This window comes from Mustela lutreola, chromosome 6 (genome assembly GCF_030435805.1).
Source record: "Mustela lutreola isolate mMusLut2 chromosome 6, mMusLut2.pri, whole genome shotgun sequence".
Lineage (NCBI taxonomy): Eukaryota > Metazoa > Chordata > Mammalia > Carnivora > Mustelidae > Mustela > Mustela lutreola.
In genome coordinates this window covers 49,521,814-49,665,992 of record NC_081295.1, presented here as the reverse complement: position 1 = coordinate 49,665,992, position 144,179 = coordinate 49,521,814, and the positions used below count along the sequence as shown (strand labels likewise).

At 40.0% G+C, this 144,179-nt stretch overlaps 1 protein-coding gene and 1 long non-coding RNA gene across 3 annotated transcripts; one reads left to right on the top strand and one right to left on the bottom strand.

Moving 5' to 3' along the window:
• Positions 1-30,016: 30,016 nt before the first annotated feature.
• On the bottom strand, positions 30,017-32,460 carry LOC131833131 (uncharacterized). Its single transcript, XR_009354330.1, has 2 exons — positions 32,176-32,460; positions 30,017-30,207 (listed from the first exon to the last, which is right to left on the bottom strand). It is a non-coding gene; the product is annotated as an uncharacterized LOC131833131 (long non-coding RNA).
• A 22,525-nt stretch (positions 32,461-54,985) lies between these two features.
• SH3BGRL2 (SH3 domain binding glutamate rich protein like 2) lies at positions 54,986-131,297 on the top strand. Of its 2 annotated transcripts, none has more exons than XM_059177229.1 (4): positions 54,986-55,271; positions 94,181-94,366; positions 126,247-126,319; positions 130,797-131,297. In XM_059177229.1, the coding sequence occupies exons 1-3, from the start codon at positions 55,227-55,229 to the stop codon at positions 126,292-126,294; spliced, it is 279 nt and encodes a 92-aa protein (XP_059033212.1). In that variant the 5' UTR covers positions 54,986-55,226; the 3' UTR covers positions 126,295-126,319; positions 130,797-131,297. The 2 variants fall into 2 exon arrangements, with proteins under 2 accessions (XP_059033212.1, XP_059033211.1); XM_059177228.1 differs by lacking the exons at positions 126,247-126,319; positions 130,797-131,297 and adding exons at positions 108,680-108,760; positions 111,553-116,417 and having other exon boundaries at positions 55,001-55,271.
• The last annotated feature ends 12,882 nt before the right edge of the window (positions 131,298-144,179 follow it).

Below are 144,179 nucleotides of genomic sequence, written 5' to 3'. Positions count from 1 at the left end.
ACATATGGTAGTTCCCAGAAAAAGCCAAATGAATATCTGAAACATTAATGCGCTATGCTGCTATCATCACAAGAATAAAGAAAACTGGGAATCCAGCGATCTCCTAACACAACCACTGTTGCCTGCCAGTTCTTCTATCAAATAGAAATCATCACTTGGGGGAGGGATGGTTGCACAGTGACTAAGCAGACAGATGGCAGGTGTGAGTCGAAACACTCTGGGGTGTTAGCTCAAATCACTCTCTATTACTCACTGCTGGAGAGAGACGGAATCAAAAACCAAATCGCCCATTGGACTAGGAGGAAAATGCTGAAAACCCAACTAATGAAAATGTAAAAGATGGGGGAGACGGGTTTAGGTGTTGTTTTGTAACTTCAAAAACCAGATTCATTGATCTTTCTCTGCCTTCTCTGACTTAAGCCTTTCCCAACTTTCCTAGCTGGCCTGCCCTGTGATGCACAAGGAGTTTATTGTTTCTCGGCTTCAAGGTCCCCGCTTGGCCTGGGATCATCGGTTACAAAGGTTAGCCGGCTGCATTCCTGGAGGGCAGCGGTCCAAGGCCAGAGAGGAGATGTTAACCACGTCCTGGCCTGGCCAGTAGCCCGCGAAGGTTCACTGCCTCAGTGAGCGGTTCCTAGGAGTGACCGAATATAATCTGTACATGTTAGACACATGCCCAGAATAAAACAAAGACTCAACCGCACTTTCTTATTTGCATAACTGTTTTCCATATTGCCGTCATAAGAGAGATTAGTTTTAATGACTGTGAATGTAATTATAGAAAAGGGCCCTAGGTGGAGCCTCAGTACTGGTGGCGGCAAATGGATGAGCAAATGGGAAATATAATAAACCAAAGCCCTCCAGAAATACCAGGGAGGATTATAGCATTTTATAGTGTATGTTGCTGTTGTTGTTCTTCTAGCATAAGAAACAGTTGAATATAGAAACATGTGTTCTGTTTAAGAATAACTCTCAAAAGAGCGTGTTCCCTAATAAAGACCAAAAGCACATCAGCCAGTGTTCTCTCTCTGTTGGGGTTGTGATCAGGGAGACATGTCCTTAACCTGTTAGCACACCCTCCTGACCATTTCTCATTGCCCTCCTTATAAAGACACTAACATTGACATTGATTTTTATAGTAGAAAATCTCACATTATAAGAAATAATCTTAAATGATTTGCCTTTATTAGATTAAAAACAGGAACCATAAGACGTCAAAATTACTTTTCCTGTTTTTTTTTTATTTTTAATCTTTGCCACCATTGCCAAAAAATCAAGAGAGACTTTTTTAGATTTTGAAACTTAATTTTATTATAAGGAATTTAAGCAGCACATAAACAGAAAAAACCAATTGGTATCTATTATCACATGTAAAGATTATTGATGCCAAAGTGAAATTTGGAAGATTTTGATAGATCTACCCAAATAATATCAAAAAGTGGTAGAAAAGTGGTAAAAGAGCGGAGGGATTTCTTAGGTAGAATCTTTTGGGTCTGTGGATACAATTCAGAGCATCTCTAACTGACCTCTCTTTATTTAACAAGCTTGGTATTTTTGTTCATCATGATTTTTTTGCCTTAATTTGAATTTTTAAAATATTGCTTTAAAATATCTTGATAGCTGGGATTTGGTGCTTGTTAAGTTCTCCACTAAATTTGATTGGTTCACTCACCTCATCATAGTCTTGACCTTGATCTGTAGACTAACATCTAACTGAAATTTAGCATTTCCTTTAACTGTGAACTTGGACAGCAAACCATAATAGTATAAACATTATTTGTGACTTTGATGCCACTTGCAAATTATGAGTTATTTTATCTGTGGTACATATATCTTATTATTCACTGCTTTAATAAAGACACAGGTACTAATATGCCACAAATTCATTTACTTTAATAATTTGTAACTATAGGGGCGCCTGGGGGGCTCAGTGGGTTAAAGCCTCTGCCTTCGGCTCAGGTCATGATCCCAGAGTCCTGGGATCGAGCCCCACATTGGGCTCTCTGCTCAGCGGGGAGACTGCTTCCTTCCTCTCTCTGCCTGCCTCTCTGTCTACTTGTAATCTTTGTCTGTCAAATAAATAAATAAAATCTTTAAAAAAAAATTTGTAACTACATTTCAATATAATGGGGTTTCTTTTATAATCTTTTTTTTTTTAAGACTTTATTTATTTATTTGACAGGCAGAGATTACAAATAGGCAGAGAGGGAGGGAGGAAGCAGGTTCCCCGCTAAGCAGAGAGCCTGATGCGGGGCTCGTTCCCAGGACCTGGGATCATGACCCGAGCCGAAGGCAGAGGCTTTAACCCACTGAGCCACCCAGGCACCCCTCTTATATAATCGTACAAAATTTATTTTATTCATTCCAATGCACTATTCTGGAAGGGACCCACAACTTAAACAGACTGTCATAGCACAAAAATGGTTAAAAATGTTTACGGGTTATCTACCAAGCCAGCTAATCTCTTGGTCAAATTATCTCTGAGCTGAGACCATTCATTAATTTAGGCAACATATAAATCATATATACATATATTCATACTCACATAAAATACACACACACACACACACAAACAGGAAATGTTTAAAATCAATGCATGGCTGAAATAAACTAAATCAGTTTACCCATACAGATGTACTTTAAATGGTGTAAAAAACAGAGTTTGATGAAATTTCAAGTTCCTAGTCCTACTTGAACTCAAATCTCTTGGGATCTTGGGCCTAGGAATTAAACTTTTATGCCAGCTACCTTGAGATTCTGATTCAGATGGCTGTTGTCTTAAATGTGCTTCAAACTCCAACCCTTGAAGATTACTACAAGAGGTTGCTAAAACCTGTTCACAGTGAGACTTTCAAATCATTTAGAAAGCAGTATTTTTAAAACCTTATATTTAATACAGCCTTCCCCTTTCATCTTTTTTTTCCCTCCTGCCTTCCCTTCTTTCTACCTTCTTTCTTTCCCTTCCTTTCTTCCTTTTAGAAAAACACAGAAATTGGCTTCTTTTTCTTTTAATCAAATATTTTAGATAATTTAAAGGAGAATTTTATAACCAAATCTGCATATGTGCACATCACCCAACTTAAGAAACCAAACACTACAAATAAAATTTAAATCCTGTCAACCTTCCTGATCATTTGCTAGTCCTTCACCCCCAAGAAGTAATTAATATTCAGAATTGGTGTTTATCATTCACAGATGTATGTTGAAAATGATACTACATATATTTGTATCACTAAATAAAATAATATTATATTGAATGCTTCTAAATTTATATAGTTGGTTATATACTTCATGTGTCTTCTCCCACTTGCTATTTTCTCAACATTGTGCTTGAGAGATTTATTGGTAATGATACTAGTAGCTCTATTTTTTAAACAAACTTTTCATTTTAAAACAGTTTTAAACTTACAGAGAAGTTGCATAGTACAGAGAGCTCCTGCATACCATTCTCCCAACTTTTCCTGGTCTTAATATCCCACACAGCAATGGTACTTTTGTCCAAACTAAGAAATTAACATTGATACATTACAAACAACTAAATTCAGACTTTATTTGGGTATCACTGGTTTTTCCATGAATATCCTTTTTTTTTTCTATTCCAGAGCGTAATCTGAAATACCACATTGCATTTAGTATTTGTTCACTTTTTTCCTACTGTATGATTATACTAAAATTTATTTCTCTATCCTTATATTAACAGATGTTTAGGTTGTTTTCAGTTTTCATTAGCACACCTGATGATTGTACATACATATGATATCCTTGTGCACACATATGTAAATGTATGTTATACCCACATACAATTTCACAAATAAATGAAAGTTCCCATTGCTTCAAATTCTTTGCAGTTTTTTTTTCTATTGTCAAACTATTTTTACCAATTTATTTACATTTAACTAATTTAATTTTCATTCCTTTATTATTAACAAAATTGAGCATTTGTCATGTGTTTTTATTTTGTAAAGTGCTTGTTCATATCCATTGCTTTTCTTATTTTTTTGTATTGATTTGTAGACATTTACATATAAATAGTACACATACTCTATTAAATCTTGGTTGATGATATATATTGCAAATATCTCCTCTAGATAGAGGCTTATCTTCTCTCACTTTTTAAAACACTGTCTTCAGGTGCGTGGACATTTAAAATGTTAATGTAGTCTAATTGTTTCATAGTCTTTCCCTAAAGGCTTGAATTTCTTTTTCTTGATAACACAATCTTCTCCAACCCCGAAAGCACAAAAGCATTCACCTATATATTCTTCTAGAAGTTTGAAAGTTTTGCTTTGTACATTTGGTCTTTCCTCTACTTGATGCAGATTCTTGGGTATGATGTGAGGTAGGAATCCAGTTTCATTTTCCGCAGATAGATATCCATTATCACTTCAGCCTTTACTGAATGGCTTAACTTTCCCCACTGAGCTGCAATGCCACCAATGTCAAATATCAGGTTACTATACGTGCATGGCTCTGTTTCTGGACTCAGTTCTTTCCATTGTTCTCTTTTTTTCTCTGTTGTTTTGCTAAATGCCATCCCATCTAAATTATATCTTCTTAAATCTTTGTACACGGAAGGGGATCCATTCATAGGTTTTCTTCATAAATGACTTGGCTATTCTTTGCCTTTTACTCTTCCATTTCATTGGAAGCATTCTAATTAAACCTTCATTTTGGGATAATCTGGTTAAGGTCCATAAAACAAAACAACATAAAACTTGGTAGAATTGGGAATTGTGTTGAATTTGGAGAAAACTTTATCTTTATCTTTATGATCTCTTTGTATCCACACACATGGTGTATTACTATGTTTCTTTTAAAGTATATCAATATAGGTTAATAATTTTCCTTCAAGAATGAGAGTGAAATAAAGACATTAGTTATGCAATTGTGAACCTGAGAGCACCAATCGTTTCTCATTATAAGAAATGCTAAAAGATCAATCCAGACAGAAAGTGATCCTAAATGGATTGTATCAGAGATAAGAAGGAATGGTAAGTGAAGTGTGTAAACCTGGCAATTCACAGACCTGTACCCCTGGGGACAAAAGTACATTATATGTTTATTTTAAAAAATAAATAAATTTAATAAAAAATTTAAAAATACATTATATGTTTATTAAAAATAAATAAACAAATTTTAAAAAAAGAAGGAATGGTGAACAAAGACATTAGTGTAAATGTAGGTTAATAATAATAATGTCTAATTTGTGAAAGGTAACCAGAATAAAGCCAAAATACTAAACATACAGCATATGATAAGTGGGTGAGGGCAGATCATTCTAATATCCTTAAATTATTAGGAAGAATAATAAACATACAGATTATTTTAGACTTTGAATATGCACATTAAATGGCAAGAGTAATAATTTAAAATATAGATATTTAGGAAGGAATTAGAATAAGAAAAAGGAAGAAAAAGAAGAGAAAGAGGAAACAAAAGATAAAAACAAAAATAGTAAACATGAAATAAAATAGTAAAAAAATGAATAATCAAACAAAAGTATTTTTTTAAGATTTTATTGATTTATTTGTCAGAGAGAGAGAGAGACAGAGACAGAGCACAAGTAGGGGGAGGAACAGTTTCCCTGCTGAGCAAGAAGCCCATTGTGGGACTCAATCCCAGGACTTGGGATCACGACAACCTGAGCCAAAGGCAGAAACTTAAACCACTGAGTCACCCAGGTGTTCCAAACAAAAGTATTTTTAAAAGTTCTCACATCTCTAGTTAGAAGGCAAAGATTGTCAGACTGGATTTTAATTGTCAGACTAGGTTTTTGTTTATAAAATGCATATTTAGAACATCAGGATATAGAAAAGTTGAAAGTCAAATTGGAAAAGAATACAGCAGGAAAACAGTAACCAAATAAAAATGGTCTAACTATAGCAATAGCACACAAAATATGCTTTAAAGCAAAAATCACTGTTAGAGGAAGTAAGATTCATTACATGAAGATAAGTCTTACTTTACCAGGATGATATGATATTCTAAACTTATAACACAGAAAGCAAGCAAAAATGAATGAAAATATGGGAAATTTGAACAAAATTTGCACACCTGAGCTAATAAACATGCAACTGTTTGTTGCAATGTTCTCCATATGTTCATTGGCCCAAGGCTGTATAGTCTTTTTAAACACATGAGGTATATTTATGAAAATAGACTATGTGTTAAGCCCTAAAACTAGCCTTAATGAGTTTCAAAGGCTTGATATCATAAAATAACAATCTCTGATGCAACTGAATTATATTTTAATAAAAAATATAAATACATATATAAGAAGTACTGCTTAACTGAATATTTTAATAGAAATTAGAAAAATTTGGATTTAAATAATAAGAATATAATCAAAATTGTGAGGAGGAGCAAAGGTATTTCTTAAAGGGAAATCAAAAGCATTACAAGATTGCAAATGAGAAAGAATAAAATTTCTCAATAATGAGCTAAGACTCAAACTTAAGAGGTTTAAAATATAAATTGCAGAATAAACTCAAAAACCTCAACTAAAAAAAGAATCAAGAAAATAATTATAAGATATTATTAAAATAAATAATAAATAGCAGTGAGAAGGTCAAAATTTGGTTCTTTGAAAATGGTAATGAAATTGACAAGTTTTTTTCAAGTTTAATCAAGGAAAAAAGAGAAGATTCAAAGTAAGCACAATTAAGGGTGAAAAAGAAAACAATACCAAATTCTGTAGATACTGAAGAGAAAAATAAAAGGAAGTTGTGAACTTTTTATCAATAAACTTGAAAAATACAGTTATTGAACCTGAAAAATACAACTTACCAAAAATGGCTTGAGTATAAGCATATTATAAATAATCTCTAACCATTAAAGAAATTGAAACAGTAATTAAAAAATTTTCCCAGAAAAAAATCCCAAGCCCCATAAAGTTTTCAGGCAAATTCTAGCAAACACCTGAAAAAAATGTCATTCCAACTTTACACAAACTCTTCTGCTCATGATGACCTGAATCCAGGTAAGTATTAAATTTACAAAATATTATGATCCCAAATCACCTGAAGACGAATAAGTTTTGAGGATATATGATAAACTATAATCATAATTTTTAAAAATGGTTGGCAAAGCTACACAAACAGATCAGTGGAACAAAATACACAATTTTGAAATAGACACATTAAGGGAAACTTCATTTATCCTATAATATATTCCAGATATATAACTGTAATATATTGCAGATATGTGAGTAAAGGAAAAACTAAGATAATTATCTTACTCTCTTTTTTTTTTAGAAACTAGAATCTGGAACAAAGCTTAAAGGCTATTTCTTTACGGGGAGATCTAATCGCAGGGCAGAAAAAATGAAGGACAGTGAGGCTGGGAAGAAAGGCAAAGCAAATACATTTCTGAGCTTCACAAAGAGACACAGCCGGTTGCTCAATGCTCAGTCATGCTGAACATCTTAAGACAGGCTGTTCAGAAGCAACCCGCTTCACAACAGTCTCTCAGAAGAAGGATAAGAGGAGAATTGATATGCTTGTTTTCACTTCTATTCCTCACTGGTTGAAGTTTGTCTTAGAAAACATTAACCCTACCACAATTCCAGGCTGTATCACTTGGTCCCTTGGGGTCACCTCTAGGATACTCATGCCAAGATCTCAAGTCTTGTGACATTGGATTTTATCTAAAGGGGGGCAGTGTCAGGAGAAGCCAGAGACTCTATGAGTCCATTTGGGTTGGGCCTGGGTACCAGATCCCCTGGTACTCCCAGTACCAGATCGCCTGGTACTCCCACAGCAACAGACATGATGGGGGCAGTGCTGCCACTGGCACTCTCTATGGAGAAGGTAGAAAAAAATGTCAGTGTGGTAGACAGGGCAACAGCTCCAGCAGCTAGAGAACCATCAGGAGCTCACCAAGAGTGAGCTGAGGACTCTGGGCAAGGTGAATCAGAGTGAATTGAAGAGCTGCATTAATTGTGTCCAAAACAACTGGATATTCATATGGGGAAATAAGATATCTGATCCTACCTCACACCTTAAAAAAAGTCAATTCCATGTGGAATAGAGATTCAACTGTGAATAGCAAGACATTAAGAAGAATATACTTTCTATAAGAGAAAGATTTCTTTGGTCTCCAAAAGTACAATCTATAAAGATTTAAAATTTTTATAACATTGAGGCTAAGGATTAGTGTTCATGAAAAGACCTCATAATAGGAGATTTTTATGAAAAAACCCACAAATATAGAGAAAACACTTGTTATGTATATAACTAATAAAGGTATGTAGGCTATATAAAAATTATTATAAATCAGTGAGAAAAAGATGAGCAATCCAGTAGAAAAGGCCAAATGATATGAACAGTGTTTAACAGAAGAATACAAATGGCCTGTAAACATATATTAAAATAATCAAACTTAACATCCACAATCAATTAATGTCATGTATCATAAGTAGGATAAAGAACAAAAAGCATATGATCATCTCAATAGATGAAGAAAAAGCATTTAACAAGATTCAACAACCTTCATGATATAAGCACTCAGTAAACTCGAACTGGAAGGGCAATTCCTCAATCTGATTAAGGCTGTATATGAAAAACTCACAACTTCCAACATACTTAATGACAAAACACTGCATGCATTCCCCTTAAGATCAGGAATGAGATAAAGATGGCACTCCTGCCATTTCTACTCAATGTTGCACTGGCTGCTTCAGCCAGGGCATTTGGGCAAGAAAAATAAATAAATAAAAGGCATTGTGATTGGAAAAGAAGAAGTAGAATTATCTCTACTTGCAGATAACATTGTCTTTCTTATATATAGAAAATCCTGAGGATTCTATTAAAAAACTATTCAAACTAATAAATGAGTTCAGCTAAGTTGCAGGACACAATACCTATATAAGCAAATCAATTGTGTTTCCATACAGTAGCAGTGAACAAATCATAAGTGAAATTAAGAAAACAATCTCATTTACAATAGCATCAAAAAGCATAAAATACTTAAGAATAACTTAACACAAGATGGTAGAGGAGTAGGAGACTGAAATTTCATTAGGTTCCAGGAATTCAGCTAGATAGTTATCAAACCATTTTAAACACCTACAAACTCAATAGGAGATAGAAGAGTAGAAGAGTAACAATTCTAGGAACAGAAAATTGACCACTTTCTGGAAGGTAGGATGAGAGGAGAAGTAAATCCAAAGCCACGGGAAGATAGACCGTGGGGGTAGGGGCTGGTTCCCAGCAAGCTGTGGAGCAGCAGAGCACAAAATCAGAAATTTTAGAAGTCTGCTCCCCTGAGGGACATTGCTCCAGAGGCTAAGCAGGGGTGGAGCCCTCATGGGTACTGTGAGGTCTCAGGACCCACGGGATCACAGAAAGACCAGGGGTGTCTGAGGGTGGTAAAGCTCCCAGGTATTAGAGCAGGGAAGCTAGCTACAGAGATGAAGCCAAACAGTGAGCTCTCAGCTTGAGCTTACCTTAACCCATGATCCAAGGCACTGTCAGACCACTGCTCTTCAAGCAGGGACCCCACAAGTGGCAAATCCAGAGAACCCCCCTTCCTCCTCTGGCAGGAGCAGCATGGGAGTGTGTGACAAGAATCAGCTGGGTTTGGAGACTCCAAATGGGACTGTGCACCAGAGATAGAAATGCTCAGTCACAGACTGGATGAGCACGGAGTGTGACCAGAAACCAGGGAGATAGGAGGGATTGACTGCTTTTCTCTGAGAGCGTACTGAGGAATAAGGCCCTGAGCTCTCTGCTCCTCTGGGCCTGAGATTGGGAGGCCACCATTTTCATTCCTGTTCTCCAAAGCTCTACAGAAAGCATTCAGGGAACAAAAGCTCCTGAAAACAAACCTGAGCAGATTACTTAGCTTGACCCCTGGCAAGGGTGGTACAATTCTGTCTTGGACAAAGACATTTGAGAATCACTGCAACAGGCCCCTCCTCCAGAAGATCAGGGAGAACTTTCAGCCAAGACCAATTCACCAATCAGTGAGAACTATGGAACTCCAGAGCTAGGGGAAAGAAACACATAGAATTTGTGGTTTTTTTCCCATGATCCTTTAGTCTTGCAAAGTTAAATTTTTTTTTAAAGATTTTATTTATTAATTTGACAGACAGAGATCACAAGTAGACAGAGAGGCAGGCAGAGCGAGAGGAAGGGCAGGCTCCCTGCTGAGCAGAGAGCCCAATGCGGGGCTCGATCCCAGGACCCTGGGACCATGACCTGAGCTGAAGGCAGAGGCTTTAACCCACTGAGCCACCCAGGCGCCCCACAAAGTTAAATTTTTTAATTTATTTTTTCTTATTCTTTTTTTTAACTTTTCCTCTTTCCTCTTTTAATTTTTAACTATTTTATCTTATCAATAACTTTTTTAAAAAATCCTTTAAAACTTTCATTATTATACTCATATTTTATCCCTTTATTATATTTAACCTTATTTTTTATATACATATACTTTGGTTTCCTTTAAAATTTTGGGAAACGATTTCTGCTAATAGATCAAAATATACCCTAAATCTAGTATATGGCTTTGTTATAGTCTCCAGCCTGATTACATTCTCTTCTCTTCTTTTTTCTTTTCCCAGCAATTTATCTTATCAACTCTTGTTTTTTAAAATATTTTATTTATTTGTCAGAGAGAGCACAAGCAGGGAGAGCGGCAGGCAGAGGGAGAAGCAGGCTCCCTGGTGAGCAAGGAGTCTGATGCGGGACTCAATCCCAGGACCCTGAGATCATGACCTGAGCTGAATGTAGACACTTAACCAACTGAGCCACCTAGGCATCCTTTATCAACTCCTTTTTTAGAATCTTTTAAAATTTTCATCTTTAGAGTTGTATTCCATCCCTTCATTGTGTTCACCCATATATATATATATACACATATATATATGTTTTTCTTCCTTTAAATTTTTGGGAGGTAGTTTCTTCTAAGAGACCAGAATACACCCAAAACCAAGTGGGTGGCTCTGTTTTATTCACCAGTCTAATATATATATTTTTTCATTTTTTATTTTTTTATTCTTTTCCCCTTGGTTTTTGGGTCTTTTCTGATTTGGATAACATATATTCAGTACCAAGGGCTATGGACCTAATCAATATAGACATTGGTAATATGTCAGAACTAGAGTTCAGAATGATGATTATCAAGGTGCTAGCTGGGCTTGAAAAAGGCATGGAGATATTAGAAAAATAATTTCTGGAGAAATAAAATCCCTTTCTGGAGAAATAAAATAACTAAAATCTAACCAAGCTGAAATCAAAAACATCTTCATAAGGTGCAATCAAGAGTGGAGGATCTTACTGCTAGGATAAATAAGGCAGAAGAGAGAATTAGTGACATAGAAGAGTAAATGACAGAGAATAAAGATGCTGAGCAAAAGAGAGACAAAGAACTACTCGACCATGAGGGGGAGAATTCAAGAGATAAGTGATACCAGAAGATGAAACAATATTAGAATAACTGGGATCCCAGAAGAAAAAGAAAAAGAGAAGGGGGCAGAAGGTATACTGGAGCAAATTGCAGTAGAGAATTTCCCTAATATGGCAAAGGGAACAAGCATCAAAATCCAGGAGGCACAGAGAGCCCCCCTCAAAATCAATACAAATAGGTCCACACCCCATTATCTAATAGTAAAAGTTAGAAGTCTTAGTGACAAAGAGAAAATCCTGAAAGCAGCTCGGGAAAAGAAGTCTGTTACATACAATGATAGAAACATTAGATTTGCAGCAGACTTATCCACAGAGACCTGGAAGGCCAGAAAGGACTGGCATGATATATTCAGAGCACTAAATGAGAAAAATATGCAGGCAAGAATACTATATCCAGCTAGGCTATCATTGAAAATAGAAGGAGAGATAAAAAGCTTCTAGGACAAACAAAAATTAAAAGAATTTGCAAACACCAAACCCGCCCTACAGGAAATATTGAAAGTGGTCCTCTAAGCAAAGAGAGAACCTAAAAGTAATAGACCAGAAAGGAACAGAGACAATATACAGTAACTGTCACCTCACAGGCAATACAATGGTACTAAATTCATATCTTTCCATAGTTACCCTGAATGTAAATGGGCTAAATTCCCAATCAAAGGACATGAGGTATCAAAATGGATAAAAAAAATAAGACCCATTGATATGCTGTCTAAAAGACACCTCCAGATTTAAAGTGAAGGGGTGGAAAACAATTTACCATGCTAATGGACATCAAAAGAAAGCTGGGGTGGCAATCCTTTTATCAGACAAATTAGATTTTAAGCCAAAGACTATAATAAGAGATGAGGAAGGACACTATATCATACTCAAAGGGTCTGTCCAACAAGAAGATCCAACAATCTTAAATATCTATGATTCTAACATGGGAGCAGCCAATTATATAAACCAATTAATAACAAAATCAAAGAAACACATTGACAATAGTACAATAATAGTAGGGGACTTTAAAACCCCCCTCACTGAAATGGACTGATCATCCAAGCAAAGGATCAACAAGGAAAGAAACTCTTTAAATGACACACTGTACCAGATGGACATCACAGATATATTCAGAACATCCCATCCCAAAGCAACAGAATACATATTCTTCTCCAGTGCACATGAAACATTCTCCAGAATAAATCACATCCTGGATCACAAATCAGGTCTCAGCCAGTACCAAAAAATTGTGATCATTCCCTGCATATTTTCAGACCAGAATTCTCTGAAGCTAGAACTCAATCACAAGAGGAATGTTGGAAGGAACTCAAATACATGGAGGGTAAAGAACATCCTACTAAAGAATGAATGGGTCGACCAGGAAATTAAAGAAGAATTGAAAAAATTAATGAAAACACAACTGTTCAAAATATGTGGGACACAGCAAAGGCAGTCCTGAGAGGAAAGTATACAGCAATACAGGATTTTCTCAAGGAACAAGAAAGGTCTCAAGTATACAACGTAGCCCTACACCTAAAGGAGCTGGAGAAAGAAAAGCAAAGAAAGCCTAAACCCAGCAGAAGAAGAGAAATTGTTAATAAAGATCAAAGAAGAGAAATTATTAATAAAGATCAGAGCAGAAATCAATGAAATAGAAACCAAAAGAACAGTAGAACAAATCAATGAAACTAGGAGCTGGTTCTTTGAAAGAATTTATAAGATTGATAAGTCCCTGACCAGACTTATCCAAAGAAAGGAGACAGAACCCAAATTAATAAAATTGTGACTGAAAGACGAGAAATCACAACCAACACCAAAGAAATACAAATAATTATAAGAACATATTATGAGCAACTGTACACAAGCAAATTTGAAAATCTGGAAGAAATGGATGCATTCCTAGAGACATAGAAACTACCAAAGCTGAACTAGGAAGAAATAGAAAACCTGAACAGACCCATAACCAGTAAGGAAATTGATGCAGTCATCAAAAATCTCTCAAAACAGGAGCCCAAGACCAGGTGGCTTCCCAGGAGAATTTTACCAAACATTTAAAGAAGAATTAATACCTACTCTCCTGAAACTGTTCCAAAAAATAGAAATGGAAGGAAAACTTCTAAACTCTTTTTTTTTTTTAAGATTTTATTTATTTATTTGACAGACAGAGATCACAAGGAGGCAGAGGGGCAGGGCGGGGTGGGGGGAAGCAGGCTTCCTGCTGAGCAGAGAGCCTGATCCTGATGCGGGACTCAATCCCAGGACTCTGAGATCATGACCTGAGCTGAAGGCAGAGGCTTAACCCACTAAGTCACCCAAGTGCCCTTCCAAACTCATTTTAAGAGGCCAGCATCACTTTGATTCCAAAGCCAGAAAAACACCCTATCAAAAAGGAGAATTACAAACGAATATCCTTGATGAACATGGATGCAAAAATTCTCACCAAAATACTAACAATAGTACATTAAAAGGATTATTCACCATGACTAAGTGGGAGTTATTCCTGGGCTGCAAGGTTGGCTCAACATCCACAAATCAATCAATGTGATACAATACATTAATAAAAGAAAAAACAAGTACTATATGAGTCTCTCAATAGATGCTGAAAAAGCATTTGACAAATACAGCATCCTTTCTTGATCAAAACTCTTCAAAGTATAGGGATCAAGGGTATATACCTCAATACCATCAAAGCCGTCTATGAAAAACCCACAGCGAATATCATTCTCAAGGGGGAAAAAACTGAGTGCTTTTCCCTTAAGGTCAGGAACATGGCAGGAATGTCCACTATCACCATTGCTATTCAACATAGTACTAAAAGTCCTAGCCTCGGCAATCAGACAACAAAAAGAAATAAAAAGCATCCAAAATGGCAAAGAAGAAGTCAAACTATCACTCTTCGCAGATGATATGATACTTTATGTGGAAAACCCAAAAGACTCTACTCCAAAAACTGCTAGAACTCATATAGGAATTCAGTAAAGTGTCAGGATATAAAATCAATGCACAGAAATCGGTTGCACTTCTATACACCAAGAGCAAGATAGAAGAAAGAGAAATTAAGGAGTTGATCCTATTTACAATTGCACCCAAAACCATAAGATACCTAGGAATAAATCTAACCAAAGAGGCAAAGAATCTGTACTCAGAAAACTATAAAGTACTCTTTTCTTCATATATATTTTTTTTATTTTTTATAAACATATATTATTAGCTCCAGGGGCAGAGGTCTGTGAATCGCCAGGTTTACACACTTTACAGCACTCACCATATAGCACATGCCCTCCCCAATGTCCAAATAAAGTACTCTTGAAAGAAATTGAGGAAGACACAAAGAAATGGAAAAATGTTCCATGCTCATGGATTGGAAGAACAAATATTGTGAAAATGTCTATGCTACCTAAAGCAATCTACACAATCAATAGTTAGTATGAAAGACTAACTATTGAAAGAGCCCCAACATCCATCAGGTAATGAATGTATAAGGAAGATGTGGTATACTAGTACAATGGAATATTATCCTGCCATCTAAAAGAATAAATGAAATCTTGCTGTTTGCAAGATAGAACTAGAAAGTACTATGCTAACTGAAATAAGTCAGTCAATGAAAAATACCATATGATTTCACTCATATGTGGAATTAAGAAACAAAACAGATGAACTAGGGGAAGGGAAAAAAAGAGGGAGGCAAACCATGAGGGACTCAACTGTAGAGAACACACCAAAGATTTCTGGAGAGGAGGTAGGCAGAGGATGGGTAAATGGGTGATGAATATTAAGGAGGGACTGTTGTGATGAGCATTGAGTGTTCTATGTAAGGGATGAATTATGTCCTGAAACCAATATTACACTACATGTCAACCACCTAGAAATTAAATAAAAACTTTTATTTTTTTAAAAAAAAAGTGCTCCACATCACTTGGCATCAGGGAAATACAAATCAAAACCACAATGAGATACCACCTCACACCAGTCAGAATGGCTAAAATTAACAAATCAGGAAATGATAGATGTTGGAGAGGATGCGGAGAAAGGGGAACCCTCCTACACTGTTGGTGGGAATGCAAGCTGCACTCTGAAAAGCAGCATGGAGTTTCCTCAGAAAGCTGAAAATAGAACTACCCTATGACCCAGCAATTGCACTACTGGGTATTTACCCTAAAGATACAAATGTAGTGATCCGAAGGGGCACATGCACCCAAATGTTTATAGCAACAATGTCCCCAATAGCCAAACTATGGAAAGAACCTAGATGTCCATCAACAGATAAATGGATAATGAAGATGTTGTATATATATATACAATGGAATACTATGCAGCCATCAAAAGAAAAAAAATCTTGCTATTAGCAATAACGTGGATGGAACTAGAGGGTATTATGCTGAGCAAAATAAGTCAAGCAGAGAAAGACAATTATCACATGACCTCTCTGATATAAGGAATTTGAGAGGCAGGGTGGGGGATTGTGGGCAGTAGGGAAGGAAAAAATGAAACAAAATGGAATCAGGAGGGAGACAAACCTTAAGAGACTCAATCTCACAAAACAAACAGAGGATTGCTGGGGATATGGCGGGGTAGGGATAGGGTGGTTGGGTTTGGACACTGGGGAGGGTATGTGCTATGGTGAGTGCTATGAAATGTACAAACCTGATGATTCACAGACCTGTACCCCTGGGGCAAATAATACATTATATGTCAATAAAAATTTTTAAAAAAGAACTTAACAGAAGTACAAAACTTATACTCTGAAAATTATAAAATATTGTTGAAAGAAAATTAAAGAAGACCTAAAATAAATGGAAAGACATTCAGTGTTCACAGATCGAATGACTTAGTACTGTAAAGATGGCAATAGTCTCCAAACTGATCTACACAAATAATGCAATCCCTATTAAAATCAAAGCTAGCTTCCTTGCAAAAATCAACAAGATGAACCTAAAATTCACCTGGAAACCCCAGGAATCCAGAATAGCCAAAACAATCTTAAAAAAGAACAGACTTGAAAGGCTCATATTTCTCAAATACAGAATTTACTATGGTACTGCAGTAATCAAGAAAATGTGGTACTGGCATAAGAAAAGACATAGAGATCATTAGAATAGAATCGAATTTATTTCTAACCCTTACATTTAGGGTCATCTGATTTTCAACAAGACAATTAAGCGGGGGAAAGAAAAGTCTTTTCAAGAAATGGTGCCAGGACAAGTGGATAGTCAAATGCAAAACAATGAAGTTAGACCCATACCTTCCACCATTTACAAAAATTTAACTCAAAGTGGATCAATCTAAATGTGAGATCTAAATTCTAAAAGTATACACAGAAATTGAAATCTTTATGACCTTGAACTAGTCAATCAAATGGTTTTAGATATGATACCAAAAGCAAAAGAAACAATTAGAAAAACATGATAAAATGGACATCATTAAAATTGAAAAGTTTTGTGTTTCAAGAGACACCATGAAGAAAGTGAAAAGACAAAGGTCGTTGTTGAAAAGACAACAACTAAAATTGGTTGAAGATTTTTGCTATTTCTCTATCTGATAATGGACTTATTTATGAAACATGTAATGACCTCTTACTACTTGATAATAAAAAGACTGCTAAACCAATTTTTAAAATAGGCAAATGGTCTGAAAACATTTCTCCAAAGAAGATGCATACACAAATGGTCTGAGAGCAAATAAATAGATGTTCAAGATCCCTAGTTGTTAGGGAAATGTCGATCAACACCAAACTGAGATACCACTTGGCATCCACTGGGATGACTATAATCAAAAGATAGATAATATATTGGTGAAGATATGGGGCAATTGGAACCCTCATACACTACTGGTGGGAATGCGAAATGGTGCAGCTAGTATGGAACTGCAGCCACTAGCATTTATTCAAAGGGTTAGACATAAAGTTAACCATATGATCCATCAATTCCACTCCTGGGTGTATGTGCCAAGAGAAATGCTAATATATATCCACATAAAATGTGTAAACAATGTTCAAAAATGGAAACAACTCATATGTTGTATTCCTATACAACATTCAATGAGTGAATGGATAAATAAAATGTATATGGCTACAACAGACTGATAATATTTGGCAATAAAAAGGAATGAAATACTGATAATGGTACACACTACGATGTGGACGAAAGTTAAAATCTTTAAGCTAAGTGGAGGAAGTTACTCACAAAGAATCAGATGCTATATAATTTCACTTAATGGGAAATGTCCAAAGTAGGTAAATCAATAAAGGCAAAACACTGCCTCTATTGATGGGTTTGGGTGGGGGAAATAGGAAATGGCTGGTAGTGGACACAGAATTTCTTTAGGCCATGATGAAAATGTTCTAAAATTGCTTGCAGTGATGGTTGTACAACTCTGTATATGAACTGAAAAGTTTTGAATGTACACTTTAAGTGAGTGAATTGTAAGGTATGTGAATTACCTGTCAATGATGTTGTTAAGAAGATTAAAAAGTGCTCGATCTCATTCAGTATCAGATAGATCCAAATTAAAACCACAGTGATCCATTATTCTATTTAAAACAAGTGGGGAAATTTTAAAGTTTGGAACGTGTCAAGTGTTAGCATGGCCAGAGAACAGTGGGGACTGCCATTTGCTGCTTACAAGGGTGCGAACTAGAAGCACCACTTTGGAAAATGCTTTGGCAATAACATGTACACACCCTATGACTTAGCAAATCCATTCTTTTCACACAAACATTGGGAGACCTGAGCAATAATGTTCCTAGCAGCTTCTGTTGTGAGAACAAAAGACTGGAACAACCCAGACACACAACTCTGGGTTGGATTCAGTTGGCCAGGACCGAGCAGGCTCTTGATCAGTGGGCCCACAGAAATCACTAACAATGGGGAGAAGATACTCTGTAAATGTCATTTGGGTGCTATTACAAAGGGGGAATAGCCAAAAACAACAATCACCCTCACAAAATAAATACTCTTTACATACCAGGATTTGTTTGTTTGTTTGTTTGTTTTCCTTTTACAATTGGTTCCGAACCCACAGGGGATATGGGTGCGATTACCACACTCCCTGAAACTCCTGAAAAGCAATGCACCTTATTGTTAGCCCAGCGTGAGTGTGGAATCTTAGAAACAAAATGAGGGTCGAGAAAATGGGGGGTGGGCAACTAAATGTTTTCCAAGGTCCAAGATGGGACTTTGGGGTGACAGACCCCGTCTCTAGTTCTGAATAGAGGAAAAGTAACAGGCAGAAGGCAAATTACTCTCCATGTGTCCTCTGGCCTAGAGAATCAGGAACAGGGACAAAGGAATCCAGTGACCCTCCATTCCTGAGCTGTTTCAAAAGCTGCGTTACCCACATTAACCATTCCTCCACTCTCCACCCACTCACGGGGGGCCAGGGAGAAAATCAAACTGATGCTCCTTGTTTCCCTTCCCACCCCCTCAGGCACAGAGGTAGATACTTATTGCTGGGCAGAAGTACTTCTTTCTTTCATCTGAAGTGGGTTCTCCGCTTCTCTTGCCACTAATCATTTCCTTTCTGAGTGTGACATTTTCCCATACTTGTCCTTTCTGTTAATAAATCCTCACTAATCATTTATTTTCTAAGCATGACATTTTCCCACATTGTCCTTTCTATTAATAAATCCTCACTTGTCATACCATCTTCCCAGGTGACACTGATGTCATTGATTTGCTCCCTCACCACAGTTTCCTTTTCTGGCTACAGATTCTTCAAAGCATCTCAGGAGTCCCTCCTCAGGTTCCCTCTCCTCCCCCTCCACCATCGGTAAACTAATCTCAGTGTCAGCTGAAGGATTTCATGCCCTGAATCTGCAAACCAGGGTCATCTGTCAACACCATTTACTGAAGGTGATAAAACGTGTGCATTATGATTTTTTTTTTTTAAAGATTTTATTTATTTATTTGACAGACAGAGATCACAAGTAGGCAGAGAGGCAGAGAGAGAGAGAGGAGGAAGCAGGCTCCCTGCTGAGCAGAGAGCCCGATGCGGGGCTCGATCCCAGGACACCGAGATCATGACCTGAGCCGAAGGCAGCGGCTTAACCACTGAGCCACCCAGGCGCCCCTGCATTATGATTTTTAGACAGGTTTTGTTTCTGTAGAAAAAGGCAGCAGGGAATCTTACAGGCCCCAGAGGGAGAGTTTTAAGTGGATCTGCAAGGACATATACGTATCTGCACATTTTTTATGTCTATACATACAATATATATAAATATAATATATATAAATAATGCAGCAATGTTTCAGCAATTCAAGTGGATTTTACCTTTTAAAAGTTCAGCTATTTGCTGATAAATATGACAAGATTCACATATAATGTTTGCTTGTTTTCACCTAATACCTAATAACATAACTAAAGAATAAAAAGGCCTTTTCAATTTTTTATTTAAAATTTCTTTAGTTAGGAGCACCTGGGTGGCTCAGTTGGTTAAGCCTTCGACTGTTGTGTTTTTTTTTAAGATTTTATTTATTTATTTGACAGATAGGATCACAAGTAGGCAGAGAGGCAGGCAAAGAGAGAGAGAAGGGGAAGCAGGCTCCCCGCTGAGCAGAGAGCCCAATGCGGGGCTGGATCCTAGGACTCTGGGATCATGACCTGAACTGAAGGCAAAGGCTTTAATCCACTGAGCCACCCAGGTGCCCCTCGACTGTTGATTTTGACTCACTGTCATTAGATTGAGCCCTATGTTGGGCTCTGTGCTCCACAGAGTCTGCTTGAAATTCTCTTTCTACCTATCCCCTCTAAAATAAACAAATCTTTAAAAAATATATAAAGTTTTGTTGGTTATTGTCCATGTCATTATTTAAGAGTTAACCATTCATAGTACACATCATTCTCTCTAGGAGATTCTTGGAAAATCCTTTTACTATGAAGTATATTACATTTACTGTATCTATTATTATTATATGATTCTTGCTTTCAAGAAGTATTTGAGGGGATGCCTGGGTGTCTCAGTTGGTTGAGTGTCTGCCTTCGGCTTGGCTCATGGTCCCAGGGCCCTGGGATTGAGCCCTGCATGGGGCTCCTTGCCTAGCAGGGAGTCTGCTTCTCCCTCCGCCTTTCCACCCTGGTTTGTGCTCTCTCTCTCTCTCAAATAAATAAAATCTTTGTTTTTTTTTTTTTTGGAAGGAAGTATTTGAGGTGACTCATAATAAAAAAAAAACTTTAAAATAATAAATCTATAATAGAAAATAAATGCCATGCAAAAGAAAGAAACAAAATATGCTTAGCTCATTAGCAAATAAAACTATGATTGAACATTAACCTGAACTTTCTAGCAGCCAAAGTAAAGGGGAAAACAGAAAATATACCAGCTCTTCAAATTTGACAAACGGGTTTGGATTTGTTCTGCAACCAGATCTAAAAGGTGTATCCAAAAGGAAGCACTGATTCCTTCATTCATTTGGAAATGATTTACTTAATACTTCCAAGGAACCAAATCCTAAATAATATACTGGGAATACAAAGTTAAACATTTCAAAAGTGGTCTCTGATCTATAGAGTTTAGAGTCTATTGTGAAGGACAATAAACAACTAATCCAGAAAATAAATATAAATCAGAATTGAAGTGTACAGGGACTAGGAAAATAACCAAAGTTCAGGAAAGCCTTCCTGGGTGGGGGGGGGGGGGTGTTTAAAAAACAAAAAGAGAGGAGATGTAATTTCTGCCCAGAGATGTTTCAGGGAAGTTCAGAACCCTGAAATAATCCTACAGATTTAATTTTTGAGGTGTAGTATTTGCCTAAACTCCAAGGATTAAAAACACCCTTATTTTGCTAACTTGTGGCCATATCATTGCGTTCCCTTCCCTTTTTTTTAAAGCAGATTTTTAAAAAGATTTTATTTATTTATTTGACAGAGAGAGAGACAGTGAGAGAGGAAACACAAGGAGGGAGAGAGGAAGAGGGAGAAGCAGGCTTCTTACCAAGCAGGGAGCCACGTGGAGTGGGACCCGGCTCAGGACCTGAGCTGAAGAAGGCAGTCGCTTAAAGACTGAACCACCCAGGGGCCCCTGCATTCCCCTCCCTATCTCCTATTTAAGTAAAAGAGAGACAAATAAGAAATGTAGTTTATGATAGAAACATTTTAATTCAAACTCATATCTGAGGTTGAATAATTTAGTGATTGAATAAACAGGAGGAAGTTCTATGAAACTGTTTTGTTCTTTTTCAGTTTGCCAAGAGTGAGTGGTCAGAGGAGAGTGCAAGGAAAGAGGGGGAAAGGAGGAAGGAATGTGGAGAGGGGGAGGGAAGGAGAAAGCCTAGAGGAAGTGAGCGTAAATGTAAGGGAGAGCCTCTGCTTTAAAAGGAATATGATGTTGAAAAAGGCTGACAGGCAGAAAACAAGCCAAAGTGTTGTTGCTATGGTTACTGGACCATCTGTGTTCTTGCCTACCATACACCAAAGGGTTATATAACCTTGTAGCCAGCTAAATATTAAAATGGACCTGACAGTGACATGAGTTATTTTTGTCATTTTTTAAGAGGGTGATTCTAAATCAAATTGCAACATTACACAACTGCTCTTCATGTCTACTCCCATGTGAAGCGCTCTAGAATGCTAGTAAAATTCCCCTTGAGGGCATCAAGAAATATCTGAAGTATTGCAATGGCTCTGATTTTCAACCCTTCAGAGACCATTGTTCCTATTAATTTTTTCGTTTAAAGTAGGCTCCGCGTGCAGCCCAGTGCCCAGCTTGAACGCACAACCCTGCGGTCAAGACCTGAGCTGAGATCAGGAAGCGGACAGAGCCACCCAGGTGCCCCTTATTAGGCAATGGTCTCAGCAAGTGATACATTCATATGTTTTCAATTGCAATTGATTTAAAATTAGACCGGAAGTAGACTAAAACACAAGAACTATCCTCTACAAGGAAACGAGACTCTCCATTGACCAAAGCTCGAATTTTCCTCAAATGTGGGCCATGCGAAGAATATATTCTCCCCAGGAGAGAGAGAAATGAATATTCTAAATCCATCTCTCACTAGAAATAGAGCTTTCTTGTGCAAGTTCAAAGGAACTGTGGTGAGAATTCTATCACAACTGGCAGAAAAACCAGCCGTGAGCCATCCCACCTACCCATGCCCCACAGCATGATTTGTAAGAAATGCCAGCCACACAGAAGCTACTTTTAGCCCTTACAAGCTTGCATTGAGCAGGTGTTGGATTTTACCACTGTCATCACCAGCTATATCCCCAAATTGCTTTCCCCTCCATACCTCTCATTTAAGTAAAGGAGAGACAAGTAAGAAATGCAGATTTATGCTGGAAACACCGTAACTCAGACTTGTATTGAAGGTTTTAATAAGTTTGAATAAGAGGTGGAGACATCTCTAAAGAAGGCCAGTCACTGCTAAGCGTGTATTTCCCGCCCTTAGTTCTTCCCCGCGGGTATCTTGCAGGCTCCTCAAAATCCACATGTCCAAAGATTAATTTAACTTTTCCACTTGCCTATCCCCGTTAATATCCAAGCTAGAAAGTTCAAAGCTACCTTCAGTCTTCCCACCTCCCCACCTTCCCACATTAGCCACGGGGATTAGGTGACTTAGTTCACTAACTGTGTCCGAGCCCGGGTTTTCCTCAACTGCTAGATGGATTCCTTTCTTCTCAAATTAGTGATGAACGTTAAATGAGAAAGTGTGTGGAGAATGCTCAAAACAGTGTCTGGTATAGTAAATATTCAGGAAATGATGGTGACTCCATGATTATCTCTCACCAGAGGACTGCGAGGGCTCCTCATCCATCTTTCCGAGGGCGGTCAGCAACTTCCCACTTTTTCCATGCTCACCTCTGCCTCCTTTAGGTTCCCCCTGGTGCACTACATATAATCATTTGTCTGGGGCAGTTTTCCTGTCCTTGTGTCATCATTGGGTGCTGGGTGTGTGGGGAGCAGAAACTTGCCTTTTGGTTCACAAGTTTTCAGTTGGAGAGAAGCACGTCTGACAGCTGCCCATGAGGGAGCTCACCCTTCTGCATTTGAACCTGATGGAGATGACTAAATCCCAAACTTGAAGCAGGAGCCATCATGGTTTGAGCCATGGGGGTGGTGGTGATTAGCGCATTGATTTAGTCAGGTGGGGTATAGTAAAGGGTTTTGCAGAAATGGCTTGCCTCCATATGTCCCATCCCACAAGCTTGTTGTAACGTGGCTTTTCCACTTGAATCGGGGCTGGTTTTATGACTGGTTTTGACCAATAAAATGTGGCAGAGTTGACACAAGTCTTATAGCTTCTATTTAAAAGATTTTCTAACTCTCTCCTCACACTCTGGAGATGCTCCCTCTGAGAACTCTGCCGTGACACCACTATGCTGTTAAGAAAGCTCAGGGTGGTTCTATGGGAAGCCTACATGATGTAAGACCAATGTGCCGTGGGCCAACAGCCCCTCTCTGAGTCCCCCCCCACTGCCATCCCCGAGCCCAACTGCCACATGGGTTCAGCCCCAGAAAGGATGCCAGGAGAGATCAGCCGAACAGTCAGGCAAGTGACCCACAGAATTTTGAGAGAAAAATAAGTTGTTGAACTATACTAATCATACAATGAATACCTTCATAATCTTGTTCCAATCTCCCATTACAGTTTAATTTCCCATTCTCTGCCCTTAAAGTAGCATGAGGAATTCTTCAGACAAGTATGACGATCCTAACTTTCTTCACAAACCACCTTGCATGTTCGATGTTGTGGTATAAAGCTACAATATTCAGTCAATTTTAAGATGCGGGAAATTAGTTCAATGAGTACCTCAGTTCAAATGTTAGTACGAATATGAAATGTGTGGCACAGGAATTCGAGCAGCTGAACAAGCATTGTTATTATCTAGCAACTGCCGGTGCAGCCAAAATGCAAGTTTTGTGAAGAAAACTTGGAAGATGTGTGGTTATTACAGTCAGTTTGTTTAAACACATTCAAAAGAGAAATCATTCCTGCTGAGCAAATCAGGAAATGAAAACAGTGTCTGAAAGCATTATAGTAGAGTTGGTCACTTGGAAGTAAATTTCATCTGGAAATAGAACCGTGGTGGAAAATTTTTGCTATGGTTGATTCTCCTGGATATTAGATTACCGCCTTAATCATATTAATCCCCAAAAGAACAAGCCAGAGGCTGCTTATTTAAAAGAAGCAGTAAGGTAATGAAACTTTAGAGTGCCATTAGATTAGTCTTCCAAACCTAACTTTGCAAATTGGGAAACTGAGGCTGAGGGCTAGAAAGGGCCTTTCCAGCGGTAAGAGATGGTTGGGTAGAGCAGCTGGCTGCGGGAAGCTCACAAACCCACCTGGCATCCTATTGATCCCAGGTGGGGATTGCAAAGCGTCCTTTCTCCTGAAGGAAAGGCTGAGAGTCTGTTTACGTCACGGGGTCAACTTGAAGTCTCAGGAGGATCTATACACAGAATGTTTCAGTGTTAGGTGGTGGGGCTTCTATTTTGTTTTTTCCAACTCCTTCTAGTCATATACACATCTACAGCTATATTTGTATTCATAGGTCTCTGAAAACTTTTGTTCATGCCCGGCATTAACTACCCTTGCTGGAAGAGTTCAGAAGTTTCCGCTCTCATGATTCTGGTTACACCGCATTATACATGCATACAACTACACAGCGTAGTTATAACAAACCAACACTGGCGGGTCACAGAAAAACCGTCTGACCCTAAGTACCTGGCTGGCTGGCAGACCCTTCAGAAGCCATTTGCTTTTTTTTTTTTTTTTTTTTAAAGATTTTATTTATTTATTTGACAGAGAGAAATCACAAGTACACTGAGAGGCAGGCAGAGAGAGAGAGAAGGAAGCAGGCTCCCTGCTGAGCAGAGAGCCCAATGCGGGACTCGATCCCAGGACCCTGAGATCATGACCTGAGCCGAAGGCAGCAGCTTAACCCACTGAGCCACCCAGGCGCCCAGCCATTTGCTTTTTGTTTAAAATGTCACAGGTTACCTTGTCAAGGAAATTGGATAATTTGGCTTTTTAGAAATCAGAAAGCCACCTTCCTCCTTCTTTTTACTAAATACTGTAATTTTTTGGTTGTTGTTTAGAACTAGAATAATTTCTTTATTCAGATGAGTTTATATAAATTAACAATTTTTGTCATTTATTTGTGCAATTAAATCTGAAAGTTCTGCCAGTTGTACACAAAGTATGAGTAACGCCGCTGTTACCTACAACCACATTTTTCTTTTTCTTTCTTTTTTTCTTTTAAAGAAAACTATTTTGGTTTTGGATGTTCATTATTTTTAGAACTCCACTTCGGGCTCCAGTTTTGAGATAGACATAAGTATTTTTTTTTTCTAGTTGTTTAAAAGGAAAACACACTTGGCTTCTTTATCAGAGTAGAGGAGATACCCCTCTACGGTACATTTTTAGAATACTTGAGACATTTAAAAGGGACTTCATGGCTGGCTTTACTACCAGAACATCCATCTTTTCCCCTAGCACTCTTTTTTTTTAGAACGTAAATAACGTCATTTCACAACATACTCATACACACACAGGCCTTGATTGCTCCCAGTCTCAGTGTGATCTCTGTTGATGTTGTTTGGTTTAGCTGGTCTTAACATTTTCTGCAGTGTGGAGCTTCCTACCCCAGCTGGTTCCTGTAGCTTCCAAACCACAACAGGGGAACTCTAGCCTTGCAAGAGAGCATGCATAAGTGAGAAAGCCCGCAGTCTGGCAGACAAATCCAGAGATGGAGAGCAGAGCACTGGAATATGAGGCTCAGAATGCACAGCTGGGGAAAAAAAAAAAAAAAAAGCACCTGCTGGCCTCCCAGTGTACCTGGCAGAAGGAAGAATTCCTGGCTCTTCTTATCTCTTGTTATCTTCATTATCATCATTTCCCTCCCTTCTTTAAATCCACAGTCCCGGGACGCCTGGGTGGCTCAGTTGGTTAAGCAGCTGCCTTCGGCTCAGGTCATGATCCCAGCGTCCTGGGATCGAGTCCCACATCGGGCTCCTTGCTCCGCAGGGAGCCTGCTTCTCCCTCTGACTCTGCCTTCCACTCTGTCTGACTGTGCTCGCTTTCGCTCGCACTCTCTCTCTGACAAATAAATAAATAAAAAATCTAAAAAAAATAAAAATAAAAAATAAATCCACAGTCCCGTTGAGTACTTACCCCACAGATCTACAGCCTTCCTGGATATTCCAGCCTTTCCTGAGTTCTTCCCTTAGAGGCTGGGAGGTGCTTCTTTACTGCTTGGTCCTCCCCTACTCAGGGTAGGTCCAGTCGGATTCAGCCTAGATGCACAGCAACCGTGGGTGTTTCATCAATCACAAGAGAAGTAACGTGGGACTGGATGAGGGCTCCCATGGCCTCCTAGGAGGACAGTTACCAACATCACCCGGATCAAGGTGTATCAGACTCATCCCTTCAGTACTTCCTAATCTTTTAGTCTCCAGGTTCTCATCTGATTTTTCATGTATGACAGGCTTATTCTCCCTAGTCTAGACTCAGTGTTAGCTTCCAGTAGACAGGAAACATGTTTAACCTATTTTGTTGCCCGAAGGTCTTGGCACATAGTAACTGCTTGAGAGGCTCTGACTTAAGAGGATTCAGAACCTCCTCTAAAAAGATTACAATTCAAGCTGAGGACACTAATGTAGTAACACGGGGGCACTATGACAATGGTTTTGTAAAGATTCCAAGAGTGTCTCAGCATATCTGAGCATATACAGTGGGAAAATTCTGTCCATGACCTACAAAATCTCCCCCAAATTCAATCTCAGAATCTGGCTTCCTATCTCAGATCAGTGATCTGTAGATCAGAGCTCCCTGGAGTCCTTGCTGAAACCCACGCCCACTTGCCTTACCATCAATTTTGATTCGTTGGATATGAGGAACAATTGAAAAACATCTATTTATTTTAAGTTGCCTAGGTGATTGTCTGATGCCTAGCAAGGGTGGGGTACCCTGCCCCCGGGGAAGGTTGAAATGCAGAGTCCTGTGCTAAGAGACTAATCTTCCATACCCCGCAAAATTTCTGGGGAAACTGAGGGTGTAGCACTCCATGGACCTAACAATCTGCTTCTTATCAGGGTTAGAACAGGGAGCAGTGGAGAGTCAAGTTGATCATTTACACCAAAACATACATTCATGGTTGGTAGGAGAGGTGCCTCCTCATTGGCAAGCAATAGGATTTCCCCTTGTGTGATAAGCTCCTTTTCATTCATGACATTGGACTTCGGGATATGAATTTGAGGTCGGTGTGCTGATAGTAAGGAGGTAGCATTGTTTTATAAGGGGAAAATGTATATAGAGGGCAGAGAGCATGTACTGTTTGAAAAATCTATTTGCCTACCAAGGACATTGCTTAGACACATCCAGACGAGTTTGACTAGTTGAGAAGGAATGGCCATACCTGATACTGGCTTTGATTCAAGAATGTGCCCTGCCCCTCCAGGTTCGGGGTTCCACCCACACCGCCCCTGTTCTCCTCCCTCTGACAGCTTTCCCAAGGGGAGAATTCTCTTTCATCCTCATGTTTCTGTCCAGGCTTATCCATTCCCAGGCCTACCATGTGGTTAAGTCAACAGAGCCAAATGAGTTGGCACAATCCTTTTTTTCTATGGCAATTATTAAAAATTCATTCTTACACAGTTGATCTAATAGCCACATTGATCCAAGCAGTCAGTCACATAGCTATATTTCCATTAGTTTTCAGGATTCCAAAACACTGAATCAGCCATGTTTCAGCCTGGCTGCCTTTATTATAAAGACGGTCTTAATATCCACTAATGGAGTAAATATGCCTGTGGACACAAAATTAAGAGAGACTGGCTAGAATCTTCTCATCCATTTATCTGACCAACGAAGGCAAGTTATTCAAGTCTCATTTCTTGTGTAACCCAGCAAATGGAATTATTATTACATTTATGCACACAGAAGGCACATTTCCAGTGTCAAATTAGAGAATTTTAGAAATGTCATTATGCAGCTTGTTACAGGTTTTAGAGATATGCTGCCTGAGATAATGTCTGCCTTTCCATACATTAACTTTACACTTGCTTGTTCAAAGATTGCAAGACATTTTGCTGACATTCTTACTCTGGAGCAAAGGAAGGCACAATATTACCATTCTTCTTTTTTTTTTGATAGTGTTGAAAGATTCCAAAGAAGCAAATTGGAAGAGTGAAATACAAATTAGATGGAGGCTTCAAGTCCAAGATTGATGTTAATTAGTTACATAACCTTGGATTGTCACTTAACTCATGGAGCTCACTTTTTATTTATTTTAATTTAACTTTATTTATTTATTATTTATATAAATTTTTATATATTACATATAATATATATTTACTTTATATTTATAAATAAATATTTATTTGTTTATTTTATTTTTCAGTCACACATTTTTATCATTCAACATACATTTCTTAAATTATATGTAAATATTTAGAGTAAAAAGAGTCTCATAAACAAAGTGCTTCAGGAGTTCATGTTTTCAGCTTAGAGAGACAGAGACAGAGTCATGCCCTTGAAGCCAACGGGGAAGCTGCGCCCTATGTTGCCTGTGCACAGTAGAGCCACTCTTATCTTCATAAATGCCCTCACAGTTCACAAGTTGTGAACTTGATGAATATGGCCTTTGTTACCAAAACAGATTTTTTTTTGTTTTTTCGAAACAGATGTTTTCCGTAATTCTTATTAATTGTATTAAAAGAAATCATCCGATGAGGATCTAATCAAAAGCCTTGACTTTTATTTCATACTAGACAAGTTATTTCGAAAGTAACTCAGAGCAGTATTTTTTTGACATTCACATTTAGGATCACGTTGTGACTGATGCTCCAGCTCTGATCCTTCCCCTCTGCCTTTAGGGAAGGTTGAAAGTTTTTCTCACTAATTGTTGTCAATCCCATGACTAAGATCTCAGGTCCCAGACACATGACCTTCTACACAAGGTCTGACACATCCTGACTTCTACGTGAGGTCCAACAGCGTCCAGGAATTTCATGCGTATCTGTCATATTTCACAGCGGTGCCTGGCACACAAGTAGACCCTTGCTAGAGGTGTATCATATGAATGGTCAGTAAGCAAAGGAACGGATACAGCTCCCTCATCAAGCCCTGTCACACCTGTTTTCTTTACTCTTCAGGCCCCAGTCTCATCCCCTACAGAACTAGGGGTGAGCTGCATGATCTCAGGCCTTATTCTGCCTTCTAAATGAAGTCTGAAGAAAAAAGTCTTTTGATCCTGGAGATAGGAGACCTGGTCATGTGAGGCACAGAGGAGGCACTCAAATAAAAATTAATTAATTAAATTGAATATCCTAGTCTTGGATTTACAACTAGATGATGTGGATTTTTTTTTTTTTTTGGTAAGTTTCTAAACTTAGCTTTTCTTACATGCAAAATAAAGGAATTAGACTAGGCCACCTTGACTATCTCTCTCAGCTCCAAGTTTCTGTGATTTTATAATTTTATATCCTAGCTTTACTCACAACTTGGGTCTATAGCCTAATCCTCCTGCATGGAGCCTGAGAGACCCTGAACTGATCCTTAAAAGGTTGCTAGGTAACCAGGTAGCCTCTCTATCTTTATCTTCACCTACAAATGTGGGTAACAATCCTAGGGCTATTTTGTGGCTTAAATAAAATAAGGGATATGAGCTACAGGGAAACATTCCTGACACACAGAAGGTACCAACATCGATTTTGCATTTATTTTTGTGTATGGTGTAAGTAGGTGGTCTGGTTTCATCCTTCTGGATGTGGCTGTCCAGTTTTCCCAGTACAATTGTTAAAGACACTGTCTTTTTTCCATTGAATATTCTTTCTTTCTTTGTCAAAGATTAGCTGACCATAGGGTTTGAGGGTCCATTTCTGAGTTTTCTGTGATGAACAGATAAAGAAGATATGGAAGATAGATGTTTGATATATATATAATAATAATCTATAAGCATTATAAAATATACAAATGGAATATGACTTAGCCTTCAAAAAGAATGAAATCTTTCCATTTACAATGACATGGACAGAAATAATAGAGGGTATTATGCTAAGCGAAATAAGTCAGTCAGAGAAAGACAAATATCATATGATTTCACTCATATAAGGAATTTAAGAAACAAAGTAAATGAACATAGGGGAAGGGAAGGAAAAATAAAATAAGATGAAAATTGAGACAGAGGCAAACCATAAGAGATGCTGAATTCTAGGAAACAAACTGAAGGTTGTGGAGGGGAGGCAGGTGGGGAGAAGGGATAACTGGGTGATGGGCATTAAGGAGAGCCTTCGATGTAATGAGCACTGGTGGTTGCATGCAACTGATGAAACACTAAATTCTACCTCTGAAACTAACAAAAAATAAATCGAATAAATAAATAAGAAGGTGTCCAACAAATGATAGTGGTAGCTGCTTTTATTATCAAATAACAGCTTTTTCTTTTTTTAGCTAATAGAGCTTTGCTAAATCAATTGGCCTTAATTAACTACAGTATATAACTCAAGTCTCTAGTTTGAAAATATTCAGTCATGGACTCCAGTGTTGGGCAAATCCAGATTCTAATTATAGCTGAGCCAGTTAATAGCTGTGTAACCTCAGACAAGTGATTCAACCACTCACAGCTTCAATCTCTTCATCTATAAAATATGAATCATTATGCTTCTTTTGCTGATTTTCTGGGAGGATTCATTGCTTGTAAAGAATCTGGCATGGGGGGTGCACCTGGGTAGCTCAATGGGTTAAGCATCTGTCTTTGGCTCAGGTCATGAACCCAGGGTTCTGGGATCCAGCCTGAGAGGGTCTCCCTACTCGGTGGAGAGTCTGCTTATCCCTCTCCCTGTGCCCCTCCCCCTGCTCATGCTCGTTCACTTGCTCTCTTTCTCAAATAAATAAATAAAATCTTAAAAAAAAAAAAAAAGAGAGAGAGAGAGAGAATCTGGCATGGGAATTGTTCCCAAAATATCAGCTATAAGCAAGTCTATGTTGTTAAGCAAGGTTGGGCTCTGGATTTTTTTTTTTTTTTTAAGATTTTATTTATTTATTTGACACAGAGAGATCATAAGTAGGAAGAGAGGCAAGCAGAGAGAGAAGAAGAAGCAGGCTCCCTGCCGAGCAGAGAGTGATGCAGGGCTAGATCCCAGGACCCTGAGATCATGACCTGAGCTGAAGGCAGAGGCTTTAACCCACTGAGCCACCCAGGTGCCCCAAGCTCTGGGTTTTTTTTTTTTTTTATAACTTCTCCATCCATGCAAGAGAACAGGTATATGCAGTGTGTTACAAATTCCACTGCCCAGTTGCAGCCTATAATAATTTCTGGCAGCATTCCCCATGATTGTTTTGTTCCCCTAACCCTATCTTGTCTAGGAATTTCCAGATGATTATCAAGGATTTTTTTTTTAAGATTTTATTTATTTATTTGACAGACAGAGATCACAAGTAGGTAGAGAGAGAGAAGGTGGGGACACAGGCTCCCTGCTGAGCAGAGAGCCCATACCGGGCTCCATCCCAGGGTCCTGGGATCATGACCTGAGCTGAAAGCAGAGGCTTTAACCCACTGAGCCACCCAGGCACTCCAATTATCAAGGATTTGCTATTAAGTGAGTGAAAAAAATTTAACTGATTTCACATTGCAACCTGCTGTCTGTTACAGTGCTGCTGAAATACATGCTTGGAATATCTAAGTAATCTGAACCACGGAATAATACAAAAATAATTTTGATTTGACTTTGAAATGAAGCTTGGGGTGTTGCAGAAACAAAATGTCCTCTCTCATTATGTTCTACCTAGGATAAAATCAATTCCCATTTCCTGAGCTCTCCTCAACTGAAAGCAGGAAGAGACCTCTCAAAGCCTACCTGGTTTCAGAGAAGCCCAACTTGCTCAATGTTAAATATTTGCGACAGAAGTCCTCTAGCAATCCACAAAATCCATAGAACCAAATTTGTGTACTCATCAAGTTGGAAACGTCCATTGATTCTATGAATTCAGCTGGCACAGGCCAGTCCTTCTCTCATCCATCTGTGTCCTTCCTGGCCATGTAAGGACCTGGGACGGCCAGCAAGGACATTCCGCCACTGATCCTGCTGTCAGTGGCTATGTCCAGGGGACCTCAGGCTCTCCCTGAGGAGGGCCAGTCTTACTGGAACTATTATCACCTGAGTCCTACTGGAACTTTCATTACCCGAGGGTCAGGCGTGGAGATACCTCTGGGAGGCCCTGTTAACCTCAAAGGCAAACAGTACTCTATTTATACCATGGCTAATAAAGCAATCCACCAGCCTGTCCTTTTCAGAATCAGAAATGAAAACAATCTGTAACCTAGGGAAGGAAAGCGCAACATACACTCCAGTAAAATAGACTAATTTTTGAACATTTTATTTCAGTTTACAGTATACTGTACTATAATCTGTAGTTTCTGGGGTCTTTGGGGGAAAATAAAGTAGAGAAGGAGTTATAGTCTTCCTCGACACCTGAGAGCATTTGTACTTAGAGATAAGGCTCTGTGTAAATGTTACCAACAGTGAATGAACTTTGGAATTCCTACCTTCCGATAATTCACTGATCAGAAGTAATAATAGATGGGACTCTTCTCTATTTTTTGTATTTTATTAGAAAAAATAAAAAGCCACATTCATCTGGAGCCAGTGCCCTTGGAAGAAAGGGATTGCTTTCCTGCTTTCTGCTCTGCCTCTTGAAGTCAGGGAGTTTATTCGACCTCCTTCACCTGCAGTTTTCATCTGCAATATGGAGAAGGCACTCACGGAGTTGACAAGAGCTATGCACAAAACAAGGTACTGATAGTCTCTGACTGGTCCACTTTTGGTCTCCATGGTTGTGCTACCCATGAATTAGGGTTTTTACCCATGTCTAAGCAATGCTGGGTGAACTTGGCAAACTAATGATGATGAAGAAACTGCATGTGGATAATAATGTCCCTGGACATAGGTCAATTGTTGGTGGTTCACAAGGCAGGGCCAAATATTTAATATCATTTGTTACTTTTAGCAATTCCATCAAGTATGTATTGTTATACCCCTTTTGCCAATAAAGAAACCCAGAGAGGTCAAGGTGAAGGCATCCAGCTCATTATCTGTGATGGCAGGAGCTCCGTCAGAGTCTGGGCTGTTCCCAGGTTGACACAGACTCTAGCCCCTATCTTCACACTCTAAGTCCTGCCTCTTTCCTTAATGACAAAGCCACACTTTTAAATAAGAAATGGAAGATGTGTCATTTTCCTCATTTTGCTTCATAGTAGACACTACGTAATGTGTCTGGTTTCTCCACTCTCTCACTAAGGCTAATGATGGAAAACACTAAAATACAGAATATTTGTATTCAGCATCTCCAGGCTTCCTCCTCAGTTCATTTCCTGCTCTCTGTCCAGTCTTCCCACTTCCCTCTTCTCTTGTGCTGCTTCAGTTTCTTTTATTGACCTGAGAGACTGGTTGGTGCACTTGTCCCAGGTGGGGAGAGTGGAACCATGTTGCCTTGTCTATGGCTCTGCCACTCACTAACTTCATAACCTGGTCAAGCTCCTCAACTCAGACATCTCCCTTTTAAGCATGGATAGCACTCGATTTGTAATGTAACTGACATTCAATGCGAGTTCACAGAAGGAAGCTCATACAGTGCTTGGCTGCTAGAAAGTGTGCTGTGAATATGAGGTGCTGCTGTGGTCATTCAGGAAAGTCATCTCATCAACTCATCCTGAATCAAGTGTGGGGAGTAGTGGGGGAGGTGGGGGAGTCCTAAGCTCTTTTACATCTTTGTTTATTGCTGTGGTCCTCAAGCTTTGGGACTCACCAGAATCATCTGAGAGGCTATCCACCTTACTGTGATTCAGTGATTCACTGCCCCCAAACAGGCGTGAGAGGACCAATGTTTAAAAACCTCTAGTATATAAAAGGCTTCAGAGGCAGAGACCATAGTTGGCTTCTAGTCACATGACCTGGGACCTGTCACTTAACCCTCCACACCACATCCAAAAACTGGGAATAAAAATAGCTGTCACAAGGTTATTGGGAGAAAAAAGTAAAAAGTTTATAAAGGCATCACAGTGAGATCCACTCACTTGAGTCCTGGATATGAAAGGAAACTCAGAAAAGTTCTAATTAATTGCCTTTGCATTAGAAAAGGGAAAAAAACGGGACTTAACAAGATTACATTTATAGGTGCTCAAAAAACATTCGTTGAAAGCTGACCTAGACCTTGAACTTCAGAGCTGGGACTTGAACTTGTGTTTCCTGTGACTCAAACTCAGGATCTCAACAGAATTCCAGGCTCTAACACTTCCCTGTAGAGCTCACTCTCATATGTTACCTTATTAGAGTGGAGTCCTCTCAGAATCTTTAGGAGGAATCGTGCTTACCACACAGCACTAGATGGGTAATGGTGGCATTTTATGCATCAGGGAGAGAAACACTACATCATTGTCCTGTGATTTGGGAGAAGGAAGTATTAACTTCTCCTCTTCCTCTTCCTCCTCCTTTTGGCTCTTCCTACTTCTCCCTCTCATCCTTTGGCAGATACACTGTGTTCATTCTGTAACTACCGCCAAAGAAAAAGCCTGATTCTGAAGGCCCCAGAGGGTTTCCTCCCACTCCCACCCCTCAGTGAGAAACTTTGAGCTAGATACTCTGTCACTGCAGAAATCTGGTCCCTGTCACTGCACTATCATGAATAATTTCTTGAATTAAAGAAACATAGGATAACTGCCTCATCAGCACAACCTGAAGTTGTTGGTTGTTGGCATGAGTAATTTTTCCTTAAAAACACATATTTCCCCCTGCTCATTTCCACCTTCAAAGTTGCAAAGAAAAGTTGGAACTATTCTATACATCTTGAATTTTAAAGCCAGAAGGATCTAAAGAGGAGTGTTTTCAATCTTTTTTTACCATCATTCATAGTAAGAAATGTATTTACATAGGGCCCAGCATATACATACACACATGCACACATTCTATCTAATACATATTCTATTTTATTTCATATTACTGTCTGTTTTTTGTTCTATTTCCTATTTTAATGTTTGGCTCATTAAATCAGTCTCTTGATCCATTAATGAGTTTTGACTTGAAGTTTTAAACATACTGCTGTAGAGATTACAGTTCTACTTTTCTATGTTATATCAGAAAATGCAAAAGCCCAGAAAATAAAGGTGACTTGTCCAAGGTCACATAGCAAATACTGATACAGATCAGCCTTCCAAAGCAAGGAGGATGGAAATATGATATAGTGGAGACGGGCAGAGATGAGGGAGTAGAAGGTAGTGAGATCAGTAGGGCCAAAACATGAAGTTCTCTGTGTGCTAACATACCCATACACTCATGTTCACACATACAAACTACAGGCTAGGAAAGCCAGGGAAGGATGTTGAATAAGCAATTAACCAACAAAGTTTATGCTTTCAACATAAAGACTATAATGGGAATGGAGAACAGGAGAGAGGCAATCTCTCCTCTTCTCAATGCCATGCTTCCTCTCCTCCATTGCAACAACATCTTCCAACTCTTGCAAGCATCACATCCCATCTGACGCAAGCATCACATCCCTGGATTTCCTGTTTTCCCAGGATATCCCTGTACTTCCTTTATCAGCCTTGTTGATCAAAAAACCCATCTGAATAATCCCTCTGACATCAGGATGCATCAGTCCATGCTTCCTCACCTCTGATGACCTCCATTCTACCTTCATCACATGACACCAGGTTATGCCTTAGACCATGCCAAGTGCTATTCTCTGGTCTTATCCTGTGGACCTGCCCACATTCATTTCACTTTTCTACCCACCCACCCCCAATTCCAGCAAGTATGTATTAAATGCTATTATCTGCTGGGAAATGTATGAAGCGTAGAAGATACCAAGTTGTATAACACACAGTCCTTGTGCTCAAGAAGATCTTGTCATAGTATCAAACAGACAAAGAATTGCAATCCAGAATGACATATGCTATGCCGCTGCTGGTGGCACTAATAGTAGTAGAATGTTTTTGGTGATTTCTATAACTGGACACTATTCTAAGTACTTTGTGGGGATGAATTCAGTCCTCTTAACAAGTAAAGGTAATTTAGCTGATAGATGTCAGAGCCACGATTCACAGTCAGACATTCTGGCTCTAGAAACCTTGCTAATAATCACCCCATACTACCAAGGACAGAGAGACACATGTTGCTATGAAAGTCCATTAGGGGTTCCCACATAGAAAGCATTCTGGAGAAGGTGACCCGTGCCATGAGTCTTGGGGGAGGTGATTTAGATTTAGCCAATTGGAGACCGTGGGTTAAAAGGAAGTGATTCAGGGAGAAAGAGCCAGGTTGAAGGTAAAAAGTGGTAGAGAACATTACAGATAGAACAAATTATTTAGCCTGGGTGGAATCTAGAATGCTTACGTAGGATGGCAAGAGCTAAGATGGGCAGGAGAGGAATTTTATTTGTCTTTTCCCCCTGACATATAATACTTAGGGCTCAAAAATGCTGTAAAATCCATGGCCTCCTTGAAATCTTTCTTTATCCCTGATGACCAGAGATTCTCCTTCTTTTTAAAATTTTATTATTTTTTAATTAATTTTTTAAAATTTAAATTCTAGTTAGCATACAGTGTAGTATTGGTTTCTGGAGTAGAATTCAGTGATTCATCACTTACATGCATTACCCAGTGCTCATCCTAACCAGTGCCCTCTCTAATACCTATCACCCATCCAGCCCACCCACCACCTTTTCCCCCTCCATCAACCCTCAATTTGTTCTCTATCCTTAATAGTCTTTTGTGGCTTGCTTCCCTCTCTCCTCTTCTTCTTCACCCTCTCCTCCTCCTCTTTATCCTTCTTCTTTTATTCTTTTTTTGTTCATTTTTAATTTTTTTTTTTTGGTGGGCAACAAAACATTTATTGAGCGGTGGTAGTAAAGTGATAGTACAGTGCTCCCAAAGAGGACGGGGACCCAAGAAGGTTGCCCTATTCTTCTTCTTTTTAAAACCCAAATAACATTTCGGGTGTTTGTTCGTTCTTTCTTTCTTTCTTTTCTTTCTTTCTTTCTTTCTTTCTGCTATTGTTCTTATCATTTGCTTTGGACCTCATACCACAACCACCTCTGCCTTTGTCTTACCCTAGGCTGGAATTTAGGCATCCCTCTCTCAACCTAGAGCAAAGCTTTGCACATAGTAGACACACATTTATTTGCTTACCCAACTAGCTCCAGGAAGTATTCAAGGGAGCTTATGAGTACGGATTTGGCACATTGTAGAAACTGCTCTTATTCAAACAGACTATTCCTGAAACAGGTCTTTTGGAAGAAACAAAGTATGCATTTTGTGGGTCATGGAGGTCAGTGGCCACAGGAGAGGAAAAGGGTAGTTTTTTGTTTGCTTGTTTTTTAAGATTTTATTTATTTACTTGAGAGAGAGAGAAAGCATGAGAGAGTGAGGGAGAGCACAGTCAGGGGGAGGGGCAGAGGGAGAAGCAGGCTCCCCACTGAGCAAGGAGCCTGATCCCTCCACGCTGGGGTCATGACCAGACCAGAAAGCAGATGTTTAACTGACTGAGCCACCCAGGTGACTCATGGAAAAGGGTAGTTTTATGAAGGACTGGGACAGTAACCCAGGACAGACAACAGCACAGAAGACGAAAAGGGCTGAAAACCACTTTCTGATTTGGTATACCGGTTTCTGGGAGCAGAAACAGAAAGAACCATAGATGTGAACGAAGGTAGCTTGGTAGGAGATTCTTCTCCAAGTAAGCCACTTCTGGCTCCCCTCCAGGGCTCAACCCAGAGGCTACTTCCATTAAGGACTGATGTAGGTAGACACTGCCAGAGACAGCCCAGAGGACTCACTGTTAACCTCTGCAGTGGACAGTGGCCTAAAGCACCAGCACTCAGACCCTCTTGCACTGGTTAGGGACCATCCTTCTACTTGGGAGCCCATAAGATCCCCTGATTGTTTGAAGTTTGGAAACCCCACGGCAGGGACCACACGCTGTTGAAATAAAAGCCAGGGGTTCAAATAGAGCTTGGGTCTCAGTCAGTCAGCAGGCGATATCATGAGTTTACACCTTGACTCTAATTTCTGGTTGATGTCCAGCTGAATGGACATTCCCAAGTGACCTCTGTGAGGCCACGTCTGTGCAGGTAACTCTACAGCCTGGTATACCTTATAGGGTCATAAAAATTTGGAACGGGACCCAGTTGTAAACGTGGCTCTGCTGCTTCATAGACAAGTGGCTTTGTCTCCCTGAAGCTTGGCTCCCTCATCTGTAAGGGGAAGAATATCTCCTCCAAAGAGCTGCTCTGAGGACTGAGAGTGACAGCACCTGTTGAGTACCTAAGGCAACACCTGATCGTACTGAACACTCCATGGTCATACTTCTTTATCTTTCAGGTGCTGCTAGCCCCTTCTGTGTGTGACTTGTAGCACACAGTGAACTGTACCAATCTCAATGTCAAATGATTTCTGGATTTAAAACTCTATTAATATTTTGTATTTCTTCTTAAAAAAAAAAAAAAAGTCTTCTTTTTTTAAACCACCCCTGATTTCTTCCAGGTTTCATTCTGAAAGAACATGGGCTGAAGCCACCTTCTTTTGTCATGCTGGGGAGGCAGAGGGCCCTGAACTGCTCTGAAGGACTTCCCTCAGCACGAAGACACAGCACAGCTCACATCAGATGGCTGGGCTGCAACACCCCCAAGGAGAAGCAGGAGCCCCTTCGAATTATGATCCTGCAGCCAGCCTTCCCCTGAAAACCCAAGTGACATGGCCACTCAATGGGGCAACTGTAGGAAAAGCTGGGGGCAGCAGAAAACTGGAGGGTGGGGAGGAGCTGTAGGCAGAAGTAATAAATACCAGCATTGACTGGGATTCCGAGCTATGTAGCACTTTTGTTCTAGGCTCTTCTTGCCTATTTTTCTGCTACATCCTCTTAGTGACTATCCTGTTAGGAGGATATAGGGAGAAGATACATTGCAGCTATGTTAAGTGACTTACCTGAGATCACACAGGTACTTTGAGTACATGTCTTCCTGATTCCAGAGCACATTCTCTTACAGGGAAAAACCACAGAGCCTCAAGGAGGCTAGTCCTGAATCTGCACCAGCCACTGTGTTCAGAGACCAGACCTCCTCTTCCTATGATTACATAAGGGGTGGGGGTGGTGTTGCACAGATGACCTCCAGGGTCCTGTCTACCTCTCTCATGCTGTTCCTGTCATGTTGGGAAGCTCTGCTCACTCCAAATGCACAGAGTACCTATTTACTAAGTGCCAGATATTATGTCTTACTCTATTTAATTCATATTTGAATTCTCAGCCAATTTTTTAAAAAGATGTTATTTTTAAGTAATCTCTATACCCAACGTACGGTTCAAACTTCTAATCCCAAGATCAAGAATCACACTCTCTACCAACTGTGCCAGCTGAGCACCCCTCAGCCAACTTTCAATTCTGAAAAACATCAAACACCTTGATTCAACAACTGTTAAAGTTTCACCATATTTAATACTTCCATGTCATTCTCTGTATCTATCTGTTTTATGTCATCTATTTGAATTTTTGAGATTAAGTCATGGACATCTTGAGATTTTACCCCTAACTATTTAGTCCTGCATCTTCTAAGAATAAGGACATTTTCTTGCATAACCACAAATCATATTCATACCTAAACAAATTAATAATAGTTGCCCATTTATATCCTAGAGTTTAACAGCCAATCCAGATAAAAATTTCCTTCCCTCCAAAAGCTGTTACAGTTTTCTTTGTTTTTTTTGCATTATGATCCTGCACTCAGCCTTTGTCCTGAAAGCCCAAGCGATATGGCTGCTCATTGGGGCAACCGGTGTTTTGGAACCAAGAGCCAATCAAGCTTTACTCATTATATTTGATTAAGCAAGGTAAACAAAGAGTCCCTTGAGCTTTGGTATGTTTGTTTTGTTTCATGACATTGACTTTAAGAGGAGCCCAGACCAAAGTTTGGTAGAATAACCCATACTCTGATCTGTCTGTTTTCCTTGTGGTATTCATGTAAACACCCTCCCCCACTTTTCCTGTAAACTAGAAGATGGTCTAAAGGTTGGATTGGAATTAGGTTAAGCATTTTTGGCCTGAGTACTTCATAGGTGATTTGTACTTCATATTGATTCAATCAGGAGACAGAACACCAGGTTGTCCAACAACAGTGATACCATACACTATCGCTTGGCTAAAGTGACAATCCACATGCCGTTCTGGTGTGGGAAACAAAGGCAAAAGAAAAATTAAATTTCCTACTACTTACAGCTCATTCATAAGTCCTTAAGACAGCCAGAGTGACATTCCTCTAGGAACTCAGCTGCCTCGATGTTAATACTTTGCTGAGGGCAAAAGGCGATCTAAGCCTGAATCCCCAGGATGCTGTGAGTCTGCTTTAACATATAATAATTCCTTTGGAAACTTCCTTATCTGTAACCCTCAGGATACATGCTGGCAATTCATCCCTTAAGCATATGACCCACTGATATACATCTGAAGGGTCTCATGACTGAGGCTTTATTAGACAGTAATAGATGACTTTTCCCAACAATAGTAGCTCCCTCAAGGTCCTGGAAACCTTGCTTCCAAAATTCCTTAGGGACCTATGCTATCTCTAATCTCCTCTCAGCTTGAAAGTATATAATCAGCCATTCCTCATGACCACAGGGCAGCTCTTTCTGTCCACCGACCCTGAACCCATGCTTTAATAAAACCACCTTTATGCACCAAAGACTTCTCAAGAATTCTCTCTTGGCCATGGGGTTCAAACCCTAACATCTTTGCTACATCACTACAATTGCAAAGGTGTGGGAATTCCTTGAAAATCTGTTTTACAAGGTATGGATAATCTGTTCCACAACATCCTTGTACTTAAGGCATGAACATCATTTATTTTTTTTATTTTATTCATTTATTTGAGAGAGAGGACAAACATGAGTGGGGGGTAGGGGCAGAGGGAGTATTACATATTTTTTGTTATTTTCCTTTTATTTTATACTTGTACCTCTTTTCTTTTACATAGAAAATCTCAGTTCCTAATACCCTAACTTATTTACTTACTTGCCATAGTCTACAATATATATAAAGTAGATTTAAAGTAGAAATACCAAAAAATTACGTGGCAAATTTTGGATTTTTTCTTGGAGGGAGTTTCTTATTTGTCCTTAGAATACATTCAGTTAAAGACGGACAGCAAGTGTTGTGTTCCAAAGTCACTTGGATGAATTTTCTGTGTATGTCACCCATATGATATATAGTTACTTTGTTTCAGTTTGATTTCAAATTTGGTTTGCTTTTATTTTTCTTTGTTGTTAAATTTTATTTTTGAATTGGTAAAAACATGTTTGAGCATTTATGTGGCTCAAATTAAAAATTATATAAAAGCATAGAGAGATCAGCTATGTTCATCCAAATATCCCCTCTACCCTGACTCCTTTCCTCCCCACTTCTTGGCCTCTTTCAGTAACCAATTATTTTATTTTTGTTGGTTTGACATTTTATGTCCGTGTCTGTAATTTCCTCTACTTCTTTATTTTTTTAATCTTTTTTAAAAAAGATTATTTATTTATTTATTTATTTGATAGAGACTGAGAGAGGAACACAAGCAGGGGGATTGGGGATTAGCAGAGGGAGAAGCTGACTCCCCGAAGAGCAGGGAGCCAGATGAGGGGCTCGATCCCAGAGCCTGGGACCATGGCTTGAGCCAAAGGCAGACGCCCAATGACTTTGGGCCACACGGGAGCCCCAAAGTAAATGATATTCCCTGCTCTGTACTTTGGTTTTTTTCCTTTCCTCACGATATTAACATACATCCTGGAGAATCCATATAAGTACATACATATCTTCCTCATTCTTTTTATACTACTGCATACCTTATTCAACAATCCTACACTATTGTTGTTGCTATGTAATCCAAAACAAGCAGTTCAGCTTATATTATCTTAATTGTGGCTCTTTTTGCCTTTGTTTATACCCTTCTGGTTCTCATTGGTATCTGAGGTTTTGACCTCTGCTATGGTTTTCCGGCTGGGTGGAGGCAGGGAACACCAGGTACAGCAGACTCCCGAAGATTCCTCCCCTCAGTCCACTTGCCTTTGCTGGAGAAGAGGGTAAATAGGAACTAAAGCGCTGGTGTTTTCCCACAGATCCTGCCACAGGCTTCTTCCTGTTTGGATGGAGAGCTAGGGAGCGATGAGTGAGGAAAGGGAGTGGCTTTAGAGCAGTTTGGTTTTAACTTCTGCATCTATTCCCTCTCCTTTCTCTAGAAGGCACAAATGGGAACCATCACCCCCTTGTGCTAATTTAAAGGCAATTTAAAAAATAAAGAAACACAGGATTTTACTAAGATTCAGAAGTCCTATTAATCAGTTGAAGAAAGATTGTATTGCACACTGAAGCTGGAACTTCCATTTTCAAAAATGGATGTTTTGAATTTCTCAGAATAGTTTAATTTTATTTTTTCAGTGTTCCAAGATTCATTGTTTATACCCCACACCCAGTGCTCCATGCAATAAGTGTCCTCCTTTAATACCCACCACCAGGCTCACCTAACTCCCACCCTCCCCTCCAAAACCCTGTTTGCTTCTCAGAGTCCACAGTCTTTCATGGTTCTTCTCCCCCTCTGATTTTTCCCAATTCACTTTTCCTTTCTTTCTCTTAATGTCCTCCACGTTATTCCTTATGCTCCAGAAATAAGTGAAACCATATGATAATTGACTCTGCTTAACTTACTTCACTCAGCATAATCTCTTCCAGTCCCATCATGTTGATACAAAAGTTGGGTATTCATCCTTTTGGATAGAGGCATAATACTCCATAGTATATATGAACCATATTTTTATCTTTGGGGTAAAGAGCCATGAAAAGGTGTTCAACATTATTAGCCATCAGGGAAATTCAAATCAAAACGACGCTGAGATACCACCTTACACCAGTTAGAATGGCCGAAATTAACAAGACAGGAAACAACATGTGTTGGAGAGGATGTGGAGAAAGGGGGACCCTCTTACACTGTTGGTGGGAATGCAAGTTGGCGCAGCCGCTTTGGAAAACAGTGTGGAGATTCCTTAAAAAGTTAAATATAGAGCTACCCTGTGACCCAACAATTGCTTTCAGAGTAGTTTTAAATAGATAGATAGCTTCAAGCTGGCTTCCCCCACAACCCCGCTCATCTCCAAAGCTCACAACACCCACGTTTATTTAGTTTTCTTTTATTCTTGCGGTATCACACTCATCAATCTCATAGAATCAGGTTCTGTTTTTTGTTTTTGTTTTGTTTTTGAAATGAGAAACATTTTTTTTTCTTGTTGGGTAATTCTTTTTGCAAGTTCTTTCTTTCTCAAAGTTCACCTCTTAAGTTATTTGTCCTATTTCTGCCCTACTCTTTTAGAAAAAGGTGAGTAGACCAATTTGGTTAAATTAAAAAGGTCTTGCCTCTTCCTAAGGTGATTTTCTTCTGGCCTTTAGGAGTGTGATACGGCAAAAAGAAACTCATGCAGCCAAGTGTGGTTTGCATGAGTCCCCCACACCAGATGCATGACTGTCACCCGGCCTGTGAGTTACTTATGCTTTACGTATGCAGAATAAATTAACCCAGCTCCGAATATATCGCCTGTTCGAGGATAACAGTGTCAGGACTCAGAAGAGCCCTGCATGAGGGTCAGCATTTTTTTTTTAGCCTTGAAGTCAGGAGCAGGGTGAAGCCCCGATCATTTCCTGGTCTGAAAGATGGCGGGGGGGGGGGTTGGAGGGGGTCGTGAGAGAGAAAAGGAGCATGTGTGGGAAGAGGAGATGGAAGAGCAGATGTGAGAAAAAGAGCAGCAAGGGAGGGAAGGGAAGGAAAGAAAGAAGAATGAGGGACATTATACGGAAAGCAGAGAAAGGATCTAAACTATATGCCACAGACATAGGTGTTATGGGAAGAGCTCTCCCTGGAGGGTTGAAATGTTCATGTTCTCCAGATCTATATCTTCTGCACACGGTGCTCTGTAGGAAATTTGAGGAATTTGGTTGTAAATCAAGCACCTTGGAAAATACAGTGCCTCTTTTTGTTAGGAACCAATATTTACGAGTGCTTACCATGTTCTAGCACTTATTTAAGCATTTGGCATGGATTATGTCATTTAACCCTCACCCCAAGGCTAGGAATTAGGTTTTACTATTGTCTCCATCTTAGTGATGTGGAAACTGAGGCACGGATGCTCAATAATTTCCTCAAGGTCCCACTAAGCAAATGTCTGTAGCAGTCACTATTGCGCTCAGCCCCCACTGTCTTCCTTGCCAGCAGAATCTCAGTAGCGTGGCGTTTAGTATGCCCTGCATCTTACCCCGCTGGATGAATGATAACAGACATAAGCCCACCTTGGCTCTCGCATTCTCCTTACTCACACACATTTTCCTAGCTTCCTTTGCATGTGACTCTGTGACCGAGTTCTGACCAATGAACCAATGAAGCTGAAGGAGAAGTCCACTAGGGGACTTCTGGGAAAGCTTTTCGTCTGTGAGAAGAGGAAAGCGTATTTTCTGCTTGCCTTCTTTCCTTTTTTTTAGGAATTTTTTTTTTTAAAGATTTTATTTATTTATCAGAGAGGGGGGTGGAGAGAGCGAGCACAGGCAGAGAGAATGGCAGGCAGAGGCAGAGGGAGAAGCAGGCTCCCCGCTGAGCAAGGAGCCCAATGCGGGACTCGATCCCAGGACGCTGGGATCATGACCTGAGCCGAAGGCAGCTGCTTAACAACTGAGCTACCCAGGCGTCCCATGCTTGCCTTCTTTCTTACTACTTGATGATGGTGTGAAGATTCTCTACTTGCGGCTGTGGCAGCCACCGGCAACGCGAAGCCCCAAGTCCAAGGAAGGATGTCATTGTGCTAAGGATGGCGAAATGAAAAGGGGAAAAGCTCCTGGATTTTGAGGACATTGTTACAAGAAATCTAGGTTCACCTCCCAGTACTCTTAAGTTTTGTTAAGTGAAATAATTAAATGTCACTCCGGTTCCCTAAAATTTGTCAGGTTTAGCCAAGCATACAGTTGCATGTATGTCAATTGAAATGGGAACAGAAGTAGATTTTGGACATGGGAAGCCCATCTCTGTTTTAGGCTCCTAGTCTTCTATTCAGGACAGCAGAGTTGTTTTCACCAGCATCTCCCCCCTTCAACCTTGATTCCCAGTATACAGTTGTTACTCTTCCCCCAGGAACAAAGATAAAATGTAGCAAATCACAGGAAAATAGACATGGATGAGATTTTAACTACCTAAGATGTCACTGTACTATCTAAAACAGGAACAATAGTGATACACATGGCAAATAAACTTCAGATCACCCTACAAAGATTCCATTCAAAGGACCCATATTCCATGTGTCTGCATTGTTCTCACACAACCACTCACTGACCTTTGTTTGTGCTTCTACCCAGGACTTCAGTTTGGGCAAAAACATTTCACCCTACCCCCAACACACACTCTCTGTTTTATGAATCTTCATATTCCCAGCATCCAGTAGTGCCTAATGCCCCGTGCCTAGTGCCTAGTGCCTAGTAGGACCTTGATAAATGGTCATGGTATGGATAGAATTAGAATTGCTTAGTTCCCCTCCTAGCTATAAGCTAGCTACCAGTTATAAGCTTCTCAGGAATTATGAGACATTTTAATAATTTTCTGGTTTTGAGAGATAATTTATCAATAATTACTAAATTTTAAAGAATAGCAAATTGCTGAAGAGATGAAGTTTAGTAAGTTACTCAGAGAGCAGGTATTCAACAAGTAAGTTGAACTGAATGGATTGGGCTTTTAAAAAGCTGTATGCTTGGGGCAAATGTAAACTGTGGTTAAAGTAAAATAAGACTTTCCATTACATTGTTCTCAGACCAAGAAAAATTTAATGAATTTTTCAAATAAGTCTGGTTTACAACCAGGAAGCAAGGAAGGAGCAGAATTCCATTATTAAGTACTTCGTTTTGTCACAAACTTAGTAGTATCTGGCCAGATCATGGCTTCTGAGTTACAGTGAGTTGAATTCATAGGGAAGTCTCGCTCCCTGACGTCAGTGTTAAAAGGAATTCTGCTTAATGCAAAAATGCCTTCCCTTTGGAAAAATGGTATTGAGACAGGTTCTTACAGTAGTCGAGACCAAAGTAGAGTGATATCCACAATGGAATTAGGAACAACTTCATTTTACTGCTTCATTTCACCATCCCTATCCGAGATAGGGATGGCTGCAAAAAAATGAGGAAACAAAGTGGCAACCTGACATTAAAGTGCTCTATATATTTTATACTCATCCTTTGGTTTTACTTTTAAGGAAAGAGTCAAGAAATTTAAAGGTAAAGTCCTCATTGTTCTTTTTGAAATCATTATGCCTCAAGGTATTAAAATGTACTAAAAGCGAATGTTCATAATTTCCATTCAGCAAGCCCTTCAAAAATCACAGGAAACAAATACTAAAAATAATTGCTACAACAATAATACACTTTATGTTTGTTTAACTTGACTTTTCCATTTTCTTTAATTGTAGCTATATATAAACATTTTCTTATACTTCCTCCATTGCAATTATTCTAAACGGCCTTTATGCCTAGCATAATAAGAAATTATAATGAACTGAAATCTCATTAGCAATATATTCATGAGGAATCAGAGTAATTTCAGAATTCAACAATAACCGAAATGTAAATTTTTGTTTATTATAATATGGTAATCATTTATAAAGGCAATGAACTAACAACCAAAATATTGTAGAGTATTGGAAGTTCTCCTACCTTGCGTGGCCTACAACTATCTAAGTAATATCAACTTTTAATCTTTATTTTGTTATGGTGATATCATCTTCTGACCTGCAATGTAATCTTGGAGTGGTGGAGAGAATTTTATAGATATCTCTCACCAAAAATAGTTGATTAGGAAAGGCCTTCAAGATGAAGGAAACAACAACAAAAAGCAACACAATTGTTGTGTTGTCATGTCCTTCAAGTAGATACATTCTTGTTCATCTTTCATCCTCTGGATTAGCCATAATCTCCATGAGGGTAGGGACTGGGCTAGCACCTAGCACAGCATCTGGCACAGACTGAAGGAATATAGCTGAAAGAAATCAACTGCACACAAGGTTTTTAGTTCTTCCTCTGGTGACCAGCAGATCTCAAATCCTCCTTGTTACAGTTCCAAGATGGTGGCTTATGCCCTTTGCTTTTCTTCCCATACGTTTTTCCAATTTCTAGGGGAATCAAGGCATTGAAGAGATGAACGTGTTTTCTCCTGTAAGACAAGATAGTGAACCCTCTGAGGAATATGCACAGATTCAAGAATATGTTGGTTTCAAGGCTTATTCCTTACTTTATGATTTTCCTTCATTCCTTAAACATGAGCATGGAAAATTCCATCCAATTCAGGGACTGGTTAGTGTATTCCTAAGATTTTATTTTATTGAAAATAGAATGAGCCTGATGAAGCAACATAAAAGCAGAGGGTGAATTCTCTTCTGGAATTCAAGCTCCTGTTCTTTGACTTTATTACTGCTTCATTTCACCAATATCCCTTTTATCTTAAGTACAGCTTTCTCTAAACTTCATTAACATCAAAAAGATTTTGTTAAGTACTTTAACTGAACATGGCACTGTACAAAGAGGCTCATACAAACCATAACTTGTTATTTAGATAGTTAAACTCACAGACATAAAACAGAAATATTTATGAAATCTAGGGGCATCTGGGTGGCTCAGTCAGTTGACAATCAGACTCTTGATTTACTGGCTCAGGTCATGATCTTGGGTTGTGAGATCAAGTCCCTTATCAAGTTCGTGCTCAGCACAAAGGCTGCTTGTCCCTCTCTCTGGACTCCTGCCCACCAACACCCAAACCCTCCAGCCCCGCTGGCACTTTCTCTAAGATAAATAAAATCTTAAGAAAAGGAAATATTTATGAAATTTATATTCTTTATGCAAATGAAGGCCATTCTCTGATTTACTTTACACGATTAGGAATAGCTAATACTTACTGAGTCCTAACTACGTCCAAGGCGTTATATAATAAAGCACTTAACATGCGTCTTCTCCGTTAAGCCCCCAACAACGAGGAAGGTGAGGTGTCCCAAGTTAAGTAAATTGCCTAAAGACGGTGCATACAGCTGTGACAGGTCTGGCCCCGAGACCAGTTCCTTTACCACTCTGATCTACCCCTGCCCTCTGGCTTCTAACCTCCTCTCCCACAGATCTGTCACCCACTAACAGCCAAATGTACCAACTCAGCTTTCAGAGGAGCAACTGCCTGGAGCAGGCAGGGATTTGTGATGGGCATGGTGTGGTGACTGACGTGCCTTGACTGAACTCCTTGGGGAGTTAGGTAGTGTTGGATTAAGTGCTGTTAAAAAGAAGGCAGCCCTGACAGTGAAGAATTATCAATCAGATCCAATTCCATTCTAAAAATAAAATCTGGACAGTTGAGTCACCTGACTGTTTAAAAGAGCTCTTTAGGGGTGCCTGGGTGGCTCAGTGAGTTAAAGCCTCTGCCTTCGGCTCGGGTCATGATCTCGAGATCCTAGGATGGAGCCCCGCATCAGGCTCTCTGCTCATCGGGAAGCCTGATCTCCCCAGCTCCCCTCCCCACCTGCTTGTGATCTTTCTCTCTCTGTCAAATAAGTAAATAAAATCTTAAAGAAAAATAAAATAAAAGAGCTCTTTATTTAGTCGTTAGATAAACCTTCCTGAAGAATGTTTATGCTCCCTGATGCCCCTTTAAGTTTCTGTCATCATTCCCCAACTTTCAATCAGAAAAGACTAAAACAGTTGTTTCTAGGGCCCCATCCGTCCTCAAGCCACTGCTGTCAGGGGAATGCCTCCATCCTCTGCTGGCAGTGCCCTCGCAAAGGCCAGCAATGATAACAGACCATCATTATAATAACACCTGGTGCTACTTGTGGGTTTAGTGGGCGCCAAGCCTGGCCTCAGAGTTCTACTTACACTGGAGGGAGAAACTTGGAGAACCACAGGATTGCACAGGACTTGCAAGCAGAAGTTTTGGCTTAGTTGACTCAGTTTTTAAAAAAATTGAGTCGACATTGAAATATCAGAATATTTCGGACAAAAACCCAAAGTTTTTGAGCAGGTTGGTCCCATTTGCTACATAGTCTGCGTAGTGAAGCCTGTGTATCCCTGGACCTTCCTCATGACTGCTGTGGGCACGTGATTCACTACCCACATGTCACGTGGAGGTTCTGGTCAGGATTTTAGAGGTGTCAGGAAAAGACCCCGACTTACACAAGCCCAAGATAAAAGATGGAGGTGGGTTTTTTTGTTTTGTTTTGTTTTTTTTTTTTTTTTTTTTTTTTAAAGATTTTATTTATTTATTTGTCAGAGAGAGAGACAGGAAGCACAGGCAGACAGAGTGGCAGGCAGAGTCAGAGGGAGAAGCAGGCTCCCTGCGGAGCAAGGAGCCCGATGTGGGACTCGATCCCAGGACGCTGGGACCATGACCTGAGCCGAAGGCAGCTGCTTAACCAACTGAGCCACCCAGGCGTCCCATTTTGTTTTGTTTTTTAAAAGATTTATTTATTTGACAGACAGAGATCACAAGTAGGCAGAGAGGCAGGCAGAGAGAGAGGAGGAAGCAGGCTCCCCGCTTGAGCAAAGAGCCCAATGCGGGGCTCAATCCCAGGACCCTGAGATCATGACCTGAGCCAAAGGCAGAGGCTTTAACCCACTGAGCCACCCAGGCGCCCCATAAAGTTGGAGGTGTTTAAACAGCAACCCAAGGCAGGAATTGTGGCACGCTTGGATTTGTGGAAACTGAGTCTGGATGTAGGACAGCTGCCAGCCTCTTCATTAGTGTTTCTGTTTTTCAGGCCACAGGGGCTCCATTCTCCTGTCACAGACAGACTTTCTCTTAGTCTTTGTTTCTGTTTCCTCATTCCTTCACTTGCTCAAAGCGTCTCAACCCCACTCCACCCTCCCTTGCAGCATCCTCCTTTATGCTCCTACTGCTAATTGCCTTAGTCTTTCGATTTTCCAACTGTGAATTCCGGAGAGAGGACTGGCTTGTATTTTCAAGCCTGGGCATAATTGTCATAAATTACTTTCAAGCTGCAATGGGTCCCACTGAGGGAAATACACAGATTTGGTCCAAACATCTGTAGCCAGGTGGAGCAAACAGATACCCTCAGGCATAATTTGGAGAATATCCTGAGCATAATTAACTCTCATAACAATTGTGAATGAGAGCCATTATTTATACTTACTTTATCGATGTGAAAACGGAGGCTTAGAGAGGTGGCAAAATTTGTCCATGAAATTAACTGGCAAAGCTGGAATGTGAACACAGCCTACCCAACTAACAGACTTCAAGCCTCCTTTTTTATTATCTTTCCAGACTTCCAGGCTGAGCAATGTTCGTGCTATTCTCTACTTCTTAAAGCTTAGAATACCTTTCGTGGCTTCTGTGACACTGTAGTCTTTTTGTTTTGTATTTTTCTGATAGTTCCTCCATTCCTTTTAATTCTTTGTTCTCTTTCCAACTTTTGAATGGAAGAGTTCTCCAAGGGATTCTTCATGGCTCCTTCTTGTTTCTTTCTGTACTTTCTTTTTAGGTAAATTCCTAGGCTTTTACACAGTTGGATACTGTCAGACTATGGTTTCTTAAACGGGGGTTCTTGGACACAACTGCCCCCCCACTCTAACCAAGGGACTTGTGGATAGAAGTTACGGAGTTCATGAACTTGAATTGAGAAAAAAATTAACATATTTATACTTTCATTAAACTGTAACAGAAATTTACTTTACTAATCCCAAGGCGCCTAGCTGGCTCAGTCAGTTAGGCATCCGACTCTTGATTTTGGCTCATGTCATGATCTCAGGGTCGTGACATCCAGCCCAGTGTTGGGCTCTGGACTCAATGGGGAGTCTACTTGAGATTCTTTCTCCCTCTCCCTCTGTCTCCTCCACCCTCACGTGCCCAAGTGCCTTGTCTCTCTCTCTCTCTCTAAAATGAACAGATAAATCTTTTCAAAAAATTTACTAATTCCTTCAATTATGAATGCAGGCAACAAGCCACTGTAATAGCAGTAAACATCTATGACTTTGTTACCAATAGAAATCATAGGTATTTTAATATTTTCCAACAGTTGCAAATATTTTAAAATTTTATTTTTTTCCCTTTATACTTCAAAATCATAGTGGCTCACTCACACCTGTCAGGATGGCTAAAATCCAAAACACAAGAAATAACAAGTGTTGGCAAGAATGTGGAGGAAAAGGAACCATCTTGCTCTGTTGGCGAGAATGAAAACTGGTGCAGCCACTGTGGAAAACAGTCTGGAGGTTACTCAGAATCTTAAAAGTAGAACTACCATATGATCTAGTAATTGAGTTATTGGATATTTACCCCTAAAATATAAAAACACTAATTCAAAGACATGTGTACCCCTATGTTTATAACAGTATTAGTTACATTAACCCAAATTATGGAAACAGCCCAAGTGTCCACTGATAGATGAATAGATAAAGAAGATGTGGTGTATACATACAATGGATTATTATTCAGCCATAAAAGAGTGAAATCTTGTCACTTGTAACAGCATAGATGGAGCTAGAGAGTATAACGCCAAGTGAAATAAGTCAGTCAGAGAAAGACAAATACCGTATGATTCCACTCATATGTGGGAGTTAAGAAACAAAACAAATGAGCAAGGGAAGAAAAAAGAGAGAGCTAAGCCAAAAAACAGTCCCTTAACTACTGTGAACTAATTAATGATTACCAGAAAGGAGGTGGGTTGGGAAATGGGTGAAATAGGTAATTTATACAATTATATCTCAATAAAGCTAAGAAAAAACCCATGCTAGCCAGATGGTCTATCGTGACTTACGAAAGGGCTTAAGTCTTAGGTAATACAAGAGCAGCTTTCCTAAAGCCTATTGACCTACTCAATTTTCAGAGTTCTGTCTTTCAGTTTTGGCTGCCTGCCTTATCTGCAGACTTTACTTGTCAGATGGGTGTGGTATGATACCCTGTGGTGTTGATCTTGGACCTCTAGTTTATATTCCAGATTGCTTTCTACTCTCACTCACTCTTCCATGTTGTTTATTAACACTGGGTCTCAACTCGACACGTGCTATTGTGGGTTCCTGGCCTTCTAACACTGTCCTGCATACAAGTTCTAGAGATAAACTTTTTCACCAGCAGAGAATAAAAATTACCCCATGCCAGAATGATCTTAATGTATAGCTCCGATCATAACCTTTTCTTCCTTGGAAAGCTTAACAAATTCACTGTAAATTTCTTAGTGATTGTGTGAAACAGAAAACCATTTCAGGTTGCTTAAGTAAAATGAGGTATTTATGATATGGATACACTGATGTTACGTAGGCCTTAAAAGTAGGGATGTAGGAACATTTTGAGCCATAAACAAGGACTGGCAAACTTTCTATAAAGGGCCAAATAATAAATGTATTAGGTTCTGCAAGCGATATGGTTTCTGTCACTCTGCCGTAGACAACATGAAAATTAATGTGTTCCAATAAAACTTTATTTATAAAACACACAATTTGCTACACAGGTCATAACTTTAGGACCCCCAGACAAAAACATTATCAGGATTCTCTGAAATTAATTTCCTTTTGTGTGCTTCGTTGTTCTCTTCCTACCGACTAGGTTCTTCAGCTTCTCTGGTTCTCATGTTGAAACATGGCTTCTGAAAAGCTCCCAATTTCCATGACACAAGTTAAAGCTTATGCTCTCTATTTCTTTCCCAGTACTAATTCCAAATCTTTAGGGAACGGGTGTTGCTTGGCCAAGCTTGGGTCAGGTGTTCACCCCTAGACAAATTATTTGTGGCTAACTGAGCTCTGGGTCTTGCTGTACAAACAGGGATTTGGTATGCCACCCCTACAACCTCTTAGATCAAAGCTGAGGAACAGATTTCACAAAAGAGCGAGGAGCTAGGCAGACAACCAGGGAGAGTGTCCTGCTGCATTCATTCAAACCTACATTTTCCACATTGTTCCTATTAGGCCCCTCATAACCCTTTCTTGAAGCACAACCGCTTGTTGATCTCATAAACTCTGCATAGTCTCACCCAGCATTCCCCCCCCACCTGCCAGCAGATATTCTACTCATCTTCAAAACCTCTTCTAAAAAGCCACTTTTCCCTTTTATACCCACACAACAATCTATTGGTACAGTGTGTCTTGTTCTGTTGCTATTTCTGTACCTGTCTTTTTGTTTTGCAGACAATAGGTGCTCCGCTGAGTGAGGAAATGATTTACTCAACTTTTCATCCACTTTGGTACCTTTCAGAGAATAGGCTCTAAGTTTCTATTGGTTGAGTTTAGCCATATCTTCACAGCTCAATAATTCCAAACTGAAAAAAATGTTGACTTTTAACAGTGGCAGTTATATAGGAAACGTAGTATCTACTGTTAAGAAATTATTTTAAATTTATATTCATTTCCACATGTATGGTAGGCAAATTAATGTGCCTATGCAGAGAGATTAATTACAGCAAAGGTTATATTTAGCTATTGTTTATAAGAAGAAATAAAGTCATAAAAAGATTGAATCTTCTGTTAACGTGCTAAATTAAAAAAGAGTACTACGGAAATGACATAAGATAATAGGACAGGTTATAAACTTGAAATATTAAAAATTGCTCTAAAAAGCAAATGCTCAAAGATGGTTAGTATCTGTGCAAGAAATTAACCAAAGAGCTAGAGGCATCATTATCTAATTTCTTTATTTCTAGAACTATTAATTAACATTGTTCCCAGAACTCTGTTAAACTCCCCTGCTGAAACGCAGAAAGTAAATACAGTAACTGCAGAGAAAACTGGTTCATTTCCACCAACCTGTGAGAGGCTTGGGCTTTTGTGAAACATAAAACTCTTGCTAAATAACTATTCCTAAACTATTAGCAACTACATAAAAGCTTTTTATTTAACAGCATCCTCCTGGGAGATTGCGCTTGGAATGTGCATCGGTTCTGAAAAAAGCCCAGATCTGGCTCCGTTGTAAATATAAGGGGCACAGAGGCGAAGCCATTGTGTAGAGCAGCGGGTGGGGCGGGTGGGGTCCTGATGCCCAATGTTGATAGGAGGATTCTAATTTCGCTAGGTATTTATTTTTTCTACTACAATTACAGTTTTGCAAAGAAAAATAAAATATCGGTTGTGCTCTCAGCTGGCTTCTAATCTGCAGTGTTTACAGAAGAAGGAAACGTCTCATTTAACTAGAAGAATCACCTTTCTGCAATCTCCAGAGACGCAGGGAGCACACAGGAGTGCCCAGCCCCACAGTACCTACCACCGCCCCCTGCTGAGAGGCCCACCCCGCCCCACCCGCCCGCCGCTGGTTCGGGCTTGCCCCGTACGCTAGCCGCCTCGAGACCGCGGGTCTCGGAGGCTCGATCCCTCCTGTCGGCGTTTCTGGGGGGGGGGGGGGGGATGCTCCAAATCAGTAAACCACAACATACAACCCAAGGTTGGACTCTGAACCAAACCCTCTTGCCTAGTTTTCTTTTTCTCGGTCTCACCGGGATCCTCGCTACCCCTTGTCACAGCGTCTGCCTAGCCTCTCCCCTCCAACCACCTGCGCGGGTAAGCGATTATCACGCAGTAAGGAGGGGCTGGAAAGAGCTCAGTCCACTAGGCACTCCAGGCAGAGAACGAAACTACAACTCCCATCACGCCCCGCAGCCTGTTCCCTCCTCCTCCTCCTCCTCCTCCCCTCCCCCTCCTCCCTCGGCCAGTGGCCGGGAGGCTCTGGGCTTTTATCTGCTGACCCGCGGGAGGGAGTCAGGTCCCTGCGATCTTCCCCCACCCGAGCGCTCTGCCCGGCGGCGGCGGCGGCGGTGGCGGCTCTTAGCCGAATTTTGCCTCCGCGTCCCCGCCAGCCCTGAGCCCGCGGGAGCCGACTGCCCGTCCCGGCGTGCGAGAGGATGGTGATCCGCGTGTTCATCGCCTCCTCCTCGGGTTTCGTGGCGGTGAGCACTGCGGGGGCTGGCAGCGGGCCGGGTTCGGGTCTCCGGGGGTCGCGGGCACCAGGCGCGGGTCCTGCGGGAGGCGCGCCCCGCTCGCCCCTGCGCGTCTCGGTGCGCAGCGCGTCCGGACGCGGGAACCCGCACCGGGCAGGTGATCCATCACACTTGCACAACAATGAAAAGGGCGGGGAGCAAAGGTGGGTGGGGGACCCCAGCTCACCCGCAGGCCGTGCGAGGGAGACAGCGTTGCGGGAAAATGGAGTCCTCGGGCAGCCCCCAGCTCCAGGAGTGTGGCTCGGGAATTTGGGGAAGGGGGAGTCTGAGAGCCCCGGGGGTCCCGTTTCCCTTAGTGTTAGTTCTTCCCGATTTGGGACATTCAGCCTGGTTATATTTTGTATAAACCGCTTTTATCTAGGCTGCTTAGCTACCTAGCTCCTGAATGAAACAAGTTTAAGTAGCAATTGCTCTCCCCCCTCCCTTCCTCGCCACCCAGTACGTTTCTTTAGTCTTATACCTGCGCAAATAGAACTGTGGACTGGGTTTGTCCTGTCGTGCTCGGATTTTGTTTTGTCTTTTTTTTTTTTTTTCCCTGCCTTGGATGCTAAGAATATTTTTATATCTTTATATAAATGTGTGTGTTTGTAGTGCCATGGTCAATTTCATCTTGAGGATTAATAAATTGTTGTCTCTCTAATTATTTTAAGCTATTTTGCTTAGTTTGATTTTTTTTTTTTTTGAAGAAGTGAAGTTAAATAGCGAGGTGTCCAACTGTAAGGAAAAAATCAGTAATAAACTTGATAGCCCACAGAGGAAGACATGTTTTACATGATTATTAAGACTTGGTTTCCTTAGTAAGAGTTAAACTATAGATTTAAGGGGTTCCTTGGTGAGATACATAATCAGATACATCAAAAGTGCTATATTGATTGTTTACATTTGATCTGGTCAGTTGTCTGCCCAGCAACAACCAGATTGTCACCAAATTTGTTTCTGAAGCAGGTGAGATGGAAGATGGAATAAAATATTATTTATAAATCCTTAAAAACCACTTTTTATTTAAAAAGAAGAGACTTTTTATTTAAAAAGAAGTCAACACTGTAGTACAAAAAAGACCTCTTTTTCATTAGGAACAATAGATGGGAAACTCCACCTTATCGTTATATGCAGGCGTGTGGTGTCCCCATACTCCTGATAGTTTTGGTATTTCTGGTTATTTGTGGTTGCTTAGTCATACCTGTCCTTTACAGATTTCCCCATTGAACTACACTTCATGTGTCAGGAAACCCATATTATTTTGTGGATAGATTTTTTTCAAATGCACTTCTTCATAGGAATGCTCCAAAGCTTTTGGTTTCACCACCAACTTGTATGCTTCAATAATTGTTGTAAGAGCATTTTATTGATTATGGAAGGGCTGATCTGTAGTATTAAGAAGCCTAGGTTATGATGGACAAGTCAAAGTCAAAACTTTAGGTAATTACTTGGCTTATCCTGTGAGCAGGTAATATACCAAGATAGTTCTGGAATTGTGGATCTCTATGTCCTCAAATCCATTAACAAGTGTTTCTTGTCTGCCTATGACCTTTTTTAATTTTTAAATTTACGGTTACGTGTTTTGCACATGAATCTGGACTTCAGAGACCAAAGTTTGGAGAAGGGGCTCCATCCCTGCCTGAGTTTCTCTTCTGTAGAATGAAGGGTTATGATGTAAGACTCAGCATTACATTCTAGCTTTAACCTGTTCTGATTTCATCAGTTGTGTAAATGTGGATAAATCCTTGTAACAGCGTTCCCCCCCCCCACTTTAGATGTATTCATATTAGCCTCAAAATGAGTTTATTCTTGTCCTTTGGTGTTTTATTGTGATGTCTCAGCTTCTCTCACTACCCTGCCTGGTAGTATGTGTTCTGACAGGGTTTGATTTGAGCTGGAAGACATAGTTTGTTCTGTCCATAAATAGTAATTGTCTATTTTAATGGACCTCACTTTTTTAGTTCTCAATCCTCAGTCAGTAAGTCCCTCCAATTACAATTATCTCTTACCTTAATACGTAGTTTTTCTGTAATAGTGTAATGTTGATACTTTCGGTGATGATAAGAATATGGTGGTATGCAAGAGTAATGCTTTCTAAGAGATAATGAAGTTGTTTAGGTTAAGTGTTGGCCTGGGGACGTTAATGGGGCTTATAGAATTAAGCTACATTAAGCTTTGATGGCATAGCCGTAATGTTTTCCCTCTAGCAGAGTTGTGTTGACCATTGGTGCTGTTTTATTTGGTGACCAACTGTGACTAGCAAGTGCGTGGGAGAACAAATAATTTGATTTCCAAATCAGTTTGGTTCTAGTTGAAGTTTATTAAACCACAAGGAAGGAACATAACTAGAAATTGACTTTGCTAAGTGAGTCGATGGTATTTCCAAAAAGGTGTTCTGCCCCATTCAGCCGGAGATTTAAACAATGTATTTAGAGAAAAATCCTCCTATCTTGTCTGACTTCCCTGAATTTTCCAGCTTCAACACATAACAGTGATATTTGGAATAATTAACACCAAGGGGCTATCCGCCCCAGCTCCAGGTAAAATCTGCTTTTACTAGGAAGTAAAATGCCACATTATTATGCTATGGATACCTAAAAAGCAGATTTCTTACACAGCTGATAATGTTGCTCTCGTTCATATTGTAGTGAAGGACATTTATTTCAGTCCTCAGAAAATAGTGTATTTCTAAAGTGCCATTTTAAAATTTTATTTACTCTGGTTGTATACCCGGAAAGGGGTGTCCTGGTAACTTTATTCAGGAAGTATATTAATACGACTTTAAATTTGAAAAATTGAAGTCCGCCAATTATTTCATTCATTCGTTATTTTATTCATGCAACAAGTATTTTCTAGGGATCTGCTGCTTGCGCAGCTTGGTCCTTGTTCTTGTGGGGAACTGGAGCAGAATAGAGGATGTGGCCTCTGCCCTCAAGAAATTTAGGTGAGGACTGAGTGGGGAGATAAGATAGGAAAGCCAAAACCACCAGTAATAAAGTATACCTCAAGGACACTTGCCTCTTTCAGAACACATTATCAGAAATAGAAATAATGTAGGGGCAGAGGGATACATTGCAGGATGTTAGATAAGGAGGAAATGTGCCAGAAATCATAAAATATGCATGTGGGAGCCTTAGGCAGATGGCAGAGAAAGGACTTGAGTTAGATTTGGAGCCCAGAAGAGAGTGCAGGGCCCACCTTGTTCAGGCTGGAAAGGGAGGAGTTTTGGGTAGAAGAGGGCAAGCCACCAGTGTCCCTGTGGACCTCTTTGAAGACGGGGTAGACTTTCAGTTCCTGCAAGAAGCCCATGATAACAAACTCTGCAGTGCTCAGCATTTCAGAGATGTCTTCAGTATCTGCAGCTTGTATGCTGTCTGGAGCCTTTTGTCCCCAAGTAACAAGGGACTCTCTGGCAGGGAGGGATCCCTGGTATGTGATTTTAGAAAATTCCTTACCCCTGTGCTTGCCTTGACTAAAATGTCTCAGAAAAAGAAATACAATCTTTCACTCTTTGTTAAAGTTTCTGGGCTCAGTTGAGCTGGAAAAAAACCTAAAGTGGTTTTCTCGAGACATCCAACCACCTAAAATTCACAGAGATGGAAATCTGGGCATAGAGATCAAGTGGCTTACCCTGGGGTCATTTATATCAGTCACTGCAGAGCTAAGGAAGGCTTAAATGGACACTAGATCTCCTGACTCCTGAATGTATTCATTCCTCTGTTCATTCAGCAATGCATTCATTCATCCCCTAATTGACTCTTGTGCTCATCAGTCACTGAAAGCCTGTTAAGTACCAGGCTCTGTGTTAGGTGCTATTAGGTGGTAGGTGTATGTGAGGGCTGGGGAAAGACTTAAACTCCGGCCTTATGGAACACATCAGTGCTAACTACGGGTCAAAGACCTGGGACACAAACCATTTAAAAAGGAGAATGAAGGGCTGATGTGAGCTTGGGCAGTGTTCACATGGAGCATGGTGAAATGAGTGGTATATCCTTGGTTATTAGAGAGGGACCATCACTGGGAGGAAAAGATACAAAGAAATTGGAAGCAAAGTTGGAGAACATAGAGCTTTGCCCAGGGCTGCTGCTCTGTTTTCAAGTGGGGATGAGAGTAGCCGGTGGAACTCATAGAGACTATGCCCAAAGTTGTCTGGATCTTTGCAGCTGTAGAAGGCATACCCTACTAGTTGGCATGACGTAGCTATTTTGAACATGTAATAACCAGTGAAGCTGTTGCAGCTCCACAGAATGTACTCAGTGAAGCTTTGCTGTGTGAGGAGGCCCTGGCAAGGAATTCCACGGCAGCTAAAGTCAGGATATGACCATGTAGAATGGACTAATAGGCAGTAATTCCCTATGTGATTCTAATGCCAGAAGAAGCTGGTGAGGGTAAGCCTGCGTCATCAGCCTGTTTATTTATTTATTAAGATTTTATTTTTTTGAGAGAGTGCACAGGCATGCGCATGAGTCAGCAAGCATGAGCCAAGGAGAGGGGCAGAGGGCAAGGGAGCCGGACAAGCAGATTCGCTACTGAGCACAACCTGGGCTCTATCCCAGGACACCAAGATCATGACCTAAGCCAGCATTTATTTATTTATTTATTTATTTATTTTTAAAAGATTTTATTTATTTATTTGACAGAGATCACAAGTAGGCAGAGAGGCAGGCAGAGAGAGAGAGAAAGAGAGGGAAGCAGGCTTCCTGCGGAGCAGAGAGCCCGATGTGGGGCTCGATCCCAGGACCCTGAGATCATGACCCGAGCCAAAGGCAGCAGCCCAAACCACTGAGCCACCCAGACGCCCCCCCAAGCCAGCATTTAATGAGCCACCTAGGCACACCTGCTTAGCCTCTTTAAGTGAAGAGGCTTCAGTGAAGCTTCAGAGTCACAGGGCAAGGTGGTTATTTGTTCCCATTTTACAGATGGAGAAGCTGAAGTTAACTGCCCTGAAGAGATCAGACACAGTAGATGGTGGGAGACTAAGTCAGACTCCAGAGCAGTTCTCCTCTGTGGGCACCGTGATACCCTGGGGGAATGAGAATACCAGGGATGCTTGACATCCTGTAGTGTGCTGGACAGTCCCCCATGAGAATGGCGGAGGTACCCTTCATGAGAAACGATGCTGAAGAGCATTGGCTAGTGAGGGTGTGGAGTGAGGTTAGGGAGGTGAGAGCATGTAAGAAATCACCAGGAGAAGCAAGAGTAAGTGGGGGGTGTAGGAACAAGGATGTGATTGTAAGGGAAGGCAAGTGCATTAATTTCCTAAGGCTGCCATTAACAAAGGTCCAAAATTGGGGGGTTAACTGGAATTTGTCTCACAGTTCTGGAAGCTAGATCAGGGTGTTGGCAGGGTTGCTTCCTCCTTAGGGCTGGGAGGGAGACTGTTCCGTTCCTCCTACCTTCTGATGGTTTGGTGACAAGCTTTGACATTCCTTGCCATGTAGATACATCATTTTTGACATCTACCTTTATGTTCACATGGTGTTCTCCTTGGGTCTGTGTCTCTCACAGTGCACAGATTTCTCCTTTTTTATAAGGACAGAGCCCTGTTGAAAAGAGCCTACCCTAATGACTTCATCTTGATTGATCATCTGCAAAGATCCTATTTCCAAATAAAGTCACATCACGTTCATAGGTACTGGGGATTAGGATTTCAACATTTTGGGGGGCGCATTCAACTCATAACAATACAGAAGGGTTGAAATAGAAACACTAATTAATGGAATTTCCCCCTTTAATTGGGAAGACTACAGGCACATTTTCTGAATCTCAAAGTTAGCTTTTGGATATAGAATTGTATGGAATTGCAGTTAATGTATAAGTTCTATTGTTAGGAAGAGAGATTAGCACTATCCCAACTGAAGACCTGACCTCAGTTTTTCTAGTTCATTTTATTATTTCCCAAATTTGATATTTTCTCATTCTACCTTAATATTTTAAACTTAAAAATATTAATCAAGGACATGGATTCTTAAAAAACTAGGGGCTTTTTATCCATTTGTATTGGGATACTTTTAGTAAAGATTTCTGTTTATTTGAGAAAATGAAATTTTGATAAGTATTTATAATATGGAATATAATGTGGTTTCCACATTGCAGGAATTTAAGACTAGTTGAATCTCTTTTTGTGTGTTTTTTCAATTTTTTTTTGTCAAAACAAAAGGAAAACAACTATAGTGGAAAAAAAAACCAGTTTAATACGCAGCAGTATGAGATACCAAATTAAATAATACTTCTTTAGATTTTTTTCATGATTTATTTAAGATTTTAATTTATTTGAGAGAGATTGCGCAGGAGTGGGGGAGGGAAAAAAGGAGAGGGAGCAGTAGATTCCTTGCTCAGCAGGGAGCCACATGGGGCTCTATTCCAGGACAAGAGCCAGAGGCAGGCACCTAACCCTAACCAACTGAGCCACCTAGGTGCCCTTTTGTGTTTAATTTATAAAAAATGGTTGGTTGTTTTTTCAGTGAAGTTAGAAGTAGATGACAGAAGAGAAAGAGTCTAGCTTCTTAGTGAGTGTTTCACTTTTAAAATGTTTCATTTTTAATGTTTTACGTTAAAATGTTTCACTTTTAAAAATAAAAATTAGTGTGAATTATGGTCAGTATACATGAAAGTTTAAAATACTTTATTTTGAAATGCAGATTTTAAAAATGGGATCAAGAAGTTATTACTTTAATTGCTAATTCAGTTTTTTTTAAAGTCACCCTCTAAACTCTAACTTCAAAAGGAGATCCTTTCGGGTTTCAGCAAATTTTCAGTAGGAATTGCTTTAATGGGGGCTACAGTAGCTGCATAGTTAGCTAGCAGCAGGTTATTCTGATTCAAATTACATTCCCATATACTTTCTTTTTCTGTGATTAGCTTTCGTTACACTGTCTAATTCAGTATGTGAAAAAGGACCTTAGCTTTACAAATTAGAAATTTAGTGAAAAGGCCTTTTTTTCCTATGAAATAGGGACATGGTAAATGCTTATTACTATTTCATGGAAAAGATCCACTTCTGATTATATACAATTGTTTTTTGGTGGTCCTTTTTCTAGTTGTTTAAAACCATGTCTCTGAGGAGCACGTGAATGGCTCAGCTGGTTAAATGTGGGACCGATTTCCTCTCAGTGTTCAGCAGGGTCTACTTGAGATTCTCTCACTCTCTGTCAAATAAATAAAATCTTAAAAAAAAAAAAAAAGAAAGTAAGTAAGTAAGTCATTGAGCCTTTCTGCTGAGTGATTGTTGAGCCCAGTAGTGATCAGTATTGCTTGGAATGGGAGGTGGTTGTGGGGCCGGGAGAGGTAGGTTTGGAGATCAGAAGTCAACAAGCAGCCGCAGCCCAGCAATGTCGTTTGAGGCCCTGCAGCCTCCCTTTTATCTGTCCTCTTTTAAAAATAGGCTTATCTGAGTTTATCTGCCAGCACTGACTAATTACTGAGGAACTGAACTTTGGTAACTCAAAGTGTTGTTATTTGTTTTACATTTGATTATTTTTTTTCTGAACTCTAAAAAGAAATCAACCTAGGAAAGTGCCTTCTGGGCTCTTGACACAGCTTTGTAGTAGGACTGATAGCTGAACTAGAAGTGGCAGGTAGGCAGCCCCCTACCAACAAGCACAGGTCCTTTCAGGCTGGGGCAGCCCCTGGAGACTAGAATAATGTGTTTGGTCCCCTGGGTCTGGTTCCTTCTGTTACCACTGACAGTTTATTTATTCCTGAAGGGATTGAACTCTTCTGGGCTGTTCAGTATCTGGAAACACCCCAAAGGGTGTTTCCTGGAACTGACCCCCGAAAGTGGAAGGGCAGGGTGTGGTGTGCATCAGGGTGTGTCTGCCTCCTTGCCGGACCTTCGTGGGCTCTCTGCCAACATGGCTTCAGAGCTCCTGAAGCCGGAAATGAAATGCTGGCTGTGAGTGCAGGCAAAGGGTTTTCGGTACTTCAAGATGTGTTTTCTATTCCCTACCAGCGATGGCTCGGATCTGGAATTGGCATTTTGTCAGCTTGGGCCTAGTGGATTTGGGAGTAGAAGGTTGAGAAGAAGAGAGACCCAATTAAGTGACTTGCTTGACAGGTCAGTGGGTGGTATTTGGTAAATGCAAGTATAGTTAAAGTCAGCAACTATTACTGCATACCAATCCTATGTTGAAAACAAATCCAAACAAAACAGAAAACCCAAAGCAACACAACCAACGTAAGCTTTTGAGTTCTTTTGCTTTCCTTTTGGTGCTACAAAAGGAGTGGGAGTATGGTCTTCTTCATTCATGACATTCCCATGTGATTTGAAGCTTACTGGTTCTCTGCTTTAGAAATTACATTCATTAGGATGGTTCTTTGAATGGGAATTGGCCACTTCCACAAGCCTGGATCCCCTATTGACGGGAGTTTTGGATTGTGCTAACCTTTTATGATAAATAAACTACTTAGAAGCCAAAGTATTTGGGTTGAACATTTGCTGGTTTATTTAATTCTGGAGTTAGCTTATATTGAAGCCAAGCACCTACTTTTGCCCCATCCGTGGATTATCTCTCATTGGAAGGCAGTATAGTCTCACATTTAAGGCTGGGGCTGTCCAGATTCTAGCTCTGCCGCTGCTAAAGGACATGGCCTTAGACAAGTAACCTGAGACTTTTCATTTGTAAATATGGGATGGGAACCGTACCTTCTGTATGTGACTGCTTTAAGAACTGAATGAATAGGTCTTCCATAGGAGGTATTAAGCAGAGTGCCAGGTACATAGTAAGAACTCAGTGCATATTACCTGTTGTTTCTGATATATCCTTATCAATAGCAGCAAGTAGTAATAACAGTAAAAAAAAAAAAAAAAAGTATAGTATATAGTACTTCCTAAGCCAAATTTTCAAATTTTTAGTAAATTTAAGGATAAAGATTTTTTTTAACTGAAGTTTGAATTAAATAAATAATAAGAGTGTTACAATTTGAGGTCATTCCCCCAAATAAATCACTTAGAGCTCTGTAACTCTAATTAATTAATTAATTATAATTAATTTATGAACCTTTTATAGGTACACAGCATGTCATGCATGAGGCCCTAAGCCATATTTATTCATACGTACAGAATGCTTACTACTGTGCAGTTAATTGGTCACTATTCTTTGCTGTCCTAGTACATGAATTTAGAGTCCTGGTTTGATGTTAGGCTTCCTGTGCTTAGCAAGTAGATTTCATCCCGGATGACAATTTTGACTGATGGATGGTGAAGCTGGGAGAGGGGTTTTGGAGCTCTGGCTGGGATGAGCTGGGAAACAAACAGTGTGATTGACTGTTGATGTCTGACCTGGCTCCAGAGCAGGGAGGACCAGGGTTTATGCCATGTATTTGCCAGCCCTGTCATAGGCTCTTTCAGATATGCATAACTGAACGTAGGGTATTTTGAGTCTGGGAGCAAAAGGGGAAAGAAATGGGAGACATCAAGTTGAACTGATGGGCAGACAGTATCCTCTGCAAACATCTCACCCCAGATCTAGGGGGGGAGGGCGGTAGAGAAGGGCCAGGATCTCTGTGTTTAATGAAGGTGAGTGAAGAAACTGATTATCATGACTGTGAAGCTGAACACTGAACTTTGATGCTTGCTAAACATTTGTGGGAAGCTTTCCTAGGTGGCAGCTGGGCAGGCGGATGGTGGCAAAAGAGGTTGGGGCTTTGTGGGAGAAGGGGAGAAAGATACTGGGATAGGCGGACTGTCAGGTATGACTGTCTACCTTGCTGAGCCTTGAGCCTGTCTACCTTGAGCCTTGCTCAGCCTTGCTGAGCCTAGAGCCCTGGAAGGTCAGGTGAACAGTTAGTGTTTTGCTGTGCCCAGAATGTGGTAGGTTTTTTCCTACAAGATATTTAATCATAAGGATGCCTCTACAAACTGTTTATTATATCCATTTTTCAGATGAGAATATTGAGGTACAGGGTGATTAAGTACCATGCCTAGGATCATTCAATTCAAAGACTCCAGATTTGAACTCCTCCCTGTCTTAAGATTTTGTGTCCAGTACTTTTATCTCATGTTACTCACAAGAAAAGCCCCTGCTCAGAGGCCAGCTAGAAGCTGGGTCTTGCGGACTCAGAAATAGGCTTGGATAACAGGGTGTGAGTTCAAGTGAAGGAGAGAGGAGCAGTTCCAGGGGTCCCCACTCAGCTGTGGAGCAGGTGACTGTAGCTGCAGTGTCCTTGGCATGTGAAATGACTTTGTGCAATGACTTTGCTGCTGCAGAGACTGGTAAGAGATATAAGAAATACGGGTTGAAATGGAAAGCTAATATTTCATAAAGATTATGATAGTAATGGAAATGACAACTCTCATTCACACCGTGTGCGGGACGTACTCAAGGCTTTATGTTTGTTTTTTGTATTCCTCAAAGGAACTTGGCTTGGAAGCCATTCATATTCATTCCCACCCTCCTTTACTCTCTCTAGCAAAATAGGAAAATGAAACTCAGAAATTTCAAATACCTTGCCTTGTCATAGAATCCAGAAGGTACAGACACTACGTCTGTGTCATCCATTTTCCCAATGGCCATGTCCCAGAAGAAGGAGTCAGAGGTTAGAGAGAAATGGAGATGGTCTTTGAAGACACTGTTGAATGTTTTGTTGGATGTCCTGAAACCAAATGTATGATTTACCTTAAATGCAGTTGTCTTCGTTTGTGTGATAGAGTAGAGCTGAGTAGTTGTGTTGAGCTAGAGGGAGCAAGATGGGATGGGAAATTCATGGGGTAATACAGGAGAAGAAAAGGTTGGTGGGGATGAGGTCCAGGACAGAGACAATTAATCCCTTGAGATCTTTGGGTCACCATGAGATCTACTGGGACAAATGGTGGTAGTGGTAGAAGTGTGTTCTCATTCTTTCCATCCGGGATCCTCTGTTCTTGGGAGACATTTTCTCCACAGGCTCATCATTCCCTGTTTTCTACCCTGTAAAGAATGTGTCCTTTTGGGTGGAAAGAGTTTATTAGTATATTGCAGCCTACTGTGGGAGTTCAGTGCCAGAGTGGGTAGAAAGTGGGGGACCAGAGGCAGGGCTGTTAGTGGTTGTAGGGGAGGGACAGAGGGCCTGTAGGAGTGCAGACTTCCACTGTGTGTAGAGGGAAAGATGCAGTCAACGTGCACAGGAAGGCAGGAAGGACCCATAGAAGTAGGAGGGTATTCATTCACCTCATTGACCCATTTAATAATTTTGTAATTTTTGTGCTTTCCATATTGTCAGCCATCTCTCTCTCTAAGATCAGATTCTTGACATGTAATTTACTGAGAGAGCCTTGTAGCTATGCTTTGTAGAAGACATTTATGTGATATAAATAAGATGGTAAGTGGAAAGAAGGTGAACTTTAGGAGTATAATGACCTGGGTTCAAATTATGGCTCCGGTGTTGTCAGTGGCAAGATGGCATAGCAGGTCTTTGAACTTCTCTGGATCTCAGTATCCCCATTTGTAAAGTTGTTGGAACTTAATGACGAGGCAGCCATTAATAGTATTATAAATTTCATTTATATTTAAGTCTATACTAGTTCTCTGGTCTTTGTGAATTTTCAACTCTAAATAAGCTATTCAGATTTAATTAAGGGAAAAAAATTATTGTTCTAGCCAGAGAATGGGTCCTGAGTTAAATGGAACACATCTGTATTTATTAGGGTCTGTGTAGGCTAGAGGTCATAGTTGAGTTGCAGAGGCTAGAACCCCTTCTCTTTTGAGGTAACACAGTGTTTTAAAATGTTTTTGAGCAAAGATTTTAAATCCTGGGGAATGATTTTCTCACACACATACAATCTAGAATTCCTGCCTTCTTGAGACATCTGTAGATCTCTTTGACCCCAGTGCCTTACTCCATCATGGCCTGGCTGCATCAGAGTCGATTAGTGGTGGTCCCTTCATCAGGGCATGCGCTCTTGGGGGTCTCCATACCCCCTACCATTCCCGCTGTCTTCCCAACTCTGAGCTTCTTGTTTCTGAGCTTGTGCCATTCTTTTTCCTATAGTACAAAGTATTTGTCGCATGTATGTTTATCAAAAGTGGGAAACTACAAGATTATATTAAGAGGGTTCTATGTGTTTCATGAAGACTGGAAGCCAGTGAAAGTTTCTTTGTGGAAAGGTGGAAATAATAGTCCTAAATAGTTATTCGGTGATTTTTGGCTTCATTAATTTATGTTAACTATCTGACTCCTATGGGCGTTTGAATCTGACTTCTATGGGCATTTCCACTCCTGTGGAAACTAATAGTTATGGGAAGTAAAAAGTGTCTATTTCCTGTCTGTGCTTGGTGTTGGCCTCTCAGTCACTCTGATCTCTGACCTGCTGCTTGGAGTCATTATACTCCAGGACAGAACTTCCTGGAAAACCTTAAAAATGAACTTGATCATACCCTAAGTGAGGTTGCATCAGCGGCATCACTGTTGTCATTTTGGTGTGGGTAAATCTTTATTGTGGGCTTGTCCTGTGCATTGCAGATGCTGAGCACCGTGCCTGGTCTCTACTCACTGGGTGTTTGTAGTATGCCCTGCCCGCAGCTGTGGCAATGAAAAATGTCTCCAGATATTCCCAGATGTCTCTTAGGGGCCAAAATCGCACCTGGTTGGGAACCCCTGCTCTAATCTATAGTAGCAGAGAGGAAAATGCTCACAAAGATTGCCTTAAAACCGGAAGGAACTAAAGAGATCATTTGATTCATCTTTCCCTTCTGATGAGGTGTGAGCTGTTAAATTCAGGTCTGCACTGACTGCCCTTGTATTTCTAGAACAGTGCATTGGGAGTTGGGAGACAGTCTGGTTCTGGTGATGACACTTTTTTTCTTTTTTGTTAATTCTGTGCCTGACATGGGGTTTGAACTCATAACCCAGAGATGAAGGGTCACGTGTTCTACCGACTGAGCCAGCCAGGTGCTCTCCCCCCACACTTTTTGCTGCCGTTTAATCAGCTTTCTGTTTTTAGACAAGAAACTAAGCTTTTCTGGGCTCCAGGTTTCTCCTCAGGCTATTATTGTTGTTTTTAGTTGAGATATAATTCACGTACCATAAAATTCATCCTTTCCGGTTGTACCTTTCATTGGGTTTCAATATACTTCCTCTGTTATCGCCATATCTAATTCCAGAACCTTACCTCTTTATGTCCATTAGCAGTCACCTCCATTCCCTCCTGCCCCCAGCCCCTGGCAACCACTGATCTCCTTTCTCTATGGATTTGCCTGTTCTGGACTTCTCACATAAATGGAATCCCATAATATATAGCTTTTTGTGTCTGGCTTCTTTTATTTAGCATAATGTTTTCAGAGTCCGTGTATGTTATTGTATGTATCAGTACTTCATTTCTTTTTATGGTTGAATGATATTCCATTGCATCAATATACCACATTTTGCTCATTCATTCATCAGTTGATGGACTTTGGGATTGTGCTGATTTTGGGTCTATTATGAATACCACATTTTGTTCATTCATTCATCAGTTGATGGACTTTGGGATTGTGCTGATTTTGGGTCTATTATGAATAATGCTACTGGGAACATTAGTGTGATCATGTTTTCAATTCCCTGGGATATAGACCAGGGGAAGAATTGGTGGTTCATATGGTAACTGTATGTCTAACTTTGTAAAGAATTGCTAAGCTGTCTTCCTGAGTGGTTGTTCCATTTTATATTCCTGTTAGCAAGGTTTGAGGGTTCCAGTTCCTCTACATCCCCACCAACACTTGTTATTGTCTGTCTTCTCATTTCTAGGCATTTTAGTAGGTGTGAGGTGGTATTTCCGTGTGGCTTTGCTTTGCATCTCTCTAACGACTAATAATGTTGATGCTTTTTAAGAACCAGTTGAGAGCCATCCTTTGAAGAACTCTTCTAGCTTTGAGTTTTTAAGTTTTTTCTTCTAGTCTACATATGAACCAATATGATTAACACAGAATTGGGTTATCTATTTAGGGATATCTATTTTGGAAATTGATCAGGTTAATCTGTTTTCCTATGTTTATGAGTACTTTTTATTTCACAGTGTTTAGTCGTATTCAGAATGCAGATTGGGTACATGGCATGATCCTTTCCCCTCCCATACAACTCCTATTCTGAGGATAAAAGGTAAACATGGAAAACAGAGGGTAATACAGAGTCCCATGGAATGTAATGCGAAAATGATCTATCTCGTAGGTAAGTTTCAGGGGCAGATGTGTTTATTTGGGTGAGGACAAAGAAAGTCATACCAGAGCTAGATGGAAAAATAGCATCCTCTTGGGAAGGTGGCTGTTCTAGAAAATTTCACTAAAATACAAGTGGCCAGTGGAAGAGAGTTTATTTTTTTCCACAAAATATTTTATATGAGCTTGTGGCCTGGAATAGATGTCACCCTTCCTGTTATTTTTCATCAAAAGAATGAATTTGCTTTGTATGTCTGTGCTGCCCTTTGTTTTAGACTAGATGACTCCTTTTCTACGGATAAGTAGTTCCCATAGTGTGAGAGCTAGACAAATGGAGGCTGTCTAGTTAGTTCCATGGGGCCCTTTTAATAGCGAGCTTGGTTTTTAAGAGATAATTAACAGGGAGGAGATGATTAATAATTGACTTTTTGAATTCCTTTTCCATTAAAGGGGAGAAAAGGGCTTCATCTTTTTAACAAGATTAAGTCTGTGTGTTCGGTTCAGAGAGCTTAGAAGAACTTCATTGGCTCCCAACGCTTACAGCTTCAAGGCCTAACTTTTTGGCCTGGCATTTAGGGCCCTCTGTGATCTGAATCTGACCTACCTTTGCAGCGTTTTCTCTTTCTGTTCCTTTGACTACTATATAAATACACCAGGCTTTTTTTTACCTTCTGCCTTCTATGCCTTTTCTCCTAACATCCCCTCTGCCTGTGCTCACCCTGCATTGTGACCAGATTCCTCTCCTTTCTTTGAAGCCTGTATGATTTGCCAGTGAAGTCTTCCCCACGGCCCTCCCTTTCTCCTCCTCCCTCCAAACTGGGAGGACTCTGCTTCTCCAGGCCAACATGGTGCAGCCAATGGAACTGCTATCCTGGGGCCTCCACACGTTCCACCCTTGGTTTTAATTATTTTGTACCCAGGTTGTTTGAACTGCAAGTTCCAAGTTCTTTGAGGTCACAGCTGTTGCATTCATCTTTCTATACCTCCACATTTCCTTTAAAGAACTTGGCATGTAGCACTTGCTGAATGAATGAAAAAGAGATATTGTTTCTACAGCTTCCACATCACAAATATTGAGCTTATCAAGAGTTCAGGACCATGCCAGAGTGGGACCAGCATGGAGCCCATACACGGAAGTCTGCCCTGGAAAACATAAAAGGCTGTGAGGGACATGATTTATAGGTTTCCCCTGCAACCCAGAAGTAGAACATTCCTGTGAAACTTTTCATAAGCCAAAATGCCATCAAGCAAAGAAGCAGTTATCGTTCATTTATATGAAAACAATGTTGAGTGTTCCCAAACCCAAGAAGATAACCTCTCTTAGGCTTTTTTGATACCTGAAGACTCATCTTGCTAACAGATGCGTACAATGAATAGAGATAAAGCATTATGAGACACAGTTCAAAGCTGCGGAGGCTTGAAGCTGAGCTGCTGAGTGTAGTTCCAGGGAAGGAGCTTGGGGGCTCCACTCCCGCTGCTGGGGAGCACTCTACTTCTATAAAGGCTTGCTGCCAAACAAATGCTGAATGCTATTTTTTGCCTTTTACATCAAGGTGAAAATCCTCTTTGGATTTTTTTCAGTTAGTGAAAATAGGTACTAATGTAGGCCTTTTATATAAAAGTGAAGTGGCATACTGTGAACTTTGAAAAAGCAACAATACCTGTATTTTCCTGCTTCTTAAATAAGTGGCATGAAGAATGCATATTATGAGAGGTGATTGTATTATACTATTCCTTCTCTTGCTCAGATATAAGAATTCTAGAACGCCTGTGTGGAATGACGCTGGAGACCTGGAAGGAAGCAGAGGGGCCTCTGAGGGGCAGTTGGCTCTTCCATATACTGGGGGGCTGGGCAGGGGGCTGGCCTTCAGAGCCTTACCTCAGACAGCTGAGTGAAACCGGCCACAGCTGTCTTCCGCTCCACTGAGGGCAAAGGGAAGCTCTGAGAAGTACCAGCTTTCTCCTGGAGGCAGAACGAGAGACTTCCAGAAGCCAGTTTCAGGCTGTAGTTGGTATAGGGTAAAACAGCAGATTTTTACACATAAGTGACTCTGAGAATGCCAGTGCACCACATCAAAGTACAAAAATGGATTATAATGATGATTCTTCATCCAGAACAGATTGAATCAGGTTGGGCATGTTTTGCTCTGACGTGCTCTGCTGAACAATGCAGGAACACATGGAGTGCATTTTAGAAAGATTTCTGAACTAAAATTAGTTTAAAATGAGGTAAAAATAAATTTGTGTTTGAAGGGATGTGCTTCAGTTATACAGAAAACCACAATCTCCAGTTCCAGGAGAAGGTAACTTACTTGCTCCTACCTCTGTCCCCCTTGTTAGACTCCTCTTTTGCCTTCCACCTTCTTTCTCCCTACCTTTAGGTATAATCCCTACCTGTAGGCGCCTTTCCCCCATTATCCTCAGAGCTGTTTGATTTATTATATTCCTTCTTTTTATATTTCTGGCACTGTGCTTTTGTTCTTTGCTTAACACGTCCCTGAGCTTCATGAAGGCCCCCCTTCCTCCCACACTTCCCCACAGAGTCCTGCCTAGCCCTATAGGCACCTCTCCGTGACTGCCAGTTTCATACGGAAGTTCATGGTTGGCAAGCCCTGTCTCCACCCCACCCCCGTTAGACGATGTACTGCATCAAATTAGAGGCCTTGTTTTGTCACCTGTGTTCCTGTAGTTCCTAGGACAGCCTAGCACATTGCAAGGCCTCCACAAGGTCTCATAAAAACCTGTGAGTAAACAATGACTCCTTGACCTTTTAAAGAAGACTTTAATTTTTCTTTGTGCTGGCTCCCAACATATTCTCTCTCTCTCTCTCCTTTGTTAATTTCCCCACTTAACTCTCTTGAGTCAAGATGGAATGGAGAATTTTATGGCTAAAGATACAGAGAGAGTTGAGGTGGAAGCACCAGAAGTTGGAGGTATTCCTCAAGACTTCATTTTATCTGGCAGTTGTGTGAGATCCAAACAGAACCACGTGTCTAGCTGAAGCTGGGTGAGAGTTTTTAGCAGACAAGGCGCGTAGATTTGCTCAGAAGCCCAAGGTCAGAAGATTAAGCTGAGGATGTGGCCAGTCCAAGGCAGAATGGGTCCATAGAATGCTGGTAAGGGCATCCAGACTTTCAGGGGCACCTGGGTGGCTCAGTCAGTTAGGTGTTTGCCTTCGGCTCAGGTCATGACCCTCAGGTCATGACCCCCTGGGATTGAGCCCCCACATCAGGCTCCTTGTAGGTAGTCTGCTTTCCCTCTGCCTGCCGCGCCCCCTACTTGTGCTCTCTCTCTCTCTCTTTCTCTCTGACAGAAATAAATGAATGAATGAATGAAATCTTAAAAAAGAAAATAAAAGAGCATCCAGACTTTCTCTTAGAGGTATCAGTTTGTGCCTACAAAGGAAATGTGAGCTAATTATATGATGCCTCATAAAATGTAATTGTGAAAATGATCTGCTGTCCCTCAAATTACTTTTCAAATGTAAGTAGAAGTAGTTTCCAGATCATCTCTTAGGATCACTTTCCACACAATTGAGGATTAACTGATGCAGAAATGGGAACAACATATTCAAAAACACACTATGTACAGAGTAGCATCTCCAGCCATTGATAAAGGCATGGCCTTTGGATGAAGGCCAGTAACAGTAATTCTTGCCTGTGGAAAATACTGTCCTCAGCAGGATTTCCTCCTTACTGCAGAGGATTTTGACTATTAGAGCAAGTTTTGCTAGACCAGCTTTTCTGCAAAGTATTATCTCATTAACAGGCGGCACGTGTATGAGCCATTGTGTAAAACTTTCAATTCTAGTCTTGTAAAATCGTGGCATCCTAAATTCATATTTTATACTTGACTGACTTTTTTCTTTAAGGAAGTAAACATGTAGTCTTGACAAAAAATGTAAAAACAATAAAATCAAATCAACCATATCTTTCATTCCATTTGCTAAGGTTTTATTATGGCCTCACATTGATAAGTAATACAAGTTGTTGTTGTTTTTAAAATTAAATTAATTAATAGTTAATTAATTTTTAAAGTAAGCTCTATGCCCAATGTGGGGCTTGAACTCAAGACCCTGAGATTAAGAGTCACATGTGTATTAGCTGAAGCAATCAGGTGCTCCTGTTCTTTTGTTGTTGTTGTTTTTAATGCAAACAAGTTTTTTTTTAAATGCAGACGAAAGTAGTTTTATACTTGTGTTGGTGGTGAAATTAGTTAGAGCTGTTTACATCACATCTAGCAGGTGGGGAAGGAGACAGATTAGCTGACAGGTATGTGATAAGCAGCTCCTCCGAAGAGACCCTCCTGAATCCCACTGGGGATGCAGATGTGATGCTCTCTCACGGTCTTCAGTCTTCAGAGGAATTATGGCTGAGTTGGGGAACATCGCAGATACATGCAGCTGTTACAAAACCGTGCCAGGCTGTGTGTCATTCTTTGCTGGGTTGGCAGTGACTAGGAGTATGATGGGACTCTGATGAAGGAGATGCTCTGGGAAGGCAGTGGTTGGTGCAAGTCAGGCTTGCTCAGCCTTGATACTGTAGACTGTTGTGGACGGCTTTCTGTGTGTTGTAGGATGTTTCACATCATCTCTGGCCACTGCCTACTAAATGCCAGTAATACCACCCGGTTGTGAGAACCAAAAATATCTATAGATATTAACGAATGTCTCTGATGGGAGACAAAGTTATTCCCCATTGAGAACCACTGGGTAGGCATGGTTGAGCACAGTGTGGATTTGGGGCTAGGCTATGAAGAATAAATAGAACTTGTATAGGAAGTGTGGATAGTATGGGAATGGAGGAAGCATTTACATAAAGACCCAGTCAGTTTCCACAAATGCCAGTCTTGGAGTAGAGCTACTCGGAGTATGACTTATGGACCAAACTTTGTTGCTGATATTAGCGCTGCAATTGAAGGTAAACATTTAGGACCTTTTATAGTAAGTTTACACAGTAATTTATGAGTTTGGGTTTTTTTTATGTTATAGTAATAAAAACTTTAGGCTTCTCTCTCTTTTTTCTTTTTTTAAAGTAAACTCTGCACCCAGTCTGGGCCTTGAACTCATGACCCCTAGATCAAGGGTCCCACATTCTACTGAGTGAGGCAGCCAGGCACCCCTAATCTTCTCTTTCTATGTTTTTGTTAATTTGTTTCTCTAGAAATTTATTTTCTGCAAGTATCAGTCTGTGACAGATTGGAACATTAACATGAGAACAACAGCAAACTGATCCTTTACCACTGATGCTTAAAGAAGCACCAAGGCTGTGATCAGACTGAATTTAGTGTGTGTGGTGGGGAAGTAGATGGACTAGCCATAGTTCAGATGGAACGTGAAGGCAGACTGGTTTGTGAGATCTTTCAGGGAGTCTGACACATCTTGGACCTCATTCTCAATCTTTTTTCACAATGCATGAATGAAAGTCTCCAGGTAGAGCAGAATGGACTGGGAAGTCAGGAGAGGCGGTCCAGTGGATATTTTTGAGATGGGAGTAACTTTCAGAAGGAGGTGTTAATGTCATTTAGCTTGTTTCTATACTTTTTGTCTTTCAGTTGCCTGTTTATCTCTAGTTAGATACCTTTTCTATTCACTTGCCCTTGAGCCATGATTTTGAACTGGGTAATTGCCCCTTTGAAACTTTAATTTAATGTATACATTCTAAACCTTGTGTGTCAGATTGTGGGTGTCCTTTCCTTTTGGGATTTGTAAACACTTTGGTGTCTTTGGCCCAAAGTAGCTTTTGTGATAATCATACAGTGCCTATACCTGTACCTGAAGGAAAGGAAGGAGAGTACATATGGTCCCTTTGCATTTTCTTTGAGTGGAAAAGGTATGTCCCCTTTGTGGTTTTGTCCTGGTGTTGATGACCTTATAATATGGAGTCTTATTTGGACTTTGGACAGCATTGATGTGTGGTTATGTAGGCTGACTCATGTCCTCTCTAGAAGCTTTGGAAAGCGTTAGTTGGCTGAGACTCCCATCTGCTACTAACTTTTCTTTTATTGGACTTACTAAATATACTTATTTTATAATTTATATCCGATAATTTCAATATATGAAGTGTCCGTGGGGTTTTTTTTTCCTCTTCCCTTTTGTTTTTGTAGCTCTGGTTCATGATTGTATTATTGTTTCTTGGTATGCTTAATTCTTGAATTTTAGCTGTTTCCTTGCTAATACGTTAAAACTAATTGCTGGAAATAATATGTGGAGCTTAAAGTTTTGTAATTTCACTCAGGATGATATAATGAGACAAGAGTTCTTGGTGTCTCAAATCCTAAATGTCAGTCATTTAGCAGAATGGAGAAGTGGGTGGTGAGTTGCTCATTGGGAAATCCGGGTTCCAGCCCTGACTTTTGCTACTTACATAGTGAGTCATTTGGGGTTAGTCACTTAACTGACTTCTCTGTGGCCAGTTTTACTGTTTTGCAAAAGACTAGATGGACAGGCCATTGAATGATTGTAGGACAAATGACAGATTCCAGGATCATGGTCCAGGCATCGGCAATTTCACATCGTTGTTTTTGCAACTTTATCATTTGCTGACATAGTATGCAAGGTCCTTGAACGTCAAAGAGGTGTAGCATATGTTCCCTGCCCTCCAGAATTTAAAATTATGTCTAAAATTCTTGTCTACTTGACTAGGCAAAATCCACTAGTTCAAAAGGACTTTGAGTAGCATGTTCTCTGCAAGTTCAGAGGAAGTGGAAGATACTCCAGACTTGGGAGCGGACTGTGAGTGGTGGGCTCGAAGTTGGGCCTTGTAGGAAGAGTAGGACTTACATGTTTTTTGTTGTTGTTGAGTTTTTTGTTTGTTTGTTTGTTTAGGACTTAAATGTTGAGAAGGCAAGACCACATTCCTGGTGAGGGAAACAGGTTCGGTGGCTGTGGGGAGGAAGTAAATGTAGGCAAAGGAGAGGTGGGAGACGGCAGGAGGAAGTTGGGACCTCAGAGGCCAATCCCACACGCCTTAGCCCTCCCCCCCCCCCCCCCCCCGTGCCTCCCACCCACCTCAGTCCCCAGGAGGCACCCACTGGTACTTTCTGTCTATAGAATGGTCCATTCTAGACATTTTCTATAAAGGGAATCATGTAGTATATATGCTCCTTTATGACTAGCTTCTTTCACTGAGCATGTTTCAAGGTTGGGCCCTGTTGTGGCCTGTATCAGTACTTCATTCATATTTATGGCCGGAAAATGCTCAATTCTATGGATATATAATGCAAATTCTTGAGCCCCACCCAAGCCTTACTGAGTAAGAAACTTTGAGGTTTACCTCCTTTCTACAAGTCTGTTTTGAGTAGCCCTCAGGTGATCTGGCTGTACTGTGGGTGGAGAGCCATTGCTTCAGGGTGAGTGGGGGAGGGGCAGGAGGCTGGGCAAGGATTTTTTTTTCTTTCATCTCAAGGATAATGGGAAGTTACTGAGAGGTTTGTTTGTTTGTTTTTTGAAGAGAGGTTTTTAAACAGACAGATGAAGCCATTAGGTTTATGCTTTAATAAGAATATTTTAGCTGCTCAGTGAAAAGCGGTGAATCTGGTTAGAAGAAGACACATAAAAACTGTAGACGAGAGACGATGGCTTGGCAAAGGCTAATGGGAGTGAAAATGGAGAAACGTGGATGGGTTCAAGAAAAATTTGAAAAGCAGAAAGGCCATGACTTGATTAATTGTACCATCTGGTAGAGTTAAAAAGATGAAGCCCAGGTTTCTGGGTTGGGCAAATAAGTAGGTGATAGTACCATTTTGAAGATCTTCTGAATTTTCTGGTTTTCTTATATGTGACTAAAATTTTTTTAAAAAGATTTTATTTATCAGAGAGGGAGAAAGACTGCATGTGCATGTGCACAAGGGGGTGAGGCGTAGGGGGAGGGAGAAGCAGACTCACTGCTGAGCAGGGAATACCATATGAGGCTGGATCTCAGGATCTTGGGACCATTACCTGAGCAGGGCAGACACTTAACCTACTAAGCCACCCAAGTGATGAAGTCTTAGAATATTAAGTGAGGTTCGGTGGGGTGAGGTCTGGAGCCGATGACCAAGAAAGAATTCTTGAGACGTCTTTGGTGCAAAATGGTGGTTTATTAAAGCAGGGGGACAGGACCCGTAGGCAGAAAGAGCTGTTGCCCGGGGCTGTGAGGTGTGGTCATTATATACTTGCAGGTTGCAGAGGGGTTTAGGGATGGCTTAAGTCTCTAAGGAATTTTGGTAGCAAGGTTTCCAGGACCTTTAGGGGCTATGTGTTGTTGGGAAAAAGATTATTCATTACCAGTAATAAGACCTTTACTTGAGACCTTTTCTTGAGATGTATATCAGTGGGCCATATGTTTGGGAATGATTGTCAACCTGTATCTTGGACGGTTTAGAGATAGAGTTTCCAAAGGAATTGTTAAAATAGACTTAAGGATCCTGGTTGGGGGAAGGGGGTCAGTCAGGCTAGGATTGCCCTTTGCCCTTAGCAAAGCCTCCAGGTGGAGGTAATTGAGTCCCTAGAGGAATGTCACTCTGCCTGTTTTAAGGGCTTGTCAGTGGGTAAGGAAATTAGTAATTTTTTTCTGCTTCTGTTTCCCACATCACAAAGGCCTCCTGTGTGGGAAAAAAAAAAAAAAAATCTTTTTTTTTTTTTTTTAATTTATTTGATAGACAGAGATCACAAGTAGGCAGAGAGGCAGGCAGAGAGAGAGAGGAGAAGGAAGCAGGCTCCCTGCTGAGCAGAGAGCCCGATGTGGGGCTCAATCCCAAGAGCCTGAGATCATGACCTGAGCCGAAGGCAGAGGCTTAACCCTCTGAGCCACCCAGGCGCCCCTGTGTGAGTAAATCTTAAGCACTCATTCCTCTTCCTAGAATCTGTACTTCTCTGACAAACTCCAGAGACAACAATGTGAGTATATACTATCTGGAAAATTCTCTTGGGATTTGTGCCACATACATCTAGAACCCTAAGTGACATTAATATGTACTAATACTATGTAAGCTCTACAAAAAATATAAAATGTCAGAGAATATAAGTAAATAAAGATGTAACCAAGGTGTTTGGACTCCGGTGTGTCTAGAAGTCTAGCCAAACAAGATAACTTTGCATAATTTAGAGAAAAGAGATGATGGGGTGTTCTGTTGAGAGGCAAGATGAGATTTTAAGCCTCATTCAGTTCTCAACAGGCCTAGGGTGTGAGCTGAGGTGCTCCGGCTGGATGGCGATATGTGTGACGGTGTACATCAGGATTCCACAATTCCGGAAATCTAAGAACGTGAGACCGTGTAGCTGTCTTTCTACGATGTTTATGAAGAGTCAACGAGGAGTTGTAAAATTCTGAAAAGATAGTGATGTGTGCTTGAGAAGAACATTCTTGTCTGCCTTTAGAAGGGAGTGGGTAGGACAGTAAATTCCTGAGAGGTATGGCGAGCAGCACAATAGGGACTTTAGAAATGGGGAGAAATGGACAAGAGAGGAGGGGTAGCAGTTTCAGGACTTGGCAGCTGAAGGAAGGAAAGGAGGAGGTGACCTCATGGTTACTAGGAAATTGGAGGAAGCTCTGGCTGTTGGAACCCCTGATGGTGCAGTTGGGAGAGAGGGGGCTGTTGGGAGAGATGCTGGCCTTAGGTTTTCACATGAACGAGGAATCATGTGGGATCAAACATGTAAGTGTGGTTTTGAAAAATACAGTTACTAAGCTCGAGGGGGCAGATTTTAGAGATTCCTCTATCTTTTAAATTTTAATTCAGTTCTGGTACTGTCCTACTTGGTTATCTTTTAAAATTATGCCAAGAATTAGAAACAAATAATGTCTCACTAACCTATGATCTGGAATGTGAAAAGGAGTTGACTAAGCTGCTCTGAAAATACTTGTTCCCAGTCAGGAAGTACATACAGGTAGCATTTTCATTAATGGTAGTTAGATCTGAGTTCATTGGAAGAATTGTTGGGCCAGTGGTGGGGCAGTAGCACCCTCTCTCTGATTGGTTCTGAATTATTTCTTTAAGCCTAAGAGCAATAGACCATAAACTCAGACACCTGCCCGAGTTTCAGTTAGGGAGCTAAATAAACTGACTGGACCTAATTACATATAAACCATCTTGGTCTTAAGCTGTATTTCCAAAAGAGAGACCGCTGTGACTCACAATAACAAAGGTGTTTAAATCGACATTGACTCTGGGTGTTCAAATAAATACACCAGTAGTGACGTTAAGTCCGAGGGCATAGCATGGGGACATTTGTTAATTCCTCTTTTCCTTGACTGAAATCCCGTGTTCTCTCTGTTCCACTTTCTAGTTTTAACTTTTGCATTCCTTTTCTCAGTTCCTGTATGCGGCAGAGAATGGAGAGTCGAAAGGTTATTCTTGTGAACACACAGCAAGGACTAGTGTCTGTTTGCCCAACCCCGTTCTGCTCTGGACAAGCCTCGGTTCAGAGGTCAGCTCTGCTCGCTCTCCAGCTGCTTCAGCCCGATGCCCGGGGAGGACAGGAGCGTGTGTGGGAGCACGAGCCTGGGTGCAGAGTAATCCCTCAGGGAACATGTGCTGCTAGTGAGAAAGGGTTATGGTAGTATTTAAAGGGAAACTCAGTCTTACTAAAATGTACAGTCCCAAAAAGAGTGGGTCCTACGTTTAAGTCAAGTAGTAAAGTCTGGGCGCTGTCGGTGCTTGAATATTGGCTCCCCGTAACTCACTGCTCACTTGGGAAGTGAGCTGAAGTAAGGCAGAGGTGAGCGTTTACCCCTCTGCTGGGTCTGGTGCCTGACACCTGCGAGACCTTCAGAATGTCCTGGCGGAATGAACGAATGAGTGAATCAAGGAGTGAACAGAGAAAAAAAGCCCGGTGACTGCAATTGTACCGGGTCCGGGTATCCCCAGTGGCCAGCAGAACACGCTTGCTAAAGAAAAGAACAGAGAATGAGGTTAGTGGCCTTAGAATAAAACTTATAAGGTGGTTCCTGAATGGCTTAGTCGGTTAAGCATCTGCTTTCAGCTCAGGTCATGTTTCCGGGGTCCTGGGATCGAGCCCCACATTGGGCTCCCTGCTCACTGGGGAGCCTGCTTCTCCGTCTTCCTTGCCTGCCACTCCCCTTGTGCTCTCGTGCTCTCTTTCTCTCTCTCTGTCAAATAAATAAATAAAATCTTTTAAAAAAAACAATAAAATCAAAATTATAATAATAGTAAACGTGTATTGAGTTCTTTCATTGGGCCAGGTACAAGTCTAGGAGCATTATGTCATTTAATTTTCATCGCTGCCCTCTGAGCTGAATTATGATCTATAGATTCTCACAGATGGAGACACAGAGGCTTCGATGGAATAAGGAACTTATCCAGGGTGATCCTTTCCTTTCTGCCTGGCCAGGACTAGAACATGACTCTAGAGTTATGTGGCCCATATGAGGATCAGGCCATTGCCCTTGGCATCATTATCACAGTGTTCCAGCCAGCATGAGCAAAGTGCCACATGAACCAGAGCCCTGCAGAGACCTCAAGGCCAGGCTTGCTGTGGTCAGGTTTACCTCCCCACCGTCTTTATTCTTTATTCTGCCCCTGTTTCTAGTGCTACCAAACTGAGTATGAGAGTCGCCCTTCATCTAGTTGAATCACAAGTGCGTGGTTTTCATTTATGTAGGTTATCTTTGTGAAATGTTAAGTTTTGGACTTGTAGGTGGTTCTCTTGTCATACTGGGTCATCAACAAAGTTGTATTTTGTTAATAAAAATAGGAAAGTTGGGGGAAGGAAATGGATTGGTGGATTGACTTTATGACAGCATTGTTTTTGTTGTTTTGTTTTAGCCGCCAAATTTGAGGTGATATTGGGACATTCAAGCATAAATTTCCAGAAAGGCTTTGGAACCGTGTGATTGACCCTGTGCAAAAGGCCAGTTTTGAAATGCAGATTTTTAGATATCTTTTCATAGAGGTGATAGTTGAAGCTGTGGAAGTGTGTTATGTCTTCAAGGGCTAAAGTACTAATAAGAAGAGAAAACAGATTATAAAGAATGTTGCCCAGACCTTAATTAAGATGTCTCAATTTTGCCAGATTCAGGTGCTGTAAGTGTATGCTAATATTCCTGTCTTTTCTGACTCTAGTTTTAGTACTATGTCTCATTTATGTTAACCCATAGAAAATATATTAGCAGTATAACATGCTGCTATATTTACAGTGAAGCAAGATTAGATTTTTAGGATCTCTTTATCAGCCTGGTGGTAACTTTTCCACTCCCAGGCATGCTAGAATGTTTCTAGGTAAAGGATGTCAATATTTAAGCCATAATTTTAGAAAATATGGTGGATTTTGTTCCCTCCATTTTTGCTGGTTTGGAAGAATAGGAATTTGCAAACTTAACTTTTAAAACCTAGTATAAGAAAAAAGGTACTGAAAAATTAGATTAATAGAATTTAATGTTTCTCATGTTTAGAGTAGAGATCTGCCTTCTGACTTGAAAGTTATTTAGACTCAAGCATTATAAAGACTTATAATCTTGTGTGCATGCACACGCGTGTTTCCTCTGGTCCCCATGGCTTTTTTAGTGCAGTCATCTCTGGAATTTTTTGATCACATACCCTAATCCTAATAATAATTTAAAAATTCCTTGAGCACATATCTCCAATATGTGTATGCTTTAAATAAGTGCAGTCTATATACTACCCTACTAATAAAAGGTATGCATCATAAAATGTCCACAGAATAGCAGTAAAAGTCATGGGATGCAGTTCAAACAATATTGTTGATTGTATTTGTTAATGATCAAAATTTTCTCTCATGAAAAACCATTTTTCTTAGCGAGAATAGTGTGAGCTAACAATCAATACTACAATCTGAAGGTTGGCTTTAACAGCTGTCATTGTTGAAAAGGTAATTCCCCAAGAATCCGTAGATTTAGATGGAAGATGAACATCATTATAATTAAAGAACAGCGGTAATCATTTTTCTGATCCCATTCATTAGTCATGCAAAAGCTGTTAAATTTTGATAGCTGAACTTATACTGTCTTCCAGGATGTCAGTAAGTTCCTGAAAACCAGTTGAAGAATTTTACATTTTTACACTGAGAAATTTAAAAATTCTTGTGAAATTTTCCATTTGAAACACTTTAAATTAGAAAGTTATACTTAGAGGTTTTCATACTGACAGTTTTTATAGATGACAAGCATCGTTTTCAGTAACAAAATAATAATATCAAAATAATACTATCGGGTGCCTGGGTGGCTCAGTGGGTTAAGCCACTGCCTTCGGCTCAGGTCATGATCTCAGGGTCCTGGGATCAAGTCCCGCATCGGGCTCTCTGCTCAGCAGGAAGCCTGCTTCCTTCTCTCTCTCTCTCTGCCTGCCTCTCCGTCTACTTGTAATTTCTCTCTGTCAAATAAATAAATAAAATCTTTAAAAAAAATAATACTATCAAACATCTCCTCAAATCCATTCTGTAAACTAGTTACTTGATAAAGTATATTTACCTTGAATGGATGAGTCAAGAAAGAAGAGGGTGTGTGTCTATGTGTGAGAAAGGGTCTGATATATGTTAGTATGTTAGGTAGCTTACTGCTGATAATACTCGTCATCATGAAAAAGTCAGATAACTCTGAAGATTATAAAAACAAAATAATTTTTGATACAACCAAAATATCCTATCTTAAATGCATATGTTATGACAACTATTAAATATGTTTCTAAATCTTGTATCCTTGGAAGATAGTATAAAAAAAACTTGTTTCAGGCTGAAATCATGGGAGTTATTTAAAATAAAAAATTACTAAATTGCGAAGATGACTTACAAAAATGGAAAAAAGAAACCAATGCAAATTATTTAAGAAAAGAGGACCAAAAATGTGGACTGATTCAAAAGAAAACATTAAAAGTATTTATTCAAACTGAGTAATATTTATATAGTTAACATAAACATATTGAGTGCCTGTTAAATAGCAGAGACTGTGCTAATAAAACACAGATGAAAAAGCACAATTTTTTCCATTATTAAAAGTTTATTGCTTTAATTTATACCATATAATACTGGCTATTTCAGAAATCGTCATGTATTTCATAATCCATCTCTATCTGACACTGTTTCCTTAAAACTCAAGTTTCAATCTCTTGCTGGACAGCCTCTCTCATTTTTATCTTTGACTTGGTAACCTGGTATTTGCTTTCTAGTAAGATAACGTGCAACAGACACCAGACACATTGAACTTGTGTGTGACCTCATGTTTAGTTAAACAGTGTGAGAACGGTGACAGCCGATGGCTTCTTGGGGTTTAGTCTCCAGCCTGCCCTACTCCCCAGCAATGAAGCTTATTGGTGAGTGTCCGAGTGAGGAGTGTGTTCTCCTGGCGCTAAGGGAGAACCTGGCTAACGGGAGCTTAAAAGAACCGAAGTGTTGGTCTCTCTGTAAGTCTGCAGGCTGATTTGTTCAGGACCTGTGTTTCTAGGATTCTCTTGGTCTTTTCCTGATGTTTACCGGCTTAGGGTGGAAAAGTTGCCTCCATACCTCTCGCCCTCACATTGAGGTTCCAAGCAGGAGGGGGGAGGAAGGGCGGGGATGAAGGGCCTGGCATCTGAATCCCTCTGCTTCTTTCAGAAGCTCAGCAGACGCGGGCTCACACCTCAGGGGCCAGAGCTGGGTCACAGGGCTACCCAGGTGCCAGGGTGCCTGGGCAAACTGGAACTTTGGTTTTCCAGTTTTCACAGACTGAAAGAGAGGCAACTAGTCTAGTGTCTGCCACAACTTCCTGCCATCTGCATTCTCTTTCTGACAGTATAGTGCCTAGTGAGTCCACCAGAGAGGTATTAGTTAAAGAAGTTGCCATGTGGGGTGCCTGGGTGGCTCCGTCAGTTAAGCCTCTGACTTCGGCTCTGGCCATGATTCCCCAGTCCTGGGATCAAGTCCCATGTTGCTCTCTGCTCAGCGGGGAGTCTGCTTCCCCAGTTCCCTTGGCCAGAAGCTTTTGCTTGCTTGTTCTCTCTCTGTCAAATAAACAAAATCTTCAGAAAAAAATAATTTGCCGTGAAATTATGTTTCTTCGAGATACTTTGCTTAATTGCTGGGAAGTTCCTAGAGCCTTTGACAAGGGAAAGATCATGGGTCCTTTCCTCCCTTTGTGGTGGAAAGGAGTTGTCTTAGGGCCCTCTGCTTCTCCTTAGTTCAGTCCAGCCCCTCCATGGTAAGTTGTGTCAAGTTACTAGAAAATTCATACTTTCTGTTTTCTTTCCTCGGCCTTTCACTTTTTCCATGGGAGGTATATAAAAGGTCTTAATCAGTCCTACATCTACCTCAAGTCAGAAAAAAGAAAACTGTATTTGAAATGTGAAAGTAAGTGAAATAAAGAACTGTTACGTCAAATACCTAAAGTCTTTGAAAAGTACCCAGAAGGCACTTTGTATATATTTTTGCAGAGGGTCCCATCTACAGCAAAGAAAGGAAAACTCATGCGTTTGAAGGAATGAGACAGTTGAGCAAGACCCTGGAATTGCTCAGCTCTTTCTGTATTTAATACTCTCAGTGAATCTATGAAAAAAAAAAGGGGGGGGGGGTTCCATTTCACACCAAAGTGGCAACCAGTGCTGAGAGAGAAGCTTTGTAATTGCCCCAAGGCTACCCAGGTGACAGGGTCAGGATTACAGTCAGGAGAGTCTAACTCAAAAATACACACTCCCTATCCTCCCTGCGGTTTTCCTTGTTGTCTTCCATCTGTACTTCATTTCTCTTTAAACTTGCTCTGCCACAATTATGCACATTAAATCTCTATTAAAAAAAACAACAGCAACTATCTTCTTCAAATTGATTATTTCTCTTTATTTGCTAGTGGCTCCCAAGATCCAGAGGTGCAGCATCAGCTGTGTATATCCCGGAGTTGACACATGACTAGACCTGTCTAGAAGCCTATGGAAGGATTCTAGCAGGGGCTCCTTAATTACCTAACGTAACCATCAGCCTTCTGGGAAAGAACTAATCCGAGGAGAAGAGAGAGTGGAGGAGTGCAAGTTTACTTAAAAGTGCCTCCGAGTAGGGGTTAATCTGACTCAAGTGCAGTGTGATTTATTTAGCTGGTCCTCTCGTCCAATCCCGAGGGACTCCTGGAGCCAGGAGGTTGCCCAGTGAAAGAGCTACAGACATCTTCACTGCGATTTTCACGGGTCGTCGAGTGTTCATGCCAGGTCAGCCCATTCAGCAGCACCCCCCCAGACAGTTTATCGCACCGGCGCCGGTGGGGGTGGGTCACCAGGGCTTGGGTAGGTCTTGCTTGCCAGGGTATGGGGTTGAAAGGGTAAACATTCTTTGTCTTTGTTTGGGCTGGGATAACTAAATTGACTGGGTATCTTAGGAACAGTATAAATTTATTTCATACAGTTCTGAAGGCTGGACGTTTCAAGATCACGGTTCCAGCGCGGTTGGGTTCTGGGAAAAGCCCTTTGCTGCTTGCAGACAGCAGACTCCTGGCTGTGTCCTCACATGGTGGAAGGGGGCAGGGATGCTCTTAGGTCTCTTACCTAAGGACACTAATCCTGTTCATGAGGGTTCTGTCCTCAAAAAATGATCACCTTCCATAGGCCCCCAACTTCTAAGATCACCACCTTGGGGGTTAGGTTTCAACATACGAATTTTGAGGGGAATACAGATCATTTATTGATACAGGGCCTCTTAAAAAGCTTGCTTCAGAGCTTTGGAAATATTGGGGGAAGTGGATGGGAGTGAGAGAACCCCATGGTAGCTGTTGGAAGCGGAGACAGGGAAAGATGGGTATCTTTATTTGCTTCTTTCTCAATTTCCATCAGTTTGCAGATATATCAACATTTAAAACATTTGGGCCAAACAAAATACGACATTATACACTTGCAGTTTTTAAAATTAACTGACAATAGCATTTATTCAAATATACAGTCACCTACAACTTTCTTCTTCAGTATCCTTGTCAATGTTAAAAGCAAAGCCTTTTTCACATTCAGGGTCTACAGATCGTTCTGAATTATTTAGGTAATTTACAGTTACATGTAGTGTCCTAGACATACTGCTTTTAAAAATCATACAGCTTTGGCATTAATTGAGAAATATTGACATTTGATCTACATTCCTTTTTTGGCTAGACTTCAGTTACATTTGTTCCTAAATTAAATTACCAACTCCGTTTGATCTCTAGAACATCACCTGGAAATCTTTGATGTTCAGGGCCAGAGTGATAATTCTTTAATCATCCGTTCAGTTAATATTTACTGAGGGCCTCCTGCTTTTATTTGTCAGCACAGTGTCTGTGCTGACAGAACTGATGTTGTGGAGAGAGGTGAGCCTAAAGTCAAGTACAGAGGCTAATAAATAAAATTTTAATAAATTTAGACAATAGAACTTGAGCAAAGGTGGTTAGGGAGGACTCTCCGTGGTAGAGCATCCTAAAGGACGGGAGAACCAACACTGCTGAGAGTCAGGATGAAGCCTTTCTGTCACCCTGGCCCTTCCATGTGTGAAAATCCTGTCTATTCATTAACAACCATGTAGTGAGTGTTTGCCACATGCCAGACACACTTTGAGGCCCTGGGGAAACAGCAGTGAACAAAACAGGAGACTAAAATCCCTGGCCTGGTAGAATTTATATTCTATTAGGCGAGATAGGGAAATAAATATGGAAAACGTACAGTATGTCAGATGCTAAGTGTTGTGGTAACAAATGGAGCCTTGAAGGAAGTAGGGAGTTGGGGGTTGGGGTGCTGGAAAAATGTAAAACCTGGTTGTCAGGGAAGGCCTCATTAAGAAATTAAACTTTGAGCCAGAAGTGGGATCTTTTGTCTATCAGGGCTGGCAAACTTTATAAAGGACAGACTACTTCTTCAGGTTTTGGGAGCCCTGTGCCTCTGTTGCAGCCCTCAGCTTTACCACAGACAGTGTGGAAATGAGTGGTTGGAGTCATCTTCCAACACAACTTTATTTATGGACACTGAAATTTGTATCTCATATGATTTTTATGTGTTATCAAGTACTATTTTTTTTGACCCCATTAAAAATTATCCCATTTTTGACCGTGGGCTATCCAAAAACTGTTATGAGCTAAATTTAGCCTGTGGGCCATAGTTTGCCTTCCATAATCTAGCCTAAGAGATTTTGGATTATCCATGCCTTTTAATTGCTGTGGATGATGTGTAATGGTGTATATTTGAATAATAAAATCCAACTCTCATGCTTTCCTTTCTTTCTTTTTCTGTTTGGGGGCCCCTCACCTTTTTTTTTCTTTTTTGGCAGTCATTTTGTGATAATAATGAAAATTCATCTGTTCATTCAGTGACATATTCATTTCACTTAAATTTATGTCTTACGGCTTTTATTTCTAGGCTCTGCTATGCAGTAATAGCTTTTATTTTCAATCCATCACCCTCGTATTTCTGAAGACGTTTTAAGAAGCAGTTAAGAATTTCCTTCAGATAAAGCTATAGAAAAACTGGGCAGAGTGGCTTAAGCAATTTAGGGTTAATTTGTCTAATACAGAAAGGTTTAGAGCTGGCTGCACAGCATCAAGGACCCAAGCTCCTGTCATTCTGCTTGGCCATTCTTAGCATCTGTTGTTTGTTTCCACAGTTGCAGAATGGTTTCTGCACCTCCAGGCACCACTTCTGTATTCCTTCAAGAGAGGAGGGAGAAGGACATGATGGACTAAGTGTTTTCTTTTTTTTTTTTTTTTTTTTTTTTAAAGATTTTATTTATTTATTTGACAGAGAGAAACCACAAGTAGGCAGAGAGACAGGCAGAGAGAGAGGAGGAAGCAGGCTCTCTGCTGAGCAGAGAGCCCGACGCGGGACTCGATCCCAGGACTCTGAGATCATGACCCGAGCCGAAGGCAGCGGCTTAACCCACTGAGCCACCCAGGCGCCCCGGACTAAGTGTTTTCATTCATAAAGTGGAGCCCTTCGGAGAATGTCCGCCTTCTCTCTCACTGGCCAGAACTGTGTCATGTGACGACCCTCTGGTTCCGGAGGAGTCTGGGTAAAACAGGATTTTGTAGTGGAGCGCACTGCTTTTCCAAAGAAAACCAGGCTTCTGGTACTAAGAGAGGAAGGGAGATGGGCTACTGGGTAAAAACTAGCATTATCTGCCGAGGCTTCTTAGTGTGTTAAAAAACAAAACAACAACAACAACAAAACCCCGAGTTACATAGGTCCTTGATCACAGCTGAATTGTCACACGTGACAGCGACGGTAGTCCCACTGTTGCCCCACAGTTTACTTCTCTTCCACAATCACTTCATGTGTCTTTTGATATTGATTGTTACATCAATATCATTTACATTTTGTACATTTTGTTTCAGGATAGTTGAAACGGGAGGATAAAGCTCCTTGGGTCAAGGAGGTACCAAGGGGGTATATGTTGGTGTTATTTGAATTCTGGGCTTATGCCAGCACGTGCAGCGCCGTGGGCAGCTTCCTGTTGCCACGTGGGAATCCTTTCTATTACCTGGGGCCCTACCCAACAAGCCGTCTCTTCTCCCAAGTCCCCGCTGCCCAAGCTGGCCGGTCCCCTTTCCTTGCCACATAAGCCTGGGCTTCTGCAGTTCCAGGCCCCATTCACCTCAGCAGGTCTTAAAAATAGCCAGTAGTGGCAGCTTGTGACTCATCTTCCTTCCTGATGCTAATGCCACAGATATCCACTCCAAAACTTCCTGCTCTGGGTTAAATTTCTGCCCTTTGTTTATTTGAATGGTTTGCTGTAGTATTAGTTTTCTGTGGCCTTAGCTCTTTCTTAAGAAAAATTTATTTTTATTTTATTATTTTTTGAAGATTTTATTTATTTATTTGACAGAGACAGACACAGTAAGAGAGGGAACATAAGTAGGGGGAGTGGAAGTGGGTGAAGCAGGACCCTGGGATCATGACCCCAACCGAAGGCAGACACTTATCGACTGAGTCACCCAGGCGCACCCAAGAAAAATTTCTTTTTAATCATCTGGCTTTTCTTACAAGTTTGAGTAAACATGGAGGCCAGTGAGAACAATATGCTCTGACTCCTGGGGCTTCATGTCCGGTTGGAAAACCTGATTTATATAAATATAAACACTGCATCTTGGGACGCCTGGATGGCTCAGTTGGTTAAGCCACTGCCTTCGGCTCAGGTCATGATCCTGGAGGCCCTGGATATAGTCCTGCATTGGCTCCCAGCTCTGCTGGGGAGTCTGTTTCTCCCTCTGACCTTCTCCCGTCTCATGCTCTCTCATTCTCTCTCTCTCAAATAAATAAATAAAATCTTTAAAAAAGAAAAACTCAAAAAAAAAACCCTAACCCCACACAAAAACACCACCACATCTATATGGCTATATACTACTGTTCCCTTCTATATGAAGCTCTCTTTCTCAACATAACTTTCTTCTATTTTATCTTTTGGATATTGACATATTCACACTGTTCAAAAACATTTCAAGTTCTCACTCCTACTTTGTTCTGTCACCCAGTTCCCACTCCCCTAGCCTCTAGACATCAATTTCTGTTAGTTTTTTATATTCTCTCAAGAATTCATTTTTTAATTTATTTATTTTTTTTTTTAAATTTCTTTTCAGTGTACAAGAATTAATTGTTTATGCACCACATCCTGTGGGTGCTCCATGCAATACGTGCCCTCCATAATACCCACTACCAGGCTCACCCAACCTTCCACCCCCCCGCCCTTTCAAAACCCTGGGATTGTTTTTCAGAGTTCATAGTCTCTCATGTTCGTCTCCCCCTCTAATTTCCCCCAACTTTCCCTCTCCCCATGTCCTCCGTATTATTTCTTATGCTCCACAAATAAGTGAAACCATATGATAATTGATTCTCTCTGCTTGACTTATTTCACTCAGCATAATCTCTTCCAGTCCCATCCATGTTGATACAAAAGTTGGGTATTTATCCTTTCTGATGGAGGCATAAATACTCAGTAGTGTATAAGGATCACATCTTCCTTATCCATTTGTCCATTGAAAGGCACCTTGGTTCTTTCCACAGTTTGGCAACTGTGGCCATTGCTGCTATGAACATTGAGGTACAGATGGCCCTTCTTTTGACTACATCTGTATCTTTGGGGTAAATACCCAGTAGTGCAATTGCAGGGTCATAAGGAAGCTCTATTTTTAATTTCTTAAGGAATCTCCACACTGTTTTCCAAAGTGGCTGTACCAACTTGCATTCCCACCAACAGTGTAAGAGGGTTCCCCTTTCTCCACATCCTCTCCATCCCATGTTGTTTACTGTCTTGTTAATTTTGGCCATTCTAACTGGTATAAGGTGGTATCTCGATGTGGTTTTGATTTGAATCTACCTGATGGCTAGTGATGATGAACATTTTTTCATGTGTCTGATAGCCATTTTGTATGTCTTTGTTGGAGAAGTGTCTGTTCATGTCATCCACCCATTTTTTTGACATGATTATCTGTTTTGTGTGTGTTGAGTTTGAGGAGTTCTTTATAGATCTGGATATCAGCCTTTTGTCTGTACTGTCATTTGTGAATATCTTCTCCCATTCAGTGGGTTGCCTCTTTGTTTTGTTGACTGTTTCCTTTGCTGTGCAGAAGCTTTTGATCTTGATGAAGTCCATTTTCACTTTTGTTTCCTTTGCCTTTGGAGACATATCTTGAAAGAAGTTGCTGTGGCTGATATCGAAGAGGTTACTGCCTATGTTCTCCTCTAGGATTCTGATGGATTCCTGCCTCACCATACACAAAGATAAACTCAAGAGTTCATTTTTAACATAAATAAAAGCAAATAGAAATGTGTTCCTTTATTTTTTCTATTTTTAAAAAGTGTTCCTAGCCTATGCACAGTTCTCTTCCTTGTTTTTTCTAGCCGCCCTCCCCCCCACACTTACTAATGTACTCTGGAGATCTTTCATGGCAGTGTTAACGGTACCTACAGAGCTTCTCCTTTTTTATTTTTCAGTTGTGCAGTATTAAGTGATCTCTTTGAAACACAAACCTACTCCTGCCTTCTCTGCTTTCCTCTTTTAAACCAGAGATATAATTATTTACATTTTACTCCCTGTACTACTGTCAGTTATCACCTTTGTTAGTAACTATCCTTTGCTTCATGAGCATTGTTAGTGTGTAGTGATGTGTTTGAATTTCTTTTTTAAACAGCAGCCAGTTTGTTCCTTTCCCTCAGTTTTATTGCAATATGACTGACATATAATATTGCATAAGTGTTAGGTATACAACACAATGATTTGATATATGTATATATTGTGAAATGATTACCATAGTTAACACATCCATCACTCACATCATTTGAACTTTAATATTGTGTGATACATCTTTCAAATATCGGCTGTAAGGACGGAGGGGTGTTGAGCCGTGAACCCCTTTATACATTACTAATGGGAACGTTATATTGACACGGACTTCTTGAAAAGCAGTTTATTTAGCATGTGTTCCTCAGGAGCCTAAAAAATGTCTCTACCCTTTGATTTGAGTTTCATTCATCGGGCTTTGTCACTAAAATAGTGTTGAGAGTTACAGTCAAAGATTTCTAAATAAACATGTTCACGACATGGTACTTCCAGTAGTGGAAGTTACAAGTATTCTAAATACCAATAATTGAATATAAGTTAACAAAAAACATGTACATGATGGATTGCTAAGCACATATTTCATGCTTTTGAAAAATTTTTAATGACAGGACAGTACACAGGGTGTATTTTTGAGTTAAAGGGGCAAGATGCAGCTGTGAAAGGAATGGCCAGTTGCGATATAGGGGATTATAGTCCACTAATAAATGTGTGTATGTGGTGGGGGGAGCTAGGGAACTGGGGATTAAAGAAGCTATGTATGTATCTTTGATATATCCTAGTATTGAGAGTATATGAGTTTTTAGGCACTCACATTTTGGGGAAGATGTAGAGGTGGGATGGATATTATGTGTATAGACATTATATGGAAAACTCAAGTGTGACTGTGTGTCAGTTACGTTTTTGATCACTCTCATGAACATTTGAAATGTGTTGCATATGTAAAGCTCTACATATGGACGTTAAATCCAAACCCCTTCCTCCAATTAGATTTTGAGAGGATTGCAAGTAACTTCTTGTTAGGTTGTTTTACAGTTTCTAGACTTATAAAAATGCAAATACATTGCTTTCATTGTCAAAGGAACTGGATCATGAAGGACATTGTGCTATGCTTAAGAAATGCGTGTGTTCTTCCAAGGGCAATGGGGACCCACTAAATAAACAGGAGAATGACATAATTGTCTTAACAAGAACACATACTAAGACCTTGATCAAAATAGGTGACCACGGGGCGCCTAGGTGGCTCAGTGGGTTAAATCCTCTGCCTTCGGCTCAGGTCATGATTCTAGAGTCCTGGGATTGAGCTCCGCATCGGGCTCTATGCTCAGTGGGGGGCCTGCTTCTCTCTCTCTCTGCCTGCCTCTCTGCCTACTTGTGATCGCTGTCAAATAAATAAATAAAAATCTTAAAAAAAAAAAAATAAGTGACCACTTTGACCTCAGCATCAGCCTTGTTTATCTTAAGCCTTTAGGGCTATATAGGGAAATTAAGCAGGATGAAAAATACTTTCTTTTGCAAGCCAAAGTTTCAGAATAATATAACTACATTTCTGAAGTTGTGTACCAGTGAGGGAAAAAAAGCTAACTTTTTCAGAAATTAGAAAGAGCTTAATTCAAGAAACTAAGATAATACATCAAACTACCATACAGTAGTTCCCTTGTTTTCTGATATCACCGATTGTAAAGATTCCTATTTGGCTAGCTTTGTATTTCTGTCCATACTAACTGTGCAATCTTGTTAGTCATTCATAGGCTTCAACTCAATGATCAAAAACTGTGTGCTCATGGCATACAGCGGATTTCCATCTTAGCAGCACATGTCATTGAGGCTTTTGGGGGGAAGGTGGAGGAAATTGGTAGGGGCAATCTGTATATGAATGTTTGTTCTTCAGACATTCTGTTTTTTGGATGAGAGGTCTTTCTGGTGACTTGATCTCTCAAAAAGATTTTTTTCTATGGCCATTATAAAATTACTTCACCATTTCAGTTTTTTCTCCATGTCCATTTCCCAGATTCACTTTAGAAAAAGCAAGCCCCTTGAATCATGTTCTACATGCTGTGTTTAAGATACTGACTGCTGTCACTATGTCTGAATTATTTAATATGTGCCCTTAAATAAGAAGATTGATAAGATTTTGAAAACCTACAGATGTGTTTGCTGCTCTTCAAGAGCATACCTGACTCCTGGTGACTGAAGATGAGAGGAACAAAAAGGGTTAAGTTCAAAGTAAGATGATGCTTGTTTACTTTCACCTTAGAAGCAGAGAACATTTTTCTCTTGTGAACTGATGAAAAGATGCTTTTATGACAGTGGCTACAGCTGTGGAATATCTGAAAGAGACTGCTGAGGGGAATAAAAATGTTGCTGCTCCTGGGAATCGGTGAAATGTTGACATCTCAGATGGGCTATACATGGTTTTCAAATGGTTCTGGCAGAGGGAGCTTTCATGATTGTAAATGTCAACTTCTGTAAGTGGGAGGGAGAATGGTTATGGCCTACTGAGAACTGAGTCCCTCACCTCATACATAATCTGATCCTTCCAGGTTGTGCCCCAGAGTTCTGGGGAGTCTAGGTGAAGAAATCATCATGTCAGGATTTGCCTAGACTTCTGGATATCCAGTGAGAGGATGCTTGGTGCTTGGTGCCTATGGATATTGCCTCTCTTTTTTTTTTTTTTTTTTTTTTTTTTTGCATCAGTGATCTCTGACAATAAGAAATCAAATCTACTTCAACTTGGAAATCTTTACACATTGTTTCAGATGAGCCTGTCTCCTTATTTGTTTGTCTTCCCTCTTTAGATAAAGAAGAAGCAGCAGGATGTGGTTAGATTTCTGGAAGCCAACAAGATAGAGTTTGAGGAGGTGGATATCACGATGTCAGAAGAACAAAGACAATGGATGTACAAAAACATCCCCCCAGAAAAGAAGCCTGCTCAGGGCAACCCTCTGCCACCTCAGATATTTAATGGTGACCGATACTGTGGAGTAAGTAGCAGATTGTTACCACACTGTTATTTGGGTGATTTGAAACAAGTTACCTAGAGTGAAAAGTTGGATTTTTTCAGGGAAGACTGTGACCTCTTCACCCTGTGCCATTCAGGTTCACAGTGTAAAAGAGGGTATATGAATCCAAGGACACAGATGATGTGTGAATGTGAGTGCATACTTGTCTGTCAGTCCTCCTGTCTCTCTGCTTGAGGAAAGTGGTGGGAAGGGAAGGGGAGTGTTTGTGTTTAATGTGTTCTAAATTTTAAAGCAGATTTTTTGATTAATACGTTTTGGGGGCAGAATGGAAGGGATAGTTGTTCTTGAATCTTTACTCCTCTATGTTATAAAAATCTGCTAATAGCCAATTATAAACCAGAATTGTTTTTTATAAATTTTTTTTTTATGGTAGTGAGTCAGATGGATCATTATGAACACCTGAGATACATTAGGTGCCTTCTTTCTGTATGTAGCATATGAGAAGATGAAGTCACATATGTCTAATTATCTGTTTTACTTTTCCCTGGGTTAAGGAAAAAAAAAAAACAAGAAACTTCTTCCTAATGAGTAGTTAGGATTTGCCCTTGTCACACTGTAGTGTATAATTAAGTGTTTATTTTAGGACCTGTACTACAGTTCTTTAAGGGTGTCTTGGAGAAGGAGAAGGGGCTCCAGTACTGAGGTGCTCAAGGTGAAATAAGTAGCTGGTTTATATTGGAGTGGAGAAAATGGATAACAATGCTTTAGATACCTTGAAAGGAAACAGTTTTCCTGTGCGTAAGAGAGAAAGAGATGTTGAAATGTAAAGCCATAAAGATTGTGCACAGACTTCTTGAATTCATGTCAGGTTAAAATCCTGAACATGGCGCTAGATTTAGATAGTTCTCGTATGACTTTATGTTTGTGTTGACACCTTTGGGAAGTCATTTCCCTTACAGTATCAGTTTTCTCATCTTTAAGCAAAGGATAATAATAATCTGTCTTACTTCCCAGGATATTTTGTGACTATAAAGTACTTTTTAAGAATAAAGCTTATTGTTTTAATTGTGGAATTTTTTACATTGTGATCTCATATTTTATTAGGGGAGTATGTGGTAACTGAAGGTATAGCCCATTCATGATTACAAACCCTAGAAAATGGACTCTCATGTCTGCAAACTGAAATGAGGTATAGCTGAAACTGTATATAAATTGTACAGTTCAAAACAAAGCAAAACTCTTAGTCAAATAGTTCTGTAAGACTTAAAAATCTAGCAGTTTTCTGTTCCTCCTAGTTCTCAGGTATGCAAATTCCTGTGTTCTGGTTTTGTAGTTGAGTCATAATTCTGCTGGGTATAGAATTCTAGGTTGGGAAGAGTGTTGGTGGTTTTGCTTCATTACCATCTGCTGCCTAGTGCTGCAATGGAGAAGTTTAATGCCCTTTTCCTTGATCTTTTGTATGTTTTTGCCAGTTTCTTCTTTCCAGGTTTTTAATGTCTCTTACTCATAAGTGTATCCTGAAATTTTTTGGTGAATTACCATAATGTAATCTGTGTTATATGTATACCATGTTATACCATGTTACACAGTTCACATGCTGTGTGTTGGTTAGGTCCCTATTATCCAAGAATTACATGATTATTAAATATGTTTTTATATTATTTTCTTTGAAAAATTTCTTGCTGCTTTTTCCCCCTGTTCTTTTTATCTAGAATACGTATTAATTTACATGTGAACATCATACACTGATTTTCTAATATTCTTATCCTTTTCTTTTGTACTGTCCTCTTTTTGTTCTACTTTGTGGAAGATTTCTTTAACTTAATCTCTGAATTTTTTCATTGAACTTTTATGTCATCTTTTTTTTTTCCTTTCTTACATCTTGATTTTTTCTTTTTAATAATGTGCATTTGTAAGATGAGTATAAGATCTTAGCTCAGTGTAGATGTTAAATATGATTTCTTTAGGTTTTCTTTTCTTAGTAGTATTGTTCTTGTTCTACTAATTCCCCTTTTTTTCACGTGCTTATTTTGGTCTTTTCTCTCCTCAGATATCTGGTGATCCTTGTCTTTTGTTTAAGAGTTGAGGCACTAGGGCGCCTGGGTGGCTCAGTGTGTTAAGCCGCTGCCTTCGGCTCAGGTCATGATCTCAGGGTCCTGGGATCGAGTCCCGCATCAGGCTCTCTGCTCAGCAGGGGGCCTGCTTCTCTCTCTCTCTCTCTCTCTCTCTGCCTGCCTCTCTGTCTACTTGTGATCTTTCTCTGTCAAATAAATAAATAAAATCTTAAAAAAAAAAAAAAGAGTTGAGGCACTAGAAAGCTAATTAGAAGCTGTGTATGTGCTCATATATATGTTGGGGGGGGCTTGTTTCCTACCAGACTTCTCTGTAGTTTGATTGGATAGCCTGTTATATTCTTGTGGTAGATATGGATAATAAAATATGCAAGTCTCTTCTCAGATGATGATTTAATTTTTCTGGAGAATGGCTCTTCGGTCTCTTGCTTTGGGGATATCAGCCAGGCTACTGGAGGTCTGGACCTACAGGCTGCGAGAGCTGGAGGGTTTTGCTCATTGCTGTTCACCTTCACATTGCTGTTTTCACCCCCCTGCCCTTCCATGCTGCTGTTTGTAAGTTTATTGCTTCCCAGAAGCCATATTTATTAATAGTATACCTTCTGGTTCCTTTGGAGAGAGTGAGGTACCCTGGAAATCTAACTGCTGTGTAGGTAGATTTTCAGTCTCCCTGTTTTCTGCCTTTGCCCACTCACCACACCGTCACAATAGCTAATGCCTCCATTCCTGACGTCTCGGGGGCCGCCCCCACAGCTTATTCAGACAGCGAGGTTCGATCTCCTCTGCTCTCTCATGCCCCTCACCATTTCTCTCCTCACTGCCTGCATAGGTGGTGGTTCAGAGCTATAGCAGTCTCCTAGTTTTATTTTTTTTAAATGGTGTTTCTGGTTTATTTTTTTTTTTTAATTCTTATTTGGTTTATTTTTCAAGATAAAGGAGGAAGAGACATCTTGGTCTGTCATCATGAAAATAGAAGTCTATTTTTCAGAGCCCTTTTAATACAGGAATGTATTGAATGAATAAAAGAATGTAATGTGAAAGAAAGTTAATTCCTTACCTTTGCTTTCACTTCTTTATGACTTTCTAAATTTCTGTGTATCTTTGGCTTACAGAGTCTATGGACATTCTTTTCAGATGGACTGGGAGCTGGCTAGAGGCTTACCCATTGATTAAACTGTGCTGGATAAATGGCCTCCTCTCTGATGGAGCAGTGTTAGTCCCGTGAGACTGGTGACAGCAGCACTGGTACACACTCTGTCTTTATAGTTTGTGCTGGCAGAGTTTGGAAGACAGTGTCTGCTCTTATCACCATCAAGTCAATTCAACTTTGACAGAAGCAAAAGCATTAGAGGGCAACTAGCCATGATCTCATTCATCCTGCCTGCTCCTGTGTGCCTTGCTTTACCTAGTGACCGTTTAGGAGTGGTCTTACCTGGTTGGGTAGCTTGTGGAAACCTGCTGCGTTGCAAGGGACAGAATCCAGTGAGCGTGAAGATTCTCCTGTTCCCCAGAATTGGCCGGAAACTAACTACTTTATTTTAAACTGGGTGAGCTAGCCATGGGAGACATAAACAGCTGCTAAGCTACTTGGTAATCAGTGTAAACCATTTCCTTCTCTCTGCCCTTTAGTATTTGAATAATCTGCCTGTAGGGAAGAATTCTGCCACTGAATGGGAGCTCATTGGCATGTTTAGTCACTTCTCTCACCCCCGATTTTGAACATTGAGGAGACAGGGCAGCAACACAGGAGCAGTTGGACAGGGGTCTTGGGGTCAGGAATAGCCATGGCAGGTGTCCTAATGGGGCAAACCCCTGGTGTGGCCGGGGTGTGTTCTTGGCCACCCAGACATAGAAGTTCGTCTTATAAATTGGTTCTCCAGCTTTAATGTGGATTCACAACTTCCCGCTCTACTGCCACAACTTCCTGTCCTGTTAAGTTGCTAATGTCCATTTTAGTTGTTTGTAGTCAAGAACCCAAATTGCACAGACTGGTTGTTCTTGCTATTTCCTGGGAGTATCCCTACCATGAGCAAGATTCTTCTCTGGAAATGGGTGACCTAAAGGTAAACCATTTCTAGACTTTTCTGATGGCTTTTACAGTGTCTGATTTGGATTTTGGAAAGCCCATGGTCCTCATGTTGAAAGTTTAACCTTTGTCCTCTCTGTGTGTGGAACTGGCACGTGTGGAGTGTACTGGAAGTGAAAATGCACACATCTGCACTAAAGGAAAGTATTTTCTCCCTTTTCATTTCTTTTCTCCTTCCCTATTCGGTGGAGGGTGGGGAAAATTTGGATTCTTAAAAATACATTTAAATTAAATTAAATAAATATTAAAAATATTTGATTAAAATCATACATTGTAAAAGTTACTATCTTACTTTTAATTGTACAGGTTAGTAGTGTTAAGTATATTCATTGCTGTAATACAGATACCTGGAGCTTTTCATCTTGCAGAACTGAAACTCTGTACCCATTAAACAACTCCCCTTTGTCCTCTCCCCCCAGACCTTGATAATAGTTGTTCTGCTTTCTACCTATGAATTTGACTATGTTAGATATCTCATAGAAGTGAAATCATACAATCATACAATGTTTGTCCTTTTGTGACTAGTTTCACTTAGCGTAATGTCCTCAAGGATCATCCATGTTGTTATATATCTTAGTCCATCAAGATGCTGTAACAAAATGCCACAGACTGGGTATCTTGCAAGAAATTTATTTCTTACAGTTCTGGAAGCTGGAAGTCTAAGATCAGGGTGACAGCATAGTTGGGTTCTGATGAAGATGCTGTTCTGGATTGTAGATTTCCAACTTCTGGAAATGTCCTTACATGGTGGAAGGGGACGGAGGACCTCTTTTATAAGGGTTTTAATCCTATCCTTGAAGGCTCTACCCTCATGGCCTGATCACCTCCTAAAGGTGTTTAAGCATCAGGATTTCAGCATGAATTTCAGGGGATACAGACATTTAGCCTATAGCATTGAAGCAGGTGACAAGATTTCAATTTTTTTTAAGGCTTCTGTTGTGTGTATATATCCATTTTTTAAATCCATTCATTCACTGACAGATTGGGCTGCTTCCACCTCCTTGCTGTTGTGAATGGTACTGCTTGAGCATGGGTTTGGAAATATCTCTTTGAGATTCCACTTTGAGTTGTTTTAGATACATACATAGAAGTGGGATTGTTGCATCACATGGTAATTCTATTTTTAATTTTATGAAGAACCATCATACGGTTTTCCATAATGGTTGTGCCATTTTACAGTCCCATCAGCAGTACCCAAGAATTCCAATTTCTCCACATCCCCATGAATACTTGTTGTTTTCTTTTTTCAGTTTCATCTTGTTTTAAGAGCAGCCATCCTAATAGGTGTGAGGTGGTATCTCATTGTAATTTTGATTTGCATTTCTCTGATGATTAGTGACATTGAGCATTCCATACACTTAATGGTACAATTGTATATTATTTTTGAAGCAATGTCTATTCAAGTCCATTGCCCATTTTTAAATCAGGTTATTGGATTTTTTGTTGTTGAGTCTTAAGAGTTCTTGGTATATTCTGGATATTAACCCTTTACCACATACCTGATTTGCAAATATCTTCTCCCATTCTTAGGTTGTCTTTTATACTGTTGATTGTATTCTTTGATGAACAAAGTTTTAAAATTTGATGTATTCCCCATTTGTCTGTTTTTGCTTTCATTGACTGTGCTTTTGGAGTCATACCTAAGATCATTACTTGCCAAATAGTTTTGGGTTTTATATTTAGTCTTCAATTCATTTTTTAGTTAATTTTTATATATGGTTTAAAATAAGAGTTCAACTTCATTCATTTGCATGTGCATTTGTTTTCCTAGCACTGTGTGTTGAAGAAACTGCCCTATCCCCATTGAGAGTGGTCTTGGGGCACCTTTGTTGAAGATCATTTGATCATATAAATGTGGGTTTATTTTTTGGACTCTGTTCAGTAACAGTGGTCCATGTGTCTGTCTTTATGCCAGTACCACACTGTTTTGATTACTGTAGCTTTGTAATATGTTTTGAAATCAGGAAATGCAAGTCCTCCAACTTTGTCCATTTAATTGGAGCCTAGAAGTAGACTAGAGATGGGTTAGAATAATCTCAAGGAGGTGCAGAAAGGCTGAATGACCCGCAGTGGTTCCTCGTGGCCTCTCCTCTCCTATTCTTTCTTTCCCATCAAGGGAGATGAGGAGATATGTTAGTGTCTTCTAACCATTGGTGGAGGCTCAGAAGCACACCACAGAACACCTAAATGTATGTAGTTTTATTGTTTCTACATTTTAAGTGTGTTTGGGCATCTTTTTGAAGCATGCAGAACCAACTCCCTTAATGATCAATTTTAAAATCCCTGATTCATGCATATGATTTTTTTTTAAATCATATATTTTAATTTGAATATATTGAATTTGAACATGTAAATATATATCTCCACACATAAATGTAAGAAATGATTTTCAGCCTGAAATCTTATAAGAAGTTGTTGGAAAGAGATATTTTAAAGAGATTTTCGTATTGAATTGGTTATCCAACATTATTATTGTTGCTACTTTTTTCTCCCAACACTAAAATGACTATGGAAGTAGAGAATATTTGAAAAACGAGAATAAGAAAGGGGGAACAATAAATACTACCTTTCAAATACAACTGCAAACATTTGGCCTATACATGTTCTCTTTTTTTATCAGTTGATTTAAATTTTTAAAGTCACATTTTTTTATCATACTGTATATACCGTTTTGTGCCCTGCTTTGTTCTCTAACAGAAGTAGTTTTCATGTCATTATAAGCTTGGTTTTTAGAGGTTGCATCTTACTCCCTTGGGTGGATTATTATAATTAACTTAATCATTCCCTCCCTATGGGCTATTTAGTTTGTTTCCAGTCACTTGAAATAATAGTTTGCAACTGGCAAGCTCTTTTGAAGAATGCATTAAATTGAATGTTATTTTGTAAAGTACATTCTCATTCAAGCTATTCTACTGTTTTTCTTTTCCTTAGAGTCATTTCTCCTTCTTTCTTCAAGAGTCTTCTGTCAAATAACAAAAATATTTTGGGATTTATTAAGAAATGAAGGGTTATTGTTGAGTGGCCCTAGAATCTGGGTTCGAGGTGAAGAAGAAATCACTTGGCAAAATGAAAACTAGTAAAAGTTAAAACAAGTTCAGTCTCTGAGGGCTCAGGGGTGCCCAAAGTCATAGGATAAAGACTGCCTGTCTGCCCAAAACAGCATTTTGCTTGAAGATTTTGAGTACATTGCAAAACATATTTTTTAATGGCAAAAGAAACACAGATACATTATGGGGCAGGATGCCTGATTTCCATGGATTTTTAAGATTGAACAAGGCTTCAAAAGAAATTTCACTTTTATAGGGGCTGCCTCAAAATATATCCTGCAATGTTCTAGATCAAGGGTTGGGCCAACTGATAAATTAGTCTTTTCAGGCCACCAATTCTCTGCTACATCTTCTTTTTCATTTGGTTTTCTTCATCTTATTTTCTAGTCATTTAAAAATGTCAAACCATGCTTAGCTCCGAGGAGGGGCCATCTAGAAGGTCTGTTGTTTCTTCTGCCTCCGCGGGTTCTTTAGAGGCCACATTTGAGAAACACAAGATTAGCTGTTTCCGAGTCTCCTCTGAAAATGAAGTCCATCGTCTGGCAGAATGGAGTAGAACATAGTGATAGAATTTTGACCCAGGCTGAATTATTGACAGTAATTTTGTGTTACTGTAACTCTGATTGTTGGAGCCAATAAGGAAAAGTAAAAAAAGGAAAGCTGAAGTAAAATTTCCGTTATTCACAGGAGATTGTGCTCTGTCTCTAAAATATGGATGTTATTTACGTAGGCTTAATGACTACATCATCTCCATGGTGTGTAAGGCAAAGCCCTGGAAGTTATCCCAGACTCATTTTCCTCCCCTCAATCCCCCTTCATTACCAAATCCTGTAATTTTTATCTCCTAAGGAATTCCACCCTCTTTCTCTCTCAGAACTTAATTCAAACGGGCCTTGTTACTGAGCTTTGTCTCACTAGGGCTCTGCTTTTCACTGCCCCTCCCCTAGGCCCAGCAAACCTGTGCCTCATTCCCGTTAGGATCTTTATCTCAGAATTTTTTTTTCATGTAGTTCCCTTCAGCCAGTCCGTGAGGTTCCTTGTGTTCCCTTCAGCAGGCTCTGTGGCATATTTACCTTAGTATCTGCATGATGCTAGGAACCCAGAACATACTTAACCAAACACTGGTTGTATGAATGGGTGAATAGCTACACAAATGTTTTCATCTGAGCAGGTAGCTAACCTATTCTGTTGGGTCCCACCTTGTCGAAGTTCTGAGCATTCGCATTCCCATTTTATTAATAACAGTCAAGTCTTAAGAGGAAGCTCACTGAGGCATCTTCTAACTTTTACAATGAAATCTATTTAGAAAATCACCTCTGTTGGAAACTCGCCTCTCCTACAGGTAGAATTTTCTTAAGAAACTTAATTTGAATTAAATTCAAATTAAAGATAACTTATCGAATCAAGAACAATCTTCAGATGTTTTACTGTAAATAATCTTATTTGACATCCTCACAGATACTAGGAAAGGAAAAAGTCAGGCGGTGGGGAAGGGGTGATAGGAATTCCTCTCTATCTCTTGCTGATCAGCTGTATGCCTAGAAGCATAACAATTTAATTAGATATTCTTTGCGGTTTTATCTCTCTTATATAACCGTAGTTTGTATTCTTCTATGTATAAATGTTTAATCTCCCACTTTCAGCACAGTGAGATGTTTGCTGCAGTATTCTGCAGTGATGAATCCCTGGGACGTGTCTTTCATGAAGACGATGGCTTATGCCGTGAATATTGAAAACCTTCATTCAGACAGGTTCTGGCTGCCCCAGCTGCATGTTTAACGGTGTATCTTAAATAGGATCACATTGGAGGTTTTCTTTTGGTTAAAATGTTTCTCTTTCTGAGCCTCATGCAGTTAGAGTTAATGAAAAGAAAACAAAACTGTTAAAGACACTAAGGCCGTGTTAATACTATCAACGTGAAGACAATAAAGGAGGGTCAGAAGTGAAAAGTCCGTTTTCCTCTGCCCTGCTTCTTAGGTGCCCCCCACTCCGAACTCCCAAGAGATCGCCTCTCCTGTGAGGTTCGGCTTTGCAGTTTTCTTGGTTATCACCATTCTGTGCCTGTATTCCTTGATATAAAACTTTAGAGGGCACGTTTTTCTTTGAAAGATGAAGAGAAATCTGCATTCTTAATAGCTTCTCTCATGTCTCCCCCACGTTGATTCTCCCCCACACACGTGCACAGCATTGCTAAAGCTTATACGTCACATTCTCCTCTCTGACTGTAATAACTATTCTAAAATATAATATGTAAACATATTTAATATTTATTTTGGTATGAACCTATAAGTGCTAATCTCTCTAGAGCTGTTGTGTCCACAGTCATAGAGGAGGGTATGTTATTCTATTTTACGAAATCCCTGTGGCTTAAAGGAGAATGACATGAATGTCAATATCCAAGAGATTCTCTTAATTAATTTTTGCCTCTTCACTTAACTCCTCTGGGTATTTCTTAAAATGTTATTGCTGGTTCCTTTTCCTATGTTTAACACACAATTTTTTTTTTTTCCATTCAGTTTCCATTGGTGCTTGGGTCGCTCTGTTTGCTCATTCTGCCATCTTGTACCAGCATGGTCAGAAATGTTAAACATGAATTAGGAATTTAAAATTCTCAGCTTTGGGCTTACCCATATTTTTGGTGTTTGGCATAGAAATTGCTGAATGAAGCTGTTTCAGACAAATACATCTTACATACCCTACCAGGATTGGAACTGTCAACTATTTTTTCTTTCTATATCAAGATTTTATAAAATACAACATAGCATTCATAGTCCTTAACCACTAAATAAGATATTCTGCTCAGAGGCTACCCTCAGGCTTGAAAAATATTAAGAAGGAGCCTCTGCCCATTTTCAGCTGCAGCAGCAATAACGTTGGTTGTCTTAGCATTTATTTATTTATTTTTCTTTTGGGTAAACCAAATTTGCTTTGGTTCAGTTAGAACCAACTGCTGCCACCATTTCCTTACAAGTCATGTAGTTTTTATTCCGCACAGCCTCCTGTTTGGATGTGCCCTTGGCATTTGGAAATAATATGGGTCTGTCACTTAACTGTCACTGAGTTAGTGTGGGAAGTGATACAGCCTAGCAGTGTGGCTGCTGTGGGTTTTCCTCACTGTTCTCCTAGGGAACACTAAAAGGGCAAAGAACTTTAAGGTCTTTGTCTCAAATTCTTGTCTAGTCCTTAACAGTCTAATCATGGTGTACAGGTAATGTACTTAAGTGAGCTCTGTGGAAGCAGGAGGCTATTGTGCACTCTACCTGTTGTAGATTTTATCATGAGCTTATAAACCTTCTGACATTGGTTTTCACTTGAATGCGAACAGAAGTTTAGGTGACAGAAGCTTCCCCCGCCCTTCTTAACAGCTGTTTAGCCTTCTTTATTTTTCTTAAAATTGCAGCATTTAGATAGATGTTCCATTAGTAATAGTGCTCAGTTATGTTGATACCTGTATAGTCCAGAAATTTCTCTTTTCTTGCACTAGAAACAAAGTGAGTTTTATTCTTTTGTCTTATGTGTAATGAAAATGTACTAGCTTCTGAAACTGGGCAATTTTATCTTGAATATGCTTCATATATTTGTACCCTTCTCCAAAGGTAATGTTAACTGATCATTATATTGTACAGTTCCAGAAGGTTGGTTTTGCTGAAATAGATAACTTGTAGATGTGTATTTATAGACATTCCAGAAAGTGTCTTTGACTATATAGAATTCAGCAAGTCTACTTCGAGGCTTTATAGTGAGTTTTTAAAATACAGTGCTTTTAACTTTTGCAGTAAAAACCTTAATACATTTTTAAAAATAGAAGCCTGATAAATGAGATGAATTTGATAAGAAAGCAGCACTTTCTCTTTTATTGGGGAATGCCTAAGGCCATAAAAACTTACGTCTTAATAGGAGGTGATTTAAAATTTTCTAATACTACTTTATTCTTAAATTATTTCAGTCATACTGTTTAATTTATTATCTCTAAAAGGAGGTATTAACTAGTAAGAAATCCTAGATTTTAAATTATCAACCTCTTATCTGCCTAAATATGACAAAAAAAAAAAAAAGCTGAAAACCTTTTACACTTTGAGATTCATCAGACTTTTAAATATCAGAAAATAAATTTTTTACATAATTTTTAAGAACCCATAGTAGGATAGGAGTCACTCCAATTATGTTACTAGCATGTTACTAGCATAAGATTTCCTAAAGCATGACCCATCAGTCATTAATTAGCAAACATAACTCATTCATCCACTTGACAAATATTGGTAACCTGGTGTGTATCAGGTACTGTTGTAACGCACGCTTTTAAAAATTACTGCCCTTAAATTATTCTGCTTTTAAAAAGTTAATTACCAGATCTTATATTTGTCGCTTTGAAAGGAGTTAATTACCTAAAGTGACAATATCTAAGCTATTGGGAGGATCCAATTCAATATTCAGGTAAGAAGCCCCCTAGCCATAGTGATGTTAAAGCCAGAGAAAGTATGCATTGAACAGGATCTGAACCCAGATCAGTAAAATGGTATTCAACTATTTGGAAATACCTTTGTTACAAAGAATATTTGTCAGTATTTTCAGTTCATGGGATTTTGCCTAAGTTCTGTTAGACCTGTATTATTTGTGACATCCTTTTTCTTATAAAAAATTATTAAATTTTATAAACTACAAAATCTGTAAATCCTAGATAGTCACTAGAAACCTCCAGCTGCCTCGCTGATACCTTCTTCACTTGGATGTCCCTTACAGTTGCTCAAACTGAACATTTTGAAACCACTTCAGCCTTACTCTCACATCTGCTTTTTCTCTGGTCTTTTCTGTCAAATCACAAAGGTCAGAGCTGCCTTAAGTCTTAATTCTCTCTAACCTCCTCCCCCACAGTTCTACAGGTGAGTATGGTCAGTTCTTCCTCCAAAATCTCTCCAGTCTGTCCACTTTTCTCTCTCTCCATTATCGTGGGTTGGGTTCAGGCTGCCACCTTCTTACCTGATTACAACACTACTCCCTTGACTTTTCTCCCTGCTTTCCTTCTTGTAGGCCTGTCTCTGAGCCATTCTCCACACAGTGGACTTAAAGATTTCATCTCCATTTATTTAGAGTATCCACGTGAGTGGGGAGAGGCACAGAGGGCAAGAGAGAGAATCTCCAGCAGACTCCCCACTGGGTACGGTGCAGTGTGGGGCTGATCCCAGGACCCTGAGATCATGACCTGAGCTGACATCAAGAGTTGGGTGCTCAATGGACTGAGCCACCCAGGGATCCCTAACTTAGCTGCTTTCTTAAAGGAAAGTAAATCATTCTGCTCTTTGCCCAGAACCCATACATGATTTCCTTTTTTACTTAAGGTAAAATTCAAAATCTTTTTCTTGGTGTTGCACAGTCTGGCATATGCTCCTCCCTGTCAGACTTGCCAGCTTCACTCTTCACCAGGGCTGTTCCCTGTCCCAGCCCTTCACTTGGTCAGCTCTTCTCCTCCTCCATCTTTCAGCTTAAAATGCCACTTATTTATTTATTTATGCATTTGACAGAGAGATCGCAAGTAGGCAGAGAGGCAGTAAGAGAGAGAGGGGAAAGCAGGCTCCACACCGAGGAGAGGGCACATCGGGCTCGATCCCAGGACCCTGGGATCACGACCTGAGCCAAAGGCAGAAGCTTAACCCACTGAGCCACCCAGGCGCCCCTTAAAATGCCACTTTTGACGTAGGGTTTTTTGCTGAGCCTCGCTTTTTAGATATATTGCTCCTTCTTGTCAGGTCAAGGAAGGCTCTCTTCGGCGGTGCACTGTATTATGCCTGTTCCTAACTCGCAGGGGGAGCTACCACCTGAACATCTATGGAAGAAGAGCAAGTGGAAGGCCTGAGGCTTAGAGGATCGTGAATTCAAATCAAGCTGCCTTCAAAACCCCATGACACCCGACTTGCTAAAGCATTTGAACAAGGGAGTCTCTATACAGAGTGAAATAATTCAAAGATTTTTTTCATCATTGAGGCATCCTTTACAGGAAGCAAATCTCCATTCTTCAAGTGATGGACTGTCATCCAGATTCCTAGACGGGTTTCAGAAATACTTGTGATGCCATTGGCTCGGCTCAGCAGCGAATTCATTAGGACTCAGTGACTGAAATACAGGGTGCCCCATACCTGGTTTCCTTCTGGCCAGAAAGCATCAGAGTCCAAAAAGCATTGATTTTAATGTCAGTGAGAATTGGCCCCAAATCTCAGCTCTTTCACGGACTGCCTGTCAACCTTGGGCAGACTTTCTTGACTCGGAGCCAGTCTCCAACCTGGTGGTCTGTGGTGGGGAATGAATGAAGTACTGATTTTAAAGTCCCTTGCACAGAGCAAATGGCTCCAGTGATTCTGATCACTGTCTCCTTACATTGATCCTTTGGAAAAAGTTATCCAAGGAACTACCGAATTTTGAGACTGCTTTACCTGAACTTAGAAACCATATAGTTAACATCTATGCAAAGTTTGAAAAGAAACAATTGATGAACACCTTGACCAGAATTCCTTCTTAGTTTCTCTTGTGAAAGTAGGAAGAAAAAAATGATTCTGTGTTTGAGGCAGAGATAAATGTTACAGAGGATATAGTTTCCTCTAGGTTTTATTTGATCTTTATATTCTCTCTGAAGACACAGTCTGAAAGAATGTGGAAAACTTCAAAAGCAGAATAGAAGCACTTGCACTGACACATGGAGACCTTTATGGCTTTCTGTTTACCCAGTGATTTTTTTCTTTTAAAGCCCTAGATAACAAAATATAAAAATGGAATTGGGAGTCAGCCTTTCGTATGGAAGCATCCGAAGTAGAATCTTTTATCAGAGTGATTTCACACAAATAAATGTTAGTTTGGCACAAGAGGGAGAGGGAACATGTTCTGATTTCACTTGTCTTGTCAGTGTTTTACATTTTAATCCTGTCACAGGCCTTGTATTAAAAACATGGTACACCCATCATCATACTCAGAGAAATTTTTATGCTCCAGCAGAGCCAATCCAGTAGATTTATATAGGCCTTCCCTGGCCTGCATGAAGCAATGGCGCATTTTTTCGTTTCCATAAAGAATTTTTTAGAAGCACCAAATACTGATAATTGTTTGTTTTTTTGTTTTTCTTTTCTCTTCCTCTTTTTTCTAGGATTATGACAGTTTTTTTGAAGCAAAGGAAAGCAACACGGTCTATTCATTTTTAGGCCTGAAACCACGGTTGGCATCAAAGGTAGGGAAATCCTTTTTTTGCTTTAAAATTATCTTTTTTGAATTGTCTCTAGGGGTTGACATTGAAGGTGTTGGAGGAATGCGTATGTAGTCTCCTAAATTTTTAAATTTTGCTTGTTCAAGTGCACGGTCAGGGACTACCTGGTGTAAAAACACACAAAGAAGTCCAGCTTTTTTCCCTCCAATTTTCAATTGTTGTATATTAGAGTTTAATTTTATCTATCATTTATTTTATTTATAATCTATATCCCCTCTTCCAAGAAGAATTTAGGTAGTAAGTGCTTTCTATTTTAAAGTGCAAGTTTACATTATTTTATATTTTTTCAAAATCGCAGAATCAAAGCCATATTTTAACATTTTTTGCACATTTAACTCCTGTACTTTGGAAGGGAGATGGTCTGTAATAATAAATGGTCAACTTTGAAAAAAACACTAAAATTCCTAAACTAAATCAGAAAGCTTTTTGAAGCTACTTTATTATATCATATGTCTTTGAAGAAACATAAAAGACTCAAGCTTTTCTAGTATTAAGACCAGAAGTTATATATATTATTACAAGTTTGTGAAATATATAGATTCACTTCCAAAGTAAAAAATAGGGTTTCTTTATTAAATAAGGTAATATTTTATTTCCCCCTTTAAAAAATACCATTTTCTTCTGATTATGAAAGTAGCCTCATTTAGGAAAGGTTCATTTAAGAAAATACAAAAGTATAGAGTAGAGTAGAAAATAAAAATCACCTATTATCCCACCACCCAGAGATAAGCATGTTAACTTTTTTGGGTATATTTCCTTGCAGTCTTTTTATACAAACCAGTTGAGGTTTTGACTCTATTTCAAATTGAGACTGAATTCTAAAGTATCTATTTTTAACACTAAATTGAAATGAAAGTGCAGTACTGGGTACTTTGATGTCTGTAAGCAATAGGTCTCTTGAGGCTTCCCAGGATCTGTCCATTTCTGGAACACCTATGGGAGGAAAGCAGAAATTATTAATAATATAAATTTTATACCAACACCCGCAGTTCATAGCCGATGTGAAATCTTGCTTTGTTTTTATATTACTAAGTCCACAGATGGTTGTGGGTGGTTTCCATGCATATGTTTTAAACAGTGGCAAAACCCACACATATAATATTTAAAGGTTCTTAAAACTATTTTTATAAAGATGGAACATTGGAATACTTGTTAGGAAAATTATAGTGTTTTTACAACATATTTCATCCAAAAATATTAAACAATCCAGATTTATCTTCAAAGACCTGGAAAAAACACGGGTGGGAGTAATCTAAAGGATGTATAAATCTAGTGGACATCATTATCTCTGCAAAAAAAAAAACCTTAAAAAAAAAAATACTGTGTGCCTGCCATCTTTGTTCTCATTTTTCCCTGAAGAGGCAGATTCCTTAGAGACTTTGAAGGCTGACTTTTCTACTCTTTAAAAATATTTATTTTTATAAATTTCCCAGGAAGTCTATAATCTATAAGTATGCATTTTCATATGACATGTGGTCACAGTGTTAAAGTTGGTCTTCCAAGGCCATTGACAGCTGCTTGATTTCAGTCGACCATTCCAAAGGCATTAAAGGCCCTGGGCATTAAACCCCACCCATTCAGCCCACCAAATTCCAGCCCCTCAGTCGGTCACGTGAGCAGGAGCACATGGAACCAAAGTGCAAGTCCATGGAGCAGTGTTTGTGCAGTCTTCTCTCGTGAATCATTCAAGGCCTTAAGGGTTAATGGCAACTCACACTTGGCATAGGAGAGAGGTGAAAATATGTTGAACAGCAATTCAGCTTTTACCCCTTCCTACTCAACATATTTTTTTTTTACTGTGGTAGTAAAACACGCTCAATCCACAATCCACACTCAAAGGCCTAGACAGAGCACTCATGGGTATAAGGTACTAAAAGATGGATGCCCCCTTTTCTCCTTTCCTTTCTCTCCCTCCCTCTCTACAGTATATGTTCATAAACAATAGGGCTATCTATGTACTATATACATATATGTCGGGGAACATATAAATCACCACTAGCATCTGTAATTGCTCTTACACAGTGAGGAGAGAATAGAGAGATGGTAGGAAGAGAACGTTCACAAGCCCAACAGGCCCAGGTGTAAGGTAGACTCTGGGCAGTTCTTAGACATGGACAGGCAGAGAAAGGTGAGAGGTCAAAATGGTGGCCTGTAGGACATACTGGGTCTGGATGCATCTGTCCTACACAGAACTTTGAAAAGAATTTAATGTGTTGCTCATATTAAAAATACAGGTTTCTCACTTCTCTTCTTTCAAAAAATTGAAAGGACAGAAACCCTAGGAGAGCCCACTTCCTCTTTGGCTGGTTGGAGCCAGTAGAAGCCAACCCATCCTGGGTACCTACCTAAGAGAAAAGGAGGCCTTTTCACCAATAATTTTCAGATAGAAAACCATCAGGTTTGTTGCTTAATTAGACCTAAAGCAGAGTTTGGAGTAGAAGTTTCTGCTTTGGGACCCCTGCCATTCAGAGGTGATATTCAAAATATATAACAGCTAGTAAATCATGGTCAGTCAGTGCAGTCATTAGAAACAGGTGGGTTCCTTTCTCCTTTCATACTTGGCAGGTCAGGTGGGTATGATTGCAATCTATGCTGATCCTGAAACCTAGGATTTGCTCTCATCAATCACATGGCGGTGATTTCTTATGATTTCCAACATCTCCATTCCTGACATCATTAAAAATCATTGCCGGGATGAATTTTCTTATCAACCCAATGCAACAAGTGACCTTTTTTTCTTTTTTTTAAATAAATAGGCAGAACCTTAGAGAAGACAAGTGGAAGATAACGGAGATGCATTTTGGAGTGCCCCTTGGTACTCAGCACACACCTGCTTACCTAATGCATCACTGTGACTAAAGCCACGTGCATCATCAGTAACTTTGCTTGCCACGGAAAAGGTGTTTTTAGAAGACATGGGTAAAATGGGGTTGCATGATTGCTTAGAACCAAATCAGGACTGTGGTGGGTTTTCCCTTATTTTCAAAATTGCCTGCAGTTGCCTCATTCACCTGGAGGTACTCTAACCTGTTACAGGTGTGCTTCCTTAATGATTGAAAGATAAAGTGGGTGGCACCATTGGAGAGAAGATGTTGGATCTGCCCTAGGTTGTAGTTGATGCCAGTATTGCTCAGACCCGCCTCTCTTTAAGCAGCCTGGATCATATCCTTGAACTTAGTTTGCCAAGCTAGTAGAATCTTTTGATCATAGAGGAACAAAGCAATGCTGGCTGACAAAGGGCTGCAGATTTTTGCTGCAAAAGTCACAACTGTCACTAGTCCTGGGCTTCGTGATAGCACCTTTAGATAAAGATGTTCTAGCCTCCTTTGGTAATGGACACTCTTACTTCCATAAATCCTCCAAACTCCTACAGATGTTTCCAGAAATCACTGTCACAACAATGTGTGATCAGGACCAAGTTACAGGGATAAAAATAGTTGGTATTTTGGAAAATAGAGGCTTCTTCATCTCCTGCAAGGGAAAAGTTTTATTTAAATGTAAAAGAGAGCTTAGAAAAGATGTATTTTAGGAGGTGTCCTAATTAGATAGTAAATTTATAGGGAAATGATCTGACTCCTATCTGAAGGGATTTTCAGCTCTAGCAACTTCTTTATGCACAAGTAACATATTTTTAAATGCAGCTTCCCTAACTAACAGCTGCTTATTCTATTTTGTGAATGGATTATATTTTTTTTGAGAAAGGAAGATCTTGGCTAGATATATTTTGTGAGCCCTTAATGAGGCATACTAAAAGATACTAATATTGGGGTACAATTTCATTTTTTTTCCCTTGGTTGCTTTTCACCAGACCTTTAACTGCCTGCTACTATTTCTGGCCAATGTATAGTCCCAGATTTTTCAGGGTAATGTAGATACGTATTCTCATTCCATGTGTGGATACCAGTGAGCTTTCAGAGAAAGGAACTGTCCGAGAATAGCTCTGAATTGTACTGGGCATGTAGAATCTCTCTACTGCCTTCGGAATGGATGCTGAGCATGTCTGCTTCCTTCAGGCAAAGGTTCCTTTTCTCCATCCTTGTCCCTGTTTATGGTCTTTGGATTTTTTGGTTGCCAAACATAAACAGTCTCGAATAGGATAAATTCTTAGAGGGTTGCCTAAAATACTCTGCTTTCCTCAGCATCGTCATGCTGGACCTGTCATTCAGATTCTGAGCAGAATGTAAGAAATTCAAAGTACATAAGAACGAAAGCCCTGTCACCTGTGTTCTCTCACCCTCCAACTAACTAAATGTGGACCACTCTAAAGGACTTGAATGCTGACACGGAAACCCCAGCCTGAGATCTGCAGCCCAGGACTGGGAACCGAAGAAGAGCAAGCATGACCATAGATTTCGACTTGACTGGAACAGATACATGACCGACCCACAATTTTCTCTCCAAGAAAAGCTGCTGTGAAATCATGGGTATTACTGCTTAGGTGGCATTAAAGAAGATCCAGGTCACATTCCATCTGATAAATCCCAGGGACTATCCAGAAATCTTTTATTTTGAACTGGATATTGTGTTTGAGTCCGTGCGTCTTCTGACTAGGCTCAGAATTTCGTTTGCAGATAACAACAGTTTTAAAAAGCTTAATGCCACAGTGGTCTAACTTCATTTAGTCTGTTCTTGCCAATGAGCACCAAGAACCAACTTGGTAAGATCCAGGCCTTGCAAGTTAGATTCTGGGGTTGTGGGATCAACAAGAGACTTGCTAGACAAAGACAGCTCCTCAGATCTATTTATCTTAAAACTTTTGCTTTACTGTGGTTATGGCAGGACCCGAATGGGTCTCCTAAACCGACTAGTTGGATGGCATTGCTAAATTGCTACCGGTCGCACATCGTCTTCTCCTCACCTCATTATTTTAATAATAATAATGATTATTTTTAAATCAGCATAGAAATAAGAGAGCCCAGCCCTGGCTGGTGCTGTACTTGTTCTGAGGGAGGTGGAAGCACCCTGTGTGGCCTTTGCCGCAATACCCAGGCTCCACCGGGCACTGCCCTCTGGGACCAGGTTGTTTTCAGAGGAGCTTGTCTCTTTCCTTGTACTGTTTTACCAGCTAAATTCCAAACATGTAATGGTTTCCTGTTCCCTTCTTTAACTAGCTGCCTTTAGATTTGAATATTCACACTCTTAAAAACCTAGGAAAGAACTAGGTGGGAGTTGCAGACGTAAGATGTAATATCAAAGGCATTTCAGAATTTTTATTTCCTGGAGTAGGCTCATTGGGACAAAGGAAATGTGCTGCTAAAAATAAAATTATGCCAGTTTAAAATTAGATAAAATACAGAGTGCCATCCTGCTAGGTATATGCAGACCAAAAGAAAATTTAGTTGGGGAAATACTGATTTTTTCCAAATTCCAGTGTTTTGTTAAAATCAAAGAGAAGAAAAGGAAAATTTTTTTTTCTCTGTCAAATTCTGATATATTTTAGATGTGTTTCTGTTTTATAGATTCCTTTAAATACCTAGCTGTTTTTGTGTTACATGAATTTAAAAATGAACTAAACTTGTTTTTGTCTTCTGTTATTGAAAGGTACCAAAGCCTCTTTCTGTTTTGTTTTGTTTTTTTTTAATTTGATTTTGCTATATAGGGTTTTGCTTTATCTAGAAATACTTTTCATTTAACAGCATTTCTTAAGTGTCAGGGCCCTCTTTGATCTGCATGATTATTATTTTTAGATTTCAGTGTATATGCATTTGTCTTTAAGGGCCCTGGTAAAACCTCAGATTTTATATTCAGCATTAAAGAGAAATAAATTCCAGAAAACACATATTCTGAAAATGGAGTGTTTGTCCCCTGCCATTTCTTATACCTTTTCTAATGTCAGTTCTGTGTTTGCTTGAAACCTTCCTGTTCAATTGGGATGTTATACTTGTACTCCTGTTCCTGAATCTCATACCTGAATGCTGCAGATTTGTTGTAAAAATGTGGACAGAGCATTTGACCATTCGAGGAGACCAACATGATGTGGTCCTATGTGTATGTGTGATGGGAAGTGATCACAGAATCCTCTCAGTGACCAGGACCAAGGACGCATTAGATCTCTTGTTCCCTTGGTTGTTCCAGTAGATATAGTGCTTTCCTGAGTACACTGAAGCCACAGGCTGGTGGATTTGTTCCCTTAATTGGGTGCAAAAAACCAAGTACAGTGTAGCCGCCACCCTTAAACAGCCAGGCCTCTCTTGAAGCAGCCCTCTCCGAAAGCGGGAGAAAACATTTCTGAAGGCCGAGTCTGAAGCTGATCTCATCACTGAACTATCTCAGACCTTAAGCACCGAGACAGAAGGAGGGTGAAGGAGGAGAGAAAAGAGAACAGACTAAGTTTGAAGGAAATGTGCCAAATCGTGAGGCCAAAGAAGCCAGGTCATTACTGCCCACTTATACCCCAGATTTTCAGTGTTCCTAGTTCTTCTAGAAGTGCAGGTTATCCTTTCAGTCAGCATGTGTTGAGCCCCTGGACTGGAGTGGGTACTGTCTGAGCAGGGCAGGAGTCTCCACCGTGAAGGAGAACTCAGTCAGGGTTGGCCATTACCAACAAGTGATGAACCATAGGGTCGAGGTCAGCTCCTGGTACTCCGTTCGTCATGAAATGTTATGTGTAATCTCCTTTGCTTGTTACAGCCCTTCCAGGTTTTAAGATTATTTCTTGCAATGGAATATATACACGTACATACACACACACTAAAATATAAAGAGAACAAGCGCCTGTGTGCCTGCCACCAGCTCAGTGCCTTTCCTTTGAGGCGCTGTGTGCTCTTCTCGGGCCCTCTCCCATCCCCATTTGAGAGTGGGAGCCCCTCTCCTGAAGTCTGCAGATCATAGCCTTTCTCCCCTTTACCGTTTTACCTCCTTTATCCTCTGTACCTTTAAGTAATAATGAATGGCATTGAACTGTATTCTTCTGTCACTTTACGTTCTTTGCAATTGGGCGCTATCGTTTTGGAACAGGTATCCTGGTTTCTTTTCACTGCTAGGTACTACTTCATTGTATGACTGTATCACAGTTTTTCCCTTCTTCTGTTGCTGGATATTGAACTGCATCTTTCTTTGAAATAGAAAAAGGCAGTGTTGCTATGAACATTCTTTTATATGACTTCTGGTGCACATAGCCAAGACTGGATGTATACCTTGAATAGAATTGCTGTGTGGTACAGTAAAGCACATTATCAATAGATATGTTCTCCAAAGTCATGGTACCAGCTCACACTTCCACTGGTATCCTAGAATTTTCAGTACTCTAGATCCTGCCCACATTCAGGATCATTGGAATCAAGTTTTTGTCAAGCCAAAAAATATAACATGGTATCTCATTGCGGTTTCATTTTGCACATATTTGATTACTAATAGGTTGAATGTGTTTTATTATGGTAATTCCTAAGTAGGAATTTGGCAGTTCTTCTTTGCGTCTCCTACCTTTTTTCCTATGGTATTCTGTTTTTTAATTATCAATTTGTAAAAGTTCTTTATAACTTACCTTTTATCAGTTAATGCTTATTTAACTATTTAAAGAGAAATTATATTTAGAGTAGAAAAATCTTCTGAAGCAATTACCAGAAATATGAAAAGCATGTGAAGCTTTCTTCTATTTGGAGAAAATAAAGTTAAGTGCATATATTGTGTGTTTTTATTGTGTGCTAATTTTCAGCTTGTCCGCATATTCGCCCAGAGAAGCCCCTCTGTGCTCTAACAGGGTTCTTTCTTTGAAGCTTATCCTAAGGCTCATCAATTCTAGTTATTTGGCAGGAAATTAATATCATTTGGTTTTCTGCTACAAAATTTTATTGAAAGGAAATCTTTATATATGCACATTTCCTTAGTTTACCAAAATGTAAGATTACGCTAGGCCAAAATGATACTATACTTAAAAGGACATCAAAAAAGTTACTTTAAGTTATAGATTGTTTTGAACCTATACTCACAGTTTCACAGTTAAGTAATCCTTAAGCTGAAGGAGTTAGATCTGTAGCCTATGAATAAAGCCCAGTGTGATGTGCTCATAGCATGTTTTCATGTGTGTGAACTGACTGGTGGGTATAAGAATGAGAAATTACCATGCAGCCTTATCTTCTGAGGCTCTTGCTGCCCAGGGACAGCATTTTTAATAGCTTTTTAATAGGATCCTGGCATACTAGAAGATGTAGTATGAAGGAAAGAATGTAAAATAACTTACTGATTCTTCTTATATTGACTGCATTTTTAAATGATCATATTTGGGGCACATTGGGTTAAATTAAATATTAAAATGAATTTACTTTTTTTAAGGTAGCCACTATAAAATGTTAAATTACATGTATAGCTTGTGTTATAGTCCTCTTGGATGGTACTATTTCCATACCAACCTTTGCCTGAATTTACAATAGAATTTACAAAACCTTTAAAAGGTTTTGGGGGTTTTTGGCATAATGCTCCTTCTTTCATTTGTAAAATGAAAGTGTGAACATCTTTTGGAATATAATTTTCTAATACTGCCAAGAAAGATGTTTTTCTCATTTTGCTTTTTTGTCCTTCTAGCTTGAAGCACTTTTGTAGTGAAGAGGGAGGTTCTTTTTTTCCCTGGGATAAAAAGAGTCATCTCTCTGTGTATGGTAATATGGGGCATCTCTCTGTATCTAACCTCTTGTTACTTTATTGCCTTATAAAGTGGTATCTCCTCTCTAATTGGTCCACATCTGTAAACAGTCATGGTGGTCTGTGTGTGTGTGTGTTTTCTTTTTTTTTTCTTCTTTAAGATTTTATTTATTTATTTGACAGAGATCACAAGTAGGCAGAGAGGCAAGCAGAGAGAGAGAGGGAGAAGCAGGCTCCCTGCCGAGCAGAGAGCTCCACGTGGGACTCGATCCCAGCACCCTGGGATCATGACCTGAGCCACCAGTCGCCCCTCTTTTTAAAGAGGAAATTTAATGAACCATACAGATGCATCTATAATCTGCCAAACAGTGATAAATATCAATAGGATTTTATCCTAGATTTCCTAAAATGTTAATTGTCTGTATCTGTAAAACTCATTTGAGCTCATAGGAATATACGGATAATCTACTTTTTGCACATTTTTCTCTGGTCTCATTGCCAAAGATTAAAACAGAATGTGAGTATTAAGGGAAAATATCTTCCCTTTTTTGCTCAGGGTTTTAAGCCATTTTCTTGTTGCTACTCTCAGCGAAACGGTTTTGGGGGAAAACCTACATTTTGTCATTAAAAAAATGGACGGCGACAGTAGCTGTTAAGTAGGAGAATGGGTTTTGTTTTGTTTCTTAAAAGTTTTATTTATTTACTTGTCAGAGAGAGCAGCAGCAGGCAGAAGGAGAAGCAGGCTCCCCACTGAGCAAGGAGCCCAATTGGGACTGAATCCCAGGACCCTGGGATCATGACTTGAGCCGAAGGCAGATGTGTAACTGACAGCCACCCAGGTGCCCTGGGTTTTGTTGTTGTTGTTGTTGTTTGACGTTATTGTTGTTGTTGTTTAATTATTTTGCTTGGGACCCTTCCCTGAAATGAGAGTGATTGTATTATAGTCCTTGTATGCCAACAGACGCCAACTATCTGTGTTTCACATAGCTGTTTTGTATGTTGCTTTGGGGCTCATTATTTGTCATTCTCATGAACTACCATAGTATGTAGGCTTTATCCTTTCAGGATGGATGGAATAACCCCACAGAATCTGTCTGAGATAAATTATAGATGAACATTTCTCATGTTCATTTGATGTAGCTTATTGATATTATTATCCCAAAGTATTAAATTGGGGTAGTATTTTTCTTCATATCAATCCATTTCATGCCACCTATTAATAACATCCCTAGACTGAAATACAGATTCTGGGCTCTGGATTCAAAGCCAGATTCAAAGATGACTCTGAGATCAATAGTCGGGGCAAAAAGACCCGTAATTTTAAATAAATAAATAAATCTTTAAAAAAAAAAAAAAAAGACCTGTAATTTGGCATTGACTCTGTTATCCTAGACCGGATTTACCTTCTTCTCTCTCCCTGCCTGTCTTTAGTGGTAAACCACTCCTAAACAATCTGCTCCTAGCCACATCCTACTCAACTAGTACAGGTAGCAGAAGTGATGACAGCAGTAATATTTTTACTCTCCAGATTGGCAGGCAGAAGGAATGCCTCCAGCTGCAGCTTCCCTGCCTCATAAGTATTTATTATTACACCGTCAGAATCAAAATGAGAAACTGAATCCTGACAAGTTTCCCATTCTAGTCATAAAGTGACCGGACAAACAGAATTTTAGCAGTTACATATCTGGCAGGTGAAATGACTACAGCATTCAGACTTGTGGGTGGCTTCTGAATGACTGCAGGAAACCTGTTCCCTATCATTGACTCATTTAGAGACCAGGCTAACTCTGAGACAATTCCAGAGGGGCTCTGTCCTCTAGAACCCCAGCACATAACCGGTACATCTGCAGTAAGGGTGGACAGACCTACTGCTGGAATCACGGATATGCAGGCAAAATGACAGGTTGTGATAGGGGAATTTGGGTGGGAGTGGTGTCTACCTCAAGAGATGGCCATCTTCCTGAAAATGGGTAATTTCAGGAGAGAATAGATTTTAGATGATGGGGAAGATCTGTTTCTCCTGTGTTTTCACCACTACTGAAAACATTACTGCATTTTCATTACAAATAGCTCTTTATTGAATAGTATTTTCAATAGAGTTAAAATTTACCTTCTAATTTTTTGCTGATTGGAAGAGCATCCTTCTCATAATTTGTGGTAGAACTAAGAGTCACCAAATAAGCTGTCCAGCCAAAGCCCAAGAACTCTGTGCTAGTAAGTCATATTTTCTTTTCTTTGTATCTCAGCTTATATATATTTTTTAACCTGGTAAACATCTGAGAAAGAAAATAGCATTTTCCCATTTTAGGGAGGGTGTAACCACCAGTCCCCAGTGAAACCCAAATTTGTTGTTATAAAAACCAGAACCATTATCTCTTCTGTATTAAGACCATTATGTGAGTTTGTTGACACCCAGTATTGATATTCTGTTTGTGTGATGTTTGTGAAAGTGTAGTACTCTTTGTAATTTACTTGTGAGCATAAATGTTCACTGCTTAGTATCTCAGAAGCTAACTTCTTGGTGTGTGTGTGTGTGTGTGTGTGTGTGTGTTTATATACCGTTTGGTTTGGGTCAGCTTTATATTAAGAGAGATGAATTACGGGTACGTCCTTTTTTAACTTGCATACAATAAATTTCTTACATAAAAGCTGACCCTACAGTCAAATAAAATACATGGGTTATTAGTATGTGTTCAACAGTCTAATTGATCATCGAAAGTAGGGCCCTGAGCTGAGAAGTCTAGTTCTTCTCTTACTGTATCCCTGTCACGCCTATCCCTTGCGTTCTTTCTGCTGACAATTACCAGTCGCTAAGGGAAGTGTGTTTTTATCAGTCTGTAACCAAGCGAGAGGTAAACACCACATGGTTATTTGCACAGGAAATTAAATACAAAGAATTCCCAAGCACTGAGAAAGAAGTGACTATCAGATATAAGAACACTTATGTTTTACTGCAGGGCTAAGGGAGAATACCCAAGGAGGGACAAACTTGGGAGGGAAGTGGGGCTTCAGAGCTCCTGGTGGGGGTGGGGGTCAAGGTTGCAGCTAACTGGTTGATGGCATCGAGGTTTGCTGGCTGGTCTCCAGTCATGTGCAACAGCAAGCAAACTCCAGTGCGGTCAGGGGCCCGGGAGCTCTGGCCAGGCATGGAGGCTTGCAGAGGGAGTCAAGATGCAGGACAGACAGAGGAGACTAGAAGCGTGTGTCCATGTCAAGGGGGCTGAGGGAGGTTATGGCTGGGCCAGAGCTCCAGGTCTCTGTGGGACCCTATGGTCTGCGACAACCCCCCACCACCACCGCAAGAGAAGGCAGCACCATCAGACCCATACAACTGACCCACCGTGCTCTCACACAGGAGAGCCTACAACTGAGAAAGCTTAACATTGGACTCACGTGAGGGAGACCTGCTTAAAGGGATTCTGTCCATGATTACAGAATGTTTGAGGGTGAAATTTGGAGCTAAGACGTGATTGATCAATAGCTGGCATGTATCATAAATGAATTTCCTTTGTGACTTCTCTTAGGGAATTAGGCATGTTTATTAAGAGCAAAAGGATTATCAGTGTTTTGTGAAGTTTAGGCAGTTTAAGTGAAAATTTGCATTACAAGCAACACTGATGCCTTGCTGTCAAGTATCCAAAACTTCATTGTAGGAAGTTGGCAACTCAGTCATTACCTAAGCTGGTGAGCTTCATGTCACAAACACAAACATTACAGAAAGATGCAAATCTTAGGATGTGACATGACTTCATGACTTCTAGTCTTCCTTGCTTTGTGGTTCTCAGTTTCACATTGAAAACAAAGTACTATTTAAATGAAAAAGCATGATGCTAAAGTATATGTTTAAAGCTTCTAGAAAGGACTCTTCATTAATCAGTTATCAGAGGATACACACCAACCTATTTTTAGAACATTGGTCTTAGCCTTGCACTAGAATCTCTAATTCCTCAACAATAAATACCAAGAACCCAGTACTTCCATAAAGGACATAGCTATTGGCTCTTAAATCTTCTTGTTTTTAATTTAGTCCTATGGCAAACAGAAAATTGAAAAACTTCTCTGTAAAGTCTGACCTATCTTCTCACCCTAAAAGATTTTACCTCTAATGGAAGACAAGGCAGAAGGTTATTAGGAAATAGAATGTGCCAGATCCAATTAAATCCAATGATTATGTGCATTCCCAGACTCTCAGTTCATGGTGGCTAGAGATTAAGCGAGTGGGTAGATGGAGAGATAGATGATCCTGCCAGATATTCTTCCTTTTATTAACTTTTAAGTGAACCTGAAGTGAAAGAGAAATTAATTTTGCTGAGAAAGTAATTGGCTTCCAAGGATGACCACTCCAGAACAGTCCATTCCTTAGCTGTGGCTCTCTCTAGCCTTGCTACTGGAATGCTTGCTGTGCCCGTTTTCTGTTTTGATTTTTCTCACCGGTACTTGAGGCTTTTGTGTGATACTGAGACACATTTACTAAATCAAGAGTAACAAGTAGATATTAAGAGTACCAACACCATTCTGGACTTGATTGGGAATATAAAAATAGCTTCTAGGGGCACCTGGATGGCTCAGTGGGTTAAAGCCTTTGCCTTCAGCTCAGGTCATGACCCCAGGGTCCTGGAATCGAGTCCTGCATCAGGCTCTCTGCTCAGCAGGGAGCCTACTTCCCTTCCTCTCTCTCTGTCTGCCTCTCGGCCTACTTGTGATCTCTGTCAAATAAATAAATAAAAATTTTAAAGAAACTTAAAAAAGAAAATAGCTTCTAGTGTTACCTCCGTCATAGTAGGATCTCTCATTGTTGAGGTGATGGTGGTGCCCCAAGCCCACCCGTAAAAAGGATTTCTGCAGTGGTGGGTGAGGAGCCTCACTAAGAGATGCTCTGTGCCATTTTAATTCTTGGGCTCTATGATACGGATTTTACAGGTGTCTATAAATCAGTAGTAACATTAGTCTTGGTTCCAGAAATGAATTACTCTTACTCCACAAACCCAGAGTTTGCCATCTAATAACACACAGGCCAGGGAGGTATTATTTTACAGAATGATTAGCTCACAAAACATTCTACTTTCTCTAATAGGCAAATGGAAGGGTCACTGCTGGCTTACAATAAAAAGAGACCAAAATCTGATATTAACTTTTATTATATAACTGCCCATTTTTCAATGTGATTGATAGTCTTTAATATAGGTACTCTCTCTCTCTCTCTCTTTCTTTCTTTCTTTCTTTCTTTTTTTTTAACCCTTAACTAGTGCAGAAAATTCAGTCACTAACATAACCTTTGGGTTTTTTCTCTGTTCAAGGAAAAACCCTGGCCTTCCTGGGCTCCTTATTAATTTTAGCCCTAAAGTCAGAAATCAATACGAATTGCTTTTAGAAGCCCGACAGAAGTCTGCCAGTTTAGCAGCAACTAGATATAGCCCTTAAAATGAGCTAACTGCTGTTCAGTATTTTTCTTGGGGAGAGCAAGTGGGTGGATGATAAAAACAGCATGTTCTCTTGTCTTACAATAACCTTCATTATAGTCAAAGTTCTTTGCCTAACAGTAGCTTTGGTTATATTCAAAGCTTTCAGAAAATGACTGTATAAATATTAAATGCAAGATTTGGAAAGTTCTCATTTTCTTTCTATGTGTGTGTGCGTGTGTGTGTGTGGTTTGTGTGTGTACACATAGGTCTGCTAAATCTTAGTTTAAAGAAAAACGAGGCAAGAAGTATCTTTCAACAGAAAATTCTTTCCATTTACTCAATGTCAATCTTGCCGTAGCCGACGAAATGTGACCTCTCACAGCCATCAGAAGCAAGCTGCAGTGATTCCAAGGTCAGGGACAAGAATCGCGGGGAGAGGATGAAAGCAGAATAGCAGAAGGTAGGGGCAGAGCCACAGCACAAACAAGGACTTGTGAACAGAGGAGGCCATGCTAGTGTAAGGAGAGAAAGGAAAGCAACGGAACTGATTTTTGTAAAAGTCCGTCACATGTTTTGAAGTCAAAGCAGACAACTCTTCTGGATGTGGCAAGGTGGAGACAAATGATGAAATCAGAAAGGAGCAGTCCTGGAGGGCAGGGTTGTCATCCTTCTGAGCCCTTCAGAATTCTCCCACTCAGATTTTGAAATACCATGTATTTCCATTATTTATTTATTTTTAAAGATTTTATTTCTTTTTGAGAGACAGAGAAAGAGCAGGGGGAGTGGCAGAGGGAGAAGCAGACTCCCCACTGAGCAGGGAGCCTGATGTGGGGCTGGATCCCAGGACCTTAAGATCATGACCTGAGCCGAAGGCAGACGTTCAACTGACTGAGCCACCCAGGAGCCCCATATATTTACATTTATAAGTTGTAAAATTTCAGAATGGGGAAGAACCGAGTATTAGTGACTAGTGAACTTTCAGAGTATTTCCAGAACTCTAAATGTATCCACTCTTCAATGTTTGCTGCTTTCTACCTGGTTTGAAAATCAAATCAACTCTGTAGCCTCCAAAACTGTATGCAGATCTAAAGGAAGGGAAAATATTAAAATGGTATTATACAAGAAAAACAATTTTTTGTGAATTTATGGAACTGAGTGCCTCTTTGATGAATATTCTGAGAGCCCAACAAAATCCCTCATACTCCAGTGCTGATGTGGAAAATAAAATAATGAAATTAAAAAGTCACTACGCCTATCATTTATTCTCTTAGTTTGAATTTTGCACAGCAAACTAGAGCTAGAAGGGAATATATAAATGTATATATGTAACAGAGGAAAACCATATTTTTTTTTCCTGGATAATTTGAAAAAAACCACATGCTCTGCTAGTATGTATGGGGCCAGACACCCTTCAACAGGACTTGGCTGGTGGCGACACCTAGAGGCCTGGCAGCTTAGCACAGTCACAGAGCTATCGGCATTTCACTTTTCACCGTAGTGATTAAAAAGCCCTGTGAGGATAATGGTGAAAAGGAAATTTACCTTTTAAAAAAGTCTTTTTCAGTACACATTTATGTACGTTAAACTGGAAATGAAGGTCTGAGGAAGGGAAAACTGCACTATTTCATAAAATTACCTAAGTGGGTCAGGAAACACGTGTTCTCAAAGGAGGTGGGCATTCTAGCACCTCTGGGGCAGGCAGGGAACTAGGGGGTTGGGGGGAGGGGGAGGCTGGGGGCAGGGCGCAGGGGCTGATCGCCAGGTGTGAATTTACTGTAATGCAGTGCTTATTCTCAAAGAGTTCTAGGGAATTCAAAAGTAAACTATAGACCAAATAAGATTTCCCACAGCACCAACCACAGGGTCTTGCACCAAGAGGTGATAGAAAATATTTAATGAAGTGTGACTTCCTGTTTTGGTGGAGTGATGTAGTGGGAAGCCCCCCACCTTCCTGCCCAGCCCTGACCCCGCTGGACCAAGCAGCTCTCCTAGGGCCATTGCCTGCAGCTTTCCTCACATCTCAGGGAGAAAGAGCAGATAGAACAGGAGGACAGAGAAGATGACCCTGAGGCATTTTTTTAATTCAGACGTTCTGTAAAAGAACATTAATTGAGCACCACATTAGTTTCCTACTGCTGCTGTTGCTGCAGATTACCCAAATTTAGTGTCTTGAAACAATGTATCTTGGGGTTCAGGAGGTCAGAAGTCCAAAATGGGTTCTTACAGGCTCAAACCAAGTTGGCAGGGATGCATTCTTTTCTGCTGGTTCTAGGAGAAAACCCATTTCCTTGCCTTTTCCAGCTTCTGGAAGCTACCTGCCTGCCTTAGCTCAGGACTGCATCCCTCGGCCTCTGTTTTCACTTGACATCTCCTTTGATTCTGGCTCTTCTTCCATCTCAATAGGATCCACGTGATGAGATTGGGCCCACTCACGATAATCCAGGATAAACTCTCCATTTCAAGATCATTAATTCCATCTGCAAATTCCCTTTGGCCAATGTAAAGTAACACATTCACAGGTTCAGGGGTTTAAGACGTGGACATCTTCAGGAGGGGGACAGCATTATTCCACCTACCACAAGCACCTTATAGGTGAACACTGTGCCAGCCAGGCACAGGAGCTGGAAGGTCCCTGCCTCTAACGGGGTGGGGATAGGGGTTGTGCAAAAAATCAGATCTTCCAGCAGGACCAGCTGTGTTTACGTAGGGAACTCAGTAAGAAGCTAGCTCTGCTGAGGCAATCCATTTGGGCTTCCTAATTCAAGATGCCATTCAACCTAACTCTGAAACATCAAGGAGAGTTAGCTACGGGGGTGAGGAAGGGAGTTTTAAGCAAAGCAAACAGCATATGCAAAAGTACAGAAAGGTGTAAAATAGCGCAGCAGCTCCCATGATTAATAAGATGTTGGCTTGTGCTGCCGGAAGTGGCAGGAGATGGGGGCGAACCTAATGGCTCAGCTTCCTTAGGAGAGACTGTTCTTCCTATGATGAGATCTGTTCTGGGCTCAGAGAAAGGGGAGGTCAGTCTTCTCTCACATAAACATTACTTTCCCGTGTCTGTGTTGTAGGAAATTATGTTCAACCCTGATCAAACAGCCAAATGTATTTTAATCTACCCTTTTATTAGCCACTTCTAATGATAAAATAAAAAGGAGTCATAAAGCTGGGATGAAGATAAGCAATTGATAATCCAATGAAAATATTAAAAGACAATATCTAGAGAAAGATGTATAATATATTTTTCATAAGACTCTTAATATAGTTCTGTTCCCTCACTGCTGGCCTCATGAAAATTTTAGTGAGATTTTCATTAAGAAAAAAAGATTGCCATGGTAAAGACCCAAAGGTGAATTGTTAAGAAATGTGAAACAAATGTGATATTATTGAACCATTTCACACTTAAGAGCTTGTAAAACATGTATTCCTCTGTTATTATGGAAATTTTATTTGATTTTTCTCTTTTGAATATAGACTAATCCCCAGCTGGTACTTCCTGAAATTGGCCTACAAATGAAATGAGAAATGTGGCTAGAAAACCGTGAAGGTCAGTGGATCCAGGTGGAATGAAGGGTTGGAATGACTGAGGCATCACAGGTGTTTTCCCAACAATGTCAAGAACTGCAGCTATCACAATAAGCAGGGAGCAGACTATCAGGGGCTTCCTGAAATTGGCCTACAAATGAAATGAGAAATGGGCTAGAAAACCGTGAAGGTCAGTGGATCAAGGTGGAATGAAGGGTTGGAATGACTGAGGCATCACAGGTGTTTTCCCAACAATGTCAAGAACTGCAGCTATCACAATAAGCAGGGAGCAGACTATAAGGGGCTATGGGATTCGGACATGAATCTAGAACACTTGCTACTCAAAATGTGGTCCAAGGAGCAGCAGCAGCAGCACAGGGAGACTGCCACACCCCAGCCCCAGTCAAAATCATGTTTTAGCAAGCGACTACTGATTCAGAGTCAGGCTGAGGTTCAGAAGCACTGCGGGAGATGGTAGAATGTATTGGAAGATTTCAAGCAAGCATGCCCAAGAATCATGTTTGCATTTGTAGAAAACCACAGAGTGGGGTTGGGGGGGTGAGAGAAGATGGGCTGTGGGGAAGGGTGATCTGTCGAAGAATAAAGATGAAGATCCATTAGAAAGTGAATTCAGGGTTGACAGGGTTGGAACTAGAGTCATGGCCATGGAGATGCCTCATTAGCTGTTAAGGAGAGGGAGGAGTGAAGGGTGATCCCGTATTTCTGGTTTCATTGATGGATACAATTAACTAAGATAGAGGAAATAGTGAGGGTGCTTTCAGACAGAGTTTGAGACGCAGGTGAAACACCCAGATGGTGCAATTCTCCATTGGACAGCACAGTGGCTGGGCTGAGTTAATTCAGGAAAGGAAAATGAATGACCACCCTGAGAAGTAGAAAAAAACAAAACAAAACAAAACAAAAAAACAGTGAAAATACTGTATGGAAAGCTGAGAGAGAGAAGAGTTTCAAAGAAAGGTCAAACAAGCACTAAAACACATCCTTTGGATATGACATTCTGGAACTTTGGGGTGAGCTCCTTAGTGTATGCCCAAAAAATGTGAGAAAGAATTGCTGAAATTGAGAGACAGTCAGTAGAAACGGAATAGGACCAGTGAATACATAAAGAAAGTTACTAAGGAAAAAAAAAAAATCTAAGTTGGGGCAAGTGGACATATAATAGCAGGTGTGATTTTAAGGACTCTTACGGCAGCAAGCAAGCCACTTGAAAAGGAGAATCCTTCAGCCAAAATCTTATAAAAGTCAACTAAAGCACAGGGAGCCCAGAAAAAAAGAAATAAAAGTGATAAAATGGAGATCAGTGGTGTTAGAGGCTCTATGGAGATTTTTACAGAAGGAAAACAGAAGGAAGTTGGAAATAAGTGATCAAGATAGGGGTGACTCTAAACTGTGGCTGTTGAGAGTGTCTTTAGTTTTGTGCTGTCTCATTCAGTGTATGAAGTGAAGCCTGCCTATTGTCCTGCAGCACTAGTAACTTCTCAGCTGGCTGTATATGCTACACAGTGTGTTGGAAACTCTCCATCCACTAGGCCCCCTATTAATCTTGCTGTGTTTTCAGTCTCAGTGTAATTCTTTAGTGCATTAAAAACTGGGTGGGCTTCAAGTTATTGTACTTTCTTAATGTTTGACAGTCCATGAGCTACAGGGATGTTTTTTATCATGGCAATTAATTTAGTGTCTTCCAAAAATGTACACTTTGGGTATCTATTCGACTCAGGAAACAAAACCCACAGCAAGGCTTCTATAGAGGTCAAAGGCAGAGCCTCACAGACACCTGGGTGACTAGACAGAGATACACAGATTTTGCCTTCTGGTCTAGTCTAACTCACTAAAACCTGATTTTGAAGCTATACCTTTGTTTCCCTAATTTTTATGTTTTTTTTTTTTTTTTTAAGTAAAACTAAAAATGGACGGGGTAATTACTATCTTTGTAGGAGTCTCTCTTTTTACTCAGTCATGACATACAATAATTTACTCCTCTAAACAAAACATCATAAATCTGAAAGGTTTAAAACTGCTGGCTAATTGGTTTAGTTCTGTTGTTGGCCATACAGGCGGACCTCTTGTACATGATCTTCATTCATTTAACACTCTTTGTTTACAGTCATCTTTCCTAGTTAACACATCTCCTCTCCACTTGCATAGTGTAAATAATTGATTTCACTCAGTACCTAAACCAGATTCTATCATCTTTCCTTAAATCCACCTTTATCAACACACCAGTACTTCTCATTGGGTAGCCTGGTGTTTATTATCAGCCCACATAACCAGCACTTATAGCCAACTCTAACCCAACGGTAACACGGATGTGAAGCAAATAGAACCCATCCGTCTTGTTAAATTCAAGCAGTGACAAGAGAATACTGATTTGAGGGCTGAAGTTAAGCTGTTAGGCACGGCTGGGTCATGGGCCTCCAGCCATGTTGCCAGAGTTCTTTCTCTCCAACTCTCTGCTCGAGTCTGGGTCTGGCCTCATTCCACAGTGCGTACACCATGCTAAAGGAAAAACATCTCTGGGTTCCCATAGTCCTTAAAACTAAGAACCATATATCAAATATCAGGGAAGACCTTGACCAGTTTGGGTCACATACCCACCGAACAGAACAGCTTTCCAGAACCACATGGAGTATGGATAGGTTCCCCAAAAGAGAAGTTGGAAGGATATTGCCATTTGTCAGTATCCATGCTGGTCGTATAAAAATGACAGATATCTGCTACATCCCAAAAAAATGAAGGAAATTAGCTGTTTGGAGATGTTTTGAAAATGATCAGAAGCCACACAAATCAAGAAGCAGTTAAGACCCTGTGAATAGCAGAATTGGATTTAAGGTAAAATTAGGGACATGACAGTATAAAAGAAGATCATACCCTAAGTGATCACAACATGATACCAGAAGTAATGTAAAGAGGAAGAGAGAGGTCCTTACAGGGAAAGACAGTTAAGAGCAGAAATGTCATTGAGCCCCAGATGGGGCCCTGACACAATGATGCAAGTTATTATTTAGCAAACACATTGAGCGCCTACTATATTCTAAGTCAGTAGCTCTCAAACTTTTTGACCATGAGCCATGTTGAGAAATACATCATGGATATCAATTCCCCAACACATACATACCATATACTTATAATAATAAAACCATATTAAACAATATTTATTTTTTTACTATACAGGGCTCCCTGACATTTTCCATTCAGTCTATTGCATATTTCTAAAATTCCTGTGTGTTAGTTTGCCAAGGCCACCATAACAAAGGATAACACACAGAGTGGCTTGAACAACAGAAATGTGTTTTGTCACAGTTCTGAGGCTGAAAGTCTCAAATCGAGGTGTCAACAAGGTTGGTTTCTTCTGACACCTTTGCCCCTGGCTTATAGACAGCTATCTTCTCCCTGTGTCTTCCCATGGTCTTTCCTCAGTATGTGTCTGTATCCAAATTTCCTCTTCTTATAGGACACCAACCATATTGAATTGGGACCCACCATCATAGCCTCACATTAACTTAATTATCTCTTTGAAAGTCCCGTCTCCAAATAGAATCACATTCTGACATACTGGGGATTAGGACTTTAACAAATGCATTTTAGAGGACACAACTGGGCCTCTAACATACTGATTTCTACCCAGTAACTTAGTTTCAAAGCCCTCTATTGGGTGTGACATGCAGTTTGTAAACACTGTTCTAGGAGAAACAGAGAATACCTTCTGTCAAGTAGCTTGCTCTCTAGCTCAGGGCTCAGTATGCTTTCTTCTGTAAAAGTCCAGATAGTAAATACCTTAAGCTTTCCTAGTCACTTATGGTCTCTGTTGTATATTTCTTTGTTCTTCTTTATAACACTGTCATTCTTAGCTTGAAGGCTGTACACAAACAGACTACAGATTTGATTTAGCCAGGGGACCAGTAGTCTAACTGACTGCCCACTTGGCAGGCACTTCCTTTAAACCTCGTAGAAGAGGACACCACATTAAGATAATCTAATTCCTCCATTCTGATTCTAATTTTCCTTAAGTGACCTCCAGAAATAATTTGGCTTTCCAAGTAGATTGTCCAAATTCTACGAAAAGATATACAGATCAGAAAACAATATTCTGGATTACTTAGCTATTTTTCCAGTTTCAAATTAATAAATTGACAATCCGATTGCCATGTGTGTGTGCATATCTGTGTGTAATGTGTTTGCTTCAGTGAATCAGCTCAGCTCAGCATACGCTGAAAAACTAGTGTGGGGACTTGTACTCCGAAAGCTCAATCTTAGAACATGGTCACCACAGACTGTGCCATTCTAGGTGGCCACGTCTACGAAAACATGCATCATCCCTTTTCCCAGCAGTATCAACTTTCTATAGGGCCAAGTGATTAAATAGTGACAGACTAGAAAGAAAGGCCGAGATCTGACTGAGACAATGTGTTTTATGTGCCAGAAGAGTGAACATCTGGGTTCTACTCCATCTTACTTTTTTTTTTTTTTTGTCCTTTTAGGAACATCCATCTCTTTGCATATAGACTATCTACAAAAATGGCTGCCAACACATTTTCCATCCTTCTACCTGCAGTAGACCACTTACTGCATCAAGAGATAGAGTCTGTTTCCCCTGCCTTTAAATCTGGCTGGCTTAGTGACTGGCTTTGTCCTGCACAGCGTGATGGAGGGTGAGGGGCGAGGCTGCACTAACTCCAGGCCTGGGCTCTACCAGGCCTGGCAGTTTCTGCTTTGCTGTGGTGGGCGCTAGCTACTGTGCAAAGAAACTTGGGCTACATTACTGAATAATGGCAGACCACATGGAGAGACTTCGTCAGCACCTGGCTGAGGTATGGGACATGGGAGTTGGCTGTTCTTCAGTGTTCCTCAGCTCCAGCTGAGTACCTGGGTCATGCAGCTACCCATGTAAGCCATATGACGCCATGTGGACGGAACCTCCCAGCCAAGCGGATCCATCCCACAGAATTATGGGAAATAATAAATTCTTTATTATTAAATTATTTTTTTAAAAAGATTTCATTTATTTATTTAACAGATAGAGACCCAAGTAGACAGAGAGGCAAACAGAAAGAGAGAGAGAAGGAAGCAGGTTCCCCGCTGAGCAGAGAGCCCAACGTGGGGCTCTTATCCCAGGACCCTGGGATCATGACCCAAGCCAAAGGCAGAGGCTTTAACCCACTGAGCCACCCAGATACCCCTTATTATTAAATTATTAAGCAATTGTCTTGCATTGGAAGATAGCAGAATGGAGGAAGAAATAACTCAGGAACTTTCTCTTGGTAATCTGATGCTACCTTGTCTCTGTCAAGAATAGTTTGGGCTGCAACTACTGATTACAGGGGCTTAAACAACATGCAGGTTTACTTCTCCATCCTGTGAAAGCCTAGAGACACTGAAATAACTAGTCGGAAAACACATCGCATGTTACAAATTTTTCTACTTTGGTCAAGAACATGCCTTTTCCAACAGTAGTTCTACCACCTCCCCTGCCCTTCCCTGCATTGGTGTCCTCAATGTTAAGTTACTAAGCCAATGTTCACCCTTTCAGAGTTGCCCCCACACTAACTCTGAATAGAAGCACACACGGATTTTAGCGTAGAACACCTGAGGGGGAAGCTCCCCAGATCTAGTCTCAACTTCACTGCTTCAGGCTTGAAGAGAGACTGACTAATGGTAAGTATCTTTCTGGAGAACCACGAAGCCTCTGGTTGGATGGCCCAACAATCACTAAGGTTAATTTTGTCACAAATGTTTAGCTTCAGGGCCTTTCATGGCACAACTTTCTTTCAAGGCTGCGGGTAGAGGCCTAACAATGTGCTCCCCCATATCATCATATATTTGTATAAAAATAACCATAAGGCTGGCCACGACTGCCGTCTTTTTCTCTTCTAACATACTCTCTGCCATCCTTTCTCTAGTGTCAAGTATATCAGATTGGCAAGGGGCTAAAATACGGCTCAGCGGAGGCGGGACTGGTGAAGCACTTAGTTTGAGAAATATTTGTGTGGTTGGCAGTCGCTTCTTTGTACAGGGATATTCCTGCTAGCTGGCTCGGTGTGGGATGAGCTCCAAGAATACTCCCACTCCCCACTGCGCTGACTCACAGCACTGCAGTACAACGACAGGGCCAGAGGTGGAATCAGGCTATAAACACGTCCTACTACAGTTGCCACTGAAGCATATGGGCACAGAGGAAAAAAGGTTTGTGATGTACCAAGCCATCAGCTGGTCTGTGGAAAATTTTTCCTATCATCGGTGTGGAACATTACAGAGGATTCGGTGCTCACTGATACCATGCCAAGAGAGTTCTTTCTGGTCAGGAATGTAGGCAATAAATAAGACATATAATTATGAAAGCACGACACACTTTTTTTTTTTCACTTTTTGATGGGAATTATGCAAAAACAAATGGAATGGAATTCCTGTGTTTGAAAATACAAACCTGGAGTGGATTAGTGAAGACATCTATACATGTGTTACACATTTTATGTGTCCTAACATATCGGATATAGTCTTAGCAATTTTGATACAGACTGTCCTGCCATTGTCCAGTGGCTCCAGAGAAAATGACCCGAATAATAGACTGGTATCAATTCAAATAATCGTTAAGATTAGTCACTCACTCCAGAAAAAAATCTGAGATGCCCTAAAATCCTACAACACATCTTCCATTTAACTTTAAATTTCTTCAATTTGCTAGAAATTTTCTAATTTTAGTATATGTGCTGCTGAAGCAAGCACTATTAGAAATTTTCTAAAAATATATAGGCCATTAGCAATGAGTTGTGTAGTTAGAAAGAAACTTCTAAATTACAAGTTTTTTTAAAGATCAATCATCTCTGCCAGAAGAAAGAGTGAATTATTTCTAAGTTTTGTACAGAAAGTTGAATTAATAAAAAATACTTTTCATATAAAGAAGTCATCAAAAAACATACAACCAAAAATGTAGGAAAAGGCATTATAGAAATGTTAGACATTTAATTATCAGATATATGCTAGCTTTTGGATTTGGGAATGTTGGTATTAATCCGGTTTTAAAAACGTGTATTTTATGTGATAGTGTTTCTTATTTTAACCAGTGTTTACTTTCATACCTAATTTTCAATGAGCTCTAGGCTCTATAATGTTTGACTCAACCCCTGAACAGGAGAAGAAAATCTCCAAAGTTCAGCTAAGTAAGAATAACCTGTCCTCCCAAAGAACAAAGTTTTACATTACGGTGTATAAATGTGATGCTGACTTTCAAAGTTGGTGCTTTCTGGGCCAAAGACACAGCCCTCCTAGAGCTGTAGCCAGGGAGGCTCCCAGGCTGTGTGGAAGGTCATCACAATGGCTGGCCAGTCTGCTGCCCTGGCCTGTGCTGGCATACATGTGTTTGGCACTTGTGCCATGTGTTCAACACATTTGTTACTTGAAAAGAAAATGGTGCTCCTTTTTGCTTTTTGCTTTTTCCTAGCCAAAGGGAGTGTTAAATAAACTTTAAGTTAAAATTCCATCTACATGCATATATTTACCCCATAAAGAGTGAACTTTGCTGTCTATACCTTCATTTTCCTGGTTACCAGCTTGAAAATAAACATTTGTCTCAGAGCAATTCAAATTTAAGCAGAGAGTTGAGAAGCATTTAATTATCAAAAATAATTATTACCCAAAATAAGTTCTTTTCATTTGAAAGTATATTCCCTGGACAGTATCTTGACTCCAAATATGTTAGGTTAGCAAAAAATGTTTTATGCATCACCCTCTAATTAAGGCTCAGGAAGTGGTGCTCCCAGCAGACAAGGAAAATATTCCTTTATTTTGACATCACACCATTGTTGAATTTATGGAGTTGGAGTAAACACCACTTATTAGTATTCACTGCAGGAACTTGCCCTGAACTTCATGATTTTAAAATAACCTATTAAATAAACTAGACATTCAAATGTGTTTTATTTTCATCTGAAAGATGCACAGATAATTTTTTCTGAGCTAGTAATTTGTGGTTTCTTTTGAATTTTTGTTTCTTATTTACTTTTGGAAGGGTTTCCTAGAGTTTTTATAATCTAATTCTAATTGCCTAAGAATGACATCAAAATGTAATGAGAAGAATTTAACCCAAAAGTTATTTTTTTTGATGGAAAATGGAAGAGCTCTGACAATAAACCAGTTGCATAGTAACATTTTATTTTGAAGTTTAACCATCTATCTTCCCTCTCTGTTGGTAGAAATAAATTATGGGAAATTAGATCATTAAATCCTCTATTCCTTATAGAATTTAGCTTACTTGTAGTACAACCACTCTATTCTATAGAAATTAGTCCAGAAACACATTTCAATTTCAGTGCCAATGATTCTCATTCATTCTAGTCACTGATGTAGTTGTGGCATCATCACCAAAAGGTTTTGATGTCTCGGACAACTTCATAAACATAAAACTCTATACCATCCACACAAAATTTACTTATACAAAGAAACAATTAATTCTGTTTACCAAGAAAGGATTCAAACTTTTTGTTAACATTCTGTTTTTTAATAAGCCCCTTTCCTCAAGTGTGCCAGGTCAGTCTGGTAATTGGGTATTTTCAATTTCATACCTACAAGAAGCCATCTTAATCATGGGATAATTTTTATTTATTTATTTTTTTCCAGTCAGTTTGTTCTCACACAAACACTAAGTATGTTTATGGTCAGTGTTGACAAGAACCTCCATGTGGGGTGTACCTGACCTTGCAGCTATTCATTCCAAGCCCATCTGATCTGCTCAAATCAGGGCTCACTGATGTGGCAGTGCAACTCTTCTTTAGAGCATCCCCATGGGGAAGCAGTGACTCTTCGTAAAAATCATACACGATGTTCCATCTGCTGGTAAAACTAACAAAATGATTACTCTTCAGTTTATAAAAAATAATTTTGTCTTATTGGAGGAGTCAGGATTTTTAGGGATGGTCACCAACCTAAATGGTAAAAAGCTTGGTTCTTAAGGGCAGTATAAAAACAGTAGCATCTACTATTAGCCATTTTTAGTTCAGTCTCTGCAATGGAAGTCTTTTGGTTCCTTTTATCATCTTCACAGACAACATGGCCTTTCCTATGTGTACTGATCATATCTTAGGATGGTATTCTCCAAGCTTCATGGCTCTGATCACCACTGGTCAGCATTACTAAGGGGGATGTGGTCATCTGTTAGCTGCAGAGGTCAGTGGTATGGCCGTTCATTCACACTGAACTGGTCAAGAGAGAAGGCGGGGGAAAAAAGATGGTGACTGTGCTATGTTTTTTCGGCAGTGTCTCTGAGACCGTAGATAGGTAGATAGATATAGATATCTATATCTATCTATCTATTTATCTATCTATCTAAAATTCACTGAGGATCATTACACTCTCTTCACTGCCTTCTTCCCAGGAATCTGGAGAGAAGCTCTGGAAAGGCTGTGTCAGGAGCCAATAATATTACTCAGGACTCCACTCAGAATGTCCCACTCCCCCCATTCCGGCTTAGTAGTGTTAGCGTTGTGTTCTATGAACCTCTCCCCTCTTGAAAAACTGCCTTTTTAATTCGAATCCTTTGTTCAGAAGAGTAAGGGACATCTGTGATTCCTCAGTCATGTAGGATACTTTTTAAGGAGCCAGTTGTCTGGGCCAATGCTTCTACTCATTATCTTTTCGAAGATGTTCACCAGATCCTTGTGTAAATAAAGCCATTGACTGTGTTGCCAGCAGTTGGCTATTCCATGATGTGCCTAGATTCATAGAGCTGGCTGCACAATTCCCACCTTTATTCTTAGACTCATGTTATATTTTATCCTTGGAAGCTCTAGAAGATGTGTCTGTTAACACAATTTCTTTCCTATCTTGTAAGGTCTAAGGTGTGCACTATTTCTTACTGTTCATCTCTCTCTTACTAGAATATCAACAGACTTGTCTGATTTCTTCATGCTCACGTAACTTTTCCCTGAGCTATTGCTTTGAAGAATACGAATTTCTTAACCTTTCTCTTTACACAAACACACTGTGTTTCTCCTTATCAATCTGGGAAACCCTTTATCCTGGCTTTCAAAAATTTCCCCAAACTCCTGTCTCTGTCCTATTTTTCTTTATTTCCAGCTTCTCCCCATCATATCCACCTACTTCAGCCTAGCTGACCTCTCCTCTTTTAGAGAGATCCAAAGAGGAGAGCTCTCTCCACCTAATGCCAAGCCATTGCTTGTCCGTTTCCCCATCTGGAATGCCTTTCTTCCCACCCCTCCCCCCAGTCAGCCTTCAAGCTGCAACCCAACTCCTTCCTTCTTTCTTTAGGATATCTTTCTTGACTACTCCTGCTGATTCTATCCCACCCCTAGTTCTATAACTTATTTCCAGAATTTCTCATTTGCCACATTTATCACCAATAATCCAATATGGTTCCTTATCTCCTCAAAGGATTATGTGTGGTTTCTTTTGGAGAATAAGGGCCCAACTTAGGCTTCCCATCCTTCCTTCACATTGACTTTAGCACAGGGCCCTCCCTTAGGAGGCACTAAATAGGCCTTTGTTGAACCCATCTGGTGCTGGGTTATTCTGAATCACAGATGGACACTTGCCTGAACTAATCCTCAGAAAGGCTGCATGATTTTTGTCTTAGGTCGCAGTTTTCTTTTCATCTCTCCCATTTTTCCTGCTATCATCAGCAATAAAAATGCAGACATTTACATTTGATGTACAGGTTTCCTTCCTTTTAAGTAATTCTCTACTCCTCGCATCATCCCTAATCTTCTAAAACCTCCTCTTTTTTAAGGGTTCCCCATGAGGAAGCCTTGTTTTAGTGCAACCCATTCGGGCCTGAATGTTTTTGTGAGGGCTCCCTATACTGATGCAGTATAAAGAGACAGGGCACAAAGTTTAAGCTTTGCAGGCCATTTGGTATCTGCCTCAAACACTCAACTCTGCCATTGTCATGCAAAATCAGCAATAGGCAATTGTAAACAAACGAGGTGGCTGTGTTCCAACAAAACTTTTTATGAACACTGAAATGTGAATTACATACAATTGTCACGTGTTTATACTATTCTTTTGATTTTTTTTTTCACAATCATTGAAAAGTATAAAAACCATTCCTAGCTGGTAGGCTTTACAAATACAGATAGGGGGCCAGATTTGGCTTGATGACTCCTGATACGGTATATTAAAGTGTAGTCAGGATACTTTAATTATAGGTAAAGTTGGCTTGAGCCTGGTTCTCTGGTCTATGGAATTTCAAATCTGTCCCTAAGGTTCCTGTCTTCTTGGTGACATATGACCTCCTCCACTTCTTGTTCCCTCTTCCTTATGTCTGGCCTCTGTTCTACACCATGCTGACCCCCCATATGAAATAAAGCCCCTTTAACGAGCTCCTCAAAAAACTCCCCACCCACACAGGTCATCATGAACAAAATAGACTTCACTAAAAGTTTCAGAGAAGTTTGTCACAAAAATCTAAGACATGTCAATGAAATAGGACATTATACTTCTTAAAAGGTCATTCTATCCCTTTACCCATCTCCCTTCCCTCCCCCAAAATATTATGTCTTCTTTTTTTTTTTAAAGGATTTATTTATTTGATAGACAGAGATCACAAGTAGGCAGAGAGGCAGGCAGAGAGAGAGGAGGAAGCAGGCTCCCCGCTGAACAGAGAGCACGATGTGGGGCTCGATTCCAGGACCCTGAGATCATGACCCGAGCCGAAGGCAGAGACTTTAATCCACTAAGCCACCCAGGCGCCCCTATTATGTCTTCTTTTAAGAGGACTGGTTCAACTTTTTACAAGAGCAATATCTTTTCTCCCCTTTTAAATTTTAGGCATCCCATTGGGGAGGGTATGTGCTTTGGTGAGTGCTGTGAAGTGTGAAAACCTAGTGATTCACAGACCTGTACCCCTGGGGATAAAAATATATGTTTATAAAAAATTAAAAAAAAAAAAAGAATGTAAACCCAGAAAAAAAATTTTTTTAGGCATCCATCCATTCATTCATTAATTCACGATGTATTTATTGAATGTTTACTGCAGTGCTGTCTAAAGAAACTTCCTGTAATGATGGAAATGTTCGATACCTGCACTAGTCAATAGAGTAGCCACTAGTCACATGTGACTATTGAGTATTTGCAATGTGCCTAGTGAGACCAGGAACTGAATTTTAAAATGTATTTTATTGAATGAATGGCTAGTGCTACCATCTTGGATAGCCCAGATCCAATATGTGCAGGCCACTTAGATACCCGAAGAGTTCTATTCATACTCAGTTCCTAAAATTTAGCACAAAGTTGGGACTGGGCTTTCACTGCCAGTGTGCAGGATTTAATTAAAATGCTGTTTTATTTTGGCTGTCTTGAAATCAGTAACGTTCAAAGCAGTCATTCTTCACTCATCTCATGTAATTGAAGATATTCCCTGGCTTTCAAGGTTCTCTCCTATTTTCCACTTCAGTAGTATACAAATGCAAAGGTTCATTTCCCTCAAGGGCACATTCCTCACAAAAAGCACATCTTCAACCATGTGTCCAAATGCTATATTGATTCCAGCTGGTTTTTTTGTTTTTGTTTTTGTTTTTTTTACCAAGTACATAGATACAACAGCTGGTCTTTGTTTTTAATGCCTCTCCATTTAGGCTAAATATTTCATCTTAAATACTGTTTTAGTATGTTAACATGGGAATGATCCATAAGAAAACTATCCTATGGAAATATTGATGGTCTGCACACAAAAGGATTAATCTAGGTGGATTAGAAAGACTACAAAATAGTGGTAGAGTATTTCTCAGAAATGTCGATAGATGTTTAATTTAATCACTATAGATAAACACAATCCCTTGGGTAATGAAGCCATACTTTGGCATTGTCACAAGGATATAATTAACCTGTGCATTATAGCAAAGCTGGAATCATTGTTACCAGGCCACTTGGGACATTCTGCCAGAGATTATAATATTCAAATATATTTAGATCTTGAAGAACCTTGAGTCCACAACCCCAAAGATTAAGCTAGTATTGGAATCCACTGCAAAATTATGGCTCACAATAAGATAGTATCTAAGAAGGCCAACATATTCAGGAGACCAGTCATGTTTAGCCTTCCCTAGTTGTTTGAGTTATGTAGCAAGTGGTAGGGCTCAAGATACAAGATATTGATAAGTACTTTCCAGATTAAAGAATAGATTACACATAAAACACCAAGTTAATAACTTGTTATACAATAAGCAACTGACAAATCTTAGTTCCCCTTTCCCTGACGTTGCTCTCTGGCCTGTTAGACTTCAGTTCCTAGGGAGGTGCATATCTAAAGGAGCCCTCTCCCAAGGATACTACAGCCAGACAACCCACATCTCTGGAGTAGAGGTGCCCTGGAGGGATTATGAGATAGGAAAGAAGTGAGAAGTGGCTCTGACCAAGTGGTTCCAAACAAGGCCACCAGCAATAGGAAAAGGGTATTCCTCTCTACTGTCAGTTTTATAAACCCAGAACACAAAACAATTCTTACAGGAAATGTTCCAGGAAACATGAGCTCAAATTAAAAACCAAGCTCAAATAAAGCCTTCAAGAGCAATGGATAGTATGGTGGAAAGAATACTGCCCAGTAATCAGGAGAACGGGGTTCTAGCTCTTACTCTTTATGGATCCAAGCTGAACACGTTGACACTGAGTCTTAATTTTTTATCTATGAACAATGGGTGTTAAACTAGGTGGTCTCAAGGTGGTATGACTCTTTATCATTCTATAATATTTTACTACAAAAATGATTTTGGTAATACTAACCCTATTAACAAAACAGCTGTAGTAGTATCTTTAGCTGCATTTGAGGAAATAGTATCACTAGGGCTCCCTGACTCTCACTGTGGTCTGAGTCCCATTAAATCAGGCCTGACTTATTCTTTCACACAATAGACACTAGGGTCTATAATAGGGACCATGAAAATGTTGTAGTTTTAATTTCTTTTAAAATCAGAAAAAACAATGAACGTAATAATGATGAATATGAAATAATAAATGCAGCCTTGAGTATATTGTTTTTATACCGATCCTGTCATCAAGTATAATTTAAAATTATTTTGTTTAAAGGAGAAAAGGGTCCATAGTCTTTTTTTTTAATTTTTAATTTATTTATTTATTTATTTTTTCGTTTATTAATTTTTTATTATTTATAAACATATATTTTTATCCCCAGGGGTACAGGTGTGTGAATCACCAGGTTTACATATAAACATATATTTTTATCCCCAGGGGTACAGGTCTGTGAATCACCAGGTTTACACACTTCACACCACTCACCAAAGCACATACCCTCCCCAATGTCCATAATCCCACCCCCTTCTCCCAAACCCCCTCCCCCCAGCAACCCGCAGTTTGTTTTGTGAGATTAAGAGTCACTTATGGTTTGTCTCCCTCCCAATCCCATCTTGTTTCATTTATTCTTCTCGTACCCACTTAAGCCCCCATGTTGCATCACCACTTCCTCATATCAGGGAGATCATATGATAGTTGTCTTTCTCTGCTTGACTTATTTCACTAAGCATGATACGCTCTAGTTCCATCCATGTTGTCGCAAATGGCAAGATTTCATTTCTTTTGATGGCTGCATAGTATTCCATTGTGTATATATACCACATCTTCTTGATCCATTCATCTGTTGATGGACATCTAGGTTCTTTCCATAGTTTGGCTATTGTGGACATTGCTCCTATAAACATTCGGGTGCACGTGCCCCTTTGGATCACTACGTTTGTATCTTTAGGGTAAATACCCAATAGTGCAATTGCTGGGTCATAGGGCAGTTCTATTTTCAACATTTTGAGGAACCTCCATGCTGTTTTCCAGAGTGGCTGCACCAGCTTGCATTCCCACCAACAGGGTAGGAGGGTTCCCCTTTCTCCGCATTTTCGCCAGCATCTGTCATTTCCTGACTTGTTTATTTTAGCCATTCTGACTGGGGTGAGGTGATATCTCATTGTGGTTTTGATTTCTATTTCCCTGATGCCGAGTGATATGGAGCACTTTTTCATGTGTCTGTTGGCCATCTAGATGTCTTCTTTGCAGAAATGTCTGTCCATGTCCTCTGCCCATTTCTTGATTGGATTATTTGTTCTTTGGATGTTGAGTTTGCTAAGTTCTTTATAGATTCTGGACACTAGTCCTTTATCTGATATGTCGTTTGCAAATATCTTCTCGCATTCTGTCAGTTGTCTTTTGATTTTGTTAACTGTTTCCTTTGCTGTGCAAAAGCTTTTGATCTTGATGAAATCCCAATAGTTCATTTTTGCCCTTGCTTCCCTTGCCTTTGGTGTTGCTCCTAGGAAGATGTTGCTGCGGCTGAGGTCGAAGAGGTTGCTGCCTGTGCTCTCCTCAAGGATTTTGATGGATTCCTTTCGCACATTGAGATCCTTCATCCATTTTGAGTCTATTTTTGTGTGTGGTGTAAGGAAATGGTCCAATTTCATTTTTCTGCATGTGGCTGTCCAATTTTCCCAGCACCATTTATTGAAGAGGCTGTCTTTTTTCCATTGGACATTCTTTCCTGCTTTGTCGAAGATTAGTTGACTGTAGAGTTGAGGGTCTATTTCTGGGCTCTCTATTCTGTTCCATTGATCTATGTGTCTGTTTTTGTGCCAGTACCATGCTGTCTTGATGATGACAGCTTTGTAATAGAGCTTGAAGTCCGGAATTGTGATGCCACCAACGTTGGCTTTCTTTTTCAATATCCCTTTGGCTATTCGAGGTCTTTTCTGGTTCCATATAAATTTTAGAATTATTTGTTCCATTTCTTTGAAAAAGATGGATGGTACTTTGATAGGAATTGCATTAAATGTGTAGATTGCTTTAGGTAGCATAGACATTTTCACAATATTTATTCTTCCAATCCAGGAGCATGGAACATTTTTCCATTTCTTTGTGTCTTCCTCAATTTCTTTCATGAGTGCTTTATAGTTTTCTGAGTATAGATTCTGTGCCTCTTTGGTTAGGTTTATTCCTAGGTATCTTATGGTTTTGGGTGCAATTGTAAAAAGGATGGACTCCTTAATTTCTCTTTCTTCTGTCTTGCTGTTGGTGTAGAGAAATGCAACTGATTTCTGTGCATTGATTTTATATCCTGACACTTTACTGAATTCCTGTATAAGTTCTAGCAGTTTTGGAGTGGAGTCTTTTGGGTTTTCCACATATAGTATCATATCATCTGCAAAGAGTGATAATTTGACTTCTTCTTTGCTGATTTGGATGCCTTTAATTTCCTTTTGTTGTCTGATTGCTGAGGCTAGGACCTCTAGTACTACGTTGAATAGCAGTGGTGATAATGGACATCCCTGCCGTGCTCCTGACCTTAGCAGAAAAGCTGTCAGTTTTTCTCCATTGAGAATGATATTTGCAGTGGGTTTTTCATAGATGGCTTTGATGATAATGAGGTATGTGCCCTCTATCCCTACACTTTGAAGAGTTTTGATCAGGAAGGGATGCTGTACTTTGTCAAATGCTTTTTCAGCATCTATTGAGAGTATCGTATGGTTCTTGTTCTTTCTTTTATTGATGTGTTGTATCACATTGACTGATTTGCGGATGTTGAACCAACCTTGCAGCCCTGGAATAAATCCCTCTTGGTCGTGGTGAATAATCCTTTTAATGTACTGTTGAATCCTATTGGCTAGTATTTTGTTGAGTATTTTCGCATCTGTGTTCATCAAGGATATTGGTTTATAGCTCTCTTTTTTGATGAGATCCTTGTCTGGTTTTGGGATCAAGGTGATGCTGGCCTCATAAAATGAGTTTGGAAGTTTTCCTTCCATTTCTATTTTTTGGAACAGTTTCAGGAGAATAGGAATTAGTTCTTCTTTAAATGTTTGGTAGAATTCCCCCGGGAAGCCGTCTGGCCCTGGGCTTTTGTTTGTTTGGAGATTTTTAATGACTGTTTCAATCTCCTTACTGGTTATGGGTCTGTTCAGGCTTTCTATTTCTTCCTGGTTCGGTTGTGGTAGTTTATATGTTTCTAGGAATGCATCCATTTCTTCCAGATTGTCAAATTTATTGGTGTAGAGTTGCTCATAGTATGTTCTTATAATAGTTTGTATTTCTTTGGTGTTAGTTGTGATCTCTCCTCTTTCATTCATGATTTTATTTATTTGGGTCCTTTCTCTTTTCTTTTTGATAAGTCGGGCCAGGGGTTTATCAATTTTATTAATTCTTTCAAAGAACCAGCTCCTAGTTTCGTTGATTTGTTCTATTGGTTTTTGGTTTCTATTTCATTGATTTCTGCTCTGATCTCTATGATTTCTCTTCTCCTGCTGGGCTTAGGGTTTCTTTCTTGTTCTTTCTCTAGCTCCTTTAGGTGTAGGGTTAGGTTGTGTACCTGAGACCTTTCTTGTTTCTTGAGAAAGGCTTGTACCGCTATATATTTTCCTCTCAGGACTGCCTTTGTTGTGTCCCACAGATTTTGGACCGTTGTATTTTCATTATCATTTGTTTCCATGATTTTTTTCAATTCTTCTTTAATTTCCCGGTTGACCCATTCATTCTTTAGAAGGATGCTGTTTAGTCTCCATGTATTTGGGTTCTTTCCAAACTTCCTTTTGTGGTTGAGTTCTAGCTTTAGAGCATTGTGGTCTGAAAATATGCAGGGAATGATCCCAATCTTTTGATACCGGTTGAGTCCTGATTTAGGACCGAGGATGTGATCTATTCTGGAGAATGTTCCATGTGCACTAGAGAAGAATGTGTATTCTGTTGCTTTGGGATGAAATGTTCTGAATATATCTGTGATGTCCATCTGGTCCAGTGTGTCGTTTAAGGCCTTTATTTCCTTGCTGATCTTTTGCTTGGATGATCTGTCCATTTCAGTGAGGGGAGTGTTAAAGTCCCCTACTATTATTGTATTATTGTTGATGTGTTTCTTTGATTTTGTTATTAAT

Excerpts from the sequence above, each read along its gene's own strand:
- SH3BGRL2 (XM_059177228.1), top strand. The coding sequence starts at position 55,227 with ATGGTGATCCGCGTGTTCATCGCCTCCTCCTCGGGTTTCGTGGCG. Across the intron at positions 55,272-94,180 it reads CCTCCTCGGGTTTCGTGGCG|ATAAAGAAGAAGCAGCAGGA; the intron begins GTGAGCACTGCG and ends TTCCCTCTTTAG. Across the intron at positions 94,367-108,679 it reads ATGGTGACCGATACTGTGGA|GATTATGACAGTTTTTTTGA; the intron begins GTAAGTAGCAGA and ends TCTTTTTTCTAG.